Below are 144,179 nucleotides of genomic sequence, written 5' to 3'. Positions count from 1 at the left end.
TTCCATGTTTTGTGGTCTAAGATTATTTGCCCTAACTTTGCTGTCGATTAATTTTATACCTTTGGATAACGACGATGCTGCCAATTTTTCCAGCCTAATGACACAGTATTATTACCCTTCATTATGGGACATGAAAGCATCCAATCAAGTGCACCGATACAGTAAATGCAGATTAAGGTAAATCAAAATATTAACGAAGTGATGAGAAGCTTTCCTTTAATAAGGAAGAAATGTGAATGGTATGAGTTAAATTTGGGTCGATGGAGGTGATCCCGATGGTTCGGATGATCGTGGCGACACGTTGAAGGACTGGACAGGCTCGGTTGTTCAGATCCTGGTAAACTTGAGTTTATTTACACCTTTAGACAAAACAAAGGCCGGGGCGGCCACTGAACAGCTCTCGCGACACCAACTGGGCTGGGCCCGCACCAAGCGTTCAATCCCTTAAGAGAATAACTCTAAGTCCTTCGTCCCTGGATCAGAGTCGGCGCCAAGCACGACCTCTGTCCCCTCCGCAATCTCTCCGTCGAGCACCAAGCTCTCCCCCCTCCTCTCCTATTTCTTCCTTTAAATCCCCCCTGTCTCGTCTGAGACCGCCTTACGGGACCAACCCTTTTTGATACTCCACCAATGAAGCAGAGAACTTTGTTTCTCTCAGAGACGTGTCTCCGCTTCCGCGTTCCCACGCTTTGCTGCCCTCACTATGCGGCAAGCCAACTAAAACGCCATCAATCACATACACAGTCAACGTACACTGAAATGCACCACACCAACGTGCCCAGTTTACATTGCCGTCTCGAGCCTTGTCTGCGACAAGATGCCGCCGCCTGTTGCAATTACTGCAAAACCACGTCGGTGCTCCTTCAGTGAGGACCGTCGCGACGGCGACACATTGTTTACGCTGTCAGTCTCCGTGAGCTCGCTTCCGCCGTACGGGTGACAAAAGGTCGCGGGGTTCGGCTACAAAGGCGCGGGTAGAGGCGAACGGCCTAATGGCCCTTCCGAGCGCCCCTTTTCCGTCACGCGCCGTCCGCGATTAGTCACCGTTGATCCGTACTGGTGAAATCTTCCCCCGAACATAACTCCTTCCAACCCAAGAATGTTGTATGTACGCTTGTTGTACATTCAACATCAAAATTCCATGCGGGGGCGGGGGGGGGGGGGTACTCACGCTCAAGGGCACTGACAACGTTTCGAGATTGAGGTCCCGTTTCATCACAACTTAGGCAAGCAAGCAAATAACATCGCACAAAAACAAACACTAAACACGTTATAGAACATTCCCCAACATCACTACCGAGCGTCATGCCGGATGCACCCCTTCCCTAATGTTTGTGTGCAGTCCAACGCATGAAGTCACGCATAATCGCACGAGGGGGGGGGGGGGGTGTTACATCCACACGCACACACACCAAAATGCACTCAAGCAGGCACACCCGCGCACTGTTTGGAACGTCACTCGCAGGTTGGACCCTGTACTGTACATTCCTTGAAGCACCATGACAAATAGTCAACATTTAGGCACAATGCTGTTGCTGTCTGGCTAATCGAAGAAAAAAAAACTAACATACTCTTATTTCACAACGGGGTCCGTGTTAAAGTACTGGCCAAAAACAATATTTACATTAACGGCCTCCCATCCAGTCACAGCTTCCATTAGCAATCCCCGCTGTCCAACCGTGACAAGGCATCGACGCACTTATTAAGTGATTGGCCTTCGATCGGCCACCTTTCTACTCGCGAATTTCTGGTAAGGTTGACAATGCTTTTTGTTGTCCGCCGGCATTGTTGGCCAAAAAAATGCACTACGAACGCGCTCTTTCATTTTCTTTCCTGAGAAATGGCCACCACAAGGTGCATCATGAGCGAGCTCCAGCACTTCTCTGCGACGTGTTTCAGGTAAGACAAGTTGATTACACTGCCTCCCGTTCAAGAGTTCCCGGTGGAACAATAACCCATCCGTGAACATTCCGTGTGTACCCTCACGCGTCTGCCCCCATGGCAATAGCAGGAAGCTGTCCTCCCGTTGCTCTTTTGTCAACATCTCATTACCCGCTTCCTTCGCCGTTACGTGTCTTTCTGTCGCAGACCCTGTTCGCGATCCCGTTGAATCTGGCTGGTGCTTCGGCGTCTCCTGAACACCAATCTGACATTCACGATCGACTTCCTCAGCAGCATTCTGCTCCGCTATCACTATGTGAACCGCCAATTCCCGCTCTTCTCTTTGCGTTTGTTTAAGCTTTTCCAGCGTGTCTGGCGTTAATAGGGCGTCTACTCCCTCCGCGAGTCTCTCGGTAACCGCGCACAGTTCCATAAGCTCCGGAGTAGTGCCTCCCTCTGGGATATGCAGTGCCAAAGGGACGTACATCAGGTCAACGGGGACAGCCTGCCCAAATGCCCCTCTCAAACTCACTTTGCCTACTCCCTGTAGTTTTGCCCCTTCCGGAACTAAAGCCTTCCTGATCACTGTTATGTCTGATCCTGAATCTAAGCACGCGGTGAACTTACGCCCCGCACTTATCAAGTCGATCCATGTTAATCTTGACACACCGGCATAGCACCTTTCGGGGATTATGCTCTCCACTGCCGGTTCACATGCTACCCTCGCGGCGAGTCTCTCCGTAGGGAAACGGTCTTGTCCCTGTTCCGCGGGTGGAATTGTCGTTTGCGAGCATTGCCACCGATAGTGTCCGCTCTCGCCGCATGCATAGCATCGGACAACCGTTCTTTCGTTTCCCTGCGATAACCTGTCTTTCGTGCGGCGATCGACCCTTTCACCATTCTTCGAACTACCGTTGGCTGTTTTACCTGACTTTCGATTACACGTGCTCTTGTCATATTTCTGCGCCAGTTTCGCCAGGTCATGCGGTCTAAGCCATTCCGCCGTCTCGTGCTGTAGCACGTATGTGCGCATGTCTTCGCGCATCAGCTGCTTGACCCGGTCAGAAATGAGCAATGCCCGCAGCTCCTGAACATTAGTGACCTCTCTACTACGGAGATAATAATCAAGCAAAATCTCGAGCCTAGTGGCGAACTGTCCCCACGTCTCATCTCCTTTCCGGCAGGCATAAAGGCGGCGTTTGTATTCCTCAGCGGTGAGCTTTAGTTCATGCAGGACGAGGTCGCGAACCTCCTGGTACGAAAGTACTCGGTTCTCCGCTCGATTTGCCACCAATGTGCGGCTATTTTCATTCAAAAATGGCACTATGATAGCGCCTTGTACCTCGTCAGGAATCTCACAGCTTCTCAGCATGTTTTCAGCGCTCCGGAACCACGCCGGCACCAGCTCATCGGAAACCGGCATTGGCGGAAGAACTGCTCGCAACTGATCCGCATACCGCGCCAAACCGCACCTGTCGCTCCGCCCCACTTCATTGCTCGCGTGCGATTGGAGCTTCAATTTTTGCAGCTCGATTTGGAGCTTTAGCGCTTCTATTTCCAGCTCCTTTACACGAACTTGTACAGCTGGATCGGCGTTTTCTACAGCACGCACATCTGCACTATCAGTATCTACAGATGCCTCATCACGATCTAGCTCGTGGTTCTCACTAGTCCCATCTGCCCTCTGACTTCTGGTCACCCTAGTCGTCATGGTGCTCCCGGAGAAAACAGAACAGGGACCCACCTGTGATTTCTGTCGGTAGCTGCGTCGCCACGCTGGCTCCTCGTCGAGGCCTCAGTCAGCAGATCATGGGAGCCGCTTTCTGATGTACTTGGACGGATTCGCACCGTTCAGTCTCTGCCTCCTTGGTTGGGACGACAGGCCGGTCGTGCAATGACTCTCGCAGTACTCGTCGCTCCGGCAGTCGCCAGCCGCTCCGGGTGAGATGCCGATGTCCGGGGAGAGGACGCTGCTGATCTTGATTGCAGCTCAGTTGACTGCCGCACTCGGTGTTGTCGCAGGTTCAGCCTTCTCGAGCTGCATACTTGCATGCGCCGTTCCGAGGTACCTTTTTTTTTTCGCCCCACCTCTCCTTGCTAAGGTTATGTGCGTATACACAGGACTGTGGGATGTCTCATTGTCCTCCAGGAAGCCGCCACGTCATCCTGTCGACTGCGCCAGTTAAATTTGGGTCGATGGAGGTGATCCCGATGGTTCGGATGATCGTGGCGACACGTTGAAGGACTGGACAGGCTCGGTTGTTCAGGTCCTGGTAAACTTGAGTTTATTTACACCTTTAGACAAAACAAAGGCCGGGGCGGCCACTGAACAGCTCTCGCGACACCAACTGGGCTGGGCCCGCACCAAGCATTCAAGCCCTTAAGAGAATAACTCTAAGTCCTTCGTCCCTGGATCAGAGTCGGCGCCAAGCACGACCTCTGTCCCCTCCGCAATCTCTCCGTCGAGCACCAAGCTCTCCCCCCTCCTCTCCTATTTCTTCCTTTAAATCCCCCCTGTCTCGTCTGAGACCGCCTTACGGGACCAACCCTTTTTGATACTCCACCAATGAAGCAGAGAACTTTGTTTCTCTCAGAGACGTGTCTCCGCTTCCGCGTTCCCACGCTTTGCTGCCCTCACTATGCGGCAAGCCAACTAAAACGCCATCAATCACATACACAGTCAACGTACACTGAAATGCACCACACCAACGTGCCCAGTTTACATTGCCGTCTCGAGCCTTGTCTGCGACAAGATGCCGCCGCCTGTTGCAATTACTGCAAAACCACGTCGGTGCTCCTTCAGTGAGGACCGTCGCGACGGCGACACATTGTTTACGCTGTCAGTCTCCGTGAGCTCGCTTCCGCCGTACGGGTGACAAAAGGTCGCGGGGTTCGGCTACAAAGGCGCGGGTAGAGGCGAACGGCCTAATGGCCCTTCCGAGCGCCCCTTTTCCGTCACGCGCCGTCCGCGATTAGTCACCGTTGATCCGTACTGGTGAAATCTTCCCCCGAACATAACTGTATGATTGTGTGGGTTAATTTCACTAAAAAATTTCGTTCTCGGAAAAAAAAAAAGATCTGCAAGTTACGATAAAGCATGAACAGTGCCACCAGAATCGCGAGGTGAAGACACCCTAACTCTTATAATAATACGTAAATTCCTCGAGACGTTCATCACAATCGACATGACTGACAGCATTGACAGCATTTATTTATTTATTTTTTTGGTGTTGCGCTCAAAACTATTAATCTTACAGAGGGACATCGTACTGCGCGAGGTTGCTAAAACACTTCGCGTTGTTAACATGCACACTAAATGCACACTCTGTAACACCCTATGGGGCTTGAGGGTATACTAATAAATAAATAAATAAATAAATAAATAAATAAATAAATAAATAAATAAATAAATAAATAAATAAATAAATGCAGTGCAGAGGTGTCAGGACAATAAGTTAGGCTAGTCGTTTCTCTTGAAATTCGCCTTTAGTATGAAATAGAAGGACAAATTAAATGTGCTCCTATGTTTTTCCCTACCTATTCTGGACTCGTGTTCAAAGCTTTGTGTCCATGCGCTAACTGTTTGTACTGCTTTATACACCTGGGGCCAAATTCACAAAGCTTTTCGTATGCGTGGTATGACCGGCTTCACGATTGGCTGAAAGTTTCTCCTACGGACAATTCCAGCGTAAGCGGCTTTTTTTTATAGATGCGAACCCCGGTATCGTACTATGCGCCATATTTTGTTACAACGTAATTTTTCCTCATGTGCGACAAGGACTAGCCGTAGCCACCTAAAGGGACCGTGTCTTAGTTCACTAAGTTAATAAAGAAATACGTAAGAGGCAAACGCTGGAGGTTCTAGCTTACGTGTTTAACCTGTATCAGTTTCTTTTTTCGCTTGTGAAAATGAATTCCTGCAGATGCGGCCGCACTCACTCACCAGAGGAATGCCGCCGCCGTACATGGTGGGAACCGCATCTGCTGCACTCGTGCTCTTGTTAAGGCTGCCGTCACGGGTGCGGGAAAGAAAAGCAATAATCAAGTTTGAAAGAGGATGTCGTTGGCGGCGTTGGCAGTTTTGTACTGTGCATGTATGGCTTGCTGACATTACATTACAAGCGTGTACTGTATAAAAAGGAAATTGAACAGCTGCACTAATTGGCAACGCTCTGCGAACGCCGTTTTGCTTTCGGCACCGCTTCATTTGGTAAAGCTAAGCTTTTATTATGAGAGTATATGGCACGTGCCGCTGTTCAGAAGAACACGAAAAAAAAAATAAATATAGAATACATTAGGTAACTTGATTAATACGCAGCCGATGTAACGCTTATTTCCATATCTGCTAATACACGAGCGCTACTGTGCCCCACTGACCTTGAGGTGCGAGCGCAGAATGCAAATTTGGAACTGTAAAACTTGTGCGTGCCTTACTGACCGGCGCACTTGAACGTTCTAAACGGAGGCGCTGTTCCATAGCGAGCTTGTTTTGCGCTTGCATTTTATAACAAGTGCACTTAGTGCCAGCCTGCTCAACACTGGTAACTACATCATTCGCGTCACGCTTATTCCAGTCCGAAATGGACAACTTCAAGGCTTGCGAATGTGCATGCAATGAGGCTTTGTTATTTTAGTTTTATTTTGTTTCTGCCCACAAGGCACTATAACTAAAAAGAAAAGGCGGAGGTTTCTTTGTACAGGCAAGCACCCAAGAAAAACTAAATACAGACTACTAGACCAAGGTTATGCATGTCTGAACAAGTCTGTCCTGCTCAACGGAGACCAGACCGCAAGCATTGCCTCGCCGCCTGGCAAGGTCAATCCTGCATTGTCTAAACTGAAACTAACTTCATGCAAGAATGTTTTTAGAAAATAAACCACTAGTTTGGTTAACAAACAGTTTTAGTCCTACTCTTAATCAATTCCCGCTTTAAATGCTAGTTATAGCCAGGAAACCGAACATTTCTCGTCTGGCCTCCTGGATAATAATAATTGTTGGGATTTAGCGTCCCTAAACTACGATATGATTCTGAGTGACGCCGTAGTGGAGGGCTCCGCAAATTTTGACCACCCGGGGTTCTTTAACGTGCGCCTAAATTTAAGCACACGGGCTTGTAGAATTTTTCGTGGTCTCCTGGATATAGCCAACATTTAACTAGGACCTGATTAAGAGCATACTGAAAAACATCGATGCGTTGCATATTACTTTCACAAAAAAAGATTCGTAGCGCATCCGCCACGAAGCGGATGCTGCAGCGAACGTTCCATATTTTTAATGCGCTCGTCTCAGGGCCCTTGCTTGCAAGGGTCCTTGTGAAGCAGTACGGCCCACTGTAATCACAAGCATGTCTATTTTACTGGGCGTTTTTTTTTATTGCGATAGCAATTATATGGACAGTCTCGGCTGGTTTTTGTCCGTCCCCGTCGCCGTCATGCACCGTATATGTATAAGTGTGTGTATATATATGTAAACGCCCCAAAGAAAAATAATTCTGAAGAATGCTTCCGAAGCGCGATTCGAACCAGGGACCTATCGCTCGGCAGCGTGTGGCGGTAGCCACTACGCCACGGAACGCAGATCGTCCACGTAGCTAACGGCGAGCGTTATATACACACCCTTTACCGCTGGCCGGACTCAGAGACGGCAGGCGCCTATAAGCGTTTCTTCATTACCAGCGAGATTGCGCGAGGAGCGCGCTGGGCGAGGAGCACGCCGATGCTCTTTGCCCTACAGGGCGCGGTCGCCTTCATGCGCTTATCTCAAGGAAATAAGGGGGGCGGGCGTGGGGTAGAGCGGGGGGTTGTATGTCTTGTGCTTTCCCCGCGATGTCCGCGCTGAAGTCACAGAGCGTACGACGGTCACTTCGCTCGCTGCAGCGGCCGCGTTTGCGAAAGCAGCGCGCTGTTCAAACAGAAATTTTTTCTTCCTTCGAGCCTGGTGGCAGACATGTCACCGCCCCGTTATAAAGGGGACGCTCATAGCATCCATCCATCCATCCATAAGTAACAACTGCGACGTTTAGTTCGCGCTCGTCCTGTGTATACCTGTTCGTTCGTTTCGTGCGTCCTGCTTTATTTTATTTATTTTATTTATTTATTCATACTGTCGATCCCATTAGGGATGTTTACAGGAAGGGCATATTGAATTGTTACAATACAACAATACAAATAGTAAAAGTTCAATTACACATAAAGAAAATATTCGCGCTTCAAGTATCGAGCTGTGACGCATGATAGTTCGCGCTCGTCCTGTGTGCGTTCTTTTCGTGCGTCCTTTGGGCTCGAGCGACGCGCTGGCAATTTCGAGCTGCTTTCCGTTCTTCTTGTTACATTCCAATTTATTGCTATCGCATTCATCGCTTCGCCGTTGCGGCGAAACAGTGACTTTTTTTTGTAACCACTCCAAATTCCCCGTCACTGTATGATTTTATTAATTCTATGCTTTACGCAGATTTGGTGCAATGGATTTTAGGCCCCCATACAGCCACCTTTCGCTTACCGGTTGTAATCGATAATCTCAATTCTCCATCAAAATAAAATGACTCGGCGCTCGTTCGCGGCAACTGGCCCTTGCGCCATAAAACCACATATGTCATCGTCATAATTGTCGCTCGAGTTCATTTCTTAGGCGAATTTCATCATTTACGTCCCTCCTTAGAGTTTGCCTAAAAATTTCGATGAAACTGATGCCTTAGTTTCATCATCCAGGAAGTCACTTTTGTTCGTTTTCGCAACTGTGATTTACTGTTGTGACGATGACAAAATAGTGTTCCACTTGTCTCATTGTAAATCGGGGCCCGTGTTCACAAAAAACATCTTGCGCTGTAATTGTTCCTAAAAAAGATGTCAATCGACCCTGGTACTGGCCATTCCATCTGCGAAGGCGTCTGCCCAACGGCCAAGGGCATTCACAAACCAAAAACAAAACCTGTAAATTGGGCTCCGGAACGCGACTGTAAGATAACCTGCGACCACGGTGTTGCATACGTGCGTGTTTATGACAATCTCGTTTACCGAAGGTGTGACCTATATTTAAGTGCTTGGAATTGCGGATATGTTTGAAGTGAATGAGATAACGATTTTCTTGCTAAATATAAAACAAACTTCGTATTTGGCCGGTTTTAATTATCTCCTTTATTGGTCTTTAACGAATCCTGCACTAACCTTGACCAGATTGTTTCGTGGCAACCCGCTGGAAAATAAAACAGTTGTATCTGCGGGGGAAGAATTAATTTACTGTAGATAAAACGTTGGCTATGTTGTGTCAACTGCACTAGTGTACTTGATAGGTACGACTATGCTTGGTTGACTGGTGTTCCCACGTGCCACGTCACCCCGACGGCGCATGTGCAGAAGTCTGTGCGTAGGAGGGGGGGGGGGGAGGGGGTATACGTGCTCAAGTGTGTGCGCATGTTTCACTAAACTTGCAGTTCCCAGTTCATTGCCGCGTTTACGGAATCGCATGCGCTTTTTCTGTACATTTTTGCTGCCTTTATCCTGAACCTAAACCATCATATTCCATCCTCTCCTTTCAACGAGGTTTGAGTCGCGCGTTTACTTTGTCTATGTTTTAATTCTGTGCAGTAGAACTTTCCCATCTTCGATAATAAATTCTCTCGAGTTCAGTCGTGAAGGCTGCATTGACGTAAGAATTAAACGCTGCCTAGTTTCGACTACTGAAAAGTACTGAATTTAAGCAAGGTGACTTCCTCATAGCAATGCAATACCTACTATTCTGTAAGGCACTACAGCCGCGTCATACTTTTAGAAATATGCAGTGCGTAGCTTTGTGAGGTTAAGCCAAATAAAGTAGCTCCAAGAAACTCGGACTTTAATGGGCGGGACATCGATCACTGATAGACTGCAACTCTAAGATGTAAGGTAATTTTAGTTTAATACTAAAAGCAACGGTACCTTCGTGGCCGAACCCAATTCACAAGCGCACTGAATTCAAGCAAGGTGACTTCCTCATAGAAATGCAATACCTACTATTCTGTAAGGCACTACAGCCGCGTCATACTTTTAGAAATAGACAGTTCAGAATCAGCGCAATAAATGCCGGAAGGATGTGCTGTGCACGTCTAATTACTGGAGATATTACTTTTCAGCGAGGCAAGCGCTTCGTAGGAGCATGGTGCTCTGTTTTGAGTGTACCATGAGGTAAAGAAGAAAAAAATTGCGGGCAGTTTGCACTAAGTCGCCCAAAGCTTGGCACAACGAAGCACGGGCCCGTCGCCGCTCGTACTTCCCGTCGACCGACACGTGAAGCTTCGAGATGCGCGGCTTCCTCCTCGGGAGCTCGCGGAGGTTGCGCGCGATGTCTCCGTCAGTGGGCGTGGCTTAGCTACTGCGCATGCGCGTCTTGGCCAGGTCGTGCGGTATGTAGTCGCTAGACGACGCGATGCTTTCTTTCGCTTTCTTTCTATCGTTTTCTCTCTCTATCTCACTACTTCTTTCCCTCTCTTTCGTTGATGTTCTCTCTGCCTCTCTTTCTTTTTCTTTCCGCATTTCGTTCTTTCTATTTCTCTCTTTCTCATTCTTTCTGTGCTACGCTTTGCTCTCTTCCCTCCTCCTCACCATCACATCTCTCATCCTCACGCTCAGTTCCCTTTCCCACCCCCTTGTTACACTATACTAAAAAAAGGCTATGCTATGCTCTGCTAGCGTATCTGGACAGCCGAGTGGTTAGGACGCTCGCCTTTAGATCGAGGGTACGCTGGTTCGAATCCGCCCTCTTGAACAATTTTTTTCAGCAAGAATTTTTCTCTTTTCTTTCTTTATATCTTTCTTTCCATCTCTCTGTTTCTTTCTTTCCTTCCTACTTTCTTCCTTTCTTTCTTTCTCTCTCTCTCTCTCTCTGTACTCGTTCTCAGTGTTATTACAGGCCACGCCATAGCGGTGAGTAGTAAGATGTGGCCAAGTTCTGTGGCACGTACCCGTTCATGATGATGATAGTTTTCGGGCACGGTCACACACTTTACGCCGAGCGTTCTTAGAACAGCTTCGCAGTTAAAAAAAAAACTCTTTTCGCGTCCACAAAGTCTCGCCGAGTTCACACGATATAGCTTTTACTTTGGTTAGCAACGTAAAAAGATGTTGCATTAGTGCAACAACTTGTTGCATTAGTGACTCGGAGCTAATCTGAGTATCGCGATGGTCGGCCACCTATAGTACTACCAGGTACTACCTTTATCTACATTCCTCCTCCTCTCTCTCTCTTTCTCGAAGACATATAACCGCTTTGGGCTGAGAAGCGCTGTCTTGTGATACGAATAGCAACTACTGCGCATGCTTTAAGCTGTATAATGTAAGCAAAACTTCAGCAGCCATTGAACTGTTTTGGTAGAGCCTACTCAATACCACCACCTTATTCTTGCTTGGGCTGCGTCTCTCTAAACACAAGAAATATGGCCACAATGACCTCGAACATCGAAGACCGAGAAAAGCAAGTTTCCAGGGATTAGGGCTTAAGAAAGCCACGTCGAAAGGATTAGTATCCTTTGAGAATTGCAACCTTCGTATCACCAAACACCACAACTGTCAATGAAAGCCTTGTTTTGTGCACAATCTCACGCACATTCGTAGGATGAAATGAAGCCTAAACCCAGAAATAAAGAAAAGAAAAGCTCAAGTCGCAACTCAAGTTGCCATGCAATCGAGCACCGATGAGCCGGAAAAGTGACACGTAATACATTCAACGTCGTTTATCCTCTACATGCATTATGCAGCAGAAGCTGCTTAGTGTCGGCTTTTCTTTCCGAGGCGTCAGGAGGGGCACTCATACGTCGCGTGATAAGGCGCACTGTGAATGCGTAGTAAGAATGGGCTAGTCTTAAATATTCCGAGCTTCATTGCGCATTAGTCACAGCTTGCCTTCGATACGATATGGCGCTAGCCAAAAGATGTACAGATAACTTCTGTGAAGTGTGAGTAATGGGTGTCGCGCATTTGTACGGAATGGGCGCGCGTAATTGGCGTAACCCGCCACAAACGGAGCGTATAAATAGATGCTACGGAGACGCCGAGCAGACGACGCGGTGCAGATAAATACATCGTGAGGAATTTTCGCCCTTCCTATTGGCTAAGCAGACCCGTAGCATCCACAGTGCTGCAACCAGCTTGTGAGATGGACTATAGCTCCATAGGTGCGCCAAATAAGGTGTCATGCACCTTTAGTACAAACACATTCGAACAAAGCATACTTAGTGGTCTAGGATCGCCCACAATTCGCGCATTTATAATTTGGCGCAACGTGCCACTTGGCGAGGCATGCACGGTTTCACGTTTGCAAGTAATAAAGAAAAAAAACTGATGGCTGAACCCTTCGTCATAGGAATCGGTATAACACGAAAGTGAAACGCGTCGTCACAGAAGTAGTTGATTGTTCATAGTGCATTGGTATATGAGAGCTTGTACAATGTCTACTGTTGTTTGGCAGATATAGGACCGCTTGATGTGGACGCACTCCCGTTGTCGCACATCCCCGTACCGCCGACTAACGCCCATGACCATGATTTAACACTTGCGGTAGCTGAAGTTCTTAACATATACGTGGACACCGCACATGATGAATCCCGCGCAAGGGTGGCATCAATAAGCACATAACGCTGATACTCGATATACACTCCTTCAAAGCGTCGTGGAATGCAAAGAGAAACGCTACAAGCGTCGTGTCTTCCCTCTAGCATGGCCGTTACTTCTCACAGGGCGAGCGGGGAACGCGGTGCGACAGCCAGGCGAGCGTCGGAGGGCTATTTTTCGATATGGATGGATGCTATGAGCGAGGCTTGGGTAAAGCTACCACCTCACGGTGTGTTAACGCGTTGAAGAAATTAAACCATGGCCTCCGAGATTAGCCAGCGGCGCGCCGACTAATCTCGGAGGCCATGATTAAACTTGTATTGGAAACGCGCCGAGTGGGACGGTCGTAGCAACGGCGCGTTTTTTTTTTTTTTTTTTTTGAGCCTGGTGGCACAGGTATCACCGCGCCGTTATAAAGGGGACGCTCATAGCATTCATTCATCAATCGAAGAGCACTGCGAGAGCAAAGTGTGAAAGATAAAAGGCGCGTTCATGTAACCTCCGTAATGTGTATGTACATTGGCAATAAAGAAAGAAAAAGTTTGGCGGTAGCTCAGTGGGCTAAACGCCCGCCAGCCATTGTCGCGGACCGAGAGGTCATGGGTACGCGTGCCGTCAGCGGAACATAAGACAGTTTTCTTTCTTTGCCATCTGATAGCGTTTATTTTGCTGATGTACTTCCGTGACGGAAATACGGCATGAAAGTCTTGGTGGACCCCGGCATAAAACACCTTCGTGTTAAAAACTGACAGTCTGTAAGCAAATGCTTATGCGGTTAACTAAAAACCAGCATGCTTGCTCTTCATTTCGTAGAAAGATTTTAGGCGCCATTTGAAATAAAACAGCTGCAATATATTTCTAAACGTGAAACGTTTTCCTCTAGCTTTACGAACAATTCCTTTAAAGGGCCCCTCACCGGGTTTGACAGTTTTGAGCTAACGAGCGCAATGCATACACTGGGCGTTCACGGTCATGTCTGCCAAAATTTGCAACGCTACGCGCCGCCGAAATGGGTCAAATTTCAAGGTGAACGCTGCTTGCCCTTCCTCTCGCGGGCGCGCGCTTTAGAGAATGAGGGGATGACGTACATGAGAAAATGGCCCTACGTAGATGGTAGTGCTGTGACGTCGCTCCTCTACGTAGACGACTGTGCTCTGACGTCGCCAACAGTAGCACGTGACAATGCGATAATTATTTGACACGAAATGTGCATAGTTTGTGCAACTTGTTGCTTGAATATATTATTAAAACTTGAGAGAATTAATGAGACACACAAAGGGAATGTGTGCGTCTTTTTCATTTTTTTTTTTGTGAATTGCAGCGAGATGCGGGACTAATGTGCATCCCTTTCCCATGCGTTCGTGTCCCCGCGGTTAGCGCATCGAGCAGACGCCAGCCCTGGAAACGAAAGTGATGTTCTGGCGCGTTCGAGCACTCATTACGCTCATTTCTTCTACCGCGTCCAAGTAAACGTTAATGCGGCACTGGCTCATGATACCGCCACTCTCGTGCCCGCACAAATGTCTCAATTTTCATGCTCGTCCCGCAGAAACAGGCAGTACACCACAGAGAACGCTTACAAAATGCCCACGGCCGCTACATAAAAAAAAAAAAAAATTGGCCGCGTATCTGCGTGCTTCGCTGCAAATGTTGTGTAAAGACGATAGAAGAGGCGCTGTGTGAGATATGGACGCCATCTGGCAATACGTCGGCAAACATGAGTGCTGTGTTGCGTGCTGGCAGTCCCGGCGCAGCAGCAGGCGAAGACCGGCGGTGACCAACGCGACCGGCGGGGACGCCAGCCAGCCCGAAAACGCGGTTTGGCGCGAAGCGCTGAAGCAGAGAAACGTCCGCACTCAACGAGTACTCTCCACACACTCTTTTAATTACACGTCGCCTGGGTAAAACAGGAACGCCAGAGCGGCGCCCACAACCGGCAGCCTGAAGGCCGCCCACAACGCTGCTTTTTCACTTTTGAATATTTTTTTTCACCTTCTTGGCCTTCTCAAAACTAAAGTTTTTCAACACCAACCCATGGCGTTCGTACAGTGCAACAGAACCGAAACCGAAACACAACAATGAGCTCGTGCGAAGGGCACGGAGGAAGGCAAATTTCAGCGCAGTCGCATTTTCAGCTTTGTTGAAACAGCGCTCACTAGACGACGATGAAGTAAAAGAAGGCACAGGACAGGCGCTGCCTGTCCTGTGCCTTCTTTTACTTCGTCGTCGTCTAGTGAGCGCTGTTTCAACAAAGATGAACGCATACCAACTCGCTCAAGCTTCCATTCTTATGCATTTTCAGCGCAGCTTAAGAAACTAGGGTCCTTAAAATTACGTATGTATGCATTTTCTATTAAAGGAACACGCCACCTAATACTTACCTAGTGATGTTGCACCTCAGATATGCATGATATTTACTTTTTGGTCGACAACGTTCACAAGTATGAACAGCCGTCCCAGTTCAAGACGGCTGGCCCTTGGGCAAGTGGTTCAACTTTGGCCGAGTGGCTGAATCGAGGGACGTGCCGACAAACAGAAAGACAGACCAAAATTTCTGCGTTTAAGTTCCCCAAGAAAGACTATCGTCTTTAAAAGGTAGCGGTCGTGCAACGCCGCTCGCGTGCTCGGGCTGGCTCGAGCACGTCATGCGCACGAGACCATGCATGCCCATGACGTGGTCATGCGTATGTGTCAAGTGAAGAGGGCGGTGAAGGGATTTGGATTGCTAAAGTTACACGGGTGAGTGGCAAGGGTTTGAAACTCGCCTCCTCGCATCATGGTTTTGCGCCGCTACAAATTATTGTTTTTCTCAGCTTGTAATGAACCGATTTGAAAAATTCTTGCGGCATAGTGCTCTGCATTCGACACACAACAACTTCCAGCGTCTAACTGAAATTTGCTTTGTGGCCTGGTGAGGGGCCCTTTAATGTAAATTTTGTTTTTGACGCGCTATGAAAAGTCAGTAAGAACTTGCCTACAAGCTGCTCATTGTAATAGCGAAGTTTCTCACAGTGCACAGATTTGAGTGCAACGTCAACGGATAGGAGACCATCGTTCCAGATTAAGCAAAGTTGACTGATTTCTTGTACTTTCCGACTCCTACAACATTCAAGCGAAGTTTGTACTGACTCACCTGTGCAGCTGGTGATGGTGGTTTTCCGACTCCTCACCCACAGCAGGCGTGCACCAAAGAAATAATAAATAAAACAAGTTAAGTTTTCTTTCCAGGGTTGGGGTTCGAACCCGAGTAACCCCGCTTCGAAAGCGAGTGCTTTGTACACTAGGTCACGCGCCTATTTTTTATTAATATTCGAAAGACTGCCTTTGGGCATATCATATTTACATGGCATCACAAGAGGCCGCGCCCACACTTGCCCAACGTGAACTGAACTGAAGCATACGAATACGTTCTACCGACGATACAAAAAACAAAACAAAAAAAAAAACAAATGGGAAGCAGTACCACGGTCGCTACATAAAAAAAATCACAGCATATCCACGGAGTGAATGATGATGAGTGGGCGAAGCTGCGGAGGTTCATCGGTAAACCGTGAATCTTCCGTGAATTCTGCCCATCACCGACGTGAGATCGGGCGCGTTTATACTAAAGGTTCGATGAGTTATGACGACTTGCAGCTCACTTTATTTTACATGTACGCTGTGAATTTTCATTGTTTAGAAAACCATTGCTTTAGAAAACATCTGGCGTCTTTCGTTAAGCAGCTGGCGTCTTTTTTGTTTTGCTTTAGAAACATCTGGCGTTCTTTCGTTTTGCTTTTAGAAAACATCTGGCGTCTTTCGTTGGTTTATTTCATCAATCAACGGTGTTTTGAACAAAAACTTTTATTGTTTAATCACGCACAGGAGAAATCTCACCAGGCACTACCTTGGAGGTAAACAATGGCTGCTAATGGGAATGAGAGACAGAAGAAGCCGGCTTTTAGCTAACACTTACACTTCTACCTCTACTAACGTTTCCTACTGGAACATGCCAATGGCTGCTAATGGGGAATGAGAGACAAAATAATTCGGCTTTTAGTTAACGCGCACGCTGCGAATTTTTTATTGTTCAGCAACGCACAGGAAAAATCTCCCACCGGCACCACCTTGGAGGTCAAGATCTGGTACTAGCGTTATGACTGGTTACGCACTACTACGACTACGAGGGACGAACGGGTGCCGCCTTAAGGAGCTTCACCCCTAAAACACATGTTTTTTTTTGGGGGGGGCGAAGCTCCTTAAGGCGGCACCCGTTCGTCCCTCGTAGTTGTTGTAGTCGTAGTGCGTCACCAGTCGTAACACTAGTACCAGATCTTGACCTCCAAGGTGGTGCCGGTGGGAGATTTTTCCTGTGCGTTGTTGAACAATAAAAAATTCGCAGAGTGCGCGTTAACTAAAAGCCGAATTCTTCTCTCATTCCCCATTAGCAGCCATTGGCATGTTCCAGTAGGAAACGTTAGTAGAAGTAGAAGTGTAAGTGTTAGCTAAAAGCCGACTTCTTCTGTCTCTCATTCCCATTAGCAGCCATTGTTTACCTCCAAGGTAGTGCCTGGTGAGATTTCTCCTGTGCGTGATTAAACAATAAAAATTTTGTTCAAAACGCCGTTGATTGATGAAATAAACCAACGAAAGACGCCAGATGTTTTCTAAAAGCAAAACGAAAGAACGCCAGATATTTCTAAAGCAAAACGAAAAGACGCCAGCTGCTTAACGAAAGACGCCAGATGTTTTCTAAAGCTATGGTTTTCTAAACAATGAAAATTCACAGCGTACATGTAAAATTAAAGTGAGCTGCAAGTCGTCATAACTCATCGAACCTTTAGTATAAACGCGCCCGATCTCACGTCGGTGATGATGTACTGGGCAGAATTCACGGAAGATTCACGGTTTACCGATGAACCTCCGCAGCTTCGCCCACTCGTCATCATTCACTCCGTGGATATGCTGTGATTCTTTTTTCTTTTGTAGCGGCCGTGGCAGTACACATGCTATGAACGCTTCATGGGAATATATCGTGTTGGCGGACTAAACGTGATCTGCTGGACAACGCATAATGTCGATATCAGGAATTGCACATTTCAGGAAAATTCCGACCTCGAAAAATTGAATTCCTAACCTTCGCTTCCGTGATCACTTGACGGTTCTTTCTTTGGGCCTTTCTGCAGTCTGACGAACGCTAGAAAGATGATGAAAGGCGTCATGCCGATTCAGCCCGCAAACAGCATTCTGGGGACGGCCGCTGCCTATAATGAAAAAGAAAGAAAGAAAGAAAGAAGGAAAGGAAGGAAAGAAAGAAAGGAAAGAAAGAAGGAAAGAAAGAAAGAAGAGAAAGAAAAGAAAGAAAAGAAATAAAGAAAGAAAGAAAAGAAAGAAAGAAGGAAAGAAAGAGGAAGAAAGAAAGAAAGGAAAAAAGAAGAGAAAGAAAAGAAAGAAAGAAAGAAGACAAAGAAGAGAAAGGAAAGAAAGAAAGAAAGAAAGAAAGAAAGGAAAAAAGAAGAGAAAGAAAAGAAAGAAAGAAAAAAGAAAGAAAGAAAGGAAGAAAGAAGAGAAAGAAAAGAAAGAAAGAAGACAAAGAAGAGAAAGGAAAGAAAGAAAGAAAGAAAGAAAGAAAGAAAGAAAGAAAGAAAGAAAGAAAGAAAGAAAGAAAGAAAGAAAGAAAGAAAGAAAGAAAGAAAGAAAGAAAGAAAGAAAGAAGGAAAGAGTACCTCAGGTCAAGCTTCGCTTGCCCCCATATCCCCGGTTGGGGAAGTGCTCCTGCTGTCGTCCGTCAGGTGCATCGAATTTATCAACTCTGACTAAACAATTAACACACAGGTTGTGCACTTCAGCCAAAGAGCTTCAATTCTGCGTGGACATTTCCGTCGTTTTAGCATGCTGCAATTGTCGCTGAAGCAAATACCACAAAAAGTGTTTGTCCAAGGAAATGTTTCTTTATTTTTCTACGCCTCCTCGGAGACCAGGCGTGTTCGATCATCGATGGAAGACGGCCACACAGTTCTGATCTTCGCAAAACAGAAAGGCGCAGCAGTCGAGGTGGGATGCACACTGCAAGATAGCAACAAATAAATTCAGCATACGATGACAATCTGAATCAACAAAAGCTATGCACAGCCCTCTTGCGAAATATATATATATATATATATATATATATATATATATATATATATATATATATATATATATATATATATATATATATATATATATATATATATAGTTCTTCGATGTCTTCACCGATCGGGCAGCGTGTTTCCCGCCATCCAAAATTTACTGAAGTAGGAATTAGAATATTAGCTAACGGCCCTTACTAAGATGTAAGGAACCCCCACCATGGTAGATTAGCACGTAAAGTGTCGCGTTGATGAACGCGAAGGCGGGGCTTTGATTCCAGGTGACGGTGGCCGTATTTCAGTGAGGACGAAATGAGAGAGCACCCGTCAGGGGGCGCGTTAAAGAACGCTATAGGTTGTCAAAGTTTAGCCAGAGTCCCACACCACGGCATGCCTCATAACCATATCATGGACTTGGCACGTGAACCCTATGATTTTGACTAATCATACGATTGGCTTCAGAAGGGTGTCTTGCTGGGCGAGTTGGTACGATAACATCATTAAACGCGGCGCAAAAAACACGGACACAGAAAAGGAGCACGTGCACAGCGCTCTGAGTCTAAACTTTTTGGAGCAATCTCACTACCATACAGCGTCGCATTTAGCGTTCAGCGATTATTGGGGAATTTTAGAATAGCGTACGCAAAGCTTTGCGTTAGCGTTTGTCTCCACTTCGCATGCGTCGTGCCCTATCCTCTTGCGGACCCCCTTTAAGTGAAGGAAGTAGCGGGCGTACGCAACGAACGCTATCTTCGCCTACGCTATTCTAAAGCTGCCTATTAGTTTGTTGTACGGTAGAACTCATCCGGGATACAACGCTAGCTTTTACTGGGCATCAACTCAAAGCTTCGTGAATCCATGGAAGAGATAAGGTAGATAGCTGCGCGGAACAAATGCATTGCATCACGACGTGCCAAAGCCACTACTCTTAGGTAACAACAAGGTACACGCCTGGTCACTGTAACCGTTCTTCTTCCTTTCTTACCGGTCTTCCTATCTGCGCACAGTCGTTCCGCCAGTTTCGGTAAGGTGTAGTGCTTTCCTCGTAAAAGTCCGTCGTCGTATCCGATGTCGTAAGGAATTCCTAGAAGGACGCGAAATTCAAGGGAAAATAAGCTTATTATGTATACTACACAGGTATTGCCATCTTTTTGTTGTTTACATGCTCCGAAACGACATCCTGGCCTTTTAGGTACGTTATATACGCATGGAGGCTCTTCTCGACGTACGGTTTAAGGACGAATCAAACAAGTACAAGAGATTACAAGTTAGAATGGGTGCAGTGGCCCGTCGCTGACTATCCCTTAGTTCTAAGGCTCATGGGCCTACAAAGCATTGTCCACACATGCTCCATGATACGCAGAGCCACACGTGACTATAGCGTCATGGTTGCTACGTCGTGTAGCCCAGGCCATATGGCGATTGCTACAGTGACAGAACAATGACACTTCGGGAATTCCCGCAAAGTCCCATAAGCGGCTGTTAAGACGATAGACTGGAATTTCATTCGAAATAAGCTTGCTCTAAAGCTTCTGTCGCTTCATTTTTCTAATAGACTAAATATTACTATAGTTGCCAAGAAGTCCGAAAAAAAAGTAAAGAAGATACTGTTAGTAGAAAAAAAAAAAGAAAGAACGCACTGCTCACGTGAAAGAGGCTTGTGAGGCTAAGGGTCAGCAATGTAACGCAAGGACCAGCCTTCATTGTGCGGGTATATATATCTGTGTCCTGAAAATGAAAAGCACGGCGATCTGTACTGCAACACCTCCACAAGTAAACAAGTTCTCCTACAAATGTAGAAAACGAACTGGATACAGATTTATCAAAACTGATGCTATTATAGCGACGTCACAGCACTACCATCTACGTAGGGCCATTCCACCGTGTACGTCATCCCTCATTCCCTGGGCGCGCGGCCGCGAGAAGGGCAAGCAGCATTCAGCTTGAAATTTGAACCATTTCCGCGGCGCGTAGCGTTGCAAATTTTGGCAGACGTGATCGGGAACGCCCGGTGTATTCATAGCGCTCGTCAGATCAGGATTGTCAAACCTGGTCAGGGGCCCTTTTAAGTGCGCCACGCGCACCTCCACTGCACGCGCAGCGCGCGGTGCTATCTCGCTAGGTAGCCTACGCGTGGTTCCCAAATTAATTGTGAACAGTAGCGCAAAAAAATTCACACAGACGACGACAGAGCAAGACGGAACACAGCGCTAACTAACAACTCAGTGTTTATTGCAGGTGATTGCATATATATGCACATGACACCGCGCGAAAGGAAAAGGAAAAGGGGCGAGGGGGGCGAAGGAACACACAAGGCAATCAACCAAGCATATCACACAAGCGGCTGACGCGACAAAAATAGCATTTCCTTTTCTGATAGACGGATTGAAGGGCAACTTACCGCGTCTCTATGTTTTATTTCTGCCGCTTCAGTAATTTCGCGCGTTAGTTGATCCGAATTTCTAGCTAATGACTGCGCTCTGTTGAATAGTGGCTTGCAACCACAACGCGCACAATGCGCAGCTGGGTGGCCCGACAAGGGGAGATTTCCCACATTGTACCTATGTTCTCGCAGACGATCATTCATGCATCTGCCTGTCTGGCCCACATATTCTTTGCTGCACGTGAGCGGTATAGAATATACTACTCCCTCTACACAGGAGACAAACTGTTCGCGGTGCTTCTTGTTTGTCTCCTGTGTAGAGGGAGTAGTATATTCTATACCGCTCACGTGCAGCAAAGAATATGTGGGCCAGACAGGCAGATGCATGAATGATCGTCTGCGGGAACATAGGTACAATGTGGGAAATCTCCCCTTGTCGGGCCACCTAGCTGCGCATTGTGCGCGTTGTGGTTGCAAGCCACTATTCAACAGAGAGAGAGAAATGAACTTTATTTTTGACCAGGCTCTTGGTACTTGAGCCCTAAGGTGGGTGGCCTCCTCAGTCCAGGTAGCCATGGCTCGCTGCCGCCGCCCGAGCCCTGTTCACCAATCGTAGCTGGTTGTCAGAGTCTTGCGTCACCAGCAGAGCCTCCCACTGGTCTTCTAATTCTTTCTCTGTGTCTGCTCCTTCCTCTGCGTTTCCGCTTGGGGGTGATGACGGTGGTACGTCTGGATTGTTCGAGCAGTCCAGCACCATGTGGCGCAGAGCGCAGTCATTAGCTAGAAATTCGGGTCAACTAACGCGCGAAATTATTGAAGCGGCAGAAATAAAACATAGAGACGCGGTAAGTTGCCCTTCAATCCGTCTATCAGAAAAGGAAATGCTATTTTCGTCGCGTCAGCCGCTTGTGTGATATGCTTGGTTGATTGCCTTGTGTGTTCCTTCGCCCCCCTTGCCCCCTTTTCCTTTTCCTTTCGCGCGGTGTCATGTGCATATATATGCAATCACCTGCAATAAACACTGAGTTGTTAGTTAGCGCTGTGTTCCGTCTTGCTCTGTCGTCGTCTGTGTGAATTTTTTGCGCTACTGTTCACAATTATGCAATACCAACTAGCCCACCAGTCTGTCCTTTTAAATCCAAAATTAAGTTTCACGATCATGATGATGATGATAACAACTTTATTGTTCCGCCAGATAAGGTGGCTCCCTACTCCCCGTCCCCGGCACACAGGCCTAGGTGACGGGGGCCGGCGCCTCCGCGATTAGAAGCAGGCGAAGAGGTCTCGAGTCCTCGCGGCTTCTTCCGCCAGGCGGATGGCTTGTTGCTTCGAAACAGGGTCCTCGCTCCGCAGCAGGGCTTCCCAGGCCTCTCTACAATTGATATTTGATTTAGCCCCTGGGGAGCTACCACATTCCCAGATTATGTGGTCGTTTCTTGCGTGATGACGAAGTCCGAGCATCATCATCATCGTCATCAGCCTCACTACGCCCACTGCAGGTCAAAGGCCTCTCCAATGTTCCGCCAATCAATCCGGTCCTGTGCTTTCTGCTGCCACGTTATACCCAAAAACTTCTTAATCTCATCTGCCCACCTAATTTTCTGTCTCCCCCTCGCGCGTTTGCCTTCTCTTGGAATCCAGTCAGTTACTCTTAGTGACCAGCGGTTATCTTGCCTACACGTTACATGCCCTGCCAATGTCCATTTCTTATTCTTCGTTTCGACTAAGATGTCCTTAACACCCGTTTGTTAACACCCTGACCCACTCTAATCTCTTCTTGTCCCTTAAGGTTACACCTATCATTTCACTTTCCGTTGCTCGCTGTGTCGTCCTAATCCTAGCAGTTAGTACCTAATTCCAAGAAATGAGACATGCAGTTTGTCGGACATCTGATTTCTAGCGTCGTTGTGTACAGAACGCCCTTGATGCGGAATACGGAGCGCTTTCGATCGTTCCGTTCACTTCCAACTTCGGTTTAATGTCGCGTTCTGCAATAGGCGGTGTGGAAATTCAGGCCCCATGAGACAATTCTCCCTGCATTCCAGGCATGCATTCGAAAGCCTTTGCTTTTGTATAGTGCAGGCGACAAATTCACTTTTGGGAGCAGGAATCACACCTTGGCCACCATATTTCGGCGCCACATACACGAAAGTCAGCGGCTAAAGCGCGTCACATGATACTCATCATTTTGCTCCAGTCAGAGTACAAAAAAGTAGCCAAGAAGTAGCCAAGTAGCCACGACGTTTCTTCTGCCGCCATTGGCCTGGAAAAGCAGCCAAACTGGCGCAAAGTAGCCAAACCTGGCAACCCTGCTCCCAAATGAGATTTTGCGCCCGTCAGCTCCGCTGATCACCTTCACCGTATGGAATCACGTCAATCTTCTTTTTTAAATAAGGTGTTAGTAATAAGACGTTAAACAAGTAAGTGTGCTGCGTAGACTACATGGAACCGATCACTGTTTAACGCCCGCTCTATTCAGATACAAAGCTTACCAGCAATTGCGGACGCAAACGAGAAAGGCTCAGCCGTAGGCAAAGGGTTCCACAGCAGAAATAACACCCCATTTAACTGACGAAAGCGCATACTGTGATTTAAGTGAAACGAGTTTGAAGATGCAGCTGCAAGGTGTAAGGCTTTCTTCCCGCAGATTTTTTTCTTTTGTTTTGCTGACTTTTAGCAAAATACTTTTGACATTTTTTTTAAGTGCTGCGTCTGACACTTAAAAACATCTGTAAAGACCACAATATAAAAAAAATTAACACTCGTACAAAGCTGAGTGCTTCGTGTAAATAAAATCGGAAAGAAATCTCTTTAAGCGCCTATGTCTTCTTTCACTGTGATGAATTGTTTTTGTTTTTTTTCGCACATCTCTTGATCTGTATGTATTAACAAGATTTCTACGAGCGAATGACTGTTTCGAGCATTTGAGTACTCCTCACATTTCCTTTGAAGCAGCAGTTTCAAAGAGGAAACATCTGTTTCCGCTTTGAAATCATTGCACGGAGGAAACAGATCTTTCCTGCGTGCAATGTTTAACACAAATTTTGGCATCTTAAAATGGGCACGACGGGCCAGCGCTTGGGCTCGCAGTCTGTTTTTATTTGGCTGTTGTTGTTTTTTTGCCGATTATTTTATCTGTTTTGTGTGTCTCCGTTATTTTTATCCTTCTTCCCTTGCGTGCACCAATACCATGACGCAGCTATATACGAGTAACTTGAAATGACCACTTCAATGGATGAAAAATTCTTGAACACGGAGTGTCCCTGGAGCCGACGTCTAGACAAGCGGACGTTCCAAAACCACGATATGATTATGAGGGACGCCGTAGTGGAGGGCTCCGGCAATTTCGGCCACCTGGGGTTCTTTAATGCGCACCTAAATCTAAGTGCACGGGCCTCAAACATTTTCGCCTCCATCAAAAATGCGGCCGGGATTCGATCCCGCGACCTTCTAAAACTGTATGAATGTCATACGAAGAAACTTTAAAGGACCCCTCACCAGGTCTGAACATTTCGAGCTGACAAGTGCAATGCATATACTGGGCGCTCGCGATCACGTCTGCCAAGATTTGCAACGCTACGCGCCGCGGAAAAAGGTCAAATTTCGAACTGAACGCCGCCCACCCTTCACCTCGCAAGCGCGCGTTCCACGATGGCAGAGATGACGTACAACAAAGAATGGCCTTCCGTATTTATCTGTGCTCTCACGTCGCTAATCTACGTAGACATCGGTGCTGTGACGTCGCTCACGGTAGCACGTGACACTACGAGAATTATTCGACGCGACAAGTTAGTGTAATCTGTTGCTTGAATAGATTATTAAAATTTGAGAGAAATACGCACACAAACGGAATGTGTGCGTGTATTTATTTTTTTTACTTCGAATCGAAACGAGGTGCGACACTAATCTGTGTCCGGTTCGCACGTGTTCGTGTTCGCGTCGTTTCCGCGTCGTGCAGAAGCCAGCCCTGACAACTAAACTGTGTAATTTTATACTTCCTTCACGCGCTCATTTACCCTCTCGCGTCTACCTAAATGTTCATGCGGCACTGGCACATGATACCGCCAGTCTCGTGCCCGTGCAAATGTCGCAACTTTCATGCTCAGTAATAGGTTGCAAGCCTAGCGACCGGCGAGGGCGCATTCGGCATAGCGGTCCGACGCGGTGAGCTATTTAAGTACACCACTTACCGCTGGCGGTATGCAGAGCTATCTCGGAGGCATTTCAGCGTGTTCTCTGCATCTGCAGCGAGATAGCCCGAACAGCGCGCTTTAAAGGTAGTCGCCACGCTCTTCGCGATGCGCGCGCTCCTCCAAAACTTTACCACCTGTACTTTGACCTACAGGTCATGGTCGCCCGAACGCACGCGCTTATCTCGTGATGGCGGGTACGTCTTCTGCTCGCACCGCAAAGTTTTCGTGTAAGTTACAAAGCGCACTCAGGTCACTTCGCTCGCTGTGGCGGCCGCATTTGCGATAGGAGCGCACTGCTCAAACACAAAGAAGTAATTGTCACTGTTGATAGTTCGCGCTCGTCCTGTACATACCTGTGCTTTCGTTTCGTGCGTCCTTCTTTGTGTTTGAGCAGCGCGCTTCAAGTGTCGCGCTGTGACAGTCGTCAGTCTGCGCTCGTCCTTTATGTGTTCTTTTCGTGCGTCCTTTCTGCTTTAGCAGCGCGCTACGAGTTTCGAGCAGCTTGCCGTCCTTCGCGTGGCATTCCATTTGTTTTTATCGCATTCATTGCTTCGCCCTTGCGGCGAAACTGTGACTTTTTTTGTTTTTTTGCCATGAGCCCGGAATCGATACAGGAGCACGATGGGAACTTTGACGCGAACACGTCAAGGTAGCGGCTTCAGAGGAGGTTGGCTTGTAGACGCTAGGCGTGCTCCCTTCTATTTGTTCTTTCCCTCCATGAGGCGTTTCATTGGGCACGCAACAACTTCCAGTGTCTAGCTACAATTCCTTATGTGTTTAGAAAAAAATATTGTATCAATGACTATTAACATCAATAACAATTTAACATAACGTTTGCTTGCTAGAAATACGTTCACGAGAAAGACAGAACAGAATTCGTTAGCATGGACATAAATAAACATATGGAATGACGCAGAGGCAACTCGTGCAATTGATGTTTGGCACATTTACACATACATACAAATAATATGTCACAAAAAGCTAGGTATATATATGCACATTGCACGGTAGAACAGAAAGCACAAATACAACGTCAATATGTGCATTTTGCGTATTTACATGGCGCTTCTGTCGATACTAAAACGAGACATCTGCCTACCAAAACCAGGCAGGCCGAAAAAACAAACTTCACGCGTCTGTCACAAAAGGGAAAGACCAGTGCATGGCAGTTGAGCGCTCTCGCGTTTCGGTTTCGGTTTCGCCACTTCGTAATTATTACTAGAGGCCGCTTTTTGGAAACCTCAAAGCTGCAATGGGTTCTTCGCATGAAGGACTTGAATTCTCCTATTTGACTTACCCACCTACCTCCACTAATTAAAAAGTTAATTAATCTAACTTTCATAATTAGTGTCCCAAATGATGTATTTAGCTATCTTAAGATGCCTGCAGCTACAAAAGAAGTAATTGTGAAGGCATCGAACAAATATCGCATCTTCCTGATTTTTGAGTATTTTCGGACACATTTCTTGAAACACCCTGTATATATATATATATATATATATATATATATATATATATATATATATATATATATATATATATATATATATATATATATATATATATATATATATATACTCCCAGAAACATCCACACATCCCCCCACCTCCCTGGCTACGCCGATGAACTTGCTTACAACCAGCGACACAAGATAGCGGTATTCCTCGTGACGCACACTTAATTCTCAACACTGCCACCAGGAGTATTTAATATGACATGAACCATAAGTGGCGGAATGAACACTCAAAATGTGCACTTGAGGCAATGTGCTACAATTTCATGTAGCCATTTCTAGTTTTAGCGCCTCGCTATTGTAGCTGAAGCAAATACCAGAAAAGTTTTCGTTCGCAAAAGAACGTCTTTATTTTCGTGCGCTTTTTCGGACTCCAGGCATGTTCGATCTTCGATCGAAAGGGGCCACACACTTCTTACGTTCGCATAACAGAGGGAAGCAGCACTGGAGGCGTGATGCACACTGTAATGTAGAAGCAATTAAATACGGCGTGCGGTGACAACTTGAATTAATAAGAACTATATACACAACCCTCTTTCGAAATGTAAGTATGTTAACAGTGGCGCTGTTAACCCTGCCGCAATCTGTCGAAAGCGAAACCGCGCGTTGCCCAGCAATCGGTTTCACAGCTGTGCGGCTGCTTGGCTGGCCCATACACAGCTCCGCCAACAGCCCGCCTGCCTGGACACTGCGCGCAACCGCCCGGTCGCGCCAGACGCGACGTCATGGCCAACTGCGCATGCGCTCCTTCGTTCTGTATAAAGCCGGCGCGTGTAAGCGGCGCGCAGTTCCAGACGCAGGCATGGGGAGACCGAAGAAGGTTCGCGCTGCCGATGAGGAAGCCGCTTACCGAGAAACGCGGCGCGCTGCCAACGCAGACTGCTGGACTCGACTCGTTTAAAGTAGTCCACGACGACGGCCGAAACGGCGAGAGGGGACTGTGCTGGACTCGACTGGAACTTGATATCACTTGGCATTACTTCGTATAACTTTGCATCGCTTCCTAAGGACCAGCTTGCAACCGATAAGCTCCGCTCTGCTTTTAGCCTTACGCCACTTTAGTGCAAGCTACGTCCGTTTTTTTTTTTTTTGAGCTCTTCACCGATCGAGTGAATTCTTGCCGTCTAAAATTTCTTGATGCTGAAATTAGAATATTAGGAAACAGTTCTTAGTAAAGTGTAAAGAAGAAAATACACGCACCGTGGTAGCTAAGCGGGTAAGGTGTCGCGCTGCTATGTTCGAAGGTGCAGGTTCGAATCCCGGCGGCGTGACCCCGTTTATAGAACATCTGCGTACTTCGATTCGCGTTTTTGTGGTCAAAATCATTCCGGCGTTATCCTTATAATCATGTTGTGGTTTCGGCACACGCAATCCCATTATTATTGACATTACAGAATAAAATAACACGGTGCTTCAATTGTACACGCAGGAAACATGTCATCGCACCCGACCGTGGATTTGAACCAGCGACCCTTCGATCCGCAGCGCGCCGCGTTAGACAACTCTACGACGCGCCATGCTTCCGCCGGTATAATGACGGCGAGCTATTTATATACACCATTTACCGCTAGCGGTACGCAGATCTCGCAGGAGCTTGAGCGTGTTCTTTATCACGCAATGCTCCTACATTTTCTTTCAATTTGAAAACTGCCATGGAGACGCGCACAAAAATGTGACCCCTTTCTTTACCCACTCGTGATAGGGAAAGAAAAAAAAAGGAACGCCACCGCGTGGCAGGAGACGCAGAAGGGTCACTCCAAACGTCGATGTTTAAAAGAAAAAGAAATAGCTAAGAGCGTCGGGTTCTGCATGGTGGACACTTGCAGCGCGCGCTGCTCAAACACAAAGACGTAATACCTGTGCCAGTAGTTAGTTCACGCTTGCCCTGTGCATGCCTGTGCGTTCTCTTCGAGCGTCATTCTTTGTGCTTCAGTGGTGCTGCAAGTTTCGAGCTGACTGTTGTTCTTTGGGTGGCATTCCAATTTCTTGCTATCGCATTCATTGCTTCGCCCCTGCGGCGAAACTGTTCAGTTTTTTTTTTTTTTTTTGAGTTGACAGCGTGTTTCGCGCGCTGCCGAAACATAATCTTAACCCAAGGTTGGTGCGCGGTTACAATCCTGCGGGATTCAGCGTTTTTTTTTTTTTTTTTTTCAGTGCACCAACACAAACATTAGGAGTATATGGAAGAGCTAGCTGACTGCGCCGAACAAATGTATTGCGTCGTAACGTTCGAAAGTCACTCTTTGGCGAAAACAAAGTGTAGGCCTCTTCGGTGCAAACCTTTTTTTTTACTTCTTACCGGACTTCCTATCTCTGCACAATCATACGGCCAGTTTCGGTAAGGCGTTGTGCTTGCCTCGGAAAAATACGTCGTGGCATTCGATGACGAAGGAAGTGCCTAAAAGGACACGATGTCCAAGTGAAAATCAGTTTGATACACATAGGCTATTTTCCCTTTTTTTTATTTGTTTACGCAGTGCGAAATTATATTTTGGCTCAGTTATGTTATGTACGCAATAAGGCTTTTTGTTACGCACACACAAACACCAAAATATGCGGATTATACACATAATGTATATGTGTAAGCCCGTCGGACCCATAACTATCCCTTACTTATGGGTCTCATACGCCTACAAAGCATTGAACACGCATTCTCCATGACGCGCAGGGCACCACGTCATCAGCTTTTCAAGTCTGCAGCGTCATGTAGCGCGGGGCGCTTGCCGATTGCTACAGTGATCAATGAATGGCACCTTGGAAGTTCACACGATGTCCCATAAGCTGGTGTACAAATGAAATACTGGCGCTTTCACTCGAAATAAGTTTCCTCTACAAGTTCGATCGCTTCATTTTTCTAAATAGTCTTAATATTACTAGCGTTGTCATAGAGGGAGGAAGAGAAGGAATCTAGGAAAAGTAGGGAGGTTAACTAGACTATGCGTCCAGTTTGCTACCCTACACATGCTCCAGACCTACGCCTTTTGTGGGCACGGCGGACCATCGACGAACATGTGGCTCAAACCGTTTTGCTACCTCGTGCAGGTTAATAACTGCTATAGCACGATTAGGAGTGAATGCCGCGGTCTTTTGTTCTTGCCGTGCCCCCAACGCTGTGCTTCTATTGCTTATGATGTATACTGTGTATGTATGTTTATAGGCGTATCTACCGGGGGGGGGGGGGGGGGGGGGCGGGGGGGGCGCAATAACCACTGTCGAAAGTGGGGGGGCGGAGCCCCCCCACTTTCGACAGTGGTTATTGTCGGCTGCAGATTGGGAAACTAACAAGTCAGGCAAAGTTTTTCTTGAACGCAGCAATAAAAAAAATATTGTAATAAAATTTGTCCTATGATTCTGCTGTGAAAAATGTCCTCCGTGTGTCTGTGTGTCCTCCGTGTGGGCTGCATATTCCACGCTTGTGCGTCTTGCGCTCGAGCATTGCAGAGGAGGCTATCGCTGAGCAGGGGCTCTATAACGTTACAGCAATCTGTCATGATTGTATTTTATCCTGCCTGGCCTCCGCAGGATCCGCGTCGCAGATATGGACGGGAACCAGTAAACGTTTTATAGCCCGATCAAACGCTCTTCTTTTTCAGAAAATTCAGTTCTTTGAAAACGAATAGCATCGCCACAGCCCCATATTCAAGCTGCTGTGAGTTGAGTGTGCAGAAGTCTTCAGTATTTTAGTTGTGCATAGCCAGGACAGCTAAAATAGATTCCCACTTTAGTCTCCGATTAGCCTGCTTCACTTGGATTATCATATGGCAGCCTTCAGCGATCGTAGCGGCTTGTAACAAGGCAGTGGACTCGAGTAAATTGAGAAGCCCGGCTTTCAAGTTTGCCCCGTTGATTGATCTACCTCACCAGGGAGATGATCAGCGTCCACGGTTTTCTGGACTAAGAAGGCTGCCCACCTGCACAGGATTGTGTCTGTTCATAATAACGTATATTTCTCTCTCTACCTCTCTGTCAGCAACGATGAGTTCACAGAGAGTTGTACACGCGCAAAAACAGCCCAGCATCGTTATACTACAACTGAAAGTTTCTATCATACACATATGAATCCATCTCGCCCGCTGGTATAATCAGCCGCTGCAAATGTGATTGGCAGGCAGCCTTCTTAAATTACGTTCAGAAAGAGACACAGTCTGGCTATTCCGAAAGAAAATCAGTTATCGTTCAGCACAGTAATGTGCTGCTTATTGTGCACACTTCATTTTAGCGTCGCGAGTTTTCGCAGACTTGTGACGTCGCGCAACAATTGGAGGCGATTTTATGGCACAATGAAAATTTTTGACGAATAGCGAAGAACCAATGACAAACAATACGCCGTATTGAAAATAGTTCATTATTATTATTTTTACGCAGTCATGCATACGTGGTAATTGCGCGGTGGAACACTTACGCGTCATTTCTTGCGTCGTTTTACGAGCAGGCGCTGTGAGCATAACCCAGAAAATTTCGACCAGTCATTAACAGCTAACGACCTATACGTAAGGAAACAATGCCGGGCAGTTTAACGTTATGAGCGCCCACATTTTTTTCAAGGAAAATTTGAGCTTACACAGTTTACGTGTAAGCGCAAGGACCACTTCACCGCTTTTCCGTGCACCCCCCACACAAGCTGAGAAAGGTAGGAGGGCAAGGAACGACACCCAGTATATAAATTCGTAGTCATTTATAATCTTATAACTATACACAGCCAGCTCAATGTGGTTTGCTTAAGTAATAATCGATTGAACTTGGTCTTCTTCTGAAGAAAGACTTTATATTAGAGGGCTCTAACAGTAAAGAAATTGGCACTCGGCTTATCCTGAAGACTTCTGCGAAGTACCTTGCTTTGTCAGCCACATGTTTTGTTTAAAAACTTGCAGGACGCTTGAGCGTTGCCTTCAAGAGTAGAACGTGATAGCGTAATCGGGCCTTGTGCGCATCGCCTTCTCAATTACTAGCCTAGCTTCGGCTCTTGGTGTATGCATCAACCATGCCGTGAGGAAACGAACGAGTGTGCGCGTAACATTGGCCGTCTCAAAGTATCCTATAACGCCTACTGCAAGTATAGTTGTCGAAGTGCCCACTACGCCATAATTATTGATTTTGCTAATCAGTGAAGGGCCCACAACGCGTCCGTAAACCAACACGCGAACTTACGCAGCTGTTCACTTTGTTGATGTTTTTGCTGCTTACGCGCACACTACGCGCCGGGATTATATATATATATATATATATATATTGCCACGTACGTTTCTTATCACTTTTGCTGCATTCGCCCACAAAGGCTGTCGGCAACGCTCAGCGCAAACCGCGCCTCATTCTTCGAGAAGCTTCACGATTGTTGTAGATGATTTTGTTAAGATTGCGCGCAAGACGCGAACGCTCGAGCTCATTCTAGATATTGCGCAACCACCAGCGATATCGCTGGAAAGTTCGATAGCGCCGGTATAAAAGCCGACGCGCTTGACCGCTTGTCAGTTGATCGACGGACGACGCCCTGTTCGCCGCTATCATTGTACAGCGTGCATTGCTGTAGTTCTAGTTCTCATTTTCCCGGCCACAAGTTCGGCCAAATAAACAGTTTCATTATGCAAACGCCGACTGTTGTCTTCGTCGACGTCACGACCACGTGACATCTGGTGGAGGTGCTGCTTCATGATCCGGACGCCACCGCGGAGCGCTGACCCAAGCCCAAGCCGCGAAGAAGACGACTCTAAGGACAACCCGGATCCTCGAACCAGCCGCCGGCAGAAAGGACTACACCCCGAATACGAACCCCTACCGGTCAACACCAGGATCACAGCGAAGAAGACAACAGCCACAATGACAACCGCTGGTGCGCCTACAACGGTCGTCATGCACCAACCGAGGGAGCCGCCGACATTCCGCGGATCACCATGCGAGGATCCAGAAAGCTGGCTGGAGGCATATGACCGGGTCTCCACGTTCAACAACTGGGACTGCAACGAGAAGCTACGCCATGTCTACTTCGCCCTCGAAGATGGCGCAAGGACCTGGTTCGAGAATCGAGAGTCCACGCTAACATCATGGGACCTCTTTCGCACCGGATTTCTCGACACCTTCACGAGCGTCATCCGGAAAGAAAGGGCTGAGACCCTTCTCGAGACCCGTGTACAGCTCCCCAATGAGAACATCGGACTGTACACCGAAGAAATGACTCGCCTCTTTCGCCATGCCGACCCCGCCATGTCCGAAGAAAAGAAAGTTCGATTCCTGATGCGGGGAGTGAAGGAAGAACTTTTCGCCGGACTTGTGCGCAACCCACCGAAGACGGTCTCGGAATTCGTTTCGGAGGCCACCACAATCGAAAAGGCACTAGCAATCCGCACTAGGCAGTACAACCGCCGCATGCCGACGACGAACTACGGGGAAGCACATGCGCTGGGCTCCGACGACCTACGTGAGACGATCAGGGCGGTCGTACGCGAAGAGCTGCGAAGGATGTTTCCTGCATCGCAACCCCAGGTCCATTCCATAGCCGACGTCGGTCGCGAGGAACTTCAGCATTCGCTAGGAGTTGCTGCACCGTCGCAACCTGAGCCGGAAGCTATGAGCTATGCTGCAGCAGCCCGCCGTCATGCTGCTCCTCCACGCCCACTCCGAGACGACACACCGCCGCAGTACCGTCGCCAGACGCCGCCGCCTCCCCCGACGCCCTACCGTCCACCTGTCGGCCAGACGCCGCCGCCGCCACCGACGCCCTACCGCCCACCTGTCGGCCAGCGCTATACCCAGAGGAAGACCGATGTCTGGCGCGCCCCTGACAACCGCCCGCTCTGCTACCACTGCGGGGAGGCAGGCCACACGTACCGCCGCTGCCAGTACCGTCACATGGGGCTACGCGGATTCGCCGTCAACGCGCCGCGCCCGCAGCCAGGCGAACGGCCTCGCGACATCGACGACTACCTCACCGGAACACAGTGGCAAGCACAACGACCTTCCCGCTCGCCGTCGCCCGGCCGTTACATGTCACCGCACCGCCGGCAGTACACTGGCCCAAACCGGGGCCGGTCGCCTAGCCCGTATCCGGAAAACTAAGGGCAGCAACCGATGGAGGTGCCGTTGCTGAACGACGAAATGCTGAAGATCCTCCGCCGTTGTCGACGACGCCACGACGAAGTTCCGAGCCCCCGCCGCACGCCGAACGACGTCCTGAAGACGAAACTTTGCGACCGGAAGCAGACCTGACGACGCAACGCGGAAGCAGCGGTGCAAACCGACGTAGCCGTGACCCGACGCCGCGACATAACCGCAACGCAAGACGGCGGACTAGCGGCCTCGACATTCTGATCGACGGCCACAACATCACCGCTCTCGTCGATACTGGAGCCGACTATTCCGTCATCAGTGGGCCGTTCGCAGCAAAGTTGAAGAAAGTTAAGACTGCTTGGGAAGGCCCCGAGATCCGGACCGCTGGAGGTCATCTGATAACGCCGATTGTTGTCTGCACGGCGAGAGTCACCATCAATAACCAGACTTATCCTGCGAGCTTTGTAATCCTAAAAAACTGTTCCAGAGATGTGATACTTGGAATAGACTTCCTAAGTGACCACGGCGCCGTCATCGACCTGAGGTCTGAGTCGATAACACTAACCTCAGACAAAGCGCTACCGCCCCACGCGACGCCACGGAACCATGCACTGAATGTGATAGAAGAGCAGGTGACCGTTCCGCCGCGCTCCAGCGTCATTATTTCCGTCGGCACCGAAGAACCCGCAGACCTTGAAGGTGTCATCGAGGGCGATCAGCACCTACTTCTGAACCGTCAGGTTTGCGTCGCAAGAGGTATAGCCGAGCTGCGTCATGGCAAAGCAAAGGTAGTGTTGACAAACTTTAGCCACGAATATAGGCACCTCAACATTGGTACGACGGTTGCCTACATCGACGAATGTGTGGCCACCAGCAATGCTTTCGCCCTCTTCGATGCTGCCGAACCTGCTTCGACGATTCGAGGTCCCGAACCAGATTTCGACGTTAACCCGAGCCTTCCGAAGGTCAAGCAAGACCAGCTCAAAACGCTGCTCCTGCAATACAAGAACTGTTTCTCGTCGTCATCGCGGGTCCGACAGACGCCCCTTGCTAAGCATCGCATTCTAACAGAAGAAAATTCTCGACCACTCCGTCAGAGCCCCTACAGAGTTTCGACTCGAGAGCGCGACGCGATAAAGAGACAAGTCGACGAGATGCTACGCGACAACATCATCCAGCCGTCCAAGAGTCCCTGGGCGTCACCAGTGGTGTTAGTGAAGAAGAAGGACGGGACACTGCGCTTCTGCGTTGATTACCGGCGCCTGAACAAGATCACGAAGAAGGACGTCTACCCCCTCCCACGGATAGACGACACCCTTGATCGACTTCACAACGCGACGTACTTTTCGTCGATGGACCTCAAGACCGGCTACTGGCAGATCGAAGTAGACGAAAGAGACCGAGAAAAGACCGCTTTTATAACACCCGACGGCCTCTTTGAGTTCAAGGTCATGCCTTTCGGTCTTTGCTCGGCACCTGCGACGTTCCAGCGCGTCATGGACACCGTACTGGCCGGATTGAAGTGGCAGTCGTGCCTTGTGTATTTGGACGACGTCGTCGTGTTTTCCTCGACCTTCGACGAGCATCTCCGGCGGCTTGAGGCAGTACTTCAAGCAATCAAGACCTCGGGACTGAACTTGAAGCCAGAAAAGTGCCGATTCGCGTATGACGAGCTCTTGTTTCTGGGTCATGTGATCGGCAAGTCGGGAGTGCGCCCAGACCCGCGGAAAACAGCTGCCATCACCGACTTCGCGCCACCCACCGACAAGAAGGCCGTGCGCCGATTTCTCGGCTTATGCGCCTATTACAGACGCTTCGTCAAAAACTTTTCACGAATCGCCGAACCACTGACGCTTCTCACGAAGACTAACGTGGAATTCAGGTGGGAAACGGCGCAAGTGCAAGCCTTTCAAGAACTTAAACGACGCCTGCAGACGCCACCCATACTTGCGCATTTCGACGATTGCGCCGACACGGAAATCCACACCGACGCAAGCAGCGTAGGACTCGGCGCCGTCCTTGTGCAGAAGACTGACGGGCAGGAAAGGGTCATCAGTTATGCTAGCCGGTCACTATCCAAGGCAGAAGCCAACTATTCCACAACAGAAAAGGAATGCCTTGCCATCATCTGGGCTACGTCAAAGTTTCGCCCCTACCTCTATGGCAGGCCCTTCAAAGTTGTCAGTGACCATCACGCCTTATGTTGGCTAGCTAACTTGAAGGACCCTTCAGGTCGTCTCGCACGATGGAGTTTGAGGCTTCAAGAATTCGACATTACCGTCGTGTACAAGTCCGGACGAAAACACTCCGACGCCGACTGCCTGTCTCGTGCCCCCGTCGACGCGCCGCCGCAAGACGACGACGATGGCTGTTTCCTAGGAACTATAAGTACCGATGACTTCGCCGAAAGGCAACGAGCCGACGCGGAACTGGGAGGCCTTATGGAGTACCTCGAGTGCAAGACCGCCGTTGTTCCGAAGGTATTCAAGCGAGGACTGCCGTCGTTTTTCTTACGGAACGGCGTTCTCCTGAAGAAGAACTTCTCACCACTTCGAACCGAATACCTTCTTGTCGTGCCCTCATCATTGCGACCAGAAGTCCTACAGGCCCTACACGACGACCCGACGGCTGGACACCTTGGTGTTTCCCGCACGCTCGCCAGAATACAGGAAAAATACTACTCGCCATGCCTTGCTGCCGACGTCGCCCACTACGTTAAGACTTGCCGAGAATGCCAGCGACGGAAGACACCGCCGACTAGGCCAGCGGGACTTCTGCAGCCAATCGAACCACCTCACCGGCCGTTCCAGCAAATCGGGATGGACCTACTGGGGCCGTTCCCGACGTCGACTTCCGGCAATAAGTGGATCGTCGTAGCAACTGACTACCTCACCCGCTACGCCGAGACAAAGGCCTTGCCCAAAGGCAGCGCCGCCGAGGTAGCCAAATTCTTCGTGGAGAACATCGTCTTGCGACATGGCGCCCCAGAGGTCCTCATCACAGACAGAGGTACCGCCTTTACTGCGGACCTAATTCAGGCGATTTTCAAATACAGCGAGACGAGCCACCGCCGCACCACCGCCTACCACCCGCAGACCAATGGCCTCACCGAGCGTCTAAATAAGACAATCGCCGACATGCTGGCCATGTACGTCGACGTAGAGCACAAGATGTGGGATGCCGTCCTTCCGTACGTGACCTTCGCTTACAACACGGCCGTCCAAGAAACGACGCAGATGACGCCGTGCAAGTTGGTCTACGGAAGGAGCCCGGCGACGACACTCGACGCCATGCTACCGAACGTCACCGACGAAGAAAACCTCGACGCCGCCGCTTACTTACAACGTGCCGAAGAAGCTCGACAGCTCGCCCGCCTGCGCATCAAGACCCAGCAGCACACCGACAGCCGTCGCTACAATCTTCGACGACGCTTCGTGGAGTACCAGCCCGGCGACCGTGTCTGGGTCTGGACGCCAATACGACGACGCGGACTGAGCGAGAAGCTTCTTCGACGATACTTCGGACCGTACAGGGTACTTCGACGTCTCGGCGCACTCGACTACGAGGTTGTCCCCGACGGCATCACGAACTCTCAGAGGCGCCGAGCTCGACCAGAGGTCGTGCATGTGGTGCGCCTTAAACCGTACTATGCTCGTTAACGCACCTGAGGACTCTAATGTTTGTGTGCTTAGTTTTCTTTAGTATTGCATGTATCCATGTTCTGTTTTTAAGCATCGGGACGACGCTTTTTCAGAGGGGGGCATTGCCACGTACGTTTCTTATCACTTTTGCTGCATTCGCCCACAAAGGCTGTCGGCAACGCTCAGCGCAAACCGCGCCTCATTCTTCGAGAAGCTTCACGATTGTTGTAGATGATTTTGTTAAGATTGCGCGCAAGACGCGAACGCTCGAGCTCATTCTAGATATTGCGCAACCACCAGCGATATCGCTGGAAAGTTCGATAGCGCCGGTATAAAAGCCGACGCGCTTGACCGCTTGTCAGTTGATCGACGGACGACGCCCTGTTCGCCGCTATCATTGTACAGCGTGCATTGCTGTAGTTCTAGTTCTCATTTTCCCGGCACAAGTTCGGCCAAATAAACAGTTTCACTCTGCAAACGCCGACTGCTGTCTTCGTCGACGTCACGACCACGTGACAATATATATATATATATATATATATATATATATATATATATAAAATCCCGGCCCCACTAACAGTGGTGGTGCTTCTGTCGAATCGATGTTGAAGGAGCTGCTGTCTGGCCAGAAAAAGTTGAAAAGTTGACAGCGGATGTAACTGCACTGAGAGAACAGCAGAATAACGTGGAAAAAGTTATCGCTGATTGGGGAGCGAGATTCGTCGAATTGGAAAGGCGAGCCTCGCGCGTGGATGACCTTGAACGTACTGTAAAATTGCTCGAGGCTAAGTTGACTGATCTGGAGGATAGGAGCAGGCGATCCAATTTAGTAGTCTTTGGGACTGCTGAGGATGTGGGCGAAACTGAAGCTATTCTTAAAAATAAGGTTCTTGAAGAAGTTTTCTCCAGAAAGCTTACTGTTCATTGCAAATCAGTCGGCAGAATTCATCGCCTCGGTAAAGCGGGTAGCAGAAGACCAGTCATCATTTACTTCCAGGATGTCACTGAAAAGCAGCTTATCTTTAAAAAATGCTCATAAACTAAAGGGTACACGAATATCAGTTCAGAACGATTATTCGCGCAGTACGCTAAGGAAACGCAAACTGCTGTGGGATAGCGCTAAAACTGATAGAGAGCAAGGCAAGAAAGTTAGCCTACGTAACGATAAGCTGCGCATTAACAATGAACTTTTCACATGGGATGAAAGCAAGAGCTTGAGGGTAAAAATTGACGGTCGTCAAAATAATTCCAGAAATACTTGACTTTCCTAGGCTTCCCCTGATTCTAAAGAACTTCGAGTTTTAAACATTAACGCCCGCAGTGTCGTTAATAAATCGGAAAGCCTCGAAGCTACTGTCTTAAGTTACAATCCGCATGTAGTTGTCATAACGGAAACTTGGCTGCACGATAATATTGAAGATGCAGTTGTGTTTCCTCCGTCGTATAGGGCGTATCGCCGTGACAGAAGTACTAGGGGGGGGGGGGGGGGGGGACTGTTTTGTTAAAAAAACACTATAACCGCTACTCCATTACCACAGGCTGATAAGTTAGAAACCGTTTCAATAAAGTTTTCTTGCTGGGATAAATCATTCTTACTTTTTGCCGTTTATCGAGCACCTGACTCTCCCCCCGAATTCTTTCGCGATCTTTTTACACACATGGCGTCTTTCGTAAACGATAAGGTTCTTCTTATAGGTGATTTTGAATCTGCCAGATGTCGATTGGGAAAACGGATTTTTTTTGCACCGCGAATAATTCACATTTACAATATTTGCATGGCATCATCCTATCTCACAATCTGGATCAGATAGTTAAACAGCCAGCGCGCACCTGTGGTATGTCAGCATCCGTACTAGACCTTGTATTTATTAGTCGTCGTTCACTAGAAAACTTTTCTGTATCGGTTGATCCCGGAATTTATGATCACAACCTAGTAAACTCTTCTTTTTCTTTTAATGTACCTAACACCAACAAATGCAAAACGATCACTGTTAAAGATTTCTCTCGTGCCAGAGATGAAAGTGTCTTGGATTATCTGGAACTATGCCTTGATGATTTCCATAGTAGCAATACCACTGTACTTTGGGATAAGTTGAAACAAATTATTACATACTGTCTTAGCAACTTTATTTCCAACAAAACCAAAAAAAGCATCGAAGAATACTCCTTGGATAACGAGAGAAATCTTACACCTCAAAAGAAAAGTAAAGCGCCTAAGGCGACGGCGTGCCTCACGTGTGATTATTCACCAAATGCAAGATAAATTAAACCTTGAAGTACGGCTAGCTAAGCGCTGGTATTTCCAGCACACGTTGCCAAACTTCATTCGCACGGCACCCCAAAAATTTTGGTCTTTTTTAAGCACGAAAACAAACTCAATTGACCAAATCGTCCACGAGGGCCTCGTCGTCGTCGATAAGCAGTGCATCGCAGAGCGCTTTAATGATTATTTTCAAAGTGTATTTTCTAGTTCTAATGCCATTGTAAACCCTCAGCGCTTGCCATGTCACTCGAACACTGATATTGTATCACAACCAGGTGTGGTATCAATGTTACTGAACCTTAAAATTAAATCATCCCCAGGACCAGACACTATACCGAATGCCTTTCTGCGCAGATACGCTGAAGCATTAGCTCCCTTTTTGGTAATGATTTTTCGTTCCTCGTTGTCGTCAGCTATTCTTCCTGCAGACTGGCTAACTGTGCGTGTCGTTCCCATTCTGAAAAAGGGCGACGCAGCACAAGTAACCAATTATCGACCCATTTCATTAACGTCGACATGCTGCAAATTAGTTGAACATATTATTGCTAATGAAATAACAAAGTTTCTAAATGATAACAATGTACTTTCTCCTCACCAGCATGATTTTCGCAAAGGGTTATCGACTGTAACACAATTAACGACAATTATTCACTACTTTGCTAGTATACTAGACAAGTCAAGCCAAATCGACGTGATATTTCTGGACTTTAAGAAAGCGTTTGACCTTGTTCCTCACAGTAAACTCATTGAAAAACTGCAGTCAATTAACCTTCCCGCATACATAGTTAACTGGATAGCAGCTTATCTGTGTAATCGTAAGCAGTTTGTATCAATTGGTAGTTACTTTTCTAATGAACTTTCAGTAACGTTTGGAGTACCCCAGGGTAGTGTTTTGGGATCTTTACTATTTCTAATATATATAAATGACATCGTTAACGAAATGTGTCCCCCTATTCAAATGAGGCTATTCGCAGACGATTGTATATTGTTTAACGAAGTTTGTTCCCCAGATGATCAGTTAGTGCTTAATTCCAACCTCCAAAACATCTTGTCGTGGTGCGGTCGATGGGGATGTGGAATTGAACAAGGAAAAAACAATCTACATGTTTATAACAAAAAAAATTATTAAGATCTCGTTTGCTTATAACTTAGGATCTACACCACTCACGAAAGTAAGCCAATATAAATATCTCGGAATCACGATAACCAGTGACCTAAGTTGGAATAACCACATTTCCAACATCTGTAACTCCTCTTTCAAAAAACTTTGTATCCTCAGGCACAAACTAAAGCACACTCCTCATCATACTAGAATGCTAGCCTACACATCACTCATCCGACCGAAACTAAAATATGCTTGCATCGTATGGGATCCCTACACAAAAACGAACATTAATGCTCTAGACATGATTCAACGCAGAGCAGTTAGGTTCATTTTTTCTAAATATAGAGTAACTGACTCTCCCACTAGCCGAATCAAAGAACATAATATCCAGACACTCCAGCTTCGAAGGAAAATGCACAGGCTAAAATTTCTTTTCCAACTTAAAAACAACTCTTTCTCTCTCAACCCGCAGGCTTATGTGACACCGCTTGCAACACGTCGAACGCGGCATCGTCACGAATTTTCTTTAACACCATATAAGACCAGAACTAACCTTTTCAAATTTTCTTTCTTTCCGCGCACTATAACCGATTGGAATAACCTGCATTTATCACAACTAGTAAGCGCAGACTCCATTGTACGTATATCTACCTGATGTTTCGCCATTGACGTGTTCACCAATCCTTCATTTCTTATTTTTAGTGTTCCTATTGTTTTTTTGTATTGCAAGTGTCTTGCGGCGGTATAAGTAAATGTTCATATGCATGCAATGTGTTCTTACTTCTGTTAGTTCCTTCTAACGTCGTTTTTATTGATAGATGTTATTCATAATTCTTCAGTGTATATCTTCTTTAGTTGTGACTTTCTTCTTTCGTTTTTTTTTTTTCGATTGCTATTCATGTATATGTATATATATTCATGTATTTGCCCTCCTGCTTGGACCCAAATAGGGTCTGCAGTATTGTATAAATAAATAAATAAATAAATAAATAAATAAATAAATAAATAAATAAATAAATAAATAAATAAATAAATAAATAAAATAAAAGGTAATAAGAAAGTAAAAGAGGGAGAGAGAGAGAGAGAGAGAGAGGGAAGGATAGACACATTTCACATCACACACACAGTGCCGAGTTTCACAGGCGGTCGCTCAATGAAATTGATTTCAAGTACCGCAGGAGAGCTCGTGGGGCTTTCTGGGCTGATGTAAATTAACAAGAAATAGTGAAGATGATCCCCTTCGCCGGAAAACAAGAAACGACTGCTCACATGAACGAGGTTTGTTCCGCTAAGAAGCAGCAATGTAACGCAGAGAATAGCCGTCATTTTGCAAGTGTATATCTGTTCTCTGGAAATAAAAATCGGCACATCTGTACTGCAAAACTTCACAAATGAACAAAATTTCCAGCAAATCTTCTAAAGGAACCGCATTCGAATTTACTGAAAATGCTATAGGCTACGTCATGTACATCCTTACTTGAAATATTTCTTCTGGGACGAGTATGAACGGTTTGAACATGGAATGCTTTCAAAGTTTTGGTCACCAAAGTTTCGTCCATTCTGGGCCAAGCAATATTGTTTTATGAGTAGGAGCACTATAGATTTTGCTCTTTGAAAGCTTCATATTCTTGAAATTCGTCTCGTTCCTCGCGCTTGTCAGAGCACGGAGTAAGTTTGTCTGGCAGATAACCACCAACATACTTTCGTGATTTTTGTTTGATTTTCTGCTACGATGTTTAAAAATGAAATGCAAGTAATATGTGATTCGGCAAATTAGCGTATTTTGTAGACTACAAGGCAAAGTTCTCTGCTAAAAGCCCCTTTACATTGTTATGCAAAGCTTACCCGTGATTACGGTGCAAACGAAAAATGCCCTCCTGTATGTAAATCGTTCCACGGAAAAAGAAGTACATTAGATAGCTAGGTAGTGCCCATCCTGTGCGTCAAATGAAACCAAGTCTTAAAATACAGGCACCGGATTTAAGCTTGTGGTCCCGCAGATAAACTTTCCTTTCACTTTCATCGCGACTATTTTTGCTTGTCCATTCAAGGCCGAGCTAAAGCAACGATAGAACAACAGAAAGGCGGCGAGCCGGTCAAGTCAGCCTACACCCATCATAAATTATTTTTATAAACGCTTCAGCTGACGCGAAGCTATCACAAAGCTGAAACAAAACTTCTTTGTCAGCGGCTCCAGAATCTTTGACGCTAGACCTGCCGTCAGCCCGCTGTGGAAACACAAAAAGTGTTTGTGCTAAACTAGGCGCTTTCCGTAATAATAAAAAAAAAACAGAGAAAACCTCTACAAGCGCATTCCCATTTTCATTATGATGAATTGTGGTAATGCACATCGCTATAATTTACAAGGTTTCTCCGAGTGAACGTCTGCTCAAGCGTTTGAGGACTTCTCAATTTTCTTAAAAACAAAGACTTTTCGCAGGAAAGGCACATCTGTTTCCTCCGTGAAATAACTGACGCTAATTTCGTTATCTTAGAACACGCATGATGAGCCATCGCTTGCAATCACAGTTAGTTATTTCCGGTTAACTACTCTACAATGTTTTTGTTGTTGTTCTTGCGTTACTTTTATCCTTCGTCACCGTTTTGCACCAATAACATGGCGCGGCTGTATGCGTGTAACCTCACCTGACCCATTCAGCCATTCGAGTGCAAGAAATGAAAATAATTGTTCCTTAAAACAGCATATTTGCTAATCTCGTCGGCGCGGGTTCGATTCCCAGTTATTTCGTCCGCATTGAAATGGGAGTGAAATACACGAACCTCCGTATACTTAGATTTAAGTGCAGGTTAAATAACCTCCGGGAATCACATTTATTCCGGAGGTCTCCTGCGGCGTGTGTCACAATCATATTGTGGTTTTGGCCCGTGTAAAACCGAAGAATTTTCAGTCCGTTAAAGGGGCCATGACACCCAATTTTCGATCATAATCTGTGTTATGTGGATTAATCCTTGTGCATTCACAAATAAGCGGGCGAAATTTTAGCGCATTTGGTCGAGCACTTAATTTATAATCGAATATTTTTATAAACGTGCGAGCGGCCCGAGAATCAGGCAACACTGGTGCACTCGCGAGCCGTGGCGTAGCAAGCAGCTAGCTGTGCAAGCGTCTGCATTGCAGCGAACGATATTGTTCCGCGGTCAGCTGCACGTGATATCGAGATATTTTAGCTTTGTTCAGCTTGGCACTGAAATGAAAGGATTTGCAGCGGCTCAAACTTCGGTAGAAGACGACGGCTCCGTTCCGTGCTGCACATGACGTCACACGCGCCATGACAAAATGGCGGTCGCCGGCGGTGGGCGGAGTTTACAGCCGCTGACTTCTAGGGCTTGTTTTGCACTGGAATATTCTTTTATGGCCCACGGTTTGAAATTTGTATAGGCATAATGGACCCTCTACTTCTAATTTTAGCTGAAAACCACAAATCTTTGGGCGACCGTGTCATGGCCCCTTTAAAGAGCCGTACTTAATCTTAAGATCAATAATCCTAAGTCGTGATTAAAGATAGTTTGATAATTGGGAACCCAGGGCACTGGGTCCCCAAGCTACGTTGGGTAGGCTGCTCTCGCGTTCGGAAGAGCAGCAGAGTTTGAGAATTGGGTCAAACGCAAGCTACGTTGGGTCAAATGCATGGGGCGCCACACAGGGCCAAAATTAAGATCATGCGAGACGCGGGCCATACTGCGTCGTGACTCGAGCTGCGTCTGCGTTGTCTAGCTGGCGACACGACCCAAGGCCCCTTGGGGAGCTATTCTAGCTTTCGATTTTTGGGTCTTGGGCCAACGCGAGCGCGACAGCCCAAAAGTGGCGTGGGTTCTACGCATGCGCCCTGGCGGCTTGCAAACTTCTTGGATCCCCAAGCTTCTTGGGGCCCTAATGCTCAAACTCGCTTATACCTTGGCCCTTCCTTGTGTAGATGCGCAGACTTTCTGTTTTACTAAATAAAACTGAATGCGAATTATACAGCGATTGAGAGCAAGAATGGCATAGAATCAAACAAGCAGTAAAGCCGAAGAACGAAGATGGTAAAATGGGCCAAGTACATTCGCTTTCGATCAACACACAGTATGCTACGTGTATATGGTATTCAAATTAATGAGTATCATATATTATCTTGCTATCCCACGTTTTATGCTACTAGAGCTTAGTTACATAGAGGTAGACAAATGTTAAACAAGTATATAACATTTCGTCTAGCTCTACGTTACCAGTGTACAAATTTCTGAAGGTTTATAAGGTTAACAGGCTCTTCAACGTCATACATTTTGTATGTTTCGTGATGTAACTGTGAACAGATGCTACCATCGCTATCGGGATGTCATGACGCAGCCAGCCAATTAGGCAGCGTATGGTTATGTCTCCTAGGGCCCCTAAGCTGTCATCGGAGTAATTAATTAATTAATTAGTTAATGTGAAATAACGTGAACCGTCCGTGACGCTCATTTATGTTTCATTTTGAATTGTTGATAAACTGGAACAGTGACATATAGTAACATTATTTTTGTTTAGTTCCAACGAAGAAATATAACCACGAAATAAAGCCGGTAGTTCACTAGCGCTTTCTATTTCTAATAAGAGGTGTCTCGTATCCGCTGCAGGAAAAATACTTGGAGGAAGCTTGAGCTTCGCATTCAAGAGTAGAACGCGATAGTGTAATCGGGTCTCGTGCGCATCGCCTTCTCAAGTGCTAGCCTTGCTTCGGTTCTCGGTACATGCCTCAACCGTGCTGCAAGGAAACGAACGTCTGTGCACGTTATATTGGCCGTTTCAAGCTATCCTAGAATGCCTACTGCAGTACAGTTGCGCAGTGCCCCCTAAGCCATAATTCTTCCTTTTGCGAATCAGCGAAGGGCCCACTACGCGTCCGTAAAGCAACACGCGAACCTACGCAGCTGCTCACTTTGTTGATGCTTTTGAAGCTGATGATTAAATACGTCTGAGCGCTTTGTAATGGGTGGGCCTTTAAAACACCCACTCGTTCACATGTTTGGACGCCTGGCGTGACTCTAACCTCGGCCACGCAATATTACATGCGTTAAGGATACTCCTGCCACTACATGCCATTCATATAGTGTTTTTTTTTTTTTTTTGAAGCAGTTTCAAGCAATGGCGTGGCTCTGTGGTAGAATACTGCGTGCCACGCAGAAGGCCCGGGTTCAATTCTCACTCGAACCAAATATTCTTATAATTTACTTTATTTGCTTATATCTCGATTTTTCGCTCACAACTACACAGCGCTGATTATTCGCTCACAACCACCGACGCCGACGCCGACACTAGAATTTCTGCGAAACGAGCTCTTTAACGCTATCGCGTTAATACTTGTTACAGAGACGGTCAGACCCTCTCTGGATTGGCGGTCTTGCTTGTGTCATGGGCCTGGGCAAGTTCATGGCAGATTGTGGTATACACATAAGCACCTTGTGCCAGGGTCATGCTGCTACGGCAGGTATAACATCATTCTTAGCTATGACGTTGTCTGCCTCAGCTAGACTGTGCGAATATCTCTACTGAAAAAAACAATATAGCGCAACTTGCACTAAGTCGCGCAAGGCTGGGTCACAGCAGAGCTCGTGGGTACCTAGCTGGTCCTGGCTTGTCTAGGCTTTAACCCTCTCACCTCTCTCTTTCCCACCCCCTGCTATACTATACTATGCTTGCGTTCTTTTCATCTCTTTTTTAGTCTGTCCATATATCTCTTTCTCTCTATATCAGTTTGTTTCTCTGTCTTTCGTCCCTTTCTTCATCTCTGTTTCCTCTTTATATTTATTTCTATGTCTTTCTTTCTCTCTCTCTCGCGCGCGCTCTGTAGTCGCTTCCTCGCCTTCTGTCTTTTTCACTCTTCTTTTCTTTCTTTCTCTCTTTCTTTATATCTTTCTCTCTTTCTCTCCCTCTGTACTCTTTCTCCCCTCCTCCTTTCCCTCCTCCTCAAACTCACATCTGGCCTCCTCACCCTCTCTTACCTGTCTCACCCCCTTGCTATACTGTACTTACAGAGATATGCTATGCTCTACCAGCGCGCCTGGATAGCCGAGTGGTGGCGACACTCGCCTTCGGATCGTAGGGACGCGGGTTCGACTCCCGCCTCGGTAAGGAATATTTTCCAGTGAAATATATTTATTTCTCTTTCTCTCTCTCGCTTTGCCTCTTTCTTTCTCTCCATCTGAGCTCGTTCTCTCGCACATCAGAGTTATTGCACCCCACGCCGGACAAATCGGAGCACGTGTACTGGAAGAGAGGAAGAAGAGGAAGAAGAGAGGGCGTGCCGTTTCATGATGATGATAATCTTCTATCTACAACACACGGCAAATTTCAACCTAACAGCTCTGCTGTAAAGCTCCTATAGCGCGCACGTGCTACAGAAATTGCGCAAATCCCACTACTCACCTCGCTGGTCTACTAAGAATTAACAAGGGAATACACGGGCGGCAAACACCGAGTAAGATTTCTGTACAGACGCAACCAATAATTGAGGGAGACTTAAACGAACCATCGAGATTAGACGAGTGATTTTACACCGGGGTCGTCGCACGTTACAGCCTCTCTTGTTAACCGTCTGAACAGAGTGCTGGAGCTGTGATTGAGCGCGTGCCGGTTCATGATGATGCTAATTTTCTACCTACGACACACGGCAAAGCTCGACCATAACAGCTCTGCTGTAAAAAGAGAAAGAAAAAACACATGGATATTTCCAAAAACGACAAAAAAGAACCCTGAAGGAAAAGTCTTTGTGATAACACAAGGGGTGGCGCTTTCACATTTGAAGCCCGTGATCGTTGCTTGAGGACAGAAAGATACCGAAGTAAATGCCCGCAAAGGGAGGAAGCGTGTGCCTGCTGCAAGAAAGCTCTGGATGCTACTCAACACAACGCAATGGAATGTCCGAATATTCACCCAGAAAGACCCGTGCAATGCGTACATATTTCGGAGGCTCTGCATGGGTCTTATAGAAGCAAGGATAAGAGAAGCAAGGATAAGGCTGATAGAACTGGAGTCGTTACAGTATATGAATAACAGCAAAGGCTGATAGAACTGGAGTCGTTACAGTATATGAATAACAGCACGTTGTAAAAACAGCTGGCATGGAAACGAGAGGGAGATAGCCAGGATGTTAGACTGTAGTAGATGGAGTAAAAGACGATTGTAAGGGAAAAGCTAGGTGACTACTGGTAGCCACCCCATTTCAAAGGAGATGGTAATAAAGATCATCACCGGCGTCATCATAGTTAGGCTGTCCGCGCGCTCTACGCAGCAATGTACGGCACTGTAGGTCTTACAATTATGACCCTGAAAAGAAATGTAACGCGTTCTCCAAATCTCTCCGCCCCTTCCCTTAATATTCATCCATAATGTCGTCTCTTTAGTTTCGCCATTCAAACGTATCTATATATTTCGTTTTATAGGTGGCTGACCGGATTTTTGGGAAGCTCATAGAGTGACTTCGATCATTTTTGCCGAAGGTTAATACACCTCATAAAGAGTAGACGGGGTCGTGTTCCTAGCCACATGTGGAAGCAGGTTCCTCACTGCACATCCTTCCCGTATAAGGTATATCAAAATGTGCAGCAATCTCAGGTCACAGGAGTTCGCTAAAGCCATTAGTGCAGTCCACGAAGTCAAAGTTAATGGGTCCATTCATAACGAAAGGTGTTAACACTCGACACCATATGATATTCTTTGTCGAAAGGACTGTGCACGTCGTCGCATCAAGTTCCTGGTATCGCAAGGAGTATTTTGATAAACGTCTCGCGATGCAAGGGCAGTTCTCCTCTCTCGTCACACTTGCTCCCAACACAGAAGATAGGTCGCAAATTATTTTCGCCCCTATCGAATCATATAGGAATGCAAACTCGGACGTGAATTGACGGTGCCGACCTATAGGACTGCACGTCACTGAAGAAAAAGCGAGAAACTTGCTCACTGCAGACTTCGTGTTAATTAAGATGTTTCCATTGACACCTGGAGTGACACTCACTATAAAAAAAAGTAAAGAAAAAAAGATAGCCCATTTTATTGGCGCTCGAAGACGCTCGAATGGCTGAAAAGCACATACAAGACAGTTGGCTGTCGTCCCACGTTTTAATGAAGCTATAGGCTGCGGTAAGACGTTATTCGTGGCATCAAAGGTGAACGTTGCTCATGGGAAAGCTCAATGATTACTTGAGATGCGATGTCAAAAAAGCGGGTCGTATCGCTTACTTGCTTTCCAACTGCCGCGCAGCACCCATTGCGGTTACGTACAGATAGTTCGAGAAACGAGAGAGCAGCCCAGCTCGCCTTGTGACCTTTAACAGTTTTAGCAAGGTAAGGTTTCTCATCATTATCGAAAGCCACACGTTTATTGAACGAATGCGAGAGATGTGAAGATGCTAGCATTTCGGTGCGTTTGGTTAGCGTTTTGTGCAAGGCCACGCTATAATGCGAGAAGAAGGTTGCAGAAAAGAGATTCCTTTGTATTTTCTCGCCAAATCGTCATCGTTCTGTTCATAGCTTATTCACCACACATACGCCATAGCGGTGAAGCGATCACTCCGCCCAGGAACGTTTGCAAGTACTTGCTGCCGATGACTGGCTGTTACGAGTATGAGTAAATCAATGGGTTTCTCGGAGTTTTACCAGCCAAGAATTGCGTACGCTCTATTTCAAAAAAAAAATAATAATACATGTGTAATAATATTAGGCGTAGACGAATCTAACCAAGAAGCAGGAGGCAGGCATCAGAAAATATCCACACAAGCGACAACTTTTTTTAGCACATCCACGCAAGTCGGCAGAGAATCCCTTAAGCTGGCGTATCCACTCATGGTGAGCAAAACATTGCCGCGCCATTGAGAATTAGAATGTTTTAGTCAATACCTATAGCCATAGGCGACATCGTGTGCTCACTTTAGCTCGGCAACTTAGTTCTAGACGAAATTGGACATACCAACTAGCCCAAGCTGCTACCCTTAGTTCTAGAGACAAGTGCGCTGCCCGATGTACGAGTACATATTTGACAAACGTATAGCGTATTAGTGAAAAAGATATATATGTATATACATATATGTATATAGATGGTTATAAAACACGCGGCCCGGCCCGCACGTGTCTGTCCTCGCTCCATATTTTTTTTTTCTTTTAATTTTCTTAATAAGTATGTTCGTAAGCATTCAACCCGCAATGAACACCTCTCCGCACCAGAAAGGAACTTGGCGGGCAAGGCCAGCGGACGTGTTTCTCTTCGAGTGTTTTTGGCTTGAGGAGTGGCCCATGGTTGCAGAAGGTCGTGTTGCTAACCGCGAGAAAGAAGTCCACTTGACGACAGCGGTCGGTTTCAAGATCGGCGTCCAGATTTTAGTCCTTCTGGAGCTCGGTATCTATATGTTTCTGAAATTCCGACGCCAAAATCCACTTCAGCAATGACCCACATGTGAGACATAGGAAAGGACTTCTGTCAAATGAAAACGTTAGCTGACATTTCATTCGAGCCACCCCCCTCCTCCCTCTTCAACGGTCTTCACTGTCACGGCTGTTGTGGCACTAAATTTCGTCACTGCGGCCCACTAGCTGAGGTGAGTTTGGGACCCCTGATCTAACATTTTAATTCGCCAATATTTTAAACAATATTTACCAAGAGGGCAAGGAAATACTTATATCCTTACCCGCCGTGGTGGGGACCCCTGATCTAAAATTTCAATTCGGTAATAGTTATTTCCTTACCCGCCGTGGTGGACTACCGATTATGGTGCTCGACTGTTGACCCGAAGGTCGCGGGATAGAATCCCGGCCGCGGTGGCCGCTTTTCGATGGAGGCGTAATGCAAGAGGCCCTTGCACGTAGGTTTATGAGCACGTTAAAGAACTTCAGGTGGTCGAAATTTCCGGAGCCCTCCACTACGGCGTCTCTCATAATCATGTCGTGGTTTTGGGGCGTAAAATGCCAACATTTACTATTGCTAATATTTGCTGTGATTCTTTACAGGAAGCATGTGCGCCTTGAATAGAGTGACTGTCACACTAGTGATCATATCACTCGTAGTTACGACGTGCGCTAGAAAGGTGCGTATTCTTATATGTCGCAACTTAGCGGCACCCTTAGGTTCATCGCAGAACAGATGAATCTGTTGTTGTTTTTTTCTTCTTTAAAGCTCAGGAAAACTGTTATATCCTAGAATTGTCTTCAAGCAACGCTTGGAATGCGAAGTCGAGGATGCAATTTTAGGATGCATTGGGCAAGGCGGTATTGCATCTTGAACAAGGCAGCGCCAAATCACACAGAAAAAAGGCTAAGGAACGCACAGAAACGGCACGTTCCAGAAGTCATAGAAGAAGGAATGCCGCTGGAGCCAACGTCTCGTAAAGAGGATGTGATGTGCCTTCCTCAAAGCAGCAGCCGCATTCCTCAATGACATTTTTTCATATACGCCTGCTCACGCTCCACCATACTCAGTTTCTCCGTACCCCAGAGCAGTGGGAAGGCATCCTTCGCGAAGGCGCCCCCGAGGTCTGTCGGGCGCTCGTCCAGCGGGCCCAGGCTATCGCAGAGGTTGCCATAGGAGTCCCGGAATAGGGACCCTCCCCGTTTTCTTTAAATTTTATTAAAGGAATGTTTTCATCATCATCATCCTTCGCCATTAAAGATGAGTGAGAGTGAGCTTGTCAGAATGTTGGCGCTAACGACGCTTCTCGTTCGTCGACTTCTCATTTACCGCGGACGCATTACTAACAGAATGAGCTCCCCGTATATCGACGGAGTTAGTGATATTACCAAGCGCGCTTAAGTCAGATGTCCTTGACTTTGTCGGACACAACTTAAAAGGCACGAGCGGTCCCGCCCATATGATCGAAGAGCTGCAGCGGTTTGCCTCAGCTACTATAAGGGAATAGTACCGCTCATGTAATCGTCGATGTACCCCGATGGCGGGGTTACAGAGCGTCCACCTTATGACGTCAGTCTAGAGCTCGAGCTCATTGGTGCAGGCTGGCGTGTATCAGGCCCGTAGCCAGGAACTTTTTTCGGGGAGGGGGGGGGGGGGGGGGGGGGCACGTGCTGAAAACCTTTACTTTTTAAGAAAAAAACCTATTTTTATTATTTATTTTTGGTCAAAACACATACTTCACCGAAATTTTGCCCCCCCCCCCCCCTGGCTACGGGCCTTGGGTGCATACATCTTTGAAATGGAAATGCCACTGCTTTGTAAAATCGTACCCGACTAGTCCATGGTTGAGTAACTTAAGTAAGAGCTCTATGTCCTAGTTATTTTTATTCCTTGATTTAGTGGCTGCAATATATTTGACTGTCCTCTACAATTTACGTTTTTGGTCTCTGCACCTTTTTCAGCGTTGTGAAAACACGTCAGGTCCTCGTATTAACATGAAAGCACGCTTATCGCCGCAGCCGAGGATGAATTGCCGCGATTATCAACAGAGCGTAAGTGTAATACTATAATATCGGTAAATATTGTACGATTTTAAGAATAAACAGCGATGTACCGGGCGCCAACCGCTAGGTTCTCTCGTCCTACATATTACATGGCACGTTATAAGCATGAGGACTACAACAGTGACAATTTTGTGTTGCGTGTATAATATTGTTTTTGCTGCACAGTCAACACAAGCATTTACGTAACACAGTTGAACACGAAATACTTAATTCTAGCTTGTTTATTTGTTCTGTCGTTCGTTCGTGTACGTCCGCATTTTTATGTGGCCGGCCCTTTCAGCGTATTCCTTCCAATTTGTCGGCAATTAACCAGCAACAATTTTTAAAATATAAGTACTACGCCAAAAATCATCCATTGGAGAGTACCATGGAAAGTAATCTTCGCAGGTTAATAACAAAATTTACCGAGGTATCACATTCGGTAATAATACCTTTTTCGTTACCTAATGGGCAGGCTGTGGCAATGGCCGTACTATGCCAGATTAATTACTCAGTAGAAAAAGATGCACGCTGAACACAAATATTTAAGGTTCTGCAGAAATTCAAATCACTTCCGCAAAAATTATTTGCTATTAATTTTTATACGCCATCGCTGTTTCTCAGCCGCAATGACCAAACCAACTATCATGCACTGGACTGGAGAAAGCATTATTGAGAAGCTGCAGATTGGCGGCCTGTCCTTAGACACCCGGGTGCTCGACGTGAGGTTTAGCCTTTCCACCAGTGGAGTAGCCAGGGGGTGGCACACCGGGCCCTTGCCCCCCCCCCCCCCCCGGATCTTTTTTTTTTTTGCCAAGGCATACAAACAGGCCCCCATAGCCAGGGTAGGGGGCCCTGCCCCCCCCCCCCCCCCCGCAGAAATTTTTGGCGAAGTAGGTGTTTTTACCAAAAATAACTTATGAAAATATGTGTTCTTCACAGATAGTCGGGGTTTTCAGCAAGTGCGCCCTCCCCCCCCCCCCCCCCCCCCGAAAAATATTCCTGGCTACGGGCCTGCATACAGAGCACAAAATGACACTCGGCCACGTCTGCCTGCCCAGCCCCCACTTCTGATGAAGAAGGTGCCCCCCTCCCTCCCGAAAAAAATATTCTGCCTACGCCTCTGCTTTCCACATATTCCCGGGCCTGCTGGATGGCACAAATTTGGTCTTGTAATCCTGAGCTATCCAGAGCATGGCCCCAATGCACCTCAAGACCTGGATTTTTGGGATCAAAAAGCTTTGTAGTGTGTGTGCTTATTTATAGGATGTGTTTTATGTCTGCGTATACGTGTTTACATAGGCTACAGCCAGCGTCTGGGAATCGTCTGGGGTAGATGCGGTTGAGGTGCACTGGGTTTTGGCGGCAGGAATAGCGCACTTTGATCGGCCAGGCGCGGTCGCCTGCACTCGATCCTGACAGGGACCAGCATACGACTCATATCTTTGTACATGTTGCTTGCGTTGAAGCTCGAAGGTCGCTTCGCTCGCTGCAGCGGGCGCGTTTCCTTGCACCGGCGGTTTTGTTGAGTTGCGCCAAGTCCGATGCTTAAAGAAGTAGTGGCACGAATTTTAAATATTTTCGTATTGTTTCGCTAGATAAAAACACTGGTTTTGAGAGCCCTAAAGAGAATATTGTGGTGCCTGAGAATACATCGAATATATGTTTAATACTGCTACCTTAAATAAAAACTTTCGCTTTCGATATCGAGGAGGTGGCTTCTCAGTGACGTGTCGTCGCAGTGTGACGTTACGGAGAGACGGGTTACGGGGAGATATGGCTCGCGGCGTACTAGCGGCAGATCTGTGATCTGCTCGTGAGGCGCGTAAGCAACGATAAGTGAATTGTCGTCTAGCGACACCGACAGGGATTCCTGCGATTTAGGCTGCATGCAGGAGCCAGAATTCGCAAGTTAACTGCAACTGTGTTGACTCGTCGGGATAATGTCCACTGTAGTGGGGCTGGCTTGCAGATGCTAAGTGACGAAAACTTTAAAATCAAAGTAAATTTCTTTATACCTGTTGTCTGGCTCCAGCTTGTGGAGAACGTTAACACTGCATACCAAGGCAACTTAAAATGTTCCTCTTGCGATGTCTCAAAATTGTGTCAGTACTCCCTTAAGGTAGCGGAGTGAGCCGCTTGCCTTACTTCGTGCAACATTGCATTGTTGCCATCGCATTGATTGCTTCTCCCTTGTGGCGAGACTATGACCTTTTCTTCTCACTCAGACTAATTTTCTCTCCGACTTCATAGAAATCAGCAGCCCTTACTTTCCGTTTTTCACAGTGTGGTCCATCTGCGGAGTGCTGTCTTCCATATAAGTGTGGGCCCAGCGGGACGTGCTACTGAATTTCAGGCCACAGCAGCTTCAACAGGTAACAAAAATGGCTTTGCAATGCCACGGTAGCTGACGTCGTCGTTGCAATGCAAACTGTACCTGTGTTGCTGAAGTGACTCAGCAATTAAGAGAATAAAATGAACACATTACAGTGTTCTATATGGTATTACCATTTCTCTTTTTTTCCCATCTGTGGTCGTAGGGCGCGAGCGCGACATTGCGATTTCTTCCGATTAAGTAGACTAAAAGTTAGAAGCTTTCAGCTTCCTGTAAAAATTAGCCAGGAGAATATAGCGCTTCTGTTTGTCGAAGTTTCAAGTGCAGTACGTAAGAGGAATTTCCTCATTTTTACGCACCGAACGCTGGCGTTTTATCGTGCCCTTGCTGAGATGGCGACCATGGGCGCCATCTTTTAGGGGGCACGGCTTCACTCTTCAGAAACAATTTCCCCTCCAGTAACACTTTTCTTAACCTCCTTGGCCTATACCCACGATATGAACATAACTGCTCAAATTACACAAATACGTCGATACACCTCGTAAGACTTGGTTCAAAGTGCGACATCCGCAGCTCGCCAACTGCTTCCCTTGACATTGATTACCACAATGCGCAGGATCTGTAGGAATCTATTTCTCAATACTGCACGTTCGCAAGATAAATACGCGTGCTTCAATATTAAAATAAAAGCAAGCGTAATAAGCGACAAAAAATGCGGGAAGTTTGCACTAAATCGCGCAAAGCTCGGTGAAGCACGGGCCCGTCGCCGCTCTTACTCCCCGTCGACCGACACGTCTAGCTTCGAGATGCACGGCTTCCTCCTCGGGAGTACGCACTTTCTTAGGACGCCCCACGACTCACTGGATACGATCGGGCGCAGTCAGGCTATGCACTGTAGAGCTGAGGTTGCGCGCGATATCTCCATCGGTGGGCGTGGCTTAGCTGCTGCGCATGCGCGGCTTGGTCAGGTGGTGCGGTATCTGGTCGCTAGACGACGCGATGCTTGTTTCCTCTTTCTTTCTACCTTATTTTCTCTCTCTTCCTTCCGCTTTGTTTTGTTGATATTCTCTCTTTCTGCATTTCTCTCTATTTCTCTCATTCTTTCTGTGCTACGCTTACTCTTTCCCATCCTCATTTCCCTCCTCCCAACCATCAAATCTCTCGTCATCACGCTCACTTCTCTTTCGCACCCCCTTGCTACACCATACTATACAAAGCTTTTCTATCATCTTTCACTCCCCCTCCCCCTTTCCCCAGCACAGGGTAGCCAGCCGGTCTGAGAACTGGCTAACCTCCCTGTCTTTCCGTTTTTCTTCTCCTCCTCCTCCTCCAAAGCTATGTTATGTTTTGCTGGCGTGCCTGGATAGCCGAGTGTTTAGGACGCTCGCCTTCGGATCGAGCGTACGCGGGTTCGAATCCCACCTTGTTAAGATTTTTTTTTCTGCAATAATTTCTCGCTTCCTCTTGCTTTATATGTTTCTTTCTGTCTCTCTGTTTCTTTATCTCTTTCTTTGTTTCTCTCTCTCACCCACCAGGGTTATTACAGGCCACGCTGGAGCTGTGAGCAGTGGAACTTGCCCAAATTCTGTTGCACATACCCGTCCATGATGATGATAGTTTTTTGCGGAGCGGGTACGTTTTAATGTCGTGCTTAACAGCTTCGCTGTTAAAGATTGCCTGAACGACTTCATTCTCATAACTACATCATTCCTGGTCGTCGTTTTCATGCCAGTTGTACAAGTCCAGCGCAGGAATGGTGTTACATAACAGTGCAATAAATGCTGAGACGGTGTGTATAAGCATCGTTTTGCAAGAACGAGGGATTGATTGATTGATTGATTGATTGATTGATTGATTGATTGATTGATTGATTGATTGATTGATTGATTGATTGATTGATTGATTGATTGATTGATTGATTGATTGATTGATTGATTGAAATAACTTTAATGAGGTCATGCGGTACGCGCCCCAGCGAGTAGTGGGTGGCTCCCACGGCGGGACCATCAGGCCAAGCTTGTCAGCCGCTTCGCGGGCCTGCTGGACAGCCCAGAGCTGGTCGACCAGGACCGGGCTGCGGATGGCTTGATAAAATAGGATCAGAATTGTTTATTGCTCGATGTTGCTGGTTATATGTTATAAGCTGGATCCGTAGCAGTGGACTAATACTCCCTTGAGATGTTCCCTTTCTTCCTCAGTGTCCTGGAAATAATATTTCAAATGACTTAAGTGTTTCACACTCATGTTACGCATATCTCCGCAGGTCAGAAAAAAGTGATTCCTCTAGAAATGTTACTTTGAAACTCGTTCTTTCAGAGCGCTCTGAAACAACCACCCGAATGCACGACTAGAAAAAAGAAAGAACACCGGGGGCAGGGCTGGGCAAAGATACTTTGAAATTGTATCGCGATACGATACAAGATACTCAGGCAACAAGTATTGGAGATACAGATACAAGATACTGCCGCACTAATTGTATCCGATACGATACTTGCCAATTGTATCTTAAGATACTTCGATACATTCTCAAATTTATTATTATAGATCCATATAAAGTAGCAGCAAACGCCTATACACGAAAATGTCTGCTTGGAAATTTCTTAACTGTGACCTATTTTTTTTTTTTACTTGAATAAAATATCTCAAAAGTTTTGCCCTTCTTGCTCAAAGTACAGTGCCGTCCACTCTTAGGGTGAACACGGCTCAGCGTGGCCGCGCTCTGCGGAGCGCCAGTGCATCCAGCCAACGCCGGTGCTGGCACGCCCGTGATCGCTTCCCTGTAGTACAGCAAGAGGAGCACGTTCCCAAGCGTCTGCGCCGTTTCGTTTCGATGCGCAGAGCGCGGCCATGCTGATCCGTGTTCACCCTAAGAGTGGACGACACTGTACATTAGTTTCCTTTCAAAAGAGCTTATTGGCGCTTCTTTAAGCTTCTTCACAAGACAAAAACTCTTTATACACTTCGCTGACAGCGAGTCTTGCTTGTCATTTTTTCAATTGATGGGAGTCGCTGTTAACTTGTGGACCAGCTAGCGGGTTGCCATATAATCACAATAACGTCAATAAGAAGCCTTCGCACTACGGCGCAAATACCGGTGTGGACTTTTACCTTCTCCGTAAAAGACAGTTTCCACAATGCCGTATATCCGGACAGGTGTACAGCAGCAACGACGCTGGTAGCGACATTTTTTGGGGGGAGGGGGGGAAGCATGGTGTGTACGGACGGGGCTTGAGACAGTTCGCTGGCGGCCCGGCCGGCACACATGACCGCCTCCATCCCATTTGTTTTTATTTTCTAAATAAGTATGTTCGTGAGCTATGCAGACATCACTGGTCTCAAGCATTTTTTTCGTGAGGAACATGTGCTCACCATGTGCTGAAACATAACCGTGGAACAAAAGCTCTATGTGTCAATCCGCGTAGGTTTCACTCGTTGTGTACATCGCTATCGATGTTTCTCGAATCCTGACTCCAAATCCCCTTAAGAAATGACCTATATATGAGATATGGGAAAGGCTTCCTTTCAAATGGCAACGTCATTTTGTTCAAGCTCTCTCCGACCCCACCATCTTCACTCTCCCGGCCTTTGGAGCTAAATTTCGCGACTACGGCCCGCCAGCTATAGCTGAGTTTGAGACCCCTTGTGTATATGTAGATGACGTAAAACTGCAATGAATTTCCATGTCCTACTTAGCTGCTGGCGTAAGGGATTCTTAGTTCATATACTCACTAACGTGCAATCTTTTAGCAATTTTTCTTCAACGAGAGAACATGTGCAACGCAGAAATGTCTCAGACGTATTGTACAGTTGCACAAAACGTCGCAGGACACCGCCGCTATTGCACTATTGCCGTTTATAGCTCCCATTACGTGGCGATTAGTAATGCGAAAAATATTTAACAAGGCCTAAAACAGGAGAACAAATATAAGTAAAACAGAGAGGTGGCTTTGTATCAAACGTTCACATTGAATGAGTACAGAAACACAATACACACGGCGCCCTTAATAGCTATGAGCATCAAGTATCGTAGGTTTACCTGTTGAGACAATAGAAAATTCAGTGCCTATGGAAAATTGCCTGAAAGGGCTCGTTGGGACGCTCATAAGTAAAACGGAGCATTCGGTATAACAGCGTTTCTCGAATCCCCTTCCTAACATCTTTACGATGGCTTCTAATGATTTCCATTATTATAACGCAAACGCAATTTCACTATTTTCTTAAGCGGTAGGCAGAATATATTGTATAGTGTACTCAAGGCACGCCCGCATAATAATATATTTGTTTTCAAAATCGTCTTGGCAACGTGTAAATATATAAACAGTAATAGAAATAAAGCAGTTAGAAGAGTAAAGCAGAAATCCTATTTTGGGAGCGCGTTACAAAAGACATACTGCTGTGACCAGACCGGGAAAACAGCGCAGAGACCTAGGTAATGTATGTGATGCAAAATGACAGCTCAGGCAGCACTTGTGCTAATGATCAAATTATGATTTCATAAATTATTTGAATAAATGTAGATGGAAGTGAAAAATACGCGTACGCCATGATATTTTCTGTTAGGTAAACGCTTGCTCTATTAGGACTAGCATCAGTACCAGTGGTGCTAAAGTTGTTAGAATCTTATTTGCATATAAGTTAACTCACTCCATGCAACTCAAACTTACATCCACGAGATCCTTCAATTCGCTAATATGGAAAATCCACGCGACGCAAAGTAACCCCATTCTTTCTTGCACGCATCACATTTTGTTACGGAGCAAGACGCAAGCGAATCTTCAATAACGACACTGTAACATCGTCAAAATTTGCTCGATAGACGCCGCACGCTGTGGAGTACGCGGCACACGACAGTGGCTAAGAGCAAGTGTTGCGGCATTGGCGCAACAAAAAGGAAAAGAAATCGAGAAAGCAAAAGGTATGTGGGTAGGGAATAGACGTCCGCGTGCTTGTGTTCCTGACCTTCTACCCTCACTGGATGACTCTGGCGTAAAAATAAAAACACGTTACTGCCCTTAGACTTATTCAGATGGCTTAGGGGCACCAGTACCAGCTTGAGAAGCTGATCTTGGCCAACGATTATTGTTTCACATGGTTGTGTTGCGATAGAAGTATCTTGGGAGTGTCAGTCAGCGGCGCTGACTGACACTCCCACGTTTAAATGCACACATATACCCTATAAAGTGGACGGGGGGATAGCCGCCGCGGTAGCTCAGTTGGTAGAGCATCGGACGCGTTATTCGAAGGTCGCAGGTTCGGTCCCTGCCCGCGGCAAGCTATCTTTTCGTCCACTTTCCTTTCTTCACAATTACCTTACATTTATTACTAGAAAACATCCCCTATACTTTCCTTGGCATTATTGTCTGTTAGTTCTCATTAATATTGTGTTTAACAAAGAAAACGAGCCCTTGAAATTAACGCTTCTTTCCTTCATTCATAGCGAGGGTCTCGTTCTGGCAGACTTGATGCTTTCAGGTAGTATGCGAGGGATTATTGGTCAGCTGCCAGCTCGTAATAAGTTCACGTGCTACGTGACGCCAACAGGCAGAAAAAGTGTTCCACACTCGCCGTTATGGCTACTGGCGGCGCTGACTGACACTCCCACGTTTAAATGCACACATATACCCTATAAAGTGGACGGGAGGATAGCCGCCGCGGTAGCTCAGTTGGTAGAGCATCGGACGCGTTATTCGAAGGTCGCAGGTTCGGTCCCTGCCCGCGGCAAGCAATCTTTTCGTCCACTTTCCTTTCTTCACAATTACCTTACATTTATTACTAGAAAACATCCCCTATACTTTCCTTGGCATTATTGTCTGTTAGTTCTCATTAATATTGTGTTTAACAAAGAAAACGAGCCCTTGAAATTAACGCTTCTTTCCTTCATTCATAGCGAGGGTCTCGTTCTGGCAGACTTGATGCTTTCAGGTAGTATGCGAGGGATTATTGGTCAGCTGCCAGCTCGTAATAAGTTCACGTGCTACGTGACGCCAACAGGCAGAAAAAGTGTTCCACACTCGCCGTTATGGCTACTGGCGGCGCTGACTGACACTCCCACGTTTAAATGCACACATATACCCTATAAAGTGGACGGGAGGATAGCCGCCGCGGTAGCTCAGTTGGTAGAGCATCGGACGCGTTATTCGAAGGTCGCAGGTTCGGTCCCTGCCCGCGGCAAGCTATCTTTTCGTCCACTTTCTTTTCTTCACAATTACCTTACATTTATTACTAGAAAACATCCCCTATACTTTCCTTGACATTATTGTCTGTTAGTTCTCATTAATATAGTGTTTAACAAAGAAAACGAGCCCTTGAAATTAACGCTTCTTTCCTTCATTCATAGCGAGGGTCTCGTTCTGGCAGACTTGATGCTTTCAGGTAGTATGCGAGGGATTATTGGTCAGCTGCCAGCTCGTAATAAGTTCACGTGCTACGTGACGCCAACAGGCAGAAAAAGTGCTCCACACTCGCCGTTATGGCTACTGGCGGCGCTGACTGACACTCCCACGTTTAAATGCACACATATACCCTATAAAGTGGACGGGGGGATAGCCGCCGCGGTAGCTCAGTTGGTAGAGCATCGGACGCGTTATTCGAAGGTCGCAGGTTCGGTCCCTGCCCGCGGCAAGCTATCTTTTCGTCCACTTTCCTTTCTTCACAATTACCTTACATTTATTACTAGAAAACATCCCCTATACTTTCCTTGGCATTATTGTCTGTTAGTTCTCATTAATATTGTGTTTAACAAAGAAAACGAGCCCTTGAAATTAACGCTTCTTTCCTTGATAGAAGTATCTTGTATCTTAAGATACACGATACATTATCGAATGTATCGGAAATACAGATACAGATACTCGTATTTCGACACGTATCGCGATACAGATACAAGATACCCATAGAGTATCTATGATAGTATCTAAGATACATGTATCTTCGATACTGCACAGCACTGACCGGGGGCTACCATTTTCTTAGCAGAGTCCCTGCATATAGACAGCCAGGGCAGCTTAAAAAGAGCCTGAAAGGGTTTTGACTATTTTGCATAAACGCATTGAGCCAGTAAAGCAAGTCGTAAGAACCATTTTCAAACCAATTTAAGCTCTCTGCGTCAAGTGTGTAATTTATTACAAGGCTTTCAACATGTGAATCGCTACAGATCACAGCGGCTCAGCCGAGCGCGTTTTCAACTTCCCGCATCCTTTCTACGTAGCATTGTTCCATGTTAGGTAGCACTGGTGATCGATATAATTGGATATGTCCAGTCTACGTCACTGCACCTCCACTGCGCAGCGAGCGCCGTCTGCCTGTGTTACAACGTGTTCCGTGTAGACGTGAGTTGCACTACAGTGTTTATCTCAAGGTTGCTTTATTATTTCTTTTTTTTTTTTCGGATGAATTGCCCTAGCTGTGTTGTGTGCCACAAATCTAGCGAGTGGTGACTTGCAAAGCTGCTTGTAAGGATCTTGTAAAGCTTGTAAGGGATCCGGCGAGCGGAGTCGTTCCAGTTTGTCGCTGCAGTGAGCGTCGCGCTCTCGCTATCCGATCAATGCCAGGATCCACGCGTCTGCGGCTGTAACTTCACCCCTGAAGACACAACCACGCTGCGAGGCTTTACGCTTATCGGTGACCGATGCCTTTGCAGATTGTCGCCGTACAGGAGAATAAAATAAAATAAGAACGTCTTCGCCACCTCCGTGCAACGGGCCTCAGGGCTGGCCGACCACCCGACCTCGACCGCTGGATCCGTGGGCCTTACCACCGTTCACTATTAGGCTTTGTACACGAAGCAAATTTGCATGTGTATTTTTGACACCACCAGTTACTATGCCTAAGTGAAGGCTTTCGAAATAATAATAATAATGACTGGTAGTGTGTCTGCACCCGGTGAAGCAGTTCTCAACCACTCCATGTGCTTTGTTTCTGTTGCCCAAGGCGCGCGCTGCCATACGCACTCGACGGAGCTTAAACATCGTGTTTTTATTTATTATAATTATTTATTTATTCAATACTGCGGACTCGTGGTCCATGTAGGGCGGAGTTGAGGGGGCAAGGCAGTGGTGAGAAGTGTATACATGTACCCGTAGCTGCCTTGATAATCAGTGCGTCGCTCAATTCGTGGTACGAATGATTCGATGATGCTGTAGACTAAACGCTGACGAAATTTCAAAAACCGTTTCAAGGTCCCTTTAAAGTAGCAGCCTAACCTCCACAGTCCGCCACAGTAAAGTCAACCTTTCGTACTATGAGGGGAAGCATACCAGATTTACATAGTGGAAAATGACTGATACGCCGCGCCATCAATAACATGAAATGCTTGTCAGTTACGTCACGATTAACGATGCGAGTATCGGCACGGACACCAGAAACCAGAGAGCTAAATACAGCGGAAAAAGAAAGGAAAGTTTTTAGCGAGATAGGCTTTCTTACTTACAATGCACAAAATGTTGAACATAAAAAGAAAAGAAATAAGCATTATGTTTTCTTGTCTGCTACGTAGTCGACATCAGTTGGCGTTCAGGGACTACATGCAGCAGCGTAGCAAAACAGTGTGCGCTTCGGCTCCGTAACCTTCGCTGTGCTTCCACAGAAAGTTGTCGCCAGGTATACAAGGAATTACTCGCATAGCAGAGTTCGTTTTATGCACCTTAGCGATTATTTTCATAACGGGGCTTACTACTCTCCTATACTAGAGCACATACTATAAGAACTCTCAATTATGTAGTGTAGTACTCTCAAGCTGCGATGGGCGTTTCTTGAATTCAACTGCTGGGCTTGCACGAATACGCTATTTCACCGATAACTCAGCCTCCGTGTTTTACGCAAAACTTGCGAAGGGCCCCCATCACGTTCCTGTAGCTTAGAGAAAGTTCTAGGCATCATATGTTGAATATACTTGGAACTATATGCTGCGCGAATAGGAAGACACATTCACAAGTGATGATGCGTATACTCGTAGGCATAGGTTGGCAAACTAACATTGCTCATTCACCGGAAAGGGCGCCTGAGTGCGCACAAAACTGTAACACAAAGAGCGCATGCGCAGAGACAAAACTAGAAAGTAGTTAACTACACGTCCACGTAAAAAAAAGAAACGTCTGCCTATTATACATGAATGAGAGAAAGGGAACTTAAGGGCTCGTTTTTTCTTTGTTAGGCACAAGCTTAATGAAAACCAACAGTCGGTGAAGCCAAGGAAGGTGTAGGGCGGGTTATTTGCAGTCTTTTAACTGTATTGTAGTAATTAGGATATAAACGTGAAGAAAGTAAAACGGGCGAAAAGACAACTTGCCGCCGGTAGGCACGAACCCTACAACCTTCGAATAACGCGTCCGTTGTTCAATACCAATTGAGCTACAGCGGCGATTGTCCTCCCCGTCCACTTTATCGGGTACATGTAAACCTAAAAGTGTTAGCCAGCGGTTTTCTTTAAGGTCCTGTCTAACATAGAAAAACGAGCCCCTAAATTCGCCTTCTCTCGTTCATTTACAGCGAGGGTCTCGTTCCGGCAGACTTGATGCCTCCAGGGGGTATCCCTAGTAGCGCGCAATGTTGCCACAGTGCTGAAGTGATTTTCTCAATGTGGCGGCAACGTTGTGTCAACATTTGGTGCTAGTAAGCATGCGAGGGCTTATTGGTCAGCTGCCAGATCGTAAAAAGATGCGCTACGTGACACCAGCTGTAAAAAATCCGGCAGATGCCACGCGCTGTGGGAATCGATGTAATGCGAAGCAGCCAGCAAAGAACTGCATATATCGCCTTGTTTGTCCTTGAGCCAAATGAAATCATTCATGTCATGGCATCTAGTCCACCACATATCGCATGTTTTCCGTGCACGCATGCATGCACAATCTAGTACACACCATGCCAATGAAACGCATATTTTGCTATATGCAATGCATGACCTGACGTTTATGTTCATCACGCACTCGTGTCATGCAATACCAATTTTGGTATATGTCCAGTTAACAAAACGGCCGGAAGCGCACCATGACATTGGCATGTAAATCATACCATACATGTTATGCATAACATAACTCGCATGTTACCACCTCTCATTTACGTTCGTCATGCAGTCGCGTCGCGCAGTACCAATTTTGGTGTATATCAAGCAAGCGAAACGGCCACGAGTGCGTCATGACCATGGCATGTAAATCATGTCGTGCATGTCATGCATGTCATGATTTTCATGTTACCACGTCTCATTTACGTTCGTCATACAGTCGCTTCGCGCAATACCAATTTTGGTGTACATCAAGCTAGCGAAGCGGCCGCGAATGCACCATGAGCGTGACATGTAAATCATGGCATACATGACGTGCATGTCATAGTTTTCATCTTACCAACTGTTATTCATGTTCTTCATACAGTCACATCGCGCAATACTACCAATTTTGGTGTATATCAATCTACTGAAACGGCCGCTAGCGCACCATGAGCATGGCAAATCAGGTAGTACATGACTTCCATGTCATGATTTTCATGTTACCACCTAACATGAAAAGCGGTCGTGTCACGCTATACCAATTATGGTGTATATCATGCAAGCGAAACGGCCGCGAATGCACCATGAGCGTGGCATGTAAATCATGACATACATGTCATGGATGTCATGTTTTTCATGCTACCACCTGTTATTCATATTCTTCATACAGTCACATCGCACAATACTAATTTTGGTGTATATCAATCTAGTGAAACGACCGCGTGTGCGCCATGAGCATGGCATGTAAATCATATCGTACATGACATGCATATCATGATCTTCATGTTACCACGTATCAGTTATGTTCGTCATACAGAAATGTCTCGTCACACCAGTTTTCGTATGTATCCCTTCATTTAAACGGCCGCGAGCGCCCCGAGACCATGTCATGTAAATCATGCTGCACATGATAAGCGCGTCATGATTTGAATGTTAGGACCTGTATTATGTTCGTCATGAACTCTTGTCACGCCGTACCAATTTTGGTATATATGAAATTAACGGAACGGCCACAAGAGCCCAAAGGCCATGTAATGTAAGTAATGCTGTTCATGACATGCGTGTCATGATTTTCATGATATGACCTGTCATTTATGTTCGTAATAAGGCCATGTTATGACACACCAATTTTGGTATACATCCGATTAACGAGAGCACAAAGTCGTAGGCGGATAGATAGATAGATAGATAGATAGATAGATAGATAGATAGATAGATAGATAGATAGATAGATAGATAGATAGATAGATAGATAGATAGATAGATAGATAGATAGATAGATAGATAGATAGATAGATAGATAGATAGATAGATAGATAGATAGATAGATAGATAGATAGATAGATAGATAGATAGATAGATACGCTCAAAGTCGCAGAAGTTCGCTAAGAAGTGCTTCGCAATTAAAAAAAAAAGAGAGTTCCACACTCGCTGTCATAGTTTCTATCGGAGCTGGCTTCTTTGGCCCTTTTTGACGCGAAACTGGAAGGTCATGTACTGCATGCAGTCCAATAATCACGTGTTCACAGGTAACTAGAGTGCAGATCGGCAACATTTTCTGAGTGACCGCCTAAAGAAGTCATGCAGAGCTATCCTATGTGTTATTGTAAAATAATTAAGAATAGACAGCTCTTCCTGCTGCTTTCACTGCACTTTTGCAACAATGGTGTCATCTGACCTGCACTTCAAGCGCATCAGAGCTGCTTTTGGAACGGGTTGTGCCACGTAAACAAAATATAAAAGGAAGAGTACTTACCGCGTACATTGTCACGAAGTCATCAAACTGCAATGCAAAAAGTAATGAATGAATTAACATTCCATTCCTTCCAGCAGTTTACAATGAAATAACCACATTTCTGAACTGTGGACTGTTTTTTTCTTTCAAGTGCTTTAATATTCAGCCTAGTTCCTGCCGACACATGTCAAACTAAAGCACCCTTGTCTTATTAGAAGCAACGGTTACAACAGGGCCTGTATAAAAAGTATCGGGAACAATTTCTTCCTGACGTGACTGTACGTCGCAGCGCGCTCGCAACACACATGCGCTGTGGTGGGGGATGTGATCACGTCGCGCCAAGCGCCAGTCGCCTCCGATCGTTCGTTCAGGCTAGGTCATGTTTTTACCGGACTCCTGTCGAGTGACTCTGTGCAGGCGCAAAATGCAGTGAACGACTGAACAGCAGTATGACGTTACATTGTGCGTAGGTCTAACGATACCTGGCTGTGTCCAGATAAGATCGAACACGAGGTCCCGGTCATCATTTCCGATTTCGATGAAACTTGCTGTAGGTCTAGGCATTAGACCCAGAACAACGGTTTCGAAGTTAGTTTTGCGGAAAAAAAATTTGTTCGCCTGAAAAAAAAATGTACAAATTTCGGCCGCAAAAAAACACTTTTCCGCCAATTTTGCGATTTCTGAAATTTGACCCCACCTAGAGAAAAAACAGTAGACTTCTTGGTCACAATATTTATTGCCCTCAAAGAACAAGTGAAATAAAATCTTTTGAGCCTATTATTTTTCTTGCTTGTCGAAGCGATTTTGAAGAAAATAATCACAAACTTGGCAAATCGCACAAAATACCTGTGCTTGAGGAATTTATTGCTGCAAACAAGTTTAAGCGAGGATAATAAAAATCGGTACATATTAGCTTTGATACTTTCGCTCTTCTTTAAAACAATTTTCGTGGTTTTATCGTGCTCTCTTTTACTCGATAATTGGGCTGAAACGTAAGTGATTTACCAAAAACGCCGAAGTTTGAAAATAGGTTTCTCAAAAAGGCCATATTTAATTTTTTTTGAAATCCCTCTGATTGAAGTCAAGGACGTCATCTATCATTCTGCATAAAAAGACGTTGCATTATTTTGGTTGCTAACAAGTTATAACGCGTCAAATGTGACCAAGTCAGCTTAGCGGCCGCGTCGTTCGTTGTGTGCTAAAACTCGGATTTAAGTCGCTCAAAATGCTTGTACCTGACATAATCACAAATCAGCAGCTCCACACCAACAAATTCGCAGCCAGGTGTCATGGTTCAGCAAGCTTTGTTGCGCGATCAGCCACTTGACAAACCCGCAGCAGCGGCCGCTCGATGCTACGGGCGCTCACATTACAAGAGTGCCACTTCGACTGCGGATGAGCTCCGCTTGTGCGCCAAGCAAAGCTCAGAGGACGAAAGAGAGAAGGAATTCATCACTGTGAAAGTTAAAGGCTGTTAAGCGCCAACGCTGTCCTCTCATTGCTACTGACGTGTCCGGTGCTTCGCACCTCCCCACGTTTCACGTTAATGGAGCTGTCTTGTACAGTATAGTATAGTATAGTATAGTATAGTATAGTATAGTATAGTATAGTATAGTATAGTATAGTATAGTATAGTATAGTGTAGTATAGTATAGTATAGTATAGTAAGGTGTGGGAAAGGGAAGTGAAGGTGAGGAGGAGGGAAAAGAGGAGGGCAAAGCCACCAGCTCCGCCACTTCCTTAGTCTTCGCGCTATACTAGAGCGTAGCTGCCCCAATTTATTATTTTTTTTTCAGTGCGAATAGCGTTTCGCCGAAGCTCTTTGGCCGGCGCTGCGATGAAACGCAATGCGCGTGGAACGAAACACGTGATCAATTGCGCTGATACGCCGAAGAAACATCAGCGCGGACTCATCGGCAAGACCCTCGCGCCATCTCGCGGGTTATGTGTGAACATTTTCTACGGCGCTAACGCAGCTCAGAGACGCTGGCGCGACCTTCGCTGAGCTTGAAGGTCAGTATAACGGAACGAGGTGTTTTCTGGGTTTGTACTAGAATGAACAGAGGTATCGCTCTAAGAGCGTCGCGGATAACGTCACGGCGGAATGTCACCGCACTTGCAACCTATATTTGCGCATGAGCTCAAGAGTGCACTCGATTAAATGGGTGCTGGGATAACACAAAATGTTTTGGCTCACCAAGGCGGACGCAGCGTCCATAGCTGACTTGCACATGAGTAATACAGCATCGGTTTTGCTCATGCCATTAAACATGTCGAACATACGCTGGGCAGATAAACGAAACTGAAAAAAAAAAACTGAATCCAGACAGCATAATCACCACGAATATGCAGCAAAATGTTTCTCACCAAGAGACATGACCCATCGTATATAGAAAAACAAAAGCGATCGTATGGTTCATATGCAGAATATTTGGGAGACAAGGTTCCATCACTGCAGGATCGGTGGCAAAATACTTTGCGAGCCAGGCTATTTCTATCGCATCATCATAATCGGCCTGACTACGCTAATGCAGTGCAAAGTCCTCTATACCATCTTTCCCCAATTAACCCAGTCCTGTGCATGCTGTGGCCACAATACCCTGCGCATTATTTAATCTCGTTTGCCCACCTAACTTCCTGCCTCTCCTCGCCAGCTTGACTTCCGTTGGAATCCATTCTGTTACTCTTAATGACCAGCGGTTATCTTACCTACGCGCTACGTACCCTATACCTATGCCGATTTCTTCTTCTTGGTTTCGACGAGGCCCCCGAAATTTTGATGGAAGGAGTGTTTTACCGATAAATACTGCAAATAGGTCTTCTTTTCAAAGAGTCAAGGCCTTCAGCAAGTGCCCCCCCCCCCCCCACCAAAAAAAAAACATTCCTAGCTACGGGCCTGGTTTCAACTAAGATGTCCTCACCACCCGTTTATTCCCTGACCCATTCGGCTGTCTTCTTCGTCCTTGAGGTTAAATCTATCACCTGTGTTTCCGTGGCTTGCTGCATCTTCCTCAGTTAAACTTCAACCCTTTTCGTAAGCCTCCGTGTTTCTGCCAGGTAGGTAAGTACCGGTAAGATGCAGCTGCTGTATACTTTTCTCTTGAGGAATACTAGTAGACTTCTGTTCAAGATCTGAGATTACTTGCAAAATGCACTCCACACAATTCTTATTCATCAAATTAGTTCACTCTCATGGTTCGGATCTGAGGTCACTACCTGCCTTAAGTAGACATATTCCTTTACAACTTCCAGTGCTTCGCTACCCATCGCAAAGAGCAGTTCTCTTTCGACACGGCTGAACATTACTTTAGTTTTCTGCATAATAATTTGCAGGCCTACCGTTTTGATTTCCCTGTCCGATTCAGTAATCCTGCTTTGCAATTAGTCCCCTGAGTTACTCCGCAAGGCAATGTCATCAGCGAACCGCAGGTTACTAAGGTATATACTCTGCATTTACTCTTATCCCTAACTACACTGTACCCTAACTACTGACACTCCAGGGATCTAAAAAATCACAGCATATCCACGAAGTGAATGATGAAGAAGGAGCTTGCTCCGTAGGTGAAATCCGGTAAACCGTGAATCCTCTGTACATCTGCTCAGTCATCATATAAAGAAGTGACACGAGAGTTGTTGTGGTGTGCTTCTTTATACACATTACATACACAATGTTTATAATTTACCTATCGATGCACTATATACACAAATTTACATATTAATGCAGTATATACATTTTGTTCAAGAGCTTATTTACGGATCCCATAAGCTCGGGGGAACGTTTTTCTTTTTGTATAATGGCTTCTGCTTCGCGGGCTCTCAGCTCGGGGTCCGCTTGTGTTTGCGCCCGCTTCGCTGCCGCGTCGCTGGCCCGTGCCGCCTCCGGGTCCGCTTGTCGACGAGCCCGTTTAGCTTCGGCATTGTGAGGCCGAAGAGAGACGCCAGCGCCGACAGCAAGCACAAGCCACTACCAGCACCGAGGCGGCGGCAGCAGCGAGGGCTCGCGATGCCGGTGTTCATGATGAGTAGCGGTAGCGAAGTGCACTGAGTGATGCCCGGCGAAAGAGAAAGGAAGCGCACCAAGAGTGAGCGCTATCTAAGGCGCGACCCTCTAGCGGTCTCCTATCAAACTAGAGAACTTTTTTTTTTTTCGTGTGCACGATTCAAGGGTGGGTGCTCCGCCGAGAGCGCAGCACGCGCCCTGGACTCAACGGAGGGCACAGCTGCTCCTCTAGCGGGAGCAATGAGAACTAGCGTACACGGCAGGAGGGACGAGAGACTACCCCCTAGCAAAAGGAGCAAGCTCCTAAAAGCTCCTGTAAACACACGGTGAATATTTTTGGAAAGATCGCGTCTCCGTGGCTTACACCCTTCTATGTCGCAGTTTTATTGCTTTCTTTATGAAGGACTACGGTGGCTGTGGAGGCGCTGTAGATTCTTTCAATATTTTTACGTATCGCTCGTCTACATCCTCATTCATAAGTGGCGGCATGACTGATGAGATTTCGACCGAATCAAGTGTTTTCTCGTAATCCATGAAGGCTACACATAGATATATATCGCATATGTGTATAGTTAGAAATGTAACTTAATAAACAATTATATCGAGAAAGTTGGTATGGATCCATCTTGGTAGGAAGCGCTCAACTTTTACAAGAGGACACGGACACGTGTCTCTTGCGTCTCTTCGGTCGTGTCCTCTTGTAATCGTTGTGCGCTTCCAACCAAGATGTACTTAGAAACCATTCTATTCTTGATAGTACAAGGTTCTGCGGTCGCGTGTGCTCTCTATTGGACAGAAACGTGACGGAGGGGGAACATGTATACGAGTGGTTGAGCATAGGCTTGCGCACGGGGGAAAAGGTGGGTTGTGCCCCTTCATCCCTCCCCCCCCCCCCCATTGATCTAAAGGGGGTGCCAACTTTGCCTCAGACCTGTACTGAGTCCTGCCCGTCACGTCATTGTTTCATGTGCAGGGGTATGGCCGCGCGCGCTCTCAGGAACTTGCTCCGTATGCTCGGCGCTTGTCCATCGCCGCAGTAGCCGCTAGTTATTGCTCCCGCTAGCTTGGCTCAGCGCACGCTCGCGCGGAAGAGAAGTCTTCAACTTGTTCTTCGGGCGCCTTGATGATAATATTAACGCAGGCAAACCACATATAGCATAGCCAACTGTAGCATGTGCATGCTCGCGCTAAAGAGAAGTCTTCTTCCTCTTGTTCTTCGAGCGCCTTGATGATTATATTAACGCCGGCAAAACCACATATAGCATAGCCAACTGTAGCATGCGGCACTCTCTCCACCGCCACCAACTTCAGGTAGCGACCGCTTTCGGCGCTTGGCCGCTGCATCTCGCGTTCGTACCTCTTAGAGGTTCTCTTGCCGCCGCTTCCGCGCTGCTTCGGCTTCGTGGGCTTGTATCTCGAGCAGGGGCGTAGCCAGAAATTTTTTTCGGGAGGGGGGGGGTTCAACCATACTTTATGCATGTTCGTGCGTGCGTTTGTATGTGTGAGTGTATATATACACAAGCAAAACTGAAAAATTGGGGGGGGGGGGGCTTTGAACCCCCCAACCCCCCCCCCCCCCCCCCTTGGCTACGCCCCTGATCTCGAGGTTCGCACGACGCTGACGTCTCTCTGCGGCCTCGCGAGCTCTCACCGCAAGGTCATGGCGGCGAGCCCACCTGCTGCTGCCTTGCGAGTCCTCCGCTCACCGCCTGTCTATTTCGTTCATGTTATTAATATCGAAGCGCACTGACTGACGACTGCCGAAAGAGAGCGGAAGCGCGCAGTTGTGGCCCTCCAGTGGTCTCCTATAAAACTAGAGCACGCGCCGGCGTGGAGCGAGCGTCGCATGCTGCAGTTGGCTATGCTATATGTGGTTTTGCCTGCGTTATTATCATCATCAAGACACTCGAAGAACACGAGGAAGAAGACTTCTCTTTCGCGCGAGCGTGCGCATGCTACTGTTGGCAATGTTGTATGTTGTTTGGCCCGCATTAATGCCATCATCAAGGCGCTCGAAGAACAAGAGGAAGAAGACTTTTCTTTCGCGCGAGCGTGCGCATGCTACAGTTGGCTATGATATACGTGGTTTTGCCTGCGTTAATATCATCATCAAGGCGCTCGAAGAACACGAGGAAAAAGACTTCTCTTTCGCGCGAGCTGCGCCTGTAGCGGTCGCCTCTGGAACTAAGGTTACGCGTACGGCGCGGGACTTCGTCCAAGCTTAAGAACCTGGCGAGCCAGCTCCTAAAATAACGCTAAATAGAATGCAGTGTGTGCAGACAGGAATAGAAAAAGAAATCCAGCCAGCTTCACCTCGCGAACACTGTCGACACAGTCAAGCTGATGGCCCTCCTTCATCAGGCTATGTCGTACTTCTATACTTCTACGTTCTTCAAGTCTTCCCTTCGCCGGCGCTTAGCTTCGGCCTCTTGCGCGAACATCGCGGTTGGCTCCGCGACGACGTGCCCTTTCTCGCGTCTGCTGTCACTGACGCTCACGTCGGGTCGGGCGGCTTCTTCGTCGGGAGAAGGAGAAATGTTCGCCATTCTGAAAGCGCAAACTCCTAAACACTGACACTAGCACGCTCTTTTATACTCCATTGAGCCTCCCCGCACACCATATCGGCGTGCTTCTGACAGGTTCACCCCTCCTCCGAGCCTCGACATCCTCCACCCTCGCCCGCGCCTCTCGCAACACGGCGCAGCCCACCCCTTACTACCGAGCCTCACTCTCGCCACACTGCGTGGCCACGTGATCACCGCTACGCCAACGGACGGGAAAGCCTTGACTAATAACAGCTTCGCCGTCAAAAAAAATTACAGCTAACTTCGCCTTATTTAGCAATCAGCGCGGTCATCGTCAAGCTATATGGATAATAAGTAGCACTGAACGTTAAGAATACCTCCCCAATCTCCACCTCCTGCCTGGGAATCAATGCATAGTACGTACTTTTTCCGGTAGAACAACCATGACGCAGTCGAGGAATTTCGTCATCGTTTCTCTGTCGACGTCTGCAAAAACAAAAATAAAAATAATAGCAGAGCCAAATTCGTCGTGGTCTACGAAGTGAGCTCAGACATTATTTTCCATTTTCGGCGCATATTTGTAGTGGGAGCCTTAGCGAAACGCAAGATCCTTTTCTCGTAATTACTGGAGACTGATGAGCCACAATTACGGTCTGAGGCACATCGTGATGGGGAACCTCGCAAGATTATTTTGTAAAGGACACTCGGCGACGATGTTCAATGGCGACAGTCAAGGCGGAGCATGGACTCCCAGTACGAGCGGCGTTCTTGTATACAGAAGGGAGCCGGAGAGACCGACCCACTAGAAGGTGTTGGAGGGGACGATCCATTACAGAGTTTCCAAGCTTCGCTACAATTTAAACAAGCTTGAGGTGCACGGCAGTGAAGCCACGCGTACCTCGACGGTGCGTCCAATGCCAAATGCCATTGCAACGTAACTTGTCAGAGTGCCGAACTTACTTTGCAACGTCATGATCAGTGGCAGTAAAGCAATATAACTTGCTTATATAGCTTGCACATATTATACGAAGCAATCACAAACGGGTTTCTTTATTGTTTCAGCAGTAATCCTTATTTTTTGCTACTTTCCTTGCGTCACGCAGGCTTCACGTTAAAGGTCAGCTAAGAGTTAGTTTTATTGTAAAGCATCAAGCAGCGAAACAAAAAAATACACGAAGAACGACGGCACAGCACTGACTTTCAGCTGACAATATAGTAAAGAAGTCGTGGGCATTGTACATCAGTGCACGCGCCCGCGCGCGTTTGTGTGTGTGTGTGTGTGTGCGTGTGTGTGTGTGTGTGTGTGTGTGTGTGTGTGTGTGCGTGTGCGTGTGCGTGTGCGTGTGCGTGTGTGTGTGTGTGTGTGTGTGTGTGTGTGTGTGTGTGTGTGTGTGTGTGTGTGTGTGTGTGTGTGTGTGTGTGTGTGTGTGTGTGCACGCTATTATGAACTACTGCATCACCTCTTTCGTACCATGAATTACAAAAAAAGAAAACGAGAAACGTAAGAAACCTGGATTTCTCGTGAAACACGGAGGTTCAAAAGACTGTTAAAGAAAAAAAAACATAAAAATTTGCCTTGCAAGCAGAAGGAAGTCCGTGAACCAAATTTAAAACTTAAGGACCACCATGTCAGTAGTGATAGGCAGCGTTATTGTGGTGAATTATTGCCAAATTATGTCGTATCGGCCCCAGACAATTTTCGGAGAAGCATTAGCCCTAAGTCAAAAGAGTGTGATGTGTTTCACAGTTTTCATTTGCTGCTAACCTGTGTTGATAAGTTTACAAGTTCAAATGTGACCTTCTTCATTATTTTTTTCCTTTTTTGCCGAGTTCTATTCAAAACTTATGTTGGTTTTGTATGCAGTGTATTTCGTGTTGCTTTGTTTTGTTGGCTACATTTGTACAGTGATGTAATGTACCTCCACCCTGCTAAAGTCCCTTTAGGGATTGCAGTATGTGTAAATAAATAAAAAGAAATAAAAGAGAAAGAGAATAAGATTAGAAGAAAGGCAGGTAGGTTAACCAGGGCTGAGCCCGGTAGGCTACCCTGCACTGGGGAAGGGCGAAGGAAAGTTATGGAGGAGGAGAGGAAAGTCACTGTTGCAGCCGACATGACATTTCCGCGTTTGATATCACAGACGGTGAATCAGTCCGGTATCCTCGAGAAAAGGCAACAGCGCTTTCGTTGCCTTTCGGAACTGTGATTGGCAGCCCCATGTAACACATCTTAGTGTACACCATAACTCTCCCCCCTCCTCCTCAATTCTCTCATAGATTAAAAAAAAAAAAGCGGTGAACCGAGACGGATGTTCTGGCGTACCGTGTTCAATCGCATACTAGCAGCACCTCGTCTACTAGATTTACCATTTTACTACTACTGGCGATCGGCACTGCTTAATGTCAGCTGGTGGCGGTTAACTGAAGTGCATTAACGTCCAGTTTTATTTAATAATGCTCAATGTCGACTAATGTTGGCTATCTAAGGGCTATTATCACCTACGCCATATGTTAAGTAACCCAACTAAAAAAAACGCTTACGGACTATCTTACAATTTTCCAGCAGGGAGATACTGCCAAATTGTTCACAAGCGACTAACCTGAAACATTTCAAACACGTTTCGAATGAGCAAGAAAGCCTCATTGAAAAAAATACACTAAGCCGCGCAAGCCTTGAAACCGCGAAACTGGACGCTTCTGAAAACTAATCTGGTTGCTTGTAGGCTGTTTCTAGGCCTTAGCTATAGGTGATGCGAGTTGTTTCTAGGTTGCTTCTAGGTCGTAGCTAGGCTTTAGCTAGGTGTAACTAGGTTGTTTCTATGTTGATCCTCAAAGCAGAGAGGTTCGAGTTAAACCCCAGACAGTCACAGACACGACACGGATGTCCAAACTCCAGAGGCAGGCGTTCGCGCCTCTCATAGATCTACGGGCACGTCGTCGTTGGCGTAGGCCTTCCATCACTTCGGGGTCTTCTCGCAGCCGCCGTTGCCTTTCCCGTTGCCTAGTATTCTCTTCTTGTACGTACTCGGGGTCTTCGGCTCGCCGTCGCTTCGCAGCCACTTGTTGGGCTAACTGTTGCCTTCTTCCTTTTTAGTGGAAGTTTTGTGTATTGGAGTTTACCCAATTTCCGTGCCACATACCCGTCTAGGATGATGATAGTTTTCTGATAGGCCACACAGTGGCACATATTCGTTTGATGACGACAGTTTTCTTCCACGTTTTTTGTGGACCATTGGTGAGCAGTGGGATCTACCCAGTTTGTGCGGCGCATACCCGTTTATGATGATGATAGTTCTCGCATAGGCCGCACGGCACATACACGCAGACGACAGAAATTACGGCTAGCTTAAATGGCTTCGTCGTTAAAAACGCTTTGCCTTGTGCGTGTTCTTTAACACATCTCCTGAAAGTTTATTCCGTTTATGGCACATGACCAAGTTAGGAAACGTGGATAACGCGTACGTGCAGTGGGAGATCACAAAGTAGGCCTCCTGGAATTGCCGCCCAGGAAGCCTAAATATACAGCTGTTACACTGCGGCAATCGAAACTTTTTCCTACAAGAATACTATTACCGCTAATTATTTTGGGGGATCCGATCACTTGCCAATAAGTGCTTCAAATATAAGTGCTTCAAAGAAGTTCGCGGCATCATCTTTCTATGGTCACATTACAACAGATCCTACATACCTTTAAGAATGAACGGTACGTAAAAGTGACGCCGCTCGCTCCGTACGCGTATCTAAAGTCTTGAGGTAAAAAATATCTATCACCAATGCGTGCAATTGTCAGAGGATGCATACTTACAGCACAACTCTGCCGCGCTTTCTTCAAAAGTGAGCGCTGTTGTGATTTCTACATACATAAAGATTAGCAGAAGCACTGAGCTTAAGTTCAGGACCAAAATTCGATACATCGAAGCTCCGTTGCGGTCGAATGCCCTGTGTCAATGGAAAAGCGTACGGATGGTTTGAAACTTATTTAAGTAAATCCAAAGACAGCTGCGTTTGCACTTTACAAATACACAAGGGAACTGGCAATGAGAAAGTGCTTTGCGATTGCCACAGTTCATTAGCTTGAAGAAAGGCTGCAAAAATAGTTGATTCAGAAACTGGGTGTTTCGCACGATAGGAAGCATATAAAAATCTGGCCAAATCCATTCACGAATACTGCTTAAATTATGCGGGAGTCCCCATTCGCTCGGCACACGCATTTCATTTACCGTCCATTACAGTCGATCAAACGGAGTGGCCCAGGGCATCCGTTTCATTTGTATGCTTTAGTAGCCAAACACACTGTGCGTCTGTGAAAAACCTTCTTGCCCTCCAAGTGCGAGCGTTCGTGTGCGTTGATATCGTGTCGGCTCGATCGTTTCAGTACTCTTCCATTCTACTCTCGCGTATTTTTCAGCGCACTTTCTCAGTACTTGGTCACTTGTTCGATAGAGGTCGCAGGCTTGCGGAGCGGACACCCGCTCCGCGCTTTGCTTCGTGTCTACTCTCTCCTCTATTCTTCCTTGTGGCGCCGATCCGCGTAGGCTGCAAAACATAGCACTACTTTTATTTTCCTCACAAAAAATTCTTGGACAGCTATGCCCTTCTTATGAGTTGTGAATGCGAAAGCATTATTGTGCAATTCAACGCCCGAGCCATCAAGCAGCAGCAGCAGCAGCAGCCTACGGTGTCACTGCCGCATGCCAATGACTTCCGAGGAAGCAGCAGCGGCCACCTATAAGGCCGGCAGGTGCGTGCGGCAGTGAAGCACAGTGGGTGTGAGAGAGAGGGAGATACGTTTTGCGCGCAACGCCGCCTACCAGGCCTGTGCAATCACAACATGCTACTTAGGCCGAAATTTCCAATGCCTAGTCTGACGTGACGAAAGCGATGACGGCAAAATTTCGGTCCATGTAATGTGATAAATCAGAGTGCTCAGGCCTTCCATCTATAGGCGGCACCGGCTTAGCCCAGTGGGTGAGACACTCAGCTTTTAAGCGCCATGTCGTGGGTTCGAAACACGCGACCGCGAACCTGTCAACGCGATAGCGTTAAAGAGCTCGTTTCGCAGAAATCCCGGTGTCGGGGTCGGCGTCTTTGGTTGTGAGCGAAAAATCAGCGTTGTCAGTCAGCGAAAATTCGAGCTAGATACAAATAAAGGAATAATAAAAATCTTCTGTTCGAGTGGGACCGGGGACTCGAACCTGCGACGCCTCGCTCCGGGCCCGATGCGTTTCGCCGCTCGGCCACCACGCATACACCCTGTATGCGTTCTTCAGGTTCTTCAGCTGCTTGACTATCACATGCAAGATGGCGCAAAGAGCACACGGGCGCACTTTTAAACGGCACCGCCCCGCCGTGTGGCCATGTTTCGTCGCGCCGCGTGCATGGATATAGGAGCCGGAGGGCGTCCGCACTTTGGCTTTTCTTGCGGCATGCTTTAGGTCTCCACCGAGAAGTTTCACCGCAGCACCCCACCCCCCTTCGATGACCGAGTCCGAAAGAAAACGAGCTCCGTAATGGATACAAAATTTAAAATCACTCGATCACGTGCTTCTCACAAAGGCCTGCCATTGGTCCCCGGCTTTTCGGGGTAAAGGCGGGAAGTAAACAGGTATTTGAATTCAACATCAGCGGTCCTTCGTCACCATTATCATCAAAAAAAAAATGCGTAGCCATAACCCTGCGCATTAAAAACTGACTAAAGGTATGAGGCAGAATTAGTGGGGACCGGTCACCCCACTGCACGCCCCCCCCCCCCCATCCCGTGCGCACGCCTAAGCCCAAAGTACTCAAAATCGCTTACCTTTAGTACTAAACATAGTAAGCTGACACGGTGAGCTGAAACAGTATTAGCATAACAGTTTGGTAAGACGTGCCGCGCCTGGTTGTGGTTTCGGTGGCTACCTCGTGCGAGATATCCCCGTGTGCATTACGTGAAGGAAACCAACTTGCCTTGTGCATTGTCCTTTTCAGCAGGTCAAGTACTTTTAGGGGCGAAGCACCTTAGGGTCGGCGTGCATCGTGCATCGTCGTTTGCTCCATTTGCTTGAGCGCAAGAGAGGGCGACGCCGCCTCAGCACTCGCAGTGTGGCGAGAGAGAGAGCGAACGGGGCGTGTTGACTATGGAAACGCTCTTTCTGCGATGAACGCTGAACTACCAGTTCCCAAGGAACGAGAATACGCCCTCGCCCGCGAGAGACAACGCTGACGCAAGCAGCGCCTGCTGGCGACTTTCTTGACTGAAAAAACCGACTGCTAGCGCTGGACAACCGTTCACCGGCCATCTTGATTTGCAATGTAGTTCCGGTGGGAGATTTTTCTTGTGCGTAGTTGAACAATAAAGATTCGCAGCGTGAACGTTAACTAAAAGCGGACTGCGGGTCTCTGTGTCTAATCTTTCTTCTGTGTCTCATTGCCCATTACCAGTGATTTCGCTGTGGGAAACACTTGCGCACACTGCATGCTTCGCCCCTCCACAGGTTGCACGTTAGTGGAGCTGAAACACCCTTCCCCGCAGGCTTTTATCCTGTGAGATTGGTTAACTTACAAAACATAAATAATGAACCTTTTCAAGTGTTTTTTAACGCAGTGATCTTCAATGCAGAAGTTGTACAGGCTGATTTAAAAAATCGCAATAGTTTCATACCAGAATGATGGCTAACGTGGTTTCAATTTTTCCCGAGACGCAATCAAAGCGCGAAACACTTGGAAAGAGTATCATGCTACTGTAGGTGCTTGCACGCTGTTGTAAATATAACAGTGCGCCGATTAATTAACTGCGAAGGCGCGTCGCCACATATCGCAAACCTGTAGCGTACGGACACAGCGTTAGTTGCACTGTCACCACTAGAAATTGTGCCGTATATCCCCGGAATTAGTGCAAAAAGGAAAATGCCCCAAGCAGCAATTCATCAGATAGCGTTGGAGTATATGTATAAAGAATACGCAGCCGAAACGCACATATTCACAGATGGTTCTACAAGCCAACGTCGATCGTCATATGGAGTTTTTTGTGCCCTCAACAGGAAAATCCCTCTCGTATCGTCTTGAGAGAGCGACATCTTCTACGTCAGCTGAGCTATATGGCATTGAAGAGGCTCTTAAGTTTATACTACGACAGCAACTGCCAAAAACATGGGTGATATTTACAGATTCTAAAGCAGCCCTACAAAGTATATGGAACAGGCACAAGCATTGTAATCACCCAAGTGTAGCATCTGATATCGCCTATCTTCATCACAAGGCTAAGATTGATGGACATTACATTAAGTTCCAATGGATACCTGGCCATGCTGGTATTTCAGGAAACGAAAAAGCGGACGAAGCAGCCCGAAATGGACTCCAGTACCGGAAATTCAGAAGAATATTTTTTACTAAAGTCGACGCCTCGAACATCGCAAAAAAATATGCCTATCAAGAAAATGACCGCCTCTGGAATCTGCCGCTCCAACAAGATAACTGTCTGCGTTGCATTGACCCAGAAGTGAGAGCGAAAATTTCCCCAACACTTCCTCGCCAACTTGAGACACTGTACCATCGTCTTCGACTGAACGTGGCATACACGAACAGTTATTTGTACCGCATAGGGCGCACCACTAGTCCCTGCTGTGATAACTGTGGCAGCATAGAGACAGTAGAGCACATATTACTGGACTGCTCCGCGTACCGCGATGAGAGAGCAGTGTTTGAGAGACAAATGGACATGATTTGTCACGATCAATTAACGTTGCCCAACATATTAGGCCCAGTGCCCGGCCCTTCTAAACAGCGACGGGTTTTACAGTCCCTGTTTAATTACTTGTCAAACATTGGCCTAGTAGGAAAGCTTTAATGATTGCACCGATTATTTCATGCAGCAAAGGCTTCACTTACCTGACACACTCGTTGTAAAAATTTCTATCAGGTTCACTTGCGCATTTCATTTTTTATATTCTTTCTTTTTATTATTATTTCCTTCTCTCTCTTCTTTAGTCTGTCAACCCCCTTCCCCATACCTACACAGAGTAGCATGCCAGCGGTTATATACTGACGCCGGCAAAAATCTCTGTTTTTTCAATAAAGAGTCTCTCTCTCTCTCACAAGAAAAAAACTAAGTGTCTTACATTGTTCAGCGACATAAAATAAGTCGGAGCTTTGACGTATACTTTCATGCGTAATGCATGAGTGCTTTGCATTCATTACAAAGTGTGCCGGTCAAATAAGAGCCGTGTAGGTACCGTTTCGAACGCTACTTTATCCTCCTGAGACCTGAGCAAATTTGTGGCCACACAGGTGAAATCAAAACACATTTTTGGAATGCACACACATGCAGTATTAAACGAGAAAAAAAATTGCGTCTTCACGTCAAACAGTTTTTGCGCAGCAGTGTGTGCATTATAATGCACACTGGGTCTCAATGCACGGAGAACGAACGACACTTGCCTATAACGAAATTTTTACATTTGCTCGCGAAAAGCACGCTTATTTGTTGTGAAACTGCCTGGAGAAGTTGCGCGCGGATGTGATGCAAGGAACGATGTTGCACGTGATGCACCGGAACTTTGTGCGCTGAGCATAGGCGTACGCAGGGTTCCCCATCAGGGGGGGTGAAGGTTCATCGCAGCGCCCCCCCTACTAAGTCAATGTACGAGGCAGATTTTGCGACCCCCCTCTTAGGTGACTAAGGGGGTCAACGTATGTGGCAGATTTTGCGCCGCCCCCTCTTATGTGACGGGGGGGGGGACGGCCGACCCCCTGCCCCCCCCCCCCCGTGCGCACGCCTATTGCGCTGAGAATATCCTCTGTTTCGGCACCTCGAGGAGGATCCCTAGTTCCCAAGCTCTGAAATGTGGCTTGCTTGCGCAGTTCTTGGCTCAGAAGGCATGGGCCCAACCTTGGCTTTCAGCAGCTTCCGTCGTGCTTTCGAGCTTTCGAGTAGCGTACGCAAAGCTTTGCGTTGGCGTTTCGCGCAACTGCGCATGCGTCGTACTCTTCCGCTTGCGGGCTCCCGTTAAGTGACGCAAATGGCGGGCCACAAACGCTAACGCTAACTTAGCGTACGCTATTCGAAAACTGCCTATTGTGAAATTCTGCACCATACCTGTCTTCCGGCAAGAGGTAATGGGGAAGGGACAGCCTCATCGTATGAGAATTCTAGGTCCGAGGTGTCGTTGCTGGTCATTGACTCAAGAACACGTTTCTTTATCACTGATTCCAAGGTGAAACAAATGCCAAAGCTTAATGCTAAAGAGTAACGAACCGCATCAGATTGGCAAACATACGCAGGAAAAAGCACGTATTGAGACCGAGTGTGCATTATAATGCACATTTCAAGAAAACAGCTTGTGATAGCAAAAATACTCGCCGTGTGGGTTACATGATGTGCGGAAATTATCCCTAAACCCTTCCTAAGTAGATTTAAGCAACAATTAAGAAATATGACACAATGATTATTGAGCAATTTGTGAATTACTTGGACGCCGTGAACAGAACCTCGAAGACGAGAATGACGCCATGTTTCAAAGCGGGAAAACGGACCTTCCACTGTAGTATGCTTCCTGTATTGCTGACCAGATGGCACCACATGATAGAGCATGCGATTGCACCAAGAATATTGGCTCTAATAGTGGCGCGAATTTCGAAAATCGGGAAAAAACAAATGTGCATTTTAATGCACGCGGGGTCTGAAGAGGTTATAGATGGCATAATGTTGCGCAGACAGCTGCGTAACTATAACACCGCGCGCAAGAAAACAAGGAAAGACCAGTCGCACTGGTGCCCCTTCATTTTTTTTTGCGAATTCTTTTTGCCACGCTACTTTAAACGATTAAAGGTGACACATGTAACTCGCGAAACAATATTCACTGCAGGCATTCTACCTGAAGTTTAGTTTTGGAAGAGCGTTGGAAATCATATATGCGTTATAGGCAAGGTCTTTGCCTCGAAGAATTATTCGCCTTCTCTCTGACTCTATGTATATGTGGCGATCGCTAGAAAATTATGGAAAATAATACAAAACGAAATAAATAGCATTAGAAGATAACGTTCCATTTTATGCGTATGCCACTTATGCCCAAGCCATGAAAGTATGTTAGCAGTCGTGATTTCAGTCAAAGAATGGAACTATTTGACAAGTGCTTATGCATAGAGTATACTTCTTTTGATACCATTGGACATCTTCTACTCTACACAATTCATCCAGATGTAAAGTTCTACATGTTTCTCGCACATCGTCTCATCCTGGAACGTAATACCTAAATAACACCTTACTCGAGCAAGTCAAGTCATTTCGCTACCTTGGCGTTCATATAACTTCCTAACCTCGTTAAAACGAACATTGTACAAAATGCTTGTTCGTAGCAAACTGGAGTACGCTTCGGCCATTTGGGACGCCCAGTTCAGCTGACCTAATTACAAGACAACTCAGCCCGTTTCATCCAGTTGAACTACAGTCGTGCCTCAATGTAACTACCAAGAAAAATACACTTAGCTTTACACATTTAGCTTCTCGTCGCGAATTTTGCCGGTTATGCCTGTTTCATCTACGCGATGGAATCGTATCTCTTTCATCTTTCATCTCACCCAGGCTAGATCATTCTCACAAAGTGGGCACAACTTCATTTCGGACAAGGTTTTGTTCGCAATCTTTCGTTCCCCGCACATCAGCAGACTGGAGCCACCTTTCCGGATCGACAGCAGGCATCCAGGACAACGTTTGTTTCCGTGGAAACTTAGCTAACATTGTATGCTAAGGCTAACAAAAATGTGTTCATTTGTTCTGTAATTTATTTTTTAATAGTAAACACTCACCACATTAGATATAACTGTATAACCCAGGAACATGACGCTTCTATTTTGAATTTTATTTCATTTTCCTACATTGTACTGGTTATCACCACTCCACTCTGCAATATCTCCGGTCTTGAGCATAGAGTTTCCTACAATATTTACTGGAGGGAACTCTGGCGCTGCGATCGTTCAGCCACCATGGTAATGGTGTGTAGTACATGGATTTTCCTTCGCACTTGCGGCTTCGAAAGCACTTGTGGCTTTGTTTGTTGTTGTGTTTTGGCTTTTGTTTCGGATAAAAGAATGGATCGTTGTGAACTTCGTGAGCCGATTTAAACTGGTAAGCCTAAAAGGGTCAAGGTGGTGCAGTGGAACGGCTGGTCGTTTGCTGAACTTCCTCTTGCAATAAAGCGGCCACAGGGCCGGCGGCAAGCACAAATTAAGATATCTAGAAAGACGTAAGCAATAATTGAGAAAGTCTCTGTAAACCGTCACGATCGGGGTGTCGGAACGAAATGTTTTTCGTTTCGGTTTTAGTTTCGTTCCACCGCAAAAAGTTCCGTTCCGTTTCTGTTCCGGAACGAAAAAAAAAATGTTCCGTAACGGTTCGTAACGGTTTCTTTATGCAAAAATTTGAAGTTAAGGTAATCATGAAGAATATTGGATTTGTGATGTAGTTACTTGCCCTTCTCTTCGGAAAGTGGGAAAACGGTAAAACACGTTTTTCAGAGGAGCGGAAGTAACTGCACCACGAATTCCTACCAACTAGCCTAAATCAGTATTAATTTCAAAGTCATAGTGTTTATTTACTCAAAATACAAATACGAATTTTTTTAGTGGGCTCAATGCTTTGTGGCAAGGGAGTGAGCACGATTTCAGAAGCAGCACGTCATTGAGTGTTCTCTCTGATGTGCGAGACCGCTGTTCTGATAAAGATCGCCAGGCCTGCGCGGAACACGCAGCACAGTCACAACGAAAGCTCGAAAAGGGGACTCTGTAGAGCCCGTTGGAGAGTGTCTTGGGGCAACTAATACAAGTACACATGCAAGGTACCCACTAAGCCATAAATCACAATTTTTCTGAAGTAGAGAAGTTCCCACTATGCCATTTTTCGTCATTCTTCGGAGTCTCGTGGTACACGCTACACATCTGTAAGGCATTATGTGCACTTTGTGCTGTGTCTAATGATGATAAAGAATTATGGCTGAGCACATTGCAGTGAGTGGGAAGCAGTGTTGAGGAATGCCGCCTCCATTCCATTTCAATTACATTGCGGGGAATTGGAACTTGCCGCAACTCCATTCCTTTCAATTCCTCGGAATGAAAAAAACTTAGCCCATACGCACTCTAGGAATAGCCGGGCAGTTCAATTCCAATCCTGTAATTTCTACGTAATAAAGATATCTTGATAGTTTTATAGAGTTAAGAATGAACACCCTATAGAGCTGATGTCATTAAATGCATTAAGAACTGCAAAAGTACGCAAAACACGTTAACAAGGTCGAGGGATAGTAGCTTGGTTACATATCTCGTGCAGTGCAACCACCCTACTAATTCTCACAGGGGCAGTTCTCCAGCTACCTATAGTATTTGCATGGTCAGCGTGTTTGAACTAATGGTGGTGTTTTAATATTGCTTAAGCTTAAATGTGTTAATGCTAAAATGACGACATAGCGTATTTTTATGCTGACAAAAGTAGTATTCAAGAAGACTGAGCGGTTTCGCCACGCGTCTGGAGAGGTCGTGAATATGGAGAAAACTAACATTTGGTTAATGGGGAATAAGACCCTCTAGATCTGCTGGTATTAGTTGGAACAGTGCACCGCTCGGGCACCTTGTGCCTTTGTATCGAATACGGAACACTGGACCGCACTGCTCGTCAGCACTGACGCTTGTCAAGTGCGCCTCGCAAGCGTGGATGGGGTGAGGAGGACTTTCTGTGTTCGCCTGTGCGCAGGTTTGCAATGTCTTCCTTGTCGCAAGGGTTATTTACGTGTGTCAGGCACTAAACTGCTCGTGAGATAAAGATCAGACTGTGCATAGAGTATTCGCCACTTTCGTGCGGGGGTATCAATGGAAACCAGTGCGCAGGGATAACTTGTTTCTCCCCTCGGTATCTGCTGGGATAATGCATTTGTTTGTACGCTAACTTACGCCTCGATTTCTAGTAGGCGCGTTGCTTATAACTGTACCGTGCTTGTAATCAGCCAAGCCATTTTAAAAATACTGCTTTATTGTTCATTTCGAGGCTCTGACTTACTCATGTTTGAAGTTTGAAAAACAGCACGTAGACAAAAACGTGCTCTATTTTCGGAAAAATACTTAATTCCATTCCCATTACATTCCCTGCAAAAGGCGCTTAATTACTTTTCCATTGCATTTCTCCAAGCGTTGTCCCCATTCCATTCCGGGGCCGCAAAAATATGGAATGATTCTGGAGTCATTCCAATTCTGGTGGGGCAGCTCCGCAACGGTGGTGGGAAGCATTAAACAACACACCCTTTGCGCTATTAGCATTTTGTGATGAATGTTATTTTACTCTTCTGCCACGCTATATGACATATATTAACATGATTCCATTCCCGACATGACGCCTGTATAGAGTGTTTTTGCGAAGGAGTTACAAGCACCAGCGTGGCATGTGGTGGAAGACCCGACTGCCACGCAGTGGGCGCGGGTTGAAATCCCATCCGATCCTAGAAATTTTCTTCTCATTTAATTTTTTCTTCATTTAATTTTTTCTTATATCACGCGATAGCGGTCACGGACACCGGTGGCGGCGGACAACTATGGCGTCAAAATCAGCTTTTGTGGTCTCATAACAGCTTTCGCTGTAACAAACTTCAGCGCCGACAATGCCCTCTCTACGCTGGCCTGCGTGACTTGCGTTATTATAAACATCTCTGGTTGCCACTGTTTTTTTTTTTTTTTTGCACAATTTCAACATATCTTTGTTGTGGAATTCCTGCCAGAGGCACGCGCTAATACTGTACCCTGAGATATGCTCACAATGCATGAGCTCAGTTGCTCCGAATTGGGAAGTTTTCTCGTTGAAAAAATGATTGAAACGAAAAAACGATTGAAAAAATTTCGGTTTCACTTCGGAACGAAATAACAGATAAAGTTTCGGTTAAGTTTTCGTTCTGGTCGAAAATATCGTTTTTTTTTTCGGTTTTCGTTTTCGGTTTTCGTTCCGTTCCGACACCCTGGTCACGATTAAGCCACTGATAAACACGGGGGCCGCACGTGTCAGCTTCGCTGGTTGACCATGTGTACGAAGTGCTTGGACGGTGATTTTTTCATTGAGTGGTCCTGGGTCTACGGACATAAGCTCGTCCAAAGATGTCAAAAAGTGCACATGGTAGGCGGGGGCGTATTTAGCATATTAGAGCCGTGAAGGGGGAGGTAGGGTGTACATTCTGGGCACATGTGCACGCGCGCGCGTCTCCTGTCTATGTGTATATATTTGTGTGTAGACATATGTGCACGCACCCGCGCGTTTCTTTTTTATTTGTGTGTGTGTGTGTGTGTGTGTGTGTGTGTGTGTGTGTGTGTGTGTGTGTGTGTGTGTGTGTGTGTGTGTGTGTGTGTGTGTGTGTGTGTGTGTGTGTGTGTGTGTGTGTGTGTGTGTGTGTGTGTGTGTGTGTGTTTCTTTGATACACGTACGTACAATGGGTGCTCTGAAGCTACGCTCTGCTCCTGCTGCTGGTCCTCGTATTTCTAGACTGCGGCTCACGCTGTCTTGCGCTACCACTCGTAGCGTACTTCAAGGAACGAGCCGCCAATAATCCTCGCATCAGTAAAAAAAAAGATTCGGCCGAAGTTATTGCGACGCAAGCTCTGACGACGCCACATACCTTGCGCAGCCGCTGGCCGGATTATTGGCCGGATTATTGGCAGCCGCTGGCCGGATGCCACCGAGGATGGAACACATGGAAGAACAAATGACGATGGTATTTAGCCACAAAATAAACGTTGCGGAACGACGACCTGAGCCCTGCTTTTTATGAAATTACAATGATGTAACCGCTTGTGATTTCTCCCACAGACTTGTACTAATAAAGAACATGTGTTGAAGCCTATAAAACATATTCAGTAAAGGGCATTGCACACAAGACCTTACTTAAAATCACTAAGCCTGATTATACCGTCATATGAACTTGCAGAGTACAGCAAGTAACTCGACATTCGCAGCTGCTAAATGGTGATCACAGTAGACTCTAGAGGATCCCGGATAATGATTAAGAACAGCTTACAGAAACCTACGTTTGAGGTCGTAAGTACATCTAAACCCGTGATGGAATGCCGTTAGGAAAGAAAGAGGCACAGCTGGAGTCTACGGTTCTAGGTGAGGTCAAGGACCACGCGTGTCGAGAAGCCATTAATTGAACCAGCTGGGTTATTCAGCTGCGAGCAGCGAAGGTCTCCTTGAAATTTAATTGATCACTTTCCTTACTTCTATTTGCCCGATATTCGCGGTCAAATATTTGCGCAGCCGTCGTGCTGCGGCTCTGCGATATGAAAATTGCGTCATCTGACCTGTTTGCTCAAGCCCACGTCCGCTGCTCGGAATGCAGTGACGTTGTCGCATCCCCGCCCACTGTCCATTGCGAATCCTTCAAAATATTTAAACCTGCCGCAAGGAATGCGTCTTTGCGCAACCACTCTCACTGTCACGTACGTTTCCACGTAATGTTTCAGTTGCCTAACCGTTAGAGTGAGCACCTGCAACGCTTTTGGAGATCCTACAACACCCGATTCGCAAGTGTCCGGATCAGTTCGACATAAACGAGGGCAATCCTTGTACGCAGCGTACTTCCATATATAATGCATACGTATTCAATGGAACCAACCAAACCACGAATGAATAAGAACATTGTATAGATACTAGACAATCGCCCCAAAGTAAAGCTACCTCTTAATGAGGCCTTAATGGGGTTTAACAAGTGTGCGCGTATGCTGAGATGCAGGGACCATTTGTTTCGTGTGATCGCTATAAGTGTCGTGGTTGTCGCCAAACACCTATAGTGTACCGGACATTTAGCAAGACTTGTTAATTTTCTCGTGAATGTGACCATCTCTATCTCTAAATAGCTATCTCTCTGTGTGTCTTTCTCACTATCGCTCTCTCTCTTGACTAATCCGGTATCCCATTCAATGGAAAAGGTGGGGACGATAATTACTGAAAGCGAAACTACATTTCACATAAGAACACAGACACTGCACTGGATAGTAACGGGAACAAAGCTGTATTCTCTCTTGCTGCTTGTTGACATGCCGATGATAAAATTTATCTGATTTAAGTATCGGTTTTTGTTTTGATGAAGCAGTCGCTTCAGTCCTTGATCACTTTTCAATTAACCTTCAGGATTAAATTCTGCAGCACAATTCCAAGTCACAGGTGTTCACTTGGCCGCCGCAGTGGTAGAGTGGTTACGGTAATCTGCTGCTGACCCCTAAGTCGCGGTTTCAAACCTCGCCGCGGTGGGCGCATTTCGACGGAGGCAAAACGCTTGCTAGATGCCCGTTTACTTAAAGGGACACTAAAGAGAAACAATGAATTGGTTTAGATTGATAAAGTGTGCTCGGAGAACTCTTGTGTAGTTTATTTCACCACCATAGGTTTAATATTAGAGGAGGAAACCAAGTTCAAAGTTTCATTTTCAAATTTTGCGCCGAACTTTGTAATTCGTGACGTAAAAGATTTCAAAGAGCATTTAACGTATTTTGGCGCCACTGGCACGACGAAATTTCCACAAACTCGTTATATAAAGTCTGGCCCCCTTAGATGACCATGTACTTTGATTTAACCGATTACGAACTACGTAGGCCCAAGCAGGCGCCGTCAAAAATATTTGACGTCACGGCAAATGGTGCGGGAATTCCAAGGTGGCGTCGCCACCTGTATTTTCTTTTTGCGCGTTTTCTCGCTCATTAAGCGTCTTCTCGCAGCAAGCGTGGTGTTTTTGGTATCGTGGAAGACTACTTTACTAATGCGAGAAAAATCGGTTTGCTCTTTAGTGTCACTTTAAGTGCACGTTAAAGAACACCTGGGGGTTGAAATTTTCGGAGCCCTCCACTGGAGTGCCTCATAATATTGTTGCCACGCGTCCTTATTTCTTCAGCTTGATGTGATCGAGTTTCACCCACAAAAACATAAGCATCACTCGGCGGTGGCCGCGCCACAATGTTGAGGAAGCTTCGCGATCGTTTGAAATTGTTCTGTTTAGATTACGCGCAGGGCGCGAATAGTCAAGTTTATTCGAGAACGTGCGCGAGCACCAGCGATAACGCTGGAAGTTTCGATAATGTATGTATAAAAGACGACACGTTGCGCGGATGATAAGATTACCGACGACCGACGATTGTGCTCGAGGCTATCGTTGCACCCCGTATATCACTTATTTTCTTTCTGGGCACAAGTTCACCCAATAAAGTGTCTCATCCTTCCCTGCTGGAGTTCCGCTTGCTTCACCGTCGCAATCACGTGACACTATCGTGGTTTCGAATATGCAGCGATGGCGTAGTGGTAGAGCATCAGCTTCGCATGCAAGAGGTCCGTGGTTCGAATCCCGGTGCCGGACAATTCCCAACCGGATTAAAAAAAAAAAATCCGCGTGATGATGGAATTGTGTAAAAAGGCCAGGGGTGCAGCCCCACTGGCGACCACAGACAGCAATGCACTCCCTCACCAGAGCAGGATTGGCCACCCTGGTGTAGTACTTGGCCACTACCTCCCACATGAATACACCAATTAACCCTCGGCCCTCAGTCCCCAGCAGCTGTGAAGCAACTGACCAAGGCGGCGGTCAGACCTGCGACGCAGCATTGGGTGCTAAGAATCTCTGGGTACGAACAGGCCGCCATTGGAATCTGAATTTGGCTACGTATAACGTTAGAACTTTATCTAGTGAGGCGAGTCTAGCTGTACTATTCGAGGAATTAGAGGGAGTTAAATGGGATGTAATAGGGCTCAGTGAGGTTAGGAGGCCACATGAGGCTTATACAGTGCTGAAGAACGGACACGTCCTATGCTATCGTGGCTTAGCTGACAGAAGAGAACTAGGAGTGGGGTTCCTTATTCATAAAGATATAGCTGGCAATATAGAGGAATACTATAGCATTAATGAGAGGGTGATATGTATCGTAATTAGGTTTAATAAGAGGTACAAGATGAAGGTGGTACAGGCCTACGCGCCTACATCCAGCCATGATGATCAAATGGTTGAACGCTTCTACGAAGACGTAGAATCAGCAATGAGTAAGGTAAAGACACAGTATACTGTACTGATAGGCGACTTTAATGCAAAGGTAGGCAAGAAGCAGGCTGGAGATCATGCAGTTGGGGAATATGGCATCAGCTCTAGAAACGCCAGAGGGGAGTTACTAGTAGAGTTTGCGGAACGCAATAATTTACGCATCTTGAATACCTTCTACAGAAAACGGGCTACTCGTAAGTGGACGTGGAGGAGTCCTAATGGCGAAACTAAAAATGAAATAGACTTCATAATGTGCGGTCACCCGGGCATTGTACAGGATGTGGAAGTAGTTAACAAGATCCGATGCAGTGACCATAGAATGGTAAGATCTAGAATTCAACTTGACGTGAGGAAGGAACGGCAGAAACTGACACGCAAGAAGCCGATTAATGAACTAGCTCTGAGAGGGAAAGTTCAGGAATTCAGAGTTTCACTTCAGAATAGGTACGCGGCTTTAACCGAGGAAACCGACCTTAGCGTTGACGCAATAAATGATAATCTGACTAGTATCATCAAGGAGTGTGCAGTGGAGGTCGGGGGTACAGTCGTTAGACAGGACACTGGTAAGCTATCCCAAGAGACGAAAAACCTCATTAAGAAACGTCAAGCTATGAAAGCCTCAAATGCAACAGACAAAATAGAGCTGGCGGAGCTTTCGAAGTTAATCAATAGGCGTAAAGTAGCCGACATAAGAAAATATAATATGGAGAGAATTGAGCATGCTCTAAAGAACGGAAGAAGCCTCAAAGCTACGAAGACAAAACTGTGCATAGGCAAAAATCAGATGTATGCATTAAGGGACAAGGAAGGCAAGGTCACAAACAATATGGATGGAATAGTTGAGGTAGCGGAAGAGTTCTACAGAGATCTGTACAGCGGCCGAGGCATTCAGGATGATAACGTAAGAAGGATTAATAGCGCAGAGGAATCTGACATCCCACCAGTATTGACAGGAGAAGTGAAGAAAGCCCTAAAGGGAATGCAAAGAGGCAAAGCAGCTGGTGAGGATCAGGTAACATCAGACCTGTTGAAAGACGGTGGAGAGATTGTTAGAGAAACTGGCCACCCTGTATACGAAGTGCCTCTCGACGGGGAGGATACCAGAATCTTGGAAGAATGCCAACATCATCTTGATCCATAAGAAAGGGGACGTCAAGGACCTGAAAAATTACAGGCCCATCAGCTTACTGTCCGTTGTCTACAAGCTATTCACAAAGGTAATTGCTAACAGAATTAATACGACATTAGAGTTTAATCAACCAAGGGACCAGGCAGGATTTCGTACAGGCTTCTCAACAATAGACCATATTCATACTATCAATCAGGTGATAGAGAAATGCGCGGAATACAACCAACCCCTATACATAGCCTTCATAGATTACGAGAAGGCATTTGATTCGGTGGAGACATCAGCGGTCATGCAGGCACTGCGGAATCAAGGCATCGACGAAGCCTATATAAACATAATGGAAGAAATCTACAGCGGATCCACAGCCACTATAGTCCTCCATAAAGAAAGCGACAGAATCCCAATAAAGAAGGGCGTACGGCAGGGAGACACGATCTCTCCAATGTTATTCACCGCGTGTTTACAGGAGGTTTTCAGGGCCCTAGATTGGGAAGAGTTAGGGATAAGAGTTAATGGAGAGTATCTCAGTAACCTACGATTCGCTGATGACATTGCATTGATGAGTAACGCGGGAGACGAATTGCAGCGCATGATTACTGAACTGGATACGGAAAGTAGAAGAGTAGGTCTGAAAATTAATATGCATAAAACTAAAGTAATGTGGAACAATCTCGGCAGAGAACAGCGCTTTGCGATAGGTGGTGAGACACTGGAAGTTGTAAAGGAGTACGTCTACTTAGGACAGGTAGTAACCGCGGAGCCGAACCATGAGAGTGAAATAACTAGAAGAATGAGGATGGGTTGGGGCTCATTCGGCAAGCATTATCAAATCATGAATGGTAATCTACCACTATCCCTGAAGAGGAAGGTATATAACAGCTGCATCTTACCGGTACTTACCTACGGAGCAGAAACCTGGAGACTTACAAAGAGGGTTCAACTTAAATTGAGGACGACGCAGCGAGCGATGGAAAGGAAAATGATAGGTGTAACCTTAAGAGACAGGAAGAGAGCAGAGTGGGTCAGGGAACAAACGGGCGTAAGGGACATCATAGTTGAAATCAAGAAGAAGAAATGGATATGGGCCGGGCACGTAGCACGTCGGCAGGATAACCGGTGGTCATTAAGGGTAACTGACTGGATTCCAAGAGATGGCAAACGCGCGAGGGGGAGACAGAAAATTAGGTGGGTAGATGAGATTAAGAAGTTTGCAGGTGTAACGTGGCAGCAGAAAGCACAGGATCGGGTTGATTGGCGGAACATGGGAGAGGCCTTTGCCCTGCAGTGGGCGTAGACAGGCTGATGATGATGATGATGATGATGATCGTGGTTTCGGCACGTAAAACCCCAGATATAAGTGTTGTTAACGCGACAGCGTTAAAGAGCTCGTTTTGTAGAAATTCCTGCGTCGGCGGTGTCGGCGTCATTGGTTGTGAACGAGCGTTGGCCATGACCAAAAATTCAAGGTAGATGCGCATGCGTGTGTGTGTGTGTGTGTGTGTGTGTGTGTGTGTGTGTGTGTGTGTGTGTGTGTGTGTGTGTGTGTGTGTGTGTGTGTGTGTGTGTGTGTGTGTGTGTGTGTGTGTGTGTGTGTGTGTGTGTGTGTGTGTGTGTGTGTGTGTGTGTGTGTGTGTGTGTGTGGATATCGCTGTCGCGTTCAACTCATAAAGGCGAAGCTTAAAGGGACCGACAACTGCCCAGAACATGAAATGACATGACTCCACTGATGAAAAGATTGTCCGTCGCATTGACTCAGACCAACCCTGTTTTTTTTTTCCTGAGAAGTGGATTTATATTTTTATTTCTTAAATGAAAGTCGCGAAAAATGACCTGTGGTGCGTGGCACCTCTGGCGCAAAAACATGAACGATCCGATGTACCCGGCCACGTGACCGTTGATTGCTGTACGCGGCTGACGGTCTTTTTTTTTGTTAGTATTGAAATATTTTTCGTTTCTTTATATTAAAAGGTATTACTCCATAAAAATGTACAGGGGTGGTCAAAAGTTCCCAGGCCGCAACGCCCGGCTGAGGAGCAGCAGCTCGCTGCTATCGGGGCGCTGCTGGCGCCGAGCGCACGCTGGCGTCGTTGGCACGTTGGCGCACGTTGCGCCAACGGTCTTTTTCTTAACACAATTGGAACGGTCTTCTTCTTAACAAAACAGTTCCCAATTTCCGACCATAGATCATTACTGTTGTTTAGCGAAGCTCAGAAAAGAAAAAAGACGTGTTACTGTATATTCTTGTTACTAGAGATGTCCTTTGCGCAGTAGCCACCACGCTCTGGAAACACAATGTTTGACATTTTCTGCTTTTGTTGTAATAAAAAATGCCCCCACCTCCCCGAAGGGAATCGTGAGGAAATGCGAATGCATTTCTTGCGCCGAGAGTACACGGCGCAGTAATTTTAATGGCGTAAATTAATGACGAGACGAGGATTTGTACCGCAACCATTTATTTACACATTCATCAGCACCTGTTTGTGTTGTCATTGTACCTGACGGCCATAATCTCAGCCTTGTGGTCGCCGTTGGCGTTTCACAGCGGCGTCTCGAGCACACATTTCGAGAGGCGCCCAGCCAGCGGACGGGAGAGTGGGGCGCAGGGAGGAGAGAGAGCGAACGGCGAGAGAAGGAGGTGCGGAGCCGGCGCGCGCCCGCGCAAACCGCGGTGAGGAGGCGGAGCGCGCGCAGTCACGTGGGGTGTGACGTCGCTGCGCCGTTGCTACAGACGCTCCTCTCCTTTCCTCGCGCCGTTGCTATGGGACGGCGGATTCAGGGTCGCTTATAAAGTGCATTCGCACTTAAAAATGATGCAACATGTTTTTTCATAATATCATTCTGCAGTCCTTTGAGAACATCTTGGGGGACTTTGAACAAAATTGAGATTGGGTTTTTTTTATTATAGATTTTTGAATGGAGGAGCACTTTTCTCTTTTTGGTGTTTCGAGCATGAAAATTTACTACTTTGAAAATTATTAGAGAAGTACAAATGCAGAGGTTAATTATTCACATAAAGGCCTATTCATACTGCAAATATGAACAAGCTAAGATGTTCACAGAAGTATCCATAGCGTCCCAAATTTGACTGATTTTCAAAAACGCAGCGTTTTTCGTGAATTTTTAAAAATACATAATTTACTCAGAATTCCATGAAATGATAAGAGCTATTTCCTCTTTACTTCTACTTCCGCCAAAAAGAAAGATATTTGTAATATATAGCTTCAGTGGCTGGCAGCATGATTGCGAATTTACGAAAATGCACTCTTCGTAAAATGGTCGTCGTCAACCGGCGACACTTGTCGAATTTTGCTGTGTTGAAAAAAAAATTATTTGAAAACGAACTGCGATTTCGTGCTGTGCAGTCATATGTGCACAACATACAAAATTATCAAAGAAATCGGAAACATCAAATATACACCTTTTTTCGATCTTTCGTGGAATCGACCTCTGGGGTTTAACGTCGCAAAACCACGATATGATTACGAGAGACGCCGTAGTGGAGGGCTCCGGAAATTTCGACCACAATGGGGTTCTTTAACGTGCACCTAAATCTAAGCACACGGGCCTCAAACATTTCCGCCTCCATCGAAAATGCAGCCGCAGCAGCCGGGATTCGATCCCGCGACCTTCGGCCACTAGACCACCGTGGCGGGTGTCAAAAGACCCTATAAAGGCTTCATGTCAGGCAAGGACGTTAACAGATGAAATATTGCGTGGTAGAAGAGTAGAGAAGAAACGTTCATTGAAAGTTGTTTGTGCTTATGGTGGGTGGTGCCCCTCTTCCAGGGCTGCCGCTGGGGATGCCGCTTTTACAGCGATACAGACTTCCCAGAAGGTCGACAGAAGAGCAGAATCGCAACCAGGCGTCATACCATGTGAATCGCGCAACGAGTGCGTGGTTTAAAGCGTTTAACTCATTTCGAAGGGCTAAGGCAATTCATCATATTCATCATCAGCCACAGCATCAACAAAGTTGTGTTCAGAAAAAAAAAGTACACCATCTCCCACTAAAGGAAAGCATGTGGGGATGCGAAGCAGCGCATGGGTCGTCTTAAAGTTCCGTTCATCACGGGCACCTTGCCCGATGTTAACGCATCCTTGCAAGTGGAGCACGCCACGAATTCACTGCAATTGCTCTTGCTGTTACTCGTCCCGAACTCTTGTTGGAGCACGCCACGCGGGTTCATCGCGCGTCTGCAGAATCTCGTTCCCCGACGCCATCACGTGATTTCTGAGAGAGTGTAAGGGGGAGAGGCCACAGCGTCTTACCCAGGCCCTTACACAGGCCCGAACGCGCTAGCGCGTGCCAGCACACGTGCTTTTGTCTGCGTTACGCCAAGCTAGGACAGCAGCCCGGGCCGCCAAAGTGATCTGCACGTATCATCATCAAGGCGGTCGAAGAACAAGACGAAGAAGACTTCTTTTAGGGGCGAAGCTCCTTAAGGCGGCACCCGTTCGTCCCTCGTAGTCGTCATCGTCGTAGTAGTCCGTAACAAGTCTTACGCTTTGACCTCCAAGGTGGTGCCGGTGGGAGATTTCTCCTGTGCGTTGTTGAACAATAAAAAATTCGCAGCGTGCGCGTTAACTAAGAGCCGAATTCTTCTGTCTCTCATTCCCCATTAGCAGCCATTGGCATGTTCCAGTAGGAAACGTTAGTAGAAGTAGGAGTGTAAGTGTTAGCTAAAAGCCGACTTCTTCTGTCTCTCATTCCCATTAGCAGCCATTGTTTACCTCCAAGGTAGTGCCTGGTGAGATTTCTCCTGTGCGTGATTAAACAATAAAAATTTTGTTCAAAACGCCGTTGATTGATGAAATAAACCAACGAAAGAACGCCAGATGTTTTTCTTAAAGTGTAGTAGTAGTAGTTGTATGTAGCCACCTCGCCCGATCGTCAACGGGCGAGGTGGACCGGCAACGGCGCGAGGACCCTGCCGTACGAGAGTTAAATCACACTAAAAGACATATTTTGCGGGCGATACACTCTAGTGAGCTTTCAACTTTTCGTCTTAATGTACATGATAAAGAAATTATTTCTACGAAAAACGCAAGGCACACCTTGAGCAATATATTTGGTTTTGGGACGCTAAATGGAACCATGAGGCGATGCGAAGCCGGAGCACTTGCACGATCGCGTTCCGTTGGCTTTCGTTGGGCATGCTACCGACCTCGCGACGTGGAACGCGCGTCCTGTCTTCCCTCTAGCCTTGCCTTTAATTCGCACAGGGCGAGCGGGGGTATTTCACGGAAGAGTTTCACGGTTTACAGATGATTCCCTCCGTAGCTTCGCCCCACTCATCATCAGTCACCCCGTGGATATGCTGTGATTTTTTGGTGAGAGCGCGCGCTCAGTATGTTACAGATGGCTATGGTAGGTTTTAGAAAGCGGACGGTCGCCAATGGAACTACGGACAAAGCCCAGCGCAAAAGCTGCTTCACATCTAAAAGTGTTTAACCATTTAGAGCCCTTCGTACTCTACTACAGGAGAGCAGTAAGCCGTCCCAGATGCCTTCTGCCCAGTACTACATTTTTTGTGTGTTTAGAAAAATTTATTATCACAGACGCTTCACATCAATAACAATTCAACGTAACATTTGCTTGCTAGACATACGTTTACGCAGCTTACTCTGTGACTGCGCTGCGTGTTCCGCGCAGGCATGGCGTTTTTTATCGCAAACTCTCCACCACGGTGGTCTAGGCTGCGGCGGCCGCATTTTCGATGGAGGCGAGAATGCTTCAGGCCCGTGTATACTTGGACTTAGGTGCACGTTAAAGAACACCAGGTGGTCGAAATTTCCGGAGTCCTGCATGCACTGCGGCGTCCCTAATAATCATATCGTGGTTTTGGGACGTTGAACCTTAAAATTATTATTATCACAAACTTTTCTCTTCTAGGTGAAATGCAATAGCCGGATATGCATCTTCGAAACTGGCGGCGCAAAAACAAGGACAAAGGAAAGACTACACACCACAGAGCGCCTTCTCACAGCTAACTTTATTAGAAAGAACATTCACTATTCAAACCTTCACCAAGTATCACGTGGTCTTACCTCATTGATAGCCGACGGGATACATAAACGTGCGTTGCTGTAAAGATTAGAAACGGTTACGAAACGATCATCACATGTACACTTTTTTTCTACGTGACGAAACGATTGAGGAAACAAATTTCATCGTCATGCAGTGTGTTATGCCAGGGCTCCCAACCCAAACTTCCTTGCTTCGACAAGGCATTCAAGCTGGTAAAACGTCTGACGCAACCAGCGTCAACACCCGCTGATGCAACGAGGCGGGAGTCTTACGCAATCCCCGCTAACTCCGGCGATGCGTCTGACGCAACCAGCGTCAACACCAGCTGATGCAACGAGGCGGGAGCCTTACGCAATCCCCGGCAACTCCGGCGCTGCGTCTGACGCAACCGAAGGAAATCTCTCCCGCAACGTGCGGCAAGCCCTCTCATCCGCGGATCCGGTTCGAGCCAGCGACCAACGGTGGTTCCTGATTGGAGGCTTCGCGCTCCTGGCTGATGCAAGCGATCGCCCAGGGCTATAAAAGAACCAAGCTGCGCGGAGAGAGAGAGAGACAGCGAGACAGCGAACGAAGAAATCGCGGGTCGTCGTCGCACCGCTGTGCGAGCCCAATAAGCTGTCGGCCCCAGCGCCGACTTTGTAACGCCTCTGTATATATGTATATAAATTTGCCTTAACTCACCGTCGCCTTGATCGCTCCGTCTATCAGCTCTGCGCAGAAGCAGTCGCAAGCTGAGACACCTGTTACCCAACAAGTGCTATTGATGGCATGCTTACACATAGATTGCCTTTTAAATGCGAATCATTTCTTAGCGAACTTCTGCGACTTTGAGCGTATCTATCTATCTATCTATCTATCTATCTATCTATCTATCTATCTATCTATCTATCTATCTATCTATCTATCTATCTATCTATCTATCTATCTATCTATCTATCTATCTATCTATCTAGCCGCCTACGACTTTGTGCTCTCCTGGTCGCTTGGTTCATCGAATGTGCACCAAAATTGGTATGGCGTAACATGACTGTATGACGAACATAAATGACAAGTCATAACATGAAAATCATGACACGCATGTCATGTACAGCATGATTTACATGCTACGCTCATGGTGCGCTGGCGGCGGTTTCGCTAGATTTATATACACCAAAATTGGTATCTTTGACGTGACTGTGTAACGAACATAAATAACACGAGTTAACATGAAAATCATGACACGCATGTCATGTACAGCATGACTTACGTGCCACGCTCATGGGGCGCTGGCGGCGGTTTCGCTAGCTTGACCTACCCCGAAATTGGTATTGCGCGACGTGACTGTGTGACGAACATAAAAACACGAGTTAACATGACAATCATGACACGCATGTCATGTACAGCATGACTTACGGGCCACGTTCATGGGGCGCTGGCGGCGGTTTCGCTAGATTTATATACACCAATATTGGTATCTTGCGACGTGACTGTGTAACGAACACAAATAACACGAGTTAACATGAAAATCATGACACGCATGTCATGTACAGCATGACTTACGTGCCACGCTCATGGAGCGCTGGCGGCCGTTTCGCTAGCTTGATCTACCACGAAATTGGTATTGCGCGACGTGACTGTGTGACGAACATAAAAACACGAGTTAACATGACAATCATGACTCGCATGACATGCACAGCATGACTTACGTGCCACGCTCATGGGGCGCTGGCGGCGGCTTCGCTAGCTTGATCTACCCCGAAATTGGTATTGCGCGACGTGACTGTGTAATGAACATAAATAACACGAGTTAACATGAAAATCATGACACGCATGTCATGTACAGCATGACTTACGTGCCACGCTCATGGAGCGCTGGCGGCCATTTGGCTAGCTTGCTCTACCCCGAAATTGGTATTGCGCAACGTGACTGTGTGGCGAACATAAAAACACGAGTTAACATGACAATCATGACACGCATGTCATGTACAGCATGACTTACATGCCACGCTCATGGGGCGCTAGAGGCCGTTTCGCTAGCTTGATGTACCCCGAAATTGGTATTGCGTGACGTGACTATGTGACGAACATAATAACACGAGTTAACATGAAAATAATGACACGCATGTCATGTACAGCATGACTTACGTGCCACGATCATGGCGCGCTGGCGGCCGTTTCGCTATCTTGACCTACCCGGGAATTGGTTTTGCGCGACGTGACTGTGTGACGAACATAAAAACACGAGTTAACATGAAAATCATGACACGCATGTCATGTCCAGCATGACTTACGTGCCACGCTCATGGGGTGCTGGCGGCCGTTTCACTAGCTTGATATACACCAAAATTGGTATCTTGCGACGTGACCGTGTGAGGAACATAAATAACACGAGTTAACATGAAAGTCATGACACGTATGTCATGTACAGCATGACTTACGTGCCACGCTCATGGGGCGCTGGCGGCCGTTTCTCTAGCTTGATCGACCCCGAAGTTGGTATTGCGCGACGTTACTGTGTGACGAACATAAATAATAGGAGTTAACATGAAAACTATGACACGCATTTTCCTCAATGACATACAAGACGATGTATGCAGCTCTTTGCTGGTTGCTTCGCATTACATCGATTCCCACAATGCGTGGGATCTGCCGGCTTTTTTTTTTGTTAATGTGATGAGCCTCAACAATTTGTCTAGTAGCTTGATTGTTATGCCTGAAAATACATATGGTGTCATGAAAGTTGAGGGTGCATCCGTGTTGTGCACAGTGTCGAGCAACGTACGTGCAAGTACGCATTGCCGTCTAATGAACGCTTGTGTTCGGACAGCCTTACATTGAGGCAACGACCAGTTTGCCCAATGTAAACATGACCGCAGGACCGCCTGTGGTGTGTAGTCTCCTTTGTCCCTGTGTTTGCGCCGCCCGTTTAGAAGATGCATAACCAATTCCAACTTGCCCAGACATCAATTCTTCTGGAATGGCCGGAGCCGAACGTCTCGACCTCTCTAGTTGGTGCCGATATAACCATACTACACAGTAAACCTTTTCACACCCATAACACCCTTGGTACGCCCTTATTTCTGACCATTTTTTCAAAGGGTGTAAATACGACACAAACGCCCTTTGCACACCCTTATTTGAAATAAGGGTGCATGAAGGGCATATGTTCAAGTATACACCCTAATAATTGGTAGGGTGGGGGGTGTTTCTTGAGATGTTACACCTATACATTTTTGTGAAGAAGTTTCGCTATGTTACCCTGACGAATGTTTCAAGCTCTTAAGCCTCAGTTACAATTTACAGCTGCGAGCAGCAACATTCCGTTTCTTTTTTTGTTGTTTTTTTTTTTCTTCTCAATTCTGATCGTTGTGCGCACACACCCACTGCTATAACATTTTACGATATAGCATACATGTAGCAAATAAGCACAGTCGCATCTGGTATTTTCCCAGAGTGGGAGGTGCACTCTAAAAAAACGGGGAGCGAGAATGGAGCAACCAGCTGCGTTTGCTCCTTCAGAGCAACGACTTTCTCCTTTGCGGACGCTTTACCCGTCGCACCCTCTTGCGGCAAGCGCCAGAGGAGAAACGTTTCTCCTTAACCACGTGGTTTTGCGGGCGCGCGCATGCGCACGCCGAGTTACGTCGCGATCCCTTGCTGCGGACAGCTGCCGCCATCTGCGCTACGGGTGTCATATTCCGCATCCTTTCGTGATTATGCTCTCATTCGGTAGTCTCAGACTATCCAGAACTACCCGAGCTCGGCCAGTCGCGTGCGATTACTTGTACTTATGATTGATGCTTGCAATGCGCGAGTGACGTGTATTGTTTTGTTTTATTTTGTACAGTAACGTCTTCGTCGTTTTTTTGTTGTTGTTGTTGTCGTTGTTTTTATCGCTCAGCGTGTGCGCGATGCGCCGCATAGTTTCGTGTGTCTCGCGTTGTTTGTATAGTTTGCGCACTATCTGTTTTCTCATAAATACAATAAGTCCTGCTTCACAAAACAGTCTTGTTTTATTGAACACCTTAGACTATACGCCAATAATGGATTTTTTCGGCTTTAGCATACTTGGCAAGTGCACGCGTTTTTAGTTTTGCACGGCACTTATAGCACTTATCACTACAACAAGCAATATAAAGAAGCACCAAAGTTAATTTCTTGGCGCGGCGGCTGTATTTTCGATGGAGGCGAAAATGTTTGAGGCCCGTGTACTTAGATTTAGGTGCACGTTAAAGAATCCCAGGTGGTCGAAATTTCCGGAGCCCGTCACTACGGCGTCTCTCATAATCATATCATGGTTTTGGGACGTTAAACCCCAACAATTATTATTATTATTATATATATTCTTTGAAGGGTGTTAGGGCGTATGTTTGCTTAAACACCCCATTCCCCTTTTGCCATAAGTGTGTATACCTGTCAGATTACACCCTTGAAAATTGATGCGTAAAGGGTGTAAGTCCGTGAAGTAGAAGGGTGTAATCCTGCTTGTTACGACCTTTCCGTGGGGTGTATGGATGTGCGTTATAGACACCAGAAACAACTATATGGGTGCAATACGGTTTACAGTGTAGAGTACTTCGGCAAACCTATATAGAAATGTATATCTAAATGTTAACAGCGCATAGAAAGTTTCGAAAGGGACGAGACAAACAAAGGCAAAGAGCACTGCTTCCCTCTGTTCAGCGTTCTTTGCCTCTGTTTGTCTCGTCCCTAGCCTTCTATGCGCTGTTAACATTTAGAAATGAATCCACACCAACTTGCCCAAGCGTCAACCCTTTCATACTATATAGAGATGTATATAATAGGTCGCATCAAGCATAGACATTCCTGTGGCATTATTAGGCCAGTGTAAAATAATAAACCAACGGCCGCACAATATTTTGGACAATGGTTCTCAGACGGAGTAAGTCACGCATGATGTAAGATTGTAGTACCTACCATGAGCAGCACAAATGATTGTAGAAAATTCCGAATGACCATACGCATTAGAATAACAGAGAGCTGAGCTAGTTGGTAAGTATTCATTCTAAAAAGACAGGGCGTGCAAACAAGGACACAAGAAAGAAGTCAGGACACCACAAACGCCGTGTGTTTTCTTGTGTCCTTGTTTGCACGCCCTGTCTTTTTAGAATGGACCATACGCAGCTGCATACGAATAGAGAGTGTATGGGAGAAAACCAAACCCAGGGAAAGAAACTTATTACAAGCTGTTTGCTACGCCACAGCGGAGTCGGAGTACGAAAATGTAAGGTTTGAGAAGCCAGAGCTGAAGGTATAACAAACAAACATGAGAGCTAGATGCATTGCTCAAACAAAACCATAGGCAACCTACCAAGTATCAATGACTTATGTACCGGACTGGTATTTACGACAGCAAATGCGTTTCATTATGAGAGACGTTCATTGTACGCCTCTTGGAAACCCAGCGTAAAATACTCGCTTCGCTTAGTATTCGCAAAAATACACACCTTCTTATTCCACTCGCATGTTCTGTAACGATTTCCTTTTGTGCGCCCTAAGACGCGTCCCACACAGGGTCAACACCGATTGTCTCGTAACAGCTCAAGAAGCACAGCTGCGTCGTTGACGAAAGCACAATTGCTTCTTCCTCCAAGTGTTAGAATTGCAAGGCGGCCACGCTTGTTTACATCTTATCCGTGACCGCAATCTGCGACAGCCAGCGCCAGCACGCGACCGTTACTGAACAGTACGTACCAGATGTACGTACATACTCCTGGAGCCGCTGTTACGCGTGTGTGCCTCATCCTCGACACAACTGTCTCAGCATGTTGGCGTTAATAGCGCTGGCGGTTGTGTGCTCCGCCATGGCAGTACTATCGGGACTACAACCACGCAAGGTGGACTGCGACCAACGCCGAGCCGACACAAAGTCCGTGTACGACTTCCACATCACCGAGCTCTCTGGAGAACGCATAATGAACCTGTCTCAGTACCGAGGCCACGTTCTGCTGCTGGTCAACGTGGCTACCTACTGCAGGCTCACCTACACCTACAAGGAACTGAATGCGCTGCAGGAGAAATTTGGGACCTTGAACTTTACGGTGATTGGCTTTCCCTGCAACCAGTTTGGCAAGGTGAGCGCTGGTGTACAAGCAGCGCGTTGTCTTCACCCGTACACATGTAGGGTACGCTACTCGCCGCTGACGGCTAAATCATCTCGCTCCGATTTTCACGATGCCGGCGAAAGCAGCAGCTTCGCGAAGACATCATCGAAGTCACTGGCGTAGTAGACCCCCCCCCCCCCAAATTTTTTTCAATTTTGCATGTGTATGTACACCCTCACACAAACGCACGCACGAACATACATAAAGCATGGCTGAACAATACACCCACCCACACACCCCCCCCCCCCCCCCCCAAAAAAAAATATTCTTGCTACGCTGCTGATATAAGTCTAAAACGATGCAGGCGAAATAGCTGTCGAAGCAAGATGGCATCTCATCAGAATGCTTTGACACACGACGACACACTACGAGGTGACCAGCCGCGCACGTTTTCCGCGAGTCCAATCGCCTGTGATAGAATGCGTTATTACACATTTGCAGGCGTATTTATGGAAGATGTGAATATTATTGCACGGGAAACTTGAATAGCTACAGGTAGCGAAATAAAACCGTCCATTAATTACACTTTTAATTAGTCATATTTATGTGCGCGTGTTTTATTGGGAGGCTGAAGCCGAGAGTGGTAAGGGCCTGTCCGCTTAGCAGAAATTTTAAGCTAACATTCTATAAAAAACTGACCAACCCCTCCCTCACCGGGATTAAGGAGGCACGCGAAGCTTGTCAAACCTTGTGAAACCGTAAAAAAAATCCTTTGTGAAATCCCTGTCAAACCAAATGCCCAACCCTTGACCGACCACAACCTAACTCTTGTCAGATCGCCCAGCTTGACCCGAGCGAAAATGCCGCGCGTTTGTGTTTCGGACCCGCTCCCATTATCGTTCTTTGAAGGCTGCTTCCTCTTCGGTGTAGCGGACCTTGCGTGCCCTACCCACAGCGCATTCTCTTACGCAAACGTAGAGGGTTCATCGATACTTCTAAAAAAAACAATGTCACGCGCGTAGACGTTCCCTCACGCCACCGGTCTTTTGACACGCTTGTGATGGATTCTGTGTATTCGCGATGACTTTGACTGCAGTGACAGAAAGTGTCAGTGCAGTGTGTGTGCGTGTGTGCAGTGAGTGAACTCTGCGCGTACCAACGCAGAGAGAACAGAGACGCAGGGCACTGTCCATAGTTTGCCCCAACAGTGCATCAGCGCACAATACTCGCTCGTACTTTGGACACACAAGACACTGCTGTCATAAAAGTGATGTTGAAGAGGGCGGAAACCTTTACCTTTACTCTAGGTATGTCACGTGCGTGCGTGCGTGCGTGCGTGCGTGCGTGCGTGCGTGCGTGCGTGCGTGCGTGCGTGCGTGCGTGCTGATATCGCTGTCGCGTTCAACTCTTAAAGGCGAAGCTTAAGGGTTCCTCAATTTTTTCGCGGAAAACGACAGCGACAGCGACACAAGTCAGGCAATACAAGCTTCTCTTTAAAAACATATGCAGTCTCAATATGTGCTGAGAAATACATTAGCGTTCCAGCCAGCACTTTATGAAGAAATGTGCGTGTAGGAGAACGTAACCACCTTACTGTAATTAAGGCATTCTTTACCACATTTCAACGGCTGTTGTCTTGAACTTGGCGCTAGCCTTACGATTTTCACTAAGCAGACATTACTTCATCACACTGCTTTATTTCAGTTTTATTTCAGTTTTACAATTCGAACACGTGTCCTAAAGATAGCAAATAAAAATTCAGTCTTATTCCTTACACTTAGCTACACGGGCACTGCGATTTCCTTTGGAGAAATGTCTGCTTTTTATGGAAGTCTATTTAGACGAGACGAATAGCTGAGTTGGCTGGTGCGTTACATTGAATACATTGGTTTGGTACATTAAAAAAAAAATGTTATAGCTGAAATAAAGGCTGCATATGCCTGCCCCCCCCCCCCCCCCCTTCATTTTTTTTCCCCACAACGATGCAGCAAGAGCCCGGCAAGGATCTGGAGATTCTGAACGGCATCCGTTACGTGCGGCCGGGCAATAACTTCACGCCTAAATTTCCCTTGACGAAGAAAATTGCAGCGAACGGTATTCTAGAGCATCCATTGTACACTTACCTGAAGGTAAGTACAAGTTGCATATTCTGGGCATAAGTGGTTTCTACTCAAACAGTGATATGTGGCATGTGATTTGACATCAACCACTCCTTTATTTAATTACGCCCTTGCAGCGCCTCGAGGACGTTATTGTAGGGCAAAAACAAAAATAATTAAAAATGTGGCAAATTTCAATAGACATACGGCATACGCAACCGATGCAAACAAACGCCTCACATCATTTCTTGCTTAACGACAGTTCCGGTAAATAATTAAAACAGAGCTAATTTAGACAGCGTCCATCAACTACACACTTCTCGCGCACTCGAGAGTAGCGCATTTAAGCTTTGTTTTGTATTAACGGCAGAGTGCATATTTATGTGTGTTGACAATTTTTGTCTTGATTATGTTATGCAACAGTTGCTGTTCTTTTTTTTTAACATCACCGTGTGTATACATATATGTGATTGTTGAATATGTTGTTTTGACTGTTATGTTATGTGTTGACTGTTACGGTAAGTTGTATATTGTATGCACTGATTAGAAATTTGGACCCTATGTACTTTATGTTTTTGTACCCTATGTACTCCAAGAGCTAAGGAGTAGCCGGCGCCTTATTTGTGTGCCAACCTTTCCTTACATCATGTCAATAAAAAAATGCAAAGCAGTTAGTTTTGCACAACAGTGCAAAAGGAGAGGAACAAAGGTGTGAAAACAACATCGTGTAACAGGCGGTTCAAGTAGTGCATTATGCACTTTGAAGAAGCGTAAGCTTGAAAAGAAAATGTTATTTAAGTTACGAGGTTGGACGTGCACAGACCTCTTTATCATTACGAGGCACGCCAGAGTAGGGGACTACGCATAAATTTTGACCTCTTGTAGATCTTTGACATGCCCCTAAACTAAGTACTCGGGCAAAATTCGACGTTAGCCAACAATAAGCCAGCATTGGGCATCCGTTAGCCAGTACGATACAACACTACAGCTAGCGTTAAGCAACAGTTAGTCAAGTTAATCAGTGATAGTTGACATTAGTCGCTAGTTTTATTATGCGTCCAGTGGCCTCTCACATCTCAGTGAAAGTCCGTAACAACTTCGTTACTGAGTTTGCCCGTAAATGCTTTGCAAGGTAACCACATGAGCACGTAGCAAAGAAACACGCAGAACATGCTTGCGTCGTTACCTTGCTGGAATCTTCACGCTGTCATCATGTAACAACTGGTCCAGAAAAGCACGTTACTCACTAATGGCAACCGCAATTCTAATCATTCAAATAGCGTTTCTGGGTGAACCCACACACTGCTTCAGAAGCCTCAGTTTACCCGTAAAAATTATTCACGTTACAGACACTTTTACAACGTTTCTTCTCACCTCTCTATATTCCCGCAGCGCCGCTGTCCGTCACCGGTCTCCCGATTTCAACCGAAAGAGGCGCTCTTCTACACGCCCCAGGACAGCAGCGATGTCCGCTGGAACTTCGAGAAATTCCTCATTGGTCGCAACGGAAGTCCACTTCGGCGATACGAGCCTGACTACCTCCCACTGGCCATGGTCCGCGACATTGAGGAAGTAATGGGCCATGGAAACGTACAGCCGAAGCAATCGCAATCCCTCCATGTCTAACCGCACTCGCTACCACCGTGAACTCTCTCCACATAAACGAAAACTAACGCGGGTAAACGCGCAAAAAAAAAACCCACAGGTTCCCTTATGCATTCGCCTAAGACGACTCTTGTTCTTGTTCACCTATATTTAAGACGACTCGAACTCGAAAGCCGTGTTCTTCTTCTACTCAATCGATGTATTGATCCTGGAACTAAGTTAAAACTGCGCAGTAAGATGCGAACACCGCGAGCAGAGCATTGCAACCGCCTGTACCTTTGCTCACGATCCTGCGTTCCGTTTTCACGTGAAAGCAAGCACTTAACCAGTACAGTTACTATAGTCGTAATTTTCTTCAAGACATTGCGCCTACATTTGTCAAGATAAATTGGAAGAGACCGAAAGAACAAAACATTAAGCAGAACTCTTGTCACTGCGTTGAATAAGTGCTCGATGAGCAAACCTTTCAACAGCATTTTTCGACGGTCTCCTTAAAAGTACGATGATTAACTTTGGCTAGCAGAGAGAGAGAGAACACAACTTTATTGTCGTCAGATTTTATGGAGGTAGGTGATCCGCCAGGCTGAACCTGGTGGCCATCTCCTCTGCTCTCTGTATGGCTGAACTCCCAGGTTGGTGGAGGTCAAAACCTCTTCCCACCCTTCGGGCGAGGGAGCAGTCAGGAGATCGGGAGAGGGGGGGGGTATTCCCTGCAGTCCCAGAGAATGTGATGAAGTGTGGCTATTGACCCACAATGCGAGCAATACGGGTCAATCGTGTCGGGGTATATGCGTGCATAAAAAAATTCGGCAGATCCCACGCACTGTGGGAATCGATGTAATGCGAAGCAGCCAGCAAAGAGCTGCATACGTCGCCTTGTTTGTCCTTCAGCCAAATTAAATCATTCATGCCATGGAATCTAGTCCACCATATATCACATGTTTGCCATGCACGCATGCATGCACAATCTAGTGTACACCATGCCAACGAAACGCATATTCTGGTATATAAATGCATGACCTGTCGTTTATGTTCATGACGCACTCGTGTCATGCCATACCAATTTTGGTATATATCACGTTAAGAAAACGGCCGGAAGCGCACCATGACAGTGGCATGTAAATCATACCGTACATGACATGCATAACATGATTCGCATGTTAAGACCACCCATTTATGTTTGTCATACAGTCACATCGCGCAATACCAATTTTGGTGTATATCAAAGGAGCGAAATGGCCGCGAATGCACCATGAGCGTGGCATGTAAGTCATGACATACATGGCATGCATGTCATAGTTTTCATGGTACCACCTGTTATTCATGTTCTTCATACAGTCTCATCGCGCAATACCAATTTTGGTACATATCAATCTAGCTAAACGGCCACGACTGCGCCATGAGCATGGCATGTAAATCATCTCGTACATTTCATGCATGTCATGATTGTCATGTTACCACCTTTCATTTACGTTCGTCATACAGTGGCGTCGCACAATACCAATTTTGGTGTATACCAAGCTAGCGAAACGACCGGGAATGCACAATGAGCGCGGCATGTAAATCATGACATACATAACCTGCATGTCATGATTTCCATGTTACCACCTCTCATTTACGTTCGTCATGCAGCCGCGTCGCGCAATACCAATTTTCGTGTATGTCAAGCAAGCGAAACGGCACGAGTGCGTCATGAGCATGACATGTAAATCATGTCGTGCATGTCATGATTTTCATGTTACCACGTCTCATTTACCTTCGTCATACAGTCGCTTCGCGCAATACCAATTTTGGTGTACATCGAGCTAGCGAAGCGGCCGCGAATGCATCATGAGCGTGGCAATTAAATCATGACATACATGACATGCATGTCATGGTTTTCATCTTACCAACTGGCATTCATGTTCTTCATACAGTCACATCGCGCAATACCAATTTTGGTGTATATCAATCTACTGAAACTGCCGCTAGCGCATCATGAGCGTGGCATGTAAATCAGGTCGTACATGACTTGCATGTCATGATTTTCATGCTACCACGTCACACTTACGTTCGTCATACTGTCGTGTCGCGTAACACCAATTTTGGTGTATATCACGCAAGCGAAACGGACGCGAATGCACCATGAGCGTGGCATGTAAATCATGACATACATGTCATGGATGTCATGGTTTTCACGCTACCACCTGTTATTCACGTTCTTCATAAAGTCACATCGCACAGTACCAATTTTGGTGTATATCAATCTAGCGAAACGGCCGCGAGTGCGCCATGAGCGTGGCATGTAAATCTTGTCATACATGACATGCATATCATGATTTTCATGTTACCACGTGTCAGTTATGTTCGTCATACAGAAATGTCTCGTCATACCAGTTTTCGTATGTATCCCTTCATATAAACGGGCGCGAGCGCCCCGAGACCATGTCATGTAAATCATGCTGCACATGACATGCGCGTCATGATTTGCATGTTAGGACCTGTCATTATGTTCGTCATGAACTCTTGTCACGCCGTACCAATTTTGGTATATATGAAATTAATGGAACGGCCGCAAGAGCCCAAAGGCCGTTGAATGTAAATCATGCTGTTCATGACATGCGTGTCATGATTTTCATGATATGACCTGTCATTTATGTTCGTGATAAGGCCATGTTATGACACACCAATTTTGGTACACATCCGATTAACGGAACGGCCAGGGAGCCCAAAGGCCGTGGAATGTAAATCATGCTGTTCATGACATGCGTGTCATGATTTTCATGATATGACCTGTCATTTATGTTCGTAATAAGGCCATGTTATGACACACCAATTTTGGTATACATCCGATTAACGAAACGGCCAGGAGAGCACAAAGTCGTAGGCGGCTAGATAGATAGATAGATAGATAGATAGATAGATAGATAGATAGATAGATAGATAGATAGATAGATAGATAGATAGATAGATAGATAGATAGATAGATAGATAGATAGATAGATAGATAGATAGATAGATAGATAGATAGATAGATTGCTGAGGAGTGTCGCGAGCTTGCGAAGACCTTTACTACGCAGGACCAAGAGCGGCAGAAAAGCATCCGCGGTGAGACCAACACTTCTGCACCCACGTTCCTACCCGGAGCACTCGTATGGCTCTCGATCCCTACCACTGCAATTGGCCTCTCTTCCAAACTGCTGCCCAAATACGAAGGCCCCTACCGTGTCGTCGAACGCACATCCCCGGTCAACTACCTGATTGAACCCATCGACCCATCTTCCGACATGCGCCGTCGAGGGCGCGACATTGTCAACGTGGAGCGCCTCAAGCCCTACCATGACCCGCTCGTAGTGACCAGCTGCTAGGTCGCCAGACGGCTCCCTTTTCGTATAGATAGATAGATAGATAGATAGATAGATAGATAGATAGATAGATAGATAGATAGATAGATAGATAGATAGATAGATAGATAGATAGATAGATAGATAGATAGATAGATAGATAGATAGATAGATAGATAGATAGATAGATAGATAGATAGATAGATAGATAGATAGATAGATAGATAGATAGATAGATAGATAGATAGATAGATAGATACGCTCAAAGTCGCAGAAGTTCGCTAAGAAATGCTTCGCATTTAATATATGGACACGGGAATGAATGCGTTTGCAGTCGGCGCCAGACAACCTCCTGGCGCTTAGTTAGCTTGTGGGGCGGGGGTGGTTTTAACTGCCTCGATAGGCGGTAATATTGCGTAATGTCGTGATATGATGTCAAGGCTTCACCAGGGTCCCCCAGATTTGCACAGGTTGTGCCCGAGTTTAAAAGCACTAAACCTTCGTTTACTGTGTTTGCAAGATTCACAGCGACAAATGCTCGATTAATAACGTATAAGCCAAGACTATACGTGTGCCAAGAACCAGAAATTGTTAAGTATAGGCGGATGTACGCACTACAATGATGAATCCCAGTACTTTTCCTTATAAAATCATCATTCTGTTTCTGAGAAACGCTCCGTCGACATTAAGCCCAGATAAACATTTGTTGCACATATCATTGCAAGCCAAGCATAATTGCACTGGGCTTGCTGTGTTTACTTGCCTGTCCCTAAACACTCTCCGCCGTTTCTTTTTTTTTTATTTTTTAATGTGAATCATTTCTTAGCGACCCAAAGGCGCTTTGACTGTTTCTATTTATCTATCTGGCCACCCACGTCTTAGTGCTATCGTGGTCGCCTCCTTATATACCAAAATTGGCATTGGAGGATGAGAATGTACGAAGAACATGATTCGCAGGTCATGACGTGAGTAACGTGACTTCCTTGTCGCGTATAAGTCAAGAAATCGTTTCGCGTATAAGTCATGAAAACCGGTCCGTTACAGGTATAACCACTGCCTTGCGCGAACCACGCCCGGGTGTCTGGGAACCTTCCAGATCTTCCGATAAGACTGTGCGCCGCACGCGAACGATAGAGTTTATTCTTGAAATAACCCGTCCACCAACGATAACGCTGGAAACTTCGATGCTACAGCTATAAAAGGCCAACGCTCTTTACAACGCGCTTTACTTTATTGCAGCACAAACATTGGACGTCCTCACTAGTATAGAGGCTCAAAAAGTACATAAAGATTCTTGTCCCACCCGTCCTACCAAACCTGCGTTCGCCGCAAAGTGTCCTCAATTCTCGTGTGCCCATGTGAACATAAAAGCTATGCCCGCCACAGAATAAACATGCGCACTGCGTGATGAGCAGTATTTCGTTTAACGTGCCCACACCACGTGAACATTCATCCACGTGATTTGAATAAAGACTATCATTGTCCCCGAAAACACTTTCACTTTCTCTTCCTCCAAGTATTTGTAAATGCAATATGTCCATCAATTTCATACCATAAACGTCATTTTCCTGGCGTTGCAGCGTGGTGTTGACAAGCATCTTACGTTTTTTGTCGTTTTGTAGTTTCCTTTGACATTGCTGAGTAATTTTGAAAACACGAGGTTGAATCATGATTTGCGCGCTGTACACCGCGTCTTTTTCTTGTAGTTCGATATCTTATCTCACTTATTTTCCCAGAGCGATAGAAATAAGATTTAAGGGTTCGTTTTTTGTATTTTTTTATACACAACTGTCGCTTCTCATTAATGTCATTTTCCCAAAACGAGTTTATAGCGAGTTGTTGTGGAATAACAGAACTCATTGTGCGCAACCAGTGGTACATTCAGTATGGTCGTGTATAACAAGCACACGAGAAAAATGTATCGTTGTGACTTTGCTCGATTGACAGCGACGGAACAGAGGGCAGTTTGAGTTTACAGATCCCTACCAGCGCTCAAACGATAATTTTACTAGTCTTGCGTTCAAGAAGCTCAAGACACCTCAAATAAATTATGGATGTGTGATCAACAGAAAGATCACAGCTTTCAGAAGAAATTATTCTAGCAAGACAGCGATAAACCCTGCTAAAATATCCGGGTACGCCATTAGAAACTTCTATCCATATATCTCGACAAACTTAAATAATTTGAAAGGCGTCTTTCCACTCCGCTTTTAGAAACTAATTCAAACATCTGCGGCAATGTCTCATGGCCTTGTGCCTAAATATATCGCACGACTTTTACCAGAAATATTACAAGGGTCTTCTCGTTGTTCATTGTCCATTATGTGTTCTTATAGGCTGATGCATGATGCATTGTTGTCGTACATACGCCTGTTTGATTCCTTTTTTTTTTCACGCGGACTGCTTTTCGCCTGTGTACTTGATGGTGAACTTGTGGATTCGATTTCACGACTTGTTGTCTATTCGCGAGAACTCATTGTTCTCCATATGTTAGCGACTTTATCTCCCGTTGGGACAATGATGCAGCCGGCGCATTTACAAGGAACCAACATCTCCTTGCGTGTATCAAATAACAACACTTCAATAATTCCAATCTCATATAACAGGAAACACAATGTAACAAAACACTTCTTGTCTTTCCTTCTTTTTTTTTCACTCGCCCATTCGTATCTTTTACCGCTTATCTGAAAGTAACCTAGGTGGACGTAGTAACTGAAACGAAATTCTGACGTCTTACGTGCCAGTAGCACGAACTGATTTTGAGACACGCAGCAGCGAGGGACATCGGAGGCGCCGCATCAGTTTTCTCCAAAAATTCAGCAGATCCCACGTACCGCGGGAATCGATGTTATGCGAAGCATGCGCGGGATGGTTACTGTGGCGTAATTTTTCACATTGAGCGAAACGTTACGGAATGACGCTAGAGAAATGTGGAAATGGTATACGCACACTCCTATGTTGAAGAGTCGCATATGTATTATGTAACCAGTTGTTTCCAGTTGCGTAACGATGCCAACAGCAACATGGGTGTTGCCAACACCAGACGCGGTAAGCTGAAATGTAGTGCTTATATTCTTCAGTACTGGATAGCGCGAATCCGAACAGGACATAGGAGGAACGCAGATGCACAGGACAGGCGTTGCTCGCAACTCAGCTTCATTCAGGAAAGTTTCCCTAGATATATGATACGCAGCCGAGTGGCACACGCAGGCGAACTGCACGTACGTTACAGTCACAGTTGCAGTTGTTACAGTTGCGTTACAGTTGTTATGCTTATACTCGTCCGTTATGACGGAGAACGCACGTACGTTTCACGAACCCCTGTGTATGCGTAGGAGGGATTCTTGACTGTCCTTGAGCAAGGTCATCATCACCTTGATCAGTGAGCACTAGCACCTGGACCGGACTTGTTATCGGATCCGTTCGTGATCACGGCTACGAGGGGTCTAAGCGTAGTGAAGTGCGAGGTATAGTGCAGCTGGTAGAAATCCTGGATGCCTCTTACGATGAAATTATCTATGATGCCTCCTGTAATGGACGTGGTAGCGAGGTCTGTTGATGCCCTGTCCACATCCAAGCCGTCTTCCATGCACTATTAGGACCAGGCGTTGTTGGGTCTCGATAAGTCAATGTTGAAGTAACCGGTAATGATGAGAGGCCTGGTTCTCTCGGCAGATTTATCGTAGGGAAGCCTTCACCCCGGTTTTTTTGTAATCCACGTAGTCCACGTTGCGGACCACGTGGACGAGTGGATGGTAGTTGAGCGTCTTCCAGGGCTGTTCTGTCTTCAGCTCCCTCACTTTCCTTGCGTCGGCCACGGTGGTGTAGCGGTTACGGTGCTCGGCTGCTGACCCGAAGGTCGCGGGTTCGATCCCGGCCGCGGCCGTGGCATTTCGATGGAGGCAAAATGCTAGATGCCCGTGTAATGTGCGATCTCGGTGCACGTTAAAGGATACCATATGGTCAAAATGTTCCGGAGCCTTTCGCTATGGCGTCTCTCATAATCGTATCGGGGTTTCGGGACATAAAACCCCAACAATTATTATTATTATCACTTTCCTTGCGTGTCAATGTGTGTGTTCGCCATTACTGTTTTGGTTGAGACTCTGTATCACCTGTGGCACATGCCCGCATAACATGAATTCTGATATGCGGGTATGTGCCACACGTGACTGAGAGGAAGGGTTTCATGACGTACGCGACAGGTATATATATTTTGTGTAATTCGTGTCATGACCGGTGAATCGTTTTCGTCATACACTGATCTCCTGCTATGCCAATTTTGGTATATTACAAGTTATGGAGACGACCAGGAGAGCCCCCAGACGTAGGCGGCTAGATAGATAGATAGATAGATAGATAGATAGATAGATAGATAGATAGATAGATAGATAGATAGATAGATAGATAGATAGATAGATAGATAGATAGATAGATAGATAGATAGATAGATAGATAGAAACGGCCAAAGTGCCTGAGGTTCGCTAAGAAATGCTTCGCATTTAATATGATTCTTTAACGGACAAAGTAATCGGAAGATTCAGGGTAGTCAAACGATATATTTGTTTTTCTGGGAACTTGAGACATCAGGTCAACCAAGACGATTATTCGGAAATTTAGACACGCTTTGCCTTCGACAACGCTTTGATACCGCGCTCACAAACGTCCACCTCTAGCGCTTTTACGAAATTTCGAGTCCGTATTGCGACATCCGCGAATCTCCGATTCCAGCCATGTACATTGTAATAGACTGTATAGGGCTTACATGCGAGAAAGGATCATGCATACGATGCAGGTGCTGCATAATTTTGTCAAGGCACTTTGACACTAATGCCACCATCAGGTCTCCAACATTCTTGGTTTGTGTCCGCGCCATGCTTACAGTTTGTGGGAGAATTACAGGGTTCTTCGATAAATTACTGAATGTAGCAACCAGCACCGTTATTCAGTTGTTATACTCACGCTTTCCTTGTGCGCGTGGGCAGAAAAACGTGGAGATAATACTAAGCTTTTGTAGGATGGCGGCCACAGGTCATGCTTCACTACAAAAGTTCAGAGTTATAAGCAAAAAAAGAATACTTATCGAACTCTTTCAATGAAACGAGTTAATGTGTTTTTTTTAATAAATGTGTTTAAGGAAAGGTTGGTGCGTGTGACTCCAGCTACTCGTCTTCATTTACATGTTGGTTTTCTTCGCGAAGTTGCCGATGATCACAAATAATTACAAGTTTACACTTGAACGGAGATTGACGTACCTAATGCCGGTACTACAATATAATTGTCCACGCAGCAGGTAGCCAGGCAAACATCGCCAGCTTTTCATTGAAATGTTTCTCTCTCTCCACGCAGCAGGAAAGTTCACGCATCATAAATGTTCACACACACGAAACGTCCACACGTTAAAGGAGAGTTCATCAAGATGATCACACAACAGTCACTGGGTTCTTGACCACACTTTAAACACAACTGTCACGATCACATGCACAAGCGAATGCTGCACAGGCACGAAAGCACGGGAAAGAAAATTGAGCTTTGGCGTAACTTATAAAATTTAAAAAGTATTATCCTTTTCGGAAGTTTATCACGTCATGTTTTCGTATTAATCGGTTTGGACGATACGCCGGAAACTGCGCCAGCACCGGGAGAATCAAAAGCGGAAGAGCACAGGGCGTCGCTAAGGAGGGCTGACCTGTCGTACGGAGGGCCAGTTTTGGCCACCGGGCGTACCTGACCCATCCCGCTAAATCCGCAGGGCACCTTCCGATAGCGGGCGAGCTGCGAACCGACGAACACGTGCGTCGCGGACGTCCCGCAGCACCAGGCGAGTCTATACTTCCTCGAGCCACAGGGTAAGAAAATGCTGCAACTGCAGGTGAACACCCATGCCTGTGTGATAGAGATGGTGCAAGGCCCTGATGCTGCTTTATTTAACAACTGATAGCGTAATCCTGTGTTTTCTTGTCGCATTGAACGAGCTGTCCGAAACATGAGAATTCTGGAGTTTTGCTACAACTCTGCCACGTTTTCAACCCAGCGTTTCATTTCAGCCTTAAGTTTTTCTTGTTTGCCTGTGTGCCACGTTGCATTATATTTATAGAAATAAATTATATGTACGGATTTCAGTGCCGTAAGGGATCATTCCATTATGAGGAATGCCGTGCTATGGCGGAGTCTGTATCAACTTTTACCGTCTTGGTTTTTTTTTTAAGCAAATCAAGTACAGAGTGAGAAAACGTTTATTGAGTTTTGATAAATAAATAAATGAAATAAACGACGATAATTACGAGATAACCGTCAATTATACTCGAATTATTTTACTTATAGCATTGCTTTCTGATATGAGCGTTTTGCCTCGTGCGTATTCTGCGAAAGAAGCACTAGATACAATGATCCCTTATGATTGCGCATGCGTTCGTTGCCATCATTTCCTATAAAGTGCAATGCGTGTGGTTTCAATAAAAATACTTGGAGTCAGCGCCTGTCCTGTAATGCACTTCTCTGCCCTGTCCTTGTCAAAAGTAACGATGTATTATTTTTAGAAAGGACTAGAGATCTGCACCGAATTGCGTTACTGTTTCAGTTGATGCGTACCTACACTGCTGAAAATTTCACAGCAGATAACTTTGCATTTGGAGCGTGCAAAGACGACTTTGTCACTTGCTGCAACGTTATACGTTTCCCGTCCGCAAATCTCGTTGTGCTAGACGAAGAGCTTGTATTAAAATTAAGTGTTATGCTTCCTGTACATGCTGTCGTCTGCAATTGCAGCATGTTCCTCGAAACCATTCATTGCGAATGTGAGTGAAATCTCGTAAATTACATTCACACAGGCTATTTATCGCACTATTGTTACGTATGCTGGAAAAGCGAGTTCAGAAAAATAATTACCTTTTTGTCGCGCATTCTATATTTCGTTAATAGGAGGCAATTCGTCGCAGTAACACCCGGTAATATTCCCTAATACGACCAAAATCCGGGACTCGTTCCTTTATTTTTCTTTCTTTTTCAGTGGCTACAACAGTTCAGTTGATAGAGCAGCGCCGTGTTGCGTCGCATCGCTTGCCTTCCGTCTGTGTCAGTCGAGCTGTATACAACAATGAAGCTATAGAACTGACTTCACATTGCATTTCGCTTGATTAGATTGCTTTGCTAACCTGTTCGCTGCAACCATTCACCAGCTTCAGCTCTCGCGAACGGGTAACAACAACTTATTTACAAATACATGCCCGCTCTGGAGACCATAGATGACACCGCCATAAAAGGCTCGTTTTAACAACAGTGTGGGTGTTAAGGACATCTTAGTCGAAACCAGGAAGAAGAAATCTGCATGAGCAGGACATGTAGGTCGAAGGTTTGTATTGTCATGCATGACTGGTTATTCGTGTTTGTACGCGGGCGATCGGCGCTTTGTCAGGCTTTCTTTGCCTTCACGCCGATCGCCTATATAGGCAACTATGTATACTGGTTGTCTGGAATAAATATGAAATGAAATGAAAAGGGTAAAGTAACCACTGGTCATTAGGAGTAACATACTGGATTCTAAGAGAAGGCGAACGCGCGAGGGGGAGAGAGAAAGCTAGGTGGGCAGATGAGATTGAGAAGTTTGCGGGTATAACGTGGTCGCAGCGAGCACAGGACCGAGTTGATTGGTGGATAATGGAAGAGGCCTTTGCCCTTCAGTGGGCGCAGTCAGGCTGACGATGATGATGATTAACGACAGTTATTGCGTTCATAAGGTGATGGCCTTTTCTTAGTTTTGTTCTTTACAGTTATATATGTATATGTTATGAGTTCACTTCGCTGATCGGTTTCTTTCCGCCGGTATCGGTCGCTCGAATCGCAGAAAGTCCGCTAAAGTTTCATGTCCAAAAAACCGTCACTATGACCTGCCAGGGTTCAAGCTCCGGTGCAACAGTTTGTAAGTCCAGGGTCTTGTCTATGAGCCACTTCATTTTTATTTCTCTTTTACGATGCGACAGCTCGTGTCTCATGGTAATGTGAGCGTTACACGGGCAAAAATCAGTGCGTTGCACACCGATGGCTTTCGAAGCGCTGGCGTTACCTCCTGGTTAGGCGACCATTGTTGTTAGCGTTAAACTTGGCAAAGATGCCTTTTTTCTTCATCTCTTGCGATTGTTATATACACATCTTGCTCTCATTCTTTCCGCTGATGCGCAAGCACAAAGGAAGAAGGGAAACAGAAAGGCAGAAGGCAAGTAGGCTAACCAGAAAAGCGTCTGGTTGGCTACTCTACGCTGGGGAGATAGGAAAGGGCAATATAAAGAAGAGAGAGAGATGAGAGAATGATATGCGCGATGAATTCGCTGACGCGCGTGGGACTGCACCATTCAGTCAAAGGTGTTCGCACAAGCCCGCCAACTTTGAGAAGCGCCGAAGTGCCTTCCTTGCCTTGTAAACTGACGAGCGATGGGTACATAAATGCTGCCAGAATTCGTTCGAACATGCATCTACCATAAAATATTTTGGTAAACGCCAACGAAGATACCACACCCCTCATCCCCATCCCTTTTACTACGAAAAAAAAAAGGAATGAATACCATACGAGTCCATGCTCTCCTTTTAAAGGTTATGACACCGCAGTTCTGCAACACTGTGGCGTTCGTCCTGTGGAACATTCGTTACGCCCGAAGCCGGATTCATCTCGACCCAGATGCGTCCCGGAATGTCGTGAGTGACTTACTGCTTCAGCACGACGCTTCTGCGACCTTCGCGCTGTTCTCGGAGGGTGTGTGAGCTGTTGTGACTGCAGGGTCAAAGGGTGGGCATGAAAGGGCATGCTGAGAATTCTGAAGGTTAATACAATTGTGTCTTCGTGGGCTTCGAGCGCGCTGCCTTGCAGTGCGACAAGTGTTCGAGATCAAGCTTTCAGATCAAGTGTTCGAGATCAAGCTACAAAGCTTTAGAGAAATTGTGCAGTTAAAATGCGAAAACCGGGAAGTCTACTGTGGAACAAGCTTGAATACTCTCAACTGCTGGCGTTATGACCAGCAAGTGCTCGCGGTTACTTAGTAAACGCCGTTTATGCGTCTTTTGGGGCGTGACACTAGGTTTGTTTAGTCACTTACTACAACTTGCACTGCCCATAGTACTCTGAGCCGTAACTTGTGTAATTTGGTGTTACACTTAATGTTTTACTCTTCCGGGCGAAAGTTCAGCTCCTTTCTTTTTTCTGTCGTTATAGTCTGAGCTGATTACAAGCAAGGGATATCCCGTGGAAGAGCACACTGTGACAACCGACGACGGCTACGTCTTACGTGTTCAACGGATACCCCACGAAAAGAGCGACGGCGCACAACGGACTAACCACAATGTCCACAGCGAAGGAAGGACGCCAGTGCTCGTACTGCACGGAACGGCCATGTCGTCCGCTGACTTTGTCCTCAATTTTCCACATCAAAGTTTAGGTACGTTTGATACCTGGTGTTAAATGGAAGCGCAGTGACACGGAGAGCTCCGGGCTTACTTGAGCGCCTTTGACGTGTACACCGCCTTATTGTGTTTGACCACCATTGGAAACCACCCCTACGGTCATGTTTTAGATTCTATTTTGGGGCATACTAATGGCGTCAAACGAGCTGCAAAAGGGCATCGATATTATTAACAGGTTCTTGAAAGAAAGAGGCATGTGTCTCATACGCAGCCAGCTGTACTACACTTCCTAGACGACAACTAAATTCTTTTAAACTTAAGATTGAAAGGTAAACCTTAAGGTAAAGGTGTGTACATTGCTCGGCATTATTCTCGATAGACGGCTGTCATGCCGATCGCACATACAAGCAATTTAAAAGCAAGTCAACACAGGTTTAAAATAGCGCACACTTAGACAGGTACGAAATAAGCAAGACGACATAAGTGCTAACTATCAACAAATGTTTGTTTGGAACAGCAGATAAAGACTTTTGTACAAGATTTGGTGAGGTGTATATATGTGTGTTTGTGACTGTATGTACTATTTGTGTGTATATGGTGTATATGTGATCATTGTATATACCATAATCACCCGACACCTGGAGTAGCAAGCCACGCGACAAACCAGGCTAACCTCTCCGGGCATTTCATTAAAGAATCTTATCTTATCTTATCTTATCTTGGTGAGGTGAGTGCACAGGCGTGACTCTGAACTAGTTATAATCGGCACGAAGGAACGCAAGTTCTTTTCAAGGTAACCAGGCGTGCTGACACACCGTGTGCCCAACTGCTAAATCATTACGGCTTCAATTATCTCACGGACTATATTTTCTTCATTCTTGAAAACACGTCAACTTCATCACATTCAGGCTGACAGCCGCGCGCGCTGCAGTGCATGGCAAGAAGACAGTCTTTGAGTTTACATACAGTACCACGGATTCAAACGTGACATCATTTTTTTTTAGTATAACGACTGGTATGCGCAATTGCTCGAGATAACCACGTCATGTCGCGACGAATCTGGTCTCTAAAGATAATATTGGCTCTGATCTACGCATTCGAATCAAAATTACGCCGATGTGACCCGAACTGAAGATGGTGGAAACGAAAGTATGTGCGCTACTTAGCCCTAAATTGTCCTATTCCAATCCGCGAGCACTTTACATCACCACAGTGTTCTCTCGAACGATCGCTAAGGCATCGAGCGGCCTGGCCTGTGTAGAACTTGCAACAGCTCAACGGGATTCGATACACAGCATGACCAACACATTTGACAAACTTAGATCTGTGTTTTTTCGGGCAAGTCACAAGTAAAGAGGCTCTTCCCCAGGCACACTACTTTATCATAGGCCGAGAACCTTTTGGGGCACTGAACACAACAGACACATCTAGGCGACAAGCAATATTTTTTAGAATGTGCTCAATCTTGTTGCATGGCACTTCAACAACATTACGTTTTCTATCAGCATGCGCTCAATGGTGCAGGCAGTTAATTTGTGCAGTAAACATTCCGTCATTGCTACCAGTAGATTAATCGGATAACCAGCTTTCTGCAGACCAGTTGCCTGTTTCGGAAGCACCTGAACAATCAAATGTGGACACATTTTCAGCACAGCGTTGCGCAAGGACATGTCAACAATCCTCCATTTTACCAGCTTAGAATATGACGATGGGAACGGCATCAAAGCCGTGTTTGTTCGAGGGTCATAACATCAGCAAGTTTGGTGACTGATAAAATAAAACATTATATCCAGAAATCCTAACTGTTCGGCAACAGGGAACTCAAACGCTAATTCCGGAGGAGTTAGGCGCTCACGTACTGTTTTGGTAAGAATGCTACTGGCGTACGTGCAACTGGAGTTCGAGTCACTGCTAACAAAAAAACATAAAGTCATCCACAAATCTAAACACTTTTACAACGTCAGTAAGACTAAGTCTACTGTTAAGAACACTGTCATATTTAGCTAAGTATAAATCACTAAGAACAGGAGCAACGAGGGAGAAAACACAAACGGCTTGCCGGCAAGCGCAGAACACCATTCCATTCAATGAACGTAGACCTTAAATAAAAGCCTAGCAGCTCAAGAAACCACCTATCAGAATGCCATCAGCGTTCTGGAAGGCCAAAGAACCGTATTTGTCGATTGATTCTTCGAGGAAGTTTAGCAGACTGTCATGAGGTATAGATTATTAGAGGTCCATCTTGTCCACGGAAAACTCATTTAAATCCCGGCTAGACTTGGCGCGCACGAAATCCAAAATTTGGGCAGAATCTTTCTACTGAAAAGAATCGTTACACTCCAGCAGGTTTAGTTTTTCTTGCAAGTAGATTGAAACCGATTTGTGCCATGACGTTTTCTCCGAAACGATAACGCGTACAGTGAAATCAGACTTGTGCGTCTTTACGCTAAAAAAAAACATGTCTGGATTATTATTTTTGCTGTTCTATATGGCCGATGGTAAGCCAGTCAGATTCAATCAGCTACACATCTGCTTGAAACAAGAGCCACTCGGTGATTGTACCGCTGAAAAATACAACACATACTGCGAACACGAATTTGCAGCATACTCTCTCACTCTTTTTTTTATGTCTATATTCGTGTGTGTCGCACGCAGCAGTTCTCCTGTACTTTAAATGAAGTTTCCCCGTGTCTTTACGGTAATTTTTTTGCAGCCTTTTTGGTTTTGTTTTTTATCTTCGCAGGATTTCTACTCGCTGACGCTGGCTACGACGTCTGGCTTGGCAACTTTCGCGGCAATATCTACACTAGTCACACCAGATACTCTAGAGTTAATCCCTTCTTCTGGAACTTCAGGTCAGTCTCCTTTCGTTGGGACATCGAAAAGCACTTTTCCTTAAACGCGGAATTATTTGTATCTGCTCGAATTATACATAATTAATAGCGTGTAACCTATGAGACATGCCTTAAATTGTTTCCAATGATAAGTGTAGCGTCGCAGTCAAAACTTTTTTCCGGGGTTTAAACTATCACTTATGTACGTTTTTGTGTGTTTGTGTCTGCGCGTGCATATACACATATGCAAAATTGAAAGCTTTCTTTGAGTCCACATTGCAATCAGTAATCCACCCACTTTGATTACGTATGTTTTTAAAGGGAAATACACGTAGGCGTGCTTTACGTTCCCGTGAAATTTATCCGTTTCGGTTTCTAGATATGGGTCTTTTAGGCTTTTCATAAGTACCTCGTATGCATGTTCATGCATGTTTACGTTCATGTTCATGTTCAGAAGTGCATGTTCGTCAAAAGTGGCTTCTCCGCAACAATGGGCATCGTGTGCGGAAGCGTGTTTCAATATTTTTGCCTCTTAAGAGATGATAGCCTGCAAATATTTTTTTCCCTTCAACTTACCTGGACGCACCTGCCAATATGCAAGTCATTATTTAAAACGCCGCTCTTGCTGGCAACGCTGTAGGCATTGCTGAATCGACGCTGGTAATGAACATGCGTGTTGGTAACCGAGCGTGCTGCCACGGAAACAGCAAACTTCGGCAAAGGTATCAATACACGAAGGCGTGTTAGCGGCGATAAAATCTAAAGCCGGTCTGTCTTCGAGACAGGAGCGAAAACTGTACAGTCAGACAGCGGGTACCTGATGCCCGCACGCCCCGAAGTGCAGTGACCTCACTGTGTTGTGATTGGCGATGATTCCAGCACGCAGCAGTAAAACAAAGCGCCCGATAAGAGAGGCAGTTACTGTAGCAAATAATTCAAAAATTATTCATGCGTGCAATGTTTTTTGTGATGCTATGAGAAGTTTCAAAGCTAGAATTAACAGCCCATTGAAAGCCCTTGAGAACTAATTAACAATCCTCAAAAGTACGCTGTCGATCCAGAGGAACGTGGCTAAGTCTGGTTTGGTCAACAAAACGCTAAGGGAGGCAACTAATTGACACGTAAATCAAGCGCTCCTTTTCATTCAAAATCAACTCGGCTCGCTAGGGGTTCTCGATATCGAATTCGCTTCACTGCACCCAGCAGCATTTCATGCTGACATTTCCGTGTATAAAGTAATTAATCGTCGAGTTCTACAACGTATTTGCGATCGTTTCCTTTGTATATGTACAAAATAAATACGTGCACGGTGACATTTATACGTAAGCACGTAGCAGCGACCATTCTGGTGCAAGAGGGGTGCTTAAATAACTGCACTTCATTTTACTTATTTATACCCTCGAGGCCATCGCCATTACGGAGGGCCGTGAGTAAACGAATAATACAAAAAAACAAGCAAGCAACGCAGCTAAAAGAAAAAAAAGAAAGATACAAGTTGATATGCTCCTAATTATACAATATTAACTAGCTATATTTTGAAGTGCGTCACCATCATACAGTGGTAACTGTATAATATAATTATGAAACACGAAAATCAAGAACGACACTTTTTAGTCTTTTCGGCAACTATTTTTTTTGGAAGTCTGAGGAGTTTTTGACGAGTGCCGCTTTCTTTTAGTTTTGACGAAATGGTGAAGCACGACCTGCCAGCTACGATAGACGCAGTGCTGAACGTGACGCAGCAAGAACGACTCCTGTACATCGGCTGGTCTCAGGGATCTCAGGTTCTGTTCGGCCTTCTCTCCGAAAAGCCTGAGTACAACAGCAAGGTGAGCCTCCAATGTCTCATGAATCATAAGCGCAGACAGGTTTCATGCTCTTTCAAACACGAGCACGTCTAAAAACTAAAACTGTCGTTTACGTCACCAACCCCGCGGGTTGTGTTTCTAGATCGTACTTTTCACCGCCATGGCTCCGGTAGCCTACTTGGGACGCATGAGGACCCCTTTGCTGGCATTCGAGCCGTACGCTGACGTCATAGCGGTAAGTTATAATTCAGGCATTCCACAACATGCGTTCAATTAGCAAATCGTGACGGAATAATTGTTCCTTTTTATCTGGCTTACATTATCATACCGTTCGCACTGTAGCCATGTACTACGTCCCAATGGCATTAAAGGGACACTAAAGCCAAATAACAATTTGTGTCAGAGTAAAAGTTCAATGTATGACAACTTCTAAAACGGCAATATTATCAACAGCAGTGCCCTACTTACCGAGAAATTAAGCTAAATTTATCACATGATGAGCGCCACGAGTGGGACATTTTCGAAGTGATCCCGATGACGTATGAGAGTCTGCCTACAATAAATCACTAGTAATCAAACTAGCAGCAATAAAAAAAAAGAACCTTCCGTGCATCAAAAGACGTAATAAAATGCTGTTTGTTCATTTCCGTTTGATTCATGGAAAAAGGAACCTCTTTGGCGTTGCCATGGGGAACGGCGCGCGTGGTTCAAAGGTTCCGTTTTCGCCGAACTGCGCTTCGCCCGGCGCCCTGCTTCGCACACGCGGTCGCGTCTCAGTGGTAGTTTTGGGATCGCGTACTGCCGCGTGTGTTTTGCGCGCACGTGAAAGTCGCTCTTACAGAAAGTTCGACAGAATGCCGCATGCAACGAGGCCGGCACTACGAGCTCTCAGCAGCATACCGAATTCATCGGGGCTCAAGTCGCTGAATTGGAGCCCAGCGTCGCGAGCCAATGTCTCGTTGTCAAGTTCTCCGTCCACATCCATTGCGGCGATTGCGGCAAGCTTCGATGGCTACGATGGCCGTTGTTGCTGCTGTGGGTCCCGCTGCTTTCGCTCTGCTGCTACTAGTGTCGGCGGCCGCGAAGTAAAGGCGGGCAACGTTGGGCACGGCAGCAGTGACGTATGAAAGTCGGATTTCAGGCGGGTGATTTGAAGTGCGCTAACGCGATGCGGACCACTAAAACGCGATTGCATTTCAAAATAAGCACTTTCTTGGCATAAAAGTAGCACTACGAGGTTTCTGGACCGCTATTTAAACAATCAACGCCGACTTAATATTTGCCTTTAGTGTCCCTTTAATCCTTAGAGGACTAACACGAGAGAGAGAGAGAGAGAGCGGGATCTTTCACACAGTGCGCGCGTGTGTGTCTACATTCTCTAGTTTCGGTCACCACAAGAGTCATCACAAAGCCCCGAATCGGTCTCACACAGACATTCCTCAGACTCACCGGAAGTGGAGGACTCATGGTAAACACAGCGCTGACAAAGCTACAAGCCGCGCTCGTGTGCGGAAGTGACTTCACGGTGGATTTGTGCATCGCAGCGGTAGCTGTACTGAACGGCATCAACTGGAACCAGCTGAACATCGTAAGTGCCACGTAGAACTCGCATTCCTCTAATGTCGCATTGGCCTTTACGACGGACTCACTTTTCTATTCCTTCATTTCCGTGCTCGCGTCCCCGTTCGCTGCTGTTGACGTGTCTACAGTGAGAGAGTGTTACCGCGGCATAGGTCGGCAAACTCACTCACGAGTCAACTCACACAGACTCACTCAGACTCAGATCGGGCCGTGAGTCTGAGTCTGAGTGAGTCCGGGTGAGTAATATTTTAATAGAGCTTGAGTTCGAATGAGTCTGGTTGAGGAAAATTTTAGTGAGTCTGAGTCCGAGTGGGTCCGGTTAAGGAAAATATTGACGAGTCTGAGTCCGAGTCAGCCCTAAGCTTCAAATACATTTCTTTAGTGAGTCTGAGTGAGCTCCACTTTTTATTGCCGGCCTACGGTCTTATCTACTCATCTTCAGCATTACTATCAGCCTTATTTCGGCTTGCGTTTATACTCAAGTCTATTCACACATATCTCAACGCACGAGAGTTCATACGCTACATCAATCTTTATTCATTTGAGGCGGGAGTTATGGGGGGAAGTGCCATGACTTCCCCCCGCAAACTCCTTCATGGAGAGTTCTTGATGAAAATACCTCGTGTCAGTCGCGTATTTCATAAAAATGTCCTTACTGGATTGAAACCACTGATAACTCGTATTTGAAGGTACAAGACTAAAAGGCGTATCGTAGGGCACCGATTAAGTGAAATATTGGCGTTAAAGAGCATTGACACCTTGATCGAAAAGACCAATTTGTCGCTAACGGACTCGTGAATCGGCTCACTCAGACGCAGGTCAAGCCGTGAATCTTAATCTGAGTGAGTCCGGCTGAGAAATATGTTGGTGAGCTTGAGTCCGAGTGAGTGTAGTTGAGAAAAGGTTAATTGAATGTGAGTCCGGTTGAGGGATATTTTGGTGAGTCTGAGTACGAGTGAGTCCTCAGAACAAAGTATATTTCTTTCGTGAGTCTGAGTGGGCTCCATTTTTTTTTTTCCTACCTATATAGTACCGCGGTACACTGTATACTCTTTCCAACCCACGCTGTCACGACAGACAAGAAGCGTTTTCGTAATTAGCATCCATCATCATTTTGATCCCCTGCGGTACTTTAATGTGCTAAGTTAAAGTACGTCGAATTTTTTGCATTACGTCCCTATCGAAATGCGGTCGCCGTGGCCGGGAATTGGACCTGCGTCCTTGTGCTTAGCAGCGCGACACCTTGCCTTCTAAGCTATACGCCACGGCGGGTGGAACAAATTTCATATAGCTATCCCTTTACTATTTTTGAAAAGAAAGAAGAGCTTTTTTCGCGACTTGATTACCATCAGATGAAATAGGGTAATGCTTTATATTTTGTTTTTTCCCAACTAGAGCCGGCTGTCAGTGTACCTAAGCCACGACCCTTCGGGCACCTCAGTGCGTAACGTCTACCATCTTACCCAGGTAGTCTTTCTTCATTCTATGAATATGCCTTCATGAAAAGGTTTGTAACAAAGAACTGGCTAATCTCCCTGCCCTTCCGTTTTTCTTTTCCTCCTCTTCCTTTTAACAACGAGCTTTCATATTGTTGGTAAAACACAGCAATTTTCCCAAAAACGTATTACATTGAAGAACATTAAACATGTTTCACAAGTTTATCAGTGTCGTATGTTAGATGCGCCCTGAACCTGGCCATTAATGCTCAATGTGTCTAAATTATGAAATGGAAAATGCGCGAAACCAAAGCTTTTGATTTTAAGTTCCTTGCAGTCTCTGGTTATACAGAGAACACCTTGCATAACCCTTGACCTAACGACTTTGGACATCCATCGAGTCTGCGTAATATATGTCCGTAGTTTACTAGTTTCGGCTGTAGTCGGTGGAACCTGGGCTGACGAGTGTTGCTTTGCGTCGCTTTATGCCTGCATCTATTTTAGCGAAATAGCTTGGCTGCGTTACTCAGAGTGACCTCTGCATGCAATGCACGTCGTCCTACACTGCTTTTTAAAGATACGCAAAGCTCCATTTGGGAGAATGGAAGCCGAAGCACAACCTCCGTTATGGAGACGCACGTCTTATTCCTACGCCTTGTGTATATGCCTCCACCTCACTGCATCGACACATAGCTGGACAAATATACTGTGAAATTGTGCCGCGATACAAGATACTCGGGCAAGCTAGAAATACTTGAGATAGAGATACAAGATACTACAGCGATCACTGTATCCGAACGATACCTTCCAATGACATCTTGAGATTCTTCTATACATTCGCAAATTTCTTATTACAGATCTATCTATAGACCTCATCGCCTGCCTTCGATGAGGTACTCTGCCAGAAAGATATGAGAACTGCCTTTAGTTTTATTCGGGCGGCTTAGTGGCAGCAGTATCAGATTGGGAAGTGGTGTTCAGCCAACGTTTATTCTTCGCAAGGTGGTATTGCGATCGCAGTACCTTGCATCTTAAGATAAACGATATATTATTTCGTGTATTGAAAATACAGATACTGATACATCTGGCGAGACTTATTGCGATACAGATAGAAGATACCCAAATAGTATCTAAGATACACATATCTTCGATACTGCCCAGCACTGGTTTCCACTGCTCCGTCGCGAGTGTAGTTAATTAACAGCCCGAGGTCACGTCTCGCTTTGCAGCTTCAACCCTCTTCATCTTGATCATAAAAGCGGGGCACGGAAAACATGTAATTTTAGCACAGCTGTAGCGTATCACTGGCAAGAATGTAATCTTTTTCATTTTTACCTTGCTTCTGCAGCTCATTCGTTGCAACTGCTTCCGGAAGTACGACTACGGGATGCTACTCAACATAATGAATTACAGAACGGTGAGTTTATTAACCTTAATAAGACTGAATTATCACTTGTTCTTCAAACTTCTTTCAGTTTTGAGTCGACGGGTCTGGCAATTAAGATCGCCCCATACAGCCATGTAAATTAACAGTGGCTGCGTCATTATACTTTCTTTGTAATTGGGTTAATGTCACCTGAACATTCGACCACTTGACGAGCACTATGTAAAGGGCAGTGTTCAAGGTCGCCCATTAACGGAATTAAATGCAACAAATACTCAATTTAATTTAAGGGTACACTAAAGAGAAGTATTTTAGCTTTCTATTAGCAGATTACCTTTTTGGAATAGCGAACACAGGTCTCATAGAAGAGACGGAAAAGAAAAATTGGCCGCGTATCTGCGTGCTTTGCTGCAAATGTCGTCTAAAGACGATAGAAGAGGCGCTGCATGAGATATGGACGCCATCTGGCAATACGTCGGAAAACATGAGTGCTGTGTTGCGGGCTGGTAGTCCCGGCGCAGCAGCAGGTGAAGACCGGAGGTGACCAACGCGACCGGCGGGGACGCCTTTCAGCCCGAACACGCGGTTTGGCGCGAAGCGCTGAAGCAGAAGAAACATCCGCACTCAACGAGTACTCTCCACACACTCTTTTATTTACACGTCGCCTGGGTAAAACAGGAATGCCAGAGCAGCGCCCCATGGCATTCGTACAGTGCAACACTGAAACGAAACGACGGATATTGCTGGTATCGAGCAGCTTACTGTTTGTGCAAGGTACCTTAATAAGGATGCGAACGAAATCGAAGAAGTGTTCTTAGGCTTTGTGCCAATTCACGACCAAAGTGGCCGGGCCCTCGCCGACACCATCATAAGGTTCCTTATAGACATGGGAATTAACATGCAGCATCTCCGTGGTCAAGGCTACGATGGTGCAAGCTCGATGGCCGGCAAAACGAATGGTGTTCAAGCTGCTGTTCGTGAGAAATATCCAGCCGCTCTCTACACTCACTGCGCCAGTCACTCCCTTAATCTAGTTCTGTGTGCGGCATGCTCCATCACAGATATTCGAAACTGTTTTGGGACTCTGAAGGCGACGTCAGCCTTTTTTCCGTAAATCTTCTAGCCGCTCACACGTTTTGCGAAAAGTGATAAGTTTGAGCTGTCCTGAGCCTACAAGGCAGCGCCTTTTGGGACTATGCGAAACGCGCTGGGCCGAGAAGCACGATGCAGTGCTTTCATTTGTGAGCCTCTTTCAGCCGTTGATCGCAGCACTAGAGGAGTTTAACGGAAATGGCGAAAGTCCAGTGCAGGCAAACAGTCTAATGTTGGCACTCTTTTCACCAGCGTTCCTTGTAAGCCTGCATGTCACGGAACACGTGTTAGCACTGACTTTGCCACTGTCAAAGAAGCTGCAGACGAGGAGTATCGACATGAGCGCTGCCATTGACGACACAGAAGTGATACAGCAGACAACTGAAAGTGACCGCAAGAACACGAATGTTTCTTTCTCAAAAATATTTGCACAAAAGCAGGCATTGGCAGAAAAACTGAATGTGGAGATCACCAGCCGTCGAGCCGGTGTCCGGAAGCAAAACCTTGGGAGCAATGCATTCGAAAGTGCGGAAGAATATTTTCGCAGAACCCTGTTCATTCCGTTCATGAACCACGTACTAGCCCAGTTAAACCAACGGTTCGAACAGCACAGGACACTTCTAAAGGACTTTTCATTAATTGTATCATCCGCAATACCACCAATGCAAGATGATCGGGAGAAAGGAGCAGAAAATCTCCTGACCGTTTTTGCGCATGACGTCGAAACGAGGGCTGGTTTTGGAGAACTGCGACTATGGTGGACAAAGTGGGCGAACAAAGCAGCAAACCAGAGCCCCGGTACAGGAACCGATGCCCTCTCTCATTGCGACAGCAGGTTCTGTGGGAATGTGTACAAGCTACTCCGGATTCTAGTCACCCTTCCAGTGACCACTGCCAGTGCAGAGGGAACGTTTTCAAGCATGAGGTTACTTAAGAACTACTTACGCTCCACGATGTCTGAGGAACGCATGGTTGGCCAGGCACTTCTGTACGCCCACAGAAATGTCGACATCAGCGTGTCGGAAGTCATTGACCGCTTCGCTAAGCTTCCTCGCCGGGTCAACGTTGTCCTTTGATACCGAGCAGGACAAAAATCAGCGCAAACGAAAGGAAAAGACACTACTGTTCCAGAGTTCAGGTCAATGAGCCCGTAATTCTGACTCAATATTATTGTTCACCACCTTTTAAAGCCGTGAGGATTTTGTACCTTTTAGCAGTTAACACTGTGACCTAATATAAACATAAGAATACGGGCATCAGGTGGACATTACCAGCCAATCGACAGCTTCACCTTGTTCACTGAGAGGTCGGCATACGCGGCGTTACCAAACAAATTCAACTATTGGGAAGCCGTACTAACAGCATTGTTTGTTACTTTCATTTGTCGTTTTTGTTCTTCATTGCTTTTTGAACTAGAAGCGGCAACCTTCCTTTAAATTGAGTGCACAATAGTGGTTCGCACTTTTAAAACAGTTTTGAAGTAGTTTCTTTCGTTATTTCTGCGCTCTTCCTTTATAGTTCTGTTTACATGGTGCGTCCGAGACAGCAGCTTGGCCCAAGGACATATCAGTTGGCCATTATGTATAGTGATCATTGCTTAGTTCCGTTTATTGATTGCATATTTAAATGTACATTTGTGAAGTTTTGCGTAAGCATACTGCGCACTGTTTCCGGTGACTTATATTTTCCCGTATTCGAGGTGTACTTTCCCATTCTTGCTTTTCCCTGGCCGCATCATTTGTGCAAAAAGATTAACATTTTGCGTAAACAATCTGCATTAAAATCCTGGTTATTTCGTGGACTTCATTTTTTTGTTATCAGGCACCTCTTCAGTTCAAAGCTGATGCAGTTCCGAAGTTTACGTGATATTTGCCGTACCTGTTACACACACACACAAACACAAATATTGAAAACATTGAAGACAGTTATTCCTGGAAAGATTTTGCGGGCATGCCAACATAATATTTTTACGAAAAAAAAACACATTTCTTGCTCGTTCTTAACAGAGGGCAGCATTCAAGAAGTGATTTGCAGCATCTAATACGAATTGTCACTGGTAATACATATTAATGGTAATACCAGTGACAATGTATGTCCCTTTCCAACCCCGCGACCAGTGTACTGGACATAACAAAAATAGCGGGGCAGAAAAGCAAGCAAAGCCACAATCGAAGCCGAAACTACTTTGACAGCTTCTGTAAGAGGCGAGAAGTATCTTTTTGAATGTAGTTCTTCCTTCAGCCCCATTTTCTTATGGGGGCGCATCAGAGTAATGGAGTCATTCAAGAGGAAACGCGCGCGCATGGTATACTCAAGCATACAAAATTATTTGAGGAGTTATCTTCGCGCAATTCAAATAAATTAAATCATGCGAGCTGATTTATGCCCTCTTGAAACAATGTTGCAAAAAGGTAGCTTTTGTGATCAGAAGTTTGCTCGCAATGCGAGATTGTGTTCATGTCCAGTGCACTGGACACCGGGATGCAATTGGCGCGCATTGTGCTAAACATGGAGGAGAGAAAAGAAACTAGGAAGGACGTCACGTGACAATCTTGAAACCCAGACCAGGAGCAAGCTGGGAATTCTACCAAGAGCCTAGAGCACAAGGAGGGAACGGCGTCGGAGGAGGTTGACTTGTGGACGCCAAGCGCATTCCCTCCTAGCTTTTTACCCCTTCGTGGTGCTGAACGCTATGCGCGACAGTTAACAATAGAATTTTTTTTTCTTTTTCTCAGGTCAAAACAAACTATTTTTTTTTGTGTTTTAAAAGAAAATTAACTTTATGACAGGAACGACAGCAACATTTTTTCAAGGAAGAAAGCAGAATGTGGGTACCCATAAGTGGAACAAATGAATCCTAGTGTCCAGCATACTGGACATGATTCTCCCGCGAAAACCATTGTACCTACGGTCTCCTTTATTTTTTTGCATGCTTTTCAATAGCCTCTTAGCTAGAAAAGAACATCGAAAAATTTTATTCTACCCTACAAAAAATTCGGGACGGAAAGGGATGTACATGGTAATACATGTACATACCCACGCCGCTTTTGGAAAATTATGAAACCGGACGACAAAACCACAGTCTCTCTTTGTGACACTTCTGGATCCCCCGTTGCCGACTGCGACGTTCCATCCGTCAACTCTGCATTTTGTTCAGTCTTTACTAACGAACCTAACAACGAACTTCCTGATTTTCCGCATTTTGCTTTTCCGCCAATGCCAAAGATTACATTCAATTCAGAGGGAATTGTAAAAGTTATTAACCAATTAAAGAACTCTTCGTCATGCGGTATAGATGGCATAAACGCCAAAATTCTGAAAAATACTAAACATGTATGTAGTTCCATATTGTCAATCATTTTTCAGCAGTCACCCGACACAGGTGAAGTCCCATTAGACTGGAGAGTTGGGAAGGTCTTTCCGTTCTTCAAGACAGGTGACCGCTCATTTGCAGGTTACTACCGACCAATCTCGCTCACTAGTGTTTGTTCAAAGATCATGGAACACGTCATCTTTTCTCATGTTGCTACATTTTTATCATCTGTAAACTTCTTTCACCCAAACCAACATGGCTTTCGTAAAGATCACTCATGCGAGACCCAACTAACATTATTCCTGCACGACATTCACCTTCATATGGACCGTAACATCCCAATTGACACACTGTTCTTAGATTTTGAAAAAGCCTTCGATAAGGTACCCCACTCCCGTCTCCTTCAAAAAACCTCGCGTCTAAACCTTCATCGGCATGTTTTTAACTGGATTAAAGCATTCCTAACAAACCGTAAACAATTCGTGCATGTTAATGATCACTCCTCCGACCTCTCGCATGTCTTGTCCAGCGTGCCCCAGGGTATCGTCCTAGGGCCTCTTTTATTCCTAATATACATTAACGATATTCCGCTTTCCGTTGAATCTAACATCCGTCTTTTTGCTGATGATTGTGTCCTCTACCGCCCTATAAATAACCCCACCGATGTCTCCTCTCTACAGCATGACCTCTCACGCATTCAGCAGTGGTGTACCACCTGGTTGATGTCCCTTAATGCGAAAAAAACATCACTAATTTCTTTCCATCGTCGCCGAAACCACACGCCGGCTACTTACACAATCAACAACTGTCATATAGCTGCTACTGACTCGATTAAATACCTGCGTGTCCATCTTTCGAGTAACCTATCTTGGGGCGACCATATAAATCACATAATTCACTCCGATAACCGCGCTCTCGGGTACACACGCCGTAACATTTCCATGACACCACCTTCCGTTAAACTACTCGCTTATAACACCATTGTCAGACCAAAACTTGAGTATGCAGCTGCTGTCTTTGACCCCCACCAAACTAATCATATCGAAATACTTGAGTCAGTACAGAACCGAGCAACCAGATTCATTGTTTCAGATTATTCCCGCTACTCGAGCGTCTCCGCCCTCAAATCCCAGTTAAATCTTTCTACCCTCGCTCTTCGTCGTCGTATTGCACGTCTCTGCCTTTTTCACAGATTCTTTTATTCAACCCCGCGTGACAACCACCTCATCCAGCCGGTCCATCGAGGTCATCGCACAAGTCATCCAAATGCTGTGATTCCGCCATGTGCCCACACCACCTCATTTCAGCAGCCCTTCTTTTTGCGCACCACCCGAGACTGGAATGACCTTCCGAACGAAGCAGCAGTCATCCGCGATTTTGCGCGCTTCAAAAATGCCATCCAGGAAGCAGACTCAACCACATTCTAACATACACCTTCATCGATACCGCCATTTTATGACGCCCACCCCTCATGTAAAGTCCCATATGGGACCTTTGAGGATATAATAAATAAATAAATAAATAAATAAATAAATAAATAAATAAATAAATAAATAAATAAATGTTATTCATATACTTAGTCGTTCTAAAAATTCAATGAGGAGGTCGCGCTGCAACGTGAGCCCCCCCGAACAAAATTCCTGGCTACGCCACTGCCTCACACCTGTCCCTATCGCCTGTCCTGTCGTTTTGTGTTTCTTGTTTTGTGATTGTGCTTCAGCGCTACAATATGTCTGTTAGCGAAGTACTGCTCTTAGCAGGCCCATAGCCAGGGGGGGGGGCTGCCCCCCCCCCCCCGATATATTGGTCAAGTAGGTGTTTTTATTAAAAATAAATAATGAAAATAGGTGTTTTTCTCAAATAGACAAGGTTTTCAGCAAGTGCCCCCCTTCCCCCCCGAAAAAAATTTCTGCCTACGGGCCTGGCTCTTAGCCAGCCAAACCTCCTGCCAAATGTTTCTTGGCATTGCGGATGTGTAAAATGCGGCCTCCAAGTTCGAATCGTCACAGAAAAAATTACGAAAATATACTTTCAAATAGCACTTTTAAATTGATGTCTTTAGTGTTCCCAACCCGCCGCGGTAGCGTAGTGACTATGCTGCAGTGCTGCCGAGGTCGGGCGCTGAATACGGTCCGCGGCGGCCCCATTTCTGTTCTGTTTTATCTGGCTTGTTGCGGAGATGTCGAGGTTTATATCATCTCGGCTACTACATTTCTATAAGTTTCGCAGAACAAAAAAAAAATGCATGGAACCCGAAAACAAGAATGAACAAGTTAAGAAAAAAATATAGCAAACTCAAACAAATAAGAAACATGGCAATGGAGGCTAAATACAAGAAACGTTTATGTACTTAGCTGTACGACAAGAGCCTCCAGGGGTTCTGGATTCATGCATTTATCACTCACTACGACATTGCCTTATCGCCATGTCGTGGTTTTGGTGCGTAAAGCAACCGTAGTCTTCCAAACCGTTTGCCTCTTATGCGCTAGTGGTGGTGTACCAGAAAAGCATTGTTGAAATCTATATGTCCACGCGTTTGTCATCGCAGTGGCGGCCGCCCAAGTACGAGCTGTCCCGCGTGCGAGTTCCCGTGGCGCTGTACCACAGTGCGGGCGACTGGTACGCCGACCCATGGGACGTGGCGCGATTGCAAAGGGAGCTGCCCAGCGTGGTGCATCTCTACACGGTGGCCGACCGGAGGTTTACGCATTACGACTTTGTTGTTGGAACGGGCGACGACGCAACTCTCCTGTACAGAGAAATGATACGCTTCATGGAGCAGTATCGGAACGACGCCGTCCCCGAGTAGGCCACGACACCTATATCGTGATCACAGTGAAGTCTAACGGACGTCACTGATAAGACATTGATATTTAAAGCAGTTCTGAATCACTTTTCCAAGTAATGATCGAATGACTTCAATGTCGGAGTTTATTGGCTCACGAATCGACTGCCGCAAAAGCTTTCAGAACTTGTCAAGTACGAGCGGTGTTATAGGGATTTGTCGCAAGCTCTAACCGCTTCCGCTCTCCTTTCGTCCCAGCGAGCGCGCTGGAAGCTACACAGGGCCGACAGGGCGGGATGGCACGGGGGAAAGAAGCTACTTCGGAGAGTGTCCTCCATGACCTTGACCGCGCTTCATGAAACGCGCTCGCTCTCTCCCATTGTGATTGTCTCTTCTATTCTTTGTGGTCCGTCTTGATTTGCTCTGAAGTTCTTAAAAGTGATTCCAAAGCACGCTAGTGCTGCTACGCTGGCACGTGGCGACAGCACGTGGCAAAAAGCGCATCTAATTCAAACGCCGCTCCTGATCTTTGTCAGCTATCAGCCAATAGCAGCAATCTGTTGTTTGACGGCGTACAGCTGGTGCCCCGCCTACCTAAGTGAGTGAGGACGGGGCCTCTGTATGAAGAGAGGGCACTTGGGAAAGTGGCAACTTCGGGTTCTGCTTGTGAACTCTACGAGCCGCGCACGACTACAAAATTTGGCTGAAATGTTCACAATAGTGTCTGCTCTTCGTAGAATGCGCTTTTTTCACCAAACCCGAGGGGCAATTCAGGTTCCCTCGGACGTCCCTCGCATGAGCATTTGGCTTCGCTTAAAGGGACTGTCTACCGCTCGGAAAAAAAATTTCTGATTGTGGTGAAAATGAGAAGATCGTTCTTCACATCGGCGGCAACGAGCATGCTTTTGTGCCATGAAAAAGGAATTATATTTTTAATTTGATGTTGAAAATAGTGAAAGAATGACCGCTAGCGTTACCCAACGGCGATGTGGTTCAATCTACTGGTAGGACAAGAAATCCTCGCAGGTAGACTCATTTTGCTTAAAAACAAACATGTATAACTTAAAATTGTATTTTACGCACTTGAGGCAGCTTTCGGTTGCGTCAGAGTAATTTTTTGCTTTTGCTTTTCTCACGCGTCTAAAAAGGCGCCCGGTGGCGCTGCTTGCGGCGCCGTCTGCCACCACTAATCTTTTAAAGGACATCTATAAAAGTAACAAGGTAGTTATAAAATAGGAAAAACAGGTATCCGAACCTATAGAGATACAACGCGGGCTTCGACAGGGGTGTCCCTTGTCACCTCTGTTATTTATGCTGTATCTACAAGGATTACAAGCTAAATTAGAGGGGAGTAGACTCGGCTTCAGTCTCTCTTTTGCCAAGCAAGGAAAACACGTTGAACAGTCATTACCGGCATTGATGTATGCAGATGATATAGTATTATTGGGTGACAAGGAAGATGTGCAGGGATTGATAGACATCTGCGGTAATGAGGGAGATAGGTTAAACTTGAAGTTCAGTAGGGAAAAATCGGCAATCATGATTCTTAATGATAATGAAGGCAGTGAGCATAAGATACAGGAAGTCACGCTGGAGATAGTGGATAAATACAAATATCTGGGCGTATGGATAAACAACGGGGCTGAGTACCTAAGGGAGCACGAAAGATACGTAATGACTAAGGGCAACAGGAGTGCAGCTGTAATGAAAAATAGGGCACTGTGTGTGAGAGGGTTTTGGAAATGGGTAATGATCCCAGGTTTGACGTTCGGCAATGCGGTCTTGTGCATGAGATCAGAGGTTCAAGCAAGATTGGAAATTAAACAACGTGGCATAGCTAGGCTTGCTTTGGGAGCACACGGGAATACCCCAAATCAGGGGGTACAGGGTGACATGGGATGGACATCGTTCGAGGGCAGGGAAGCTAGCAGCAAGATAGAAGGAGCGATTGAGAAAAATGGGAGAGGGGCGTTGGGGCCAGGAAAGTTTTCAGCTACTTGTACATGAAGAATGTTGATACTAAATGGAGGAAGCGAACTCGAAAATTGTCAAGCAAGTATTTAGACAACAGCAGAATACCAAGCCAAAAGGAAACATCGGTTAAGAAGAAGGTGAAGGAAACAGAGAGGGACATGTGGAAAATGGGGATGCTTACGAAATCATCACTGGAGACCTACCGAACTTTCAAGCAGGAAATTGCAAAAGAAAAGATCTACGATATTTCTCGGGGTAGTTCTCTGCTCTTTGAGGCCAGGGCGGGAGTATTGCGGACCAAGACGCACCGAGCCAAATACGAAGGCACAGACACGTTATGTAGTGCGTGTGGAGAGGAGGAGGAAACAGCTGAACATTTGATAATGTTCTGTAAAGGTCTTCACCCTACAGTCCAAGATAATGGCGCGAAATTTTTCAAAGCATTGGGATTTAGGGACAGTGAAGGCAAAATAGACTTTAAACGAGTAGAAATAACCAGGAGGAGGCTAAGCGATTAGTGGCTACAATCAAGGCACGAGTGAAATGTAATCCTTCAATACATAGTGATAGTACTTAACTTTATGGTTAGGTGGCGTGAGACACCGCCCGATCTAAAGGGCACAGCCGTATATATCCATCTATCCATCCATTTATCCATCTTCGATTTCATCTGCTTCAACTCATGCGCTATGTCATGCGGCCCTCCACGCTGGTGGTACCGTTCCGCTGTATTGCTGTTAGGATGTCTCACGTGTGCTGCGCTGCGAAGGCGTGCATTTATAGTCTCCTTTTCATGAATCATCTTGACTTGGATTGCGGCAGCAGTGCTAAAATAAACGCATTGACTGCGATTACAGCAAAAGAAGTGTTCTGTAATCGTGTAATAAAGCTTCATTTAACCGCTAGCGCGCTGAAAACGTCTGCCTGAATGATATCAGCGGGGCATTGCATGGACAGTACCATCGCTTACCACGTTTGCCATAATGAACAATTCGATGGCAGCAGGCGCTGGATGCGAGATTTGGAACAGCCCCCCCCCCCCCCTTAGAATACCCACACAGCAAGATCAGGCACATCACGTGTACTCGTATGTGTACATGCACTGCGAAACTACTGCACTCCGACCCCATTCTGCTATACCTTCCACCAGACACTAGAGGCATATCTGAAAATTTTCAATGTAAATTGCGTCATAATACATGCAAAATACGATGTACACAATTGCTCAGATATGATTCCCTCATACTCCTAGCAAAGACCGAATTTCCACTCTTCTCAAGTTAATGATTGTCTCGGCTGCAATTTTCCCATGTATGAAAAAAAAAATCGATTCTGTCACGGTGAAACTGTAACACAAATCCTCTGGCATAGCATATATTCAAGCTGAGCCGAAAACGGTCCAGATCCTAAGAACGTCCTGAATAGGTTGGCTCAAGGTGGGTGTCCAGTGATGTCCTACTACTCATCTCCAATGTGGCACACGGACAGTGACGCATGGTACGGGTGTCCTATCGACGAAATGTTGTTTTTTCTTGCAATTTGTTGTCACGAAGAAAAGCCAACTGCAGTCTGGCCGAACACTTGTTCCTGTCCAAGCATTAATTAATTCATCCTTTTTCTGATTTACCTTTCAGTCATAGGTCTGCAAACTCACCAGTACATTTACCCATGACTCTCAGTGAGCCCTGCCAAGTTGTGTTTTGGCGAGTCTGGGCTCGCGCATGCCACAGGACAATAAATATTTTGTGAGAGAATCTGCGAGAGCTTATTTTTGTTTTGCCGACATATGGCCGGAGCATTATCAATTCAGTTGCCAAAAAATGGAATTGAAGTTGCGTGTTACCTTACGTATATGCACAAATATTGTTTTTTTTTTTTTCTAGACATTCGACAGTTTAAAAAGGCACCTGTTATACGGTCACCGAATGGCTTTGAACATAACAGATGACAATTATGTTGTCAGAGAAAAAGGCTCCCCAAAGAGTGTCACTGTTGTTATGGTACTAATGTACTCTCTTACCAATGTCCAAAGCTCCATTACAGTATTCATAAACAGGTTAAGAAGAGGCAACCGGTGGCTTCATCAGCACTGGTACGCTACAATCCATGATTTCATTACGCGCCTGTAGTTGCTTGGCAGCGTTATCTTGACCATCTATAACAATAATATCTAGGGTTTAACGACCCAAAACCACGGTATTAGGCTTGTGCGAATAGTAAATTTTAGGTTCGAAGCAATTAGTGATTTGGTCGAATAATTTCGAACCGAATACAAATAGTATATATCGCATATTATAAAGAAAAATGAGCATGTTTGTCATGACCCAACTGACCTGCACAATGTTTTTTTTTTTTAATTGCAACAAGGCATGCGCAAATTTCATTCTTTTTGGTTCAAAGGGAAGTGGAAGCAACTTTGAATAGTAGCAGGATTTAACTTTCGGTAGAATGCTAGTGATAACCTGTAAAATATGCTACGTTTTAAAATTTACTATACTTAGAGCATATAAGCCCCGTATAACAAGCTTTTAAACTTAAAAAATGATCGATGTGAGGGTAATATGCTCATTTAACCTTGAAGTGGGGCTTCGCGGCAGTGTGGATTTTTCATGGAAATGTGTAATCACGGGATAGCACCCCTCCACTGTAGTGAAACCACCTTTACAGGGGGGTTACATGTGCACTAATATACGCCTATTGTTTCGTTTCGAATACTTCGAAATTTCCAAGAATTTTAATTCGAATACTGTAATATTCGTTCGAATATTTGAAGTGCATGAATATTTGAACAAGCCTGCATAAGATTATGAGGGACGCCGTAGCGGAGGGCTCCGGAATCTTCGACCATCTGGTGTTCTTTAAAGGGCCCCTCACCAGGTCTGACCATTTTGAGATGAGGAGCGCATGCATACACTGGGCGTTCACGATCACTTCTGCCAAAATTTGCAAAGCTACGCGCCGTGCAAATAGGCCAAATTTCAAGCTGAACGCCGCTTGCACTTCGTCTCGCGGGTGCACACCCACGAGACAAGTGCAAGCGGGCGTGCGTCCCTTCAAACTGGCGCATATATAAAATATGCAAAAGGCCTTCTTTCAAGTTTTGTTCAACCTCCCCCACCCCCCCCCTACTTCAATCTTTGCCAGTGTCCCGGCCCTTGCGGGAGACAATTTCGTGAAATCCACTGAACCCAAATTAGAAAAAAAAAAGTTCGAGACCTATATGGCGTCTCCTCTCTCCACTAAACCCAACTTAGGAACTGTCAAATGAACCTTGGCACTGAGGGATGCACAAAGTAGCCTGCACCGTTCTGCACTACAATGACTTAGTTTTCAAGCATCTAGTATCTCACTTGGCATGGGGAGTCAACATTCCATCTCCGATGATGGCCGCTTATGTGCAAGACAGGAGAGATTCCATGCAGAGCCACGTGTTGGGCGCGCTGTATGCAGGCATGTTCTTTCCGATCACCGTTTTGGGCGTGTTTGAGCTTACGTAATAAACCTTAGCCAAAGTGGGGCCATTCGGCACCGTGGTAGCCCTTACTGAAATAACCATGACCAACACACTGTTGTTTTCCGGGAATGTTACGCCGTCATGAGAGCTTGAAGTACAAGCTTGCATGTTTTTTTCTAAAACATGCACATTAGGCAAGTGCAAAAGTAAAGAAACACGGAGAACGAAGTCTGGACTGAGGTTTTCAAAAGTGAGCGAAAAAATTAAAAACTACGTGCATGTTCTTGGTACGTTTGCAATAATAACTCACACCATGCATAATCATAATACATTGTGCATTGGTTATCGATCTGCAGACGTAAAGGTCATTCCACCTGCCACAGCACCGTGGTATATTCATGCAAATGTTAGCTAACTGATACGGCAAATGGGCTGAACTTGGTCAAAGACCTTCTGCTGGAGGCAACACTCAGAATGAAGTTTTAAAGGGCCCTTAAACAATGCCTGATATTTATTTAACATTTCAAGTAAACATGCTCGTCAAGTTCAGAATGTCGTCACGATCAACAGTGCCATCGGCAGCAGCGCTACGTGCTGCGGGCACACCACAAATTAAATAATGTGGTCATCTCTAGGCTTTTCGGTATCCCCAGAGTTGGTCGCAACGTTACCAGGAGAATCTGGTCAGGTCAGCAGCAGCTAGAACCTGTTTGTCTGCCTGTTAAGTACACACATTCCCTGCTTTTCCTCCTCGCACGGCGAGGAGCAACACTGGGCCAGGAGGAGAAACGAGCGAGCAAACGGAGCGTAGCGAACGAAAGAGTGAAACGAGCGAGGGCCACATTTCGATCATGAAACGCCTGTAACTCTGCCACTATGGCACCATTTCCAAAAAATTCTCGCGGCTGCGTGTTCATTGTAGACTCATGCACAACTGCAACACCACAACTAAATTTCAACCTCTGCGTGGTTTAGGGGCCGAGGTTTCTTGGCGTTTTTTTTTTTTTTAATCTTTTGGCACATCCATGTGCTTGTTGCAGAAAACACCTGTGACAGACTGAGGTGCTGTTATCAAGGGCACATCTGACCAATGATTGGCTTTGAGGACAGCCCCACCGATTAACAGCTCTCCTGGCTTTTGCTAGAAAATCCGAGCTATGTATACCAATATTTATTTGAATCTAGGCTGGCCTTCGAAATTCCAAGAGTCACAAGAAAAACATTTCAGTGCAGTATGTAAACCAAACAAAAATGGCATGTCAACAATGTTGCATTTTTGGAATGCTCACATTACGATTGGCCAGAATTTTATCTTATAATGCCGTGCCCCTGTTCACTATCTGGCTAAGTGGAATATACATGTCGAAGACATGTTGATGTAGAGTGCTGTTTGAACTTGTTCCTAGTGACGTCTCAAACGTTTGTGACCTCCTTTGCTTTTGTGTCTGATTTTCCTAGTTATGAATATCCTCGCTTATCTCTGTGCCCAGATAAAATCAGCGTTTTCCAGCTCGTGGCATCGACCTTTCTGTGGTAGGTAATGTCTAGCGCCAAAGCATGTTTTCAAACCTATGCCAATCCCCTGAATTCATGCATTATCCAAAAAAAAGCAATCACCAGGCCTGTGCCAAATACGCAGCACAGTCACAGCGAAAGCTGGAAGAGCGGCCTTTCTAGAGCTTGTTGTAAACTTTCTTGGGGCAACTAATACAAGTACACTTGCAAGGTAGTACTCACTGCGCCATAAATCATCACTATTTTTGTGAAGTAGGGTAGCACCCACTCTGCCATTACTCATCATTCTGCGGAGAAGCGAGGTACCCACTACACATCTGTAAAACATTATGTGCACTTAGCTGATGATGATGGAGAATCATGTCTGAGCCCTTTGTAATGGGTTGGAAGCATTCAACAAGCCACTCATTGCACAATTCACATTGTGACGCTTGGTTCTTACTTTACTCTTCTACCATGCTATATAAATATGTTAACGCGATTCCTTGCCCGATATGACGCCTGTACAGGGTCTTTTTGCAAAGGAGTTTCAAGCACCGGCGTGGCTCTGTGGTAGACTACTCAATTGCTGCACAGAGGGCCCGGGTTTAAATTTCACCCGATCCTGGGTATTTCTTTCTCATTTTGTGCGATACTGGTTAAGGATACCAGCGGCAGTGGCGGTGAC

At 46.1% G+C, this 144,179-nt stretch overlaps 3 protein-coding genes across 5 annotated transcripts; 2 read left to right on the top strand and 1 right to left on the bottom strand.

The window, feature by feature from the left end:
- Positions 1–56,405: 56,405 nt before the first annotated feature.
- On the bottom strand, positions 56,406–103,484 carry LOC119395954 (uncharacterized). 2 transcript variants are annotated; one of them, XM_037662984.2, is made up of 5 exons: positions 103,323–103,484; positions 73,126–73,187; positions 68,374–68,478; positions 66,198–66,224; positions 56,406–56,667 (listed from the first exon to the last, which is right to left on the bottom strand). In XM_037662984.2, the coding sequence occupies exons 2-5, from the start codon at positions 73,168–73,170 to the stop codon at positions 56,602–56,604; spliced, it is 243 nt and encodes an 80-aa protein (XP_037518912.1). In that variant the 5' UTR covers positions 73,171–73,187; positions 103,323–103,484; the 3' UTR covers positions 56,406–56,601. The 2 variants fall into 2 exon arrangements, with proteins under 2 accessions (XP_037518912.1, XP_037518911.1); XM_037662983.2 differs by lacking the exon at positions 103,323–103,484 and adding an exon at positions 76,504–76,651.
- A 27-nt stretch (positions 103,485–103,511) lies between these two features.
- LOC119395953 (glutathione peroxidase) lies at positions 103,512–108,100 on the top strand. 2 transcript variants are annotated; one of them, XM_037662982.2, is made up of 3 exons: positions 103,512–103,916; positions 105,908–106,048; positions 107,411–108,100. In XM_037662982.2, exons 1-3 carry the CDS (start codon positions 103,641–103,643, stop codon positions 107,642–107,644), a joined length of 651 nt encoding a protein of 216 aa, XP_037518910.1. In that variant the 5' UTR covers positions 103,512–103,640; the 3' UTR covers positions 107,645–108,100. The 2 variants fall into 2 exon arrangements, with proteins under 2 accessions (XP_037518910.1, XP_037518909.1); XM_037662981.2 differs by having other exon boundaries at positions 103,534–103,949; positions 107,411–108,099.
- Positions 108,101–119,489: 11,389 nt separating this feature from the next.
- LOC119397941 (lipase member J) lies at positions 119,490–136,680 on the top strand. Its single transcript, XM_037665243.2, has 9 exons — positions 119,490–119,634; positions 120,149–120,371; positions 123,080–123,191; positions 124,849–124,999; positions 125,121–125,213; positions 126,411–126,566; positions 127,955–128,026; positions 129,344–129,412; positions 136,333–136,680. Exons 1-9 carry the CDS (start codon positions 119,497–119,499, stop codon positions 136,591–136,593), a joined length of 1,275 nt encoding a protein of 424 aa, XP_037521171.2. The 5' UTR covers positions 119,490–119,496; the 3' UTR covers positions 136,594–136,680.
- Positions 136,681–144,179: the final 7,499 nt, after the last annotated feature.

The sequence above is a fragment of the Rhipicephalus sanguineus genome, chromosome 6 (assembly GCF_013339695.2).
Source record: "Rhipicephalus sanguineus isolate Rsan-2018 chromosome 6, BIME_Rsan_1.4, whole genome shotgun sequence".
In the NCBI taxonomy this organism is placed as follows: Eukaryota; Metazoa; Arthropoda; class Arachnida; order Ixodida; family Ixodidae; genus Rhipicephalus; species Rhipicephalus sanguineus.
The sequence above is the reverse complement of the archived record's forward strand: the minus strand, read 5'-3'. Positions and strand labels throughout refer to the sequence as shown.

What these genes read in the sequence shown, in the direction of transcription:
- LOC119395954 (XM_037662983.2), bottom strand. Translation starts at nt 76,612, where the DNA reads ATGTATCGAATTTTGGTCCTGAACTTAAGCTCAGTGCTTCTGCTAATC. An exon ending in AAGCGCGGCAGAGTTGTGCT is followed by an intron (nt 73,188 to 76,503) that starts GTAAGTATGCAT and finishes TTGTTTTTGCAG; the next exon opens with ACGTCGACAGAGAAACGATG. An exon ending in ACTTCGTGACAATGTACGCG is followed by an intron (nt 56,668 to 66,197) that starts GTAAGTACTCTT and finishes TATTATTTCCAG; the next exon opens with GACACTGAGGAAGAAAGGGA.
- LOC119397941 (XM_037665243.2), top strand. Translation starts at nt 119,497, where the DNA reads ATGAATACCATACGAGTCCATGCTCTCCTTTTAAAGGTTATGACACCG. An exon ending in CGTACGCTGACGTCATAGCG is followed by an intron (nt 125,214 to 126,410) that starts GTAAGTTATAAT and finishes GGTCTCACACAG; the next exon opens with ACATTCCTCAGACTCACCGG. An exon ending in ACATAATGAATTACAGAACG is followed by an intron (nt 129,413 to 136,332) that starts GTGAGTTTATTA and finishes TTGTCATCGCAG; the next exon opens with TGGCGGCCGCCCAAGTACGA.
- LOC119395953 (XM_037662981.2), top strand. Translation starts at nt 103,641, where the DNA reads ATGTTGGCGTTAATAGCGCTGGCGGTTGTGTGCTCCGCCATGGCAGTA. An exon ending in CCTGCAACCAGTTTGGCAAG is followed by an intron (nt 103,950 to 105,907) that starts GTGAGCGCTGGT and finishes ACAACGATGCAG; the next exon opens with CAAGAGCCCGGCAAGGATCT. An exon ending in CATTGTACACTTACCTGAAG is followed by an intron (nt 106,049 to 107,410) that starts GTAAGTACAAGT and finishes ATATTCCCGCAG; the next exon opens with CGCCGCTGTCCGTCACCGGT.